This window comes from Ornithorhynchus anatinus, chromosome 18, assembly GCF_004115215.2.
Source record: "Ornithorhynchus anatinus isolate Pmale09 chromosome 18, mOrnAna1.pri.v4, whole genome shotgun sequence".
NCBI classification, from domain to species: Eukaryota; Metazoa; Chordata; class Mammalia; order Monotremata; family Ornithorhynchidae; genus Ornithorhynchus; species Ornithorhynchus anatinus.
This window is the reverse complement of record NC_041745.1, coordinates 10,976,154-11,120,332: the sequence shown is the minus strand read 5'-3', so window position 1 is coordinate 11,120,332 and position 144,179 is coordinate 10,976,154. Positions and strand designations below refer to the sequence as shown.

General features: G+C 45.8%; 1 long non-coding RNA gene across 1 annotated transcript; it reads left to right on the top strand.

Moving 5' to 3' along the window:
* The first annotated feature begins 72,752 nt into the window (after window positions 1-72,752).
* On the top strand, window positions 72,753-143,969 carry LOC114805452. The gene is made up of 3 exons (XR_003753430.2): window positions 72,753-72,891; window positions 113,648-113,739; window positions 143,784-143,969. It is a non-coding gene; the product is annotated as an uncharacterized LOC114805452 (long non-coding RNA).
* Window positions 143,970-144,179: the final 210 nt, after the last annotated feature.

Here is a 144,179-nt window from a genome sequence, read left to right as displayed (position 1 = left end):
TGTACCATTAGGCCATTAGACCGGTTTTACCTTGGAGAGGAGGGAGCCGTGGAATCCTAGGGACTAGAACTTCTTCATCATCCGCTACACTAGCCATTAGCCAAACTGACTGTCATCAAAGTGCAATTTCCTCCTAAAAGGAGAGACGATCAAATGGGTACAGTGAGTCACCGGGCAATGTTCAACTCGTTGAGAGAGAAGCGGCGGCAGAAGCAGCAGCAGCGTGGCTTAGTGGAAAGAGCAGGGGCTTGGGAGTCGGAGGACTTGGGTTCTAATCCCGACTCTGCCACTTGTCTGCTGTGTGACCCCGGGTAAGTCACTTAACTTGTGTGCCCCTCAGTTACCTCATCTGTGAAATGGGGATTAAAACTGGGAGCCGCATGTGGGACAAGGACTGTGCCCAACCCAGTCATTTTGTATCTACTCCAGCGCTTAGTACAGTGCCCGGCAAATAGTAAGCATTGAACGAATACCATGGATATTCAACGGGGATCATCCAATCTGGAAATTCAAATTAATGCGTTAACCTATTTGGATCCATACTTTAAGATCCTTGCAAGCAGGGAACGTTACTACCGGTTCTGTCGCATCACACTCTCTCAGGTTCTTAGTTCAGTGCTCTGCACACAGTAAGTGTTCAATAAACACCGCTGATCTACTGATTAGAGCAAAAACATAGGCAGGGTCAGATTGGAGAAAGGGGAAAACTGGTGGGCACACACGAATCTGAACTGTAATTTCTTCCTAAAGACACAGTGAATAATTTTATAGGGGTAATGTTCACTGCAGAAATAATGTAGTTGGATAGAGAAGTTCAGGTAATTAATTTCATATGAATAATAGCTGTGGTATTTGTTATGGAATTTTGAAGCACCCAACACTCTAATAATAATTTTTATCATTATTAATGAGGCATTGGTTAAGCACTTATTATGTGGCAGGCACTGTACTAAATGCTGGGGTAGATACAAGCAAATCAGGTTGGGTCAGTCTCAATCCCCATTTTACAGATGGGGTAACTGAGGCACAGAGAAGTGAAATGACTTGCCCAAGGTCCCACAGCAGAAAAGTTGCAGAGCCAGGATTAGAACCCACGACCTTCTGACCCCCAGGCCTGTGCTCTATCCACTATGCCGTGCTGCTTCTCTTAGCAGATAAAGACAGTCCCTGTCCCATAAGGGTCTCGCAGTCTAAGGGGAAGAGAGAACAGGTATTATCTCTTCAGTTTTCCAGATGAGGAAACTGAGGCATAGAGGGATAAATGACTTGCCGGCCGGCAAGTGGCAGGACGGGATTGGAATCAAAGTTTTCTGACTCTCAGCTCTTTGCTCTTCCCACTAGGCCACGCTGCTACATCGATAAGTATAAACCATAACGATAAAATACAGGGGTTTTTTTCAGTGAAATGCACGATAACATTTTTACTTGGAGTTTCAAGTGCAGAGTAATTAAAACTATTTTAGAAAAAATGCAATATCTTGGATGAGGATTTATCATTGCACTTTCACTTTAATAGTTAATAAGGTCTATTAGTGTCATCAGGAAATCCTTGTTTCCCTGTGTTAAGAAAATAATGATAGTGTTTGTTAAATGCTTATTATGTGCCAAACAATATAGGAAGCACTGGGGCAGATACAAGATAATCAGGTTGGACACAGTCCATGTCCCGCATGGGGCTCACATTCTAAGTAGTGGGGAGAACAAGCATTTAATCCCCATTTTACAGATGAGGAAACTGAGGTGATCTATTTGCATTTATTGAACACTTACTATGTGCAGAACACAGTGATTGAGAGAATACAATACAACAGAACTGATGGACACATTTCCCTCCGACATCGACCAACAGGCCAGTCCTGGAACCGGGATTAGAACCCAGGTCCTCTGACTCCCAGGCCCATGTTCTCTCCACTAGGCCTCACTGCTCTATCAGTGGAGGGTTCATTCGCTAAGAAGCACACAAGGAATTGTGTGTAAATTTCTGGCAATTCTTAATTGGGTAGGGGGCTCCGGACAAAAATCGACTTTATAATGGCCGTTAAATAAAACCTCCACCAGAAAAGAGAGCGATAAAAAGCACCACGTTATTTGTTGGTGAATAGAGATGCTTCTTAACTGAGTCTCCTAGAATAGGAAGTCCTTTTACATAGAGAGGTATATTCTTTTCCCGTCATACTCTCGGTGATGTTAATGAGAATTCTGTGTGCTTATCAAAAGAAGAATAGACTCTTAAGAAAGCATCCTGTCTAACGGGGGAAAGGTTCCTTTCCTAGTATAAAGGGTTTTTGTGTTTATTTGTTAGAAATTCAGCATAAAACTCCATTTCTTTTTCCTTCATTTCAGGGCACAAAGATGCCTTTGTTCCCCATTCCTATATTCCCTTCCCCGGGTTGCTTAGCGCCTATTAATGGTGCTGTCAAGTGACGGTAGGAGAGGGGAGAGAAACGGAATCGTCGCCGAGAGCGGTTCTTCGCAACAAAGCTGTGCTTTCCTCCTGAGGAAGATTTCCAAACCTCCAGCGAATGCAATCTGCTTCTCCTGAGAAGAGGAGGTGTGTCTTCTCCGTGTCACCCCCACAGCCCACGTCTCCCACACACGACAATCGTTCTTCATCACTTCACCCGGATAAAACCTCCAGTCTGGATGGCCGCTACCCAGTTAATGCCGCTCTGTGTTCTGATGCTGTGAAATAGGATTAGCGGGCATCTCCCCACGCCAGGGAACGGGCCTACCGACTCTGTCGTATTGGACTCTCCCAAGCGCTTAGTACAGTGCTCCGCATGCAGAAAGAGCTCAATAAGTACCATTGATGGATTGAATGATTAATAAATTTCCCAACAGCTCTCTGACACCCTGCTGAGGCTGCTCCACTGGGTCTCTTTCAAGGACCCAGGGTTTTTTTTTATGTTTTTCCAGTAGATGCTCACTATAGATAGAATAAAAAGAAGAGAGAGAGAGAGTGTGTGTGTGTGTGTGTGTGTGTGTGTGTGTCTGTGTGTCTGTGTGCACTTGCATCCATGTATGTCCAGGTCTGTGCACTTACAGGCAGTACATGTTTGTAATATTTAAGATATGGTCTTGGTAAACTGAGGATGGATTTTTAAAGCTCTCCTAAGGCTAAGCTCTCTTGGGATGAGCTTTGATCCAGACTGATTTGAAAAGGATCTGTTTCTCTTTACCTCTAGCAAGCTATTGGTCCCTGAGCTTTTCTTTTTTAAACTTTTCAACACATTGATTTTTCTCCCCTTTAGTTTCAGACAAACTATTAGTTTCACTGAATAAGAGGAGGAGGAGGAAGATGAGGACAAGGAGGAGGAGGAGGAAGACAAGGAGATGAGGAAGGCAAGGAGGCGAATGAGAAGGAGGACAATGACAAGGAGGAGGAGGAGGAGGAAAAGAAGGAGAAGGAGGGGAAGGAGGAAGACAAGGAGAAGGAGGAAGAGGGGAAGAGGAGGAGGAGAAGGAAGAAGACAAGGAGGAGAAGGAAGAAGACAAGGAGGAGGAGAAGGGGAAAGAGGCAGAGAAGAATGAGGAGGAGGAGGAGGAGAATATGGAGAAGGAGGAGGATGAGGAAAAGGAGGAAGGGAAAGAGGAGGACAAGGAGCAGAAGGAGGAGGAGAAGGAAGAGGAGGAAGAGGGTGAGGAATACAATGCTAGGGAGGGTTTGGACTAGCACGTTGACAAGGGAGGGAGGGAATCCATGGGATATGCTGAGAAAGAGAGACCCTGTCCAATCCCCTCACAGGACCAACAAAGCAGGTAAAATTGAAGCCTGAATATTCCTTCCATTCAACTTGTCTCTTCTCATTCTGACAGAAAATGTGGAACATTGCTCTTTCTCCTGGAAAAGGAGATCCATTAGAGACTGTTACGGAAGCCCAGGCAGGCAATCATAAAGGCTTGAAACAAGATGGTGGTGGTAGTAGTGGTAAATGTATGAGGAAGAGGAATTGGTGAAGGAAGTGAAAATGTGAAATACTGTGAAAAGAAACTGGCAGGACTTAATCGGTATGAGTGTAGTGGAAAATGAGACACAGAGAGAGAGGGAGAGAGGTCAAAGACGACTTTAGAGTTATAAGCAGCTGAAACCTGGAAGTTGATGTTTATAACATTGAAGAGCAAGTTAGAACAAGGAGAGGAGTTAGGAAAGATGGATGAGAACCTCAGTTTTTGACAAAATGACTTTAAAGTGCCGGTCGTCATTTAGCTGGAAGTGTACTGAAGGCAGGGGGAAAAATGAATGTGAAACAGCATGGCCTAGTGGAAAGATCATGGGCCTGGGAGTCAGAGGACCTGAGTTCTAATCCTAGCTCCACCACTTGTCTGCGGTGTGACCCTGGACAAGTCACTTCAATTTTCTGTGCCTCAGTTTCCTCATCTCTAAAATGGGGATTACATACCTGTTCTCTCTCCTACTCAGACTTTGAGAGCCTCATGTGGGACAGGGACTGGGGTCAATCTGATTAACTTGTATCTAGCCCAGCACTTAGAAAACTGCTTGGCTCATAGTAAGCGCTTGACCATAACACCAATCAATCAATCATAGTTATTGAGGGTTTTTGTGTGCAGAGCACCATACTAAGCACTTAAAGTGTTACATAACCAAGTGTTTAATAACTACCTTAATCATTATTATAGCCATAAGTGAGGAAGAGAAGGGTGTGAGGAAGTATTTTTTAGAAGATGAGGAAGACAAGAAGAGAGCCCAGAACTGTCGAGCAGCATGGCTTAAGGGAAAGAGCCCGGGCCTGAGAACCAGAGGACTTGGGTTCTAATCCCCGCTCTGCCACTTGCCTGTTGTGTGACCGTGGGCAAGTCACTTAACTTCTCTGTGCTTCAGTTTCCTCACCTGCTAATCAAGGATGTGACTCTCTGTGCTTCTCTGTGTCTCAGTTACCTCCTCCGTAAAATGGGGATTAAGACTGTGAATCCTATGTGGAACATGAACTGTGTCCAACCTGATTAGCTTGTATCTACCCCAGCACTTATTACAATGACTGGGACATAGTAAGCACTTAGTAAATACCAATAAAAAAGAATTGTGGTACTTATTAAGCACATACTAGGCATGAAGCACTAGAGCAGAGACAAGATCTTTAGAATGAACACAGCCCATGGGGGATTCACTATTTAAGGACAAGGGAGAACAGATATTTCATCCTCCACTTTATATATGAGAAAACTGAGGCCCAAAGAAGTGAAGTTACTTGTCCAAAGTCACAGAGCAGGCAAGAGGCGGAGCCGAGATTAGAACCCAGGTCCTCTGCCTCACAGACCTGGGCTCTTTCCACTAGCAATACCCCTTATGGTTTGTGCTGCCAAGAGATACCGACATGGATATTGTGTTTCTGTGGGATAGAAGAACAGCACCGGAATCTGAGATAGATATTTCCTTTGTTCCTGGGTACCAGAAGCTCAAGAGTCTGCAGAGATGAGTGCCCATACCTCAGGCGGACCAGAATTAAGAGACCAGCCATGCCCATATGGTGAAAAATAGGGATGATAGATTCTAGAAAATGTACGAAGCGTTTTGGTCAAACAGTTTGGCATGAGGAAGAAAGAGGAAACGTCAGGAAGGTAGGAGCATGTGGGCAAGGGCAACATTCATAGATATATTACTGTATATCCCAGAGATCTAGGCTCCATGGAGCAATAAATACATAGGAGGAAATAAGTGCAAGAGAAAGAGTGTATAGAAAGCAGTCAGCCTCAAGAAAAAGTCACCTAAGGGATACAGCACTGAACACTGAGGAGGGCCAGAGATGTTACCCATAAAGGTAAGGGAATTCAAAAGGAGGAAGAAATGTGGAGACTAAAAAGGAAAGGAAGACCGAAAGACAGGGGAGGATGATATGTCATATTTTCAAATATCTGCTCTGAGGAAATAAGAGGTCAGTGAAGGAAAAATGCTGGATGGGACCGTCAAGGGCCATTTATTAACAGTTGTGGTATTTGTTAACCGCTTACTTTGTGCCAAACACTGGGGTACAACTGTCATAATTATGTCATATAATATGTCTTCAACCCTCATTTTCCAGATGAGGAAACTGTCAAGGACTACAACTGATCTCATGCCCAGCATTTGCCACATAGTAAGCGCTTAACGAATACCGCAATTATCATTATTATTATAATACTATGTATTCAATCCCCATTTTACAGATGAAGAAACTGAGGCCCAGGGAAGCTAAGTGATTGCCCAAGGTCAAGTGGCAAATGGCAGAGCCGGGATCGGAATCCAAGTCTTCTGACTCCCAACCCTGGGCATTTTCCCCCAGACCCACACTGCTTCTCTCTAGATTGTTAGCACGCTGGGGGAAGGGAATGTGCCGGTTTATTGTTATATTGTACTCGGCCAAGCGCTCAGTACAGTGCTCTGCACACAGTGAGCGCTCAATAAATATGACTGAATGAATAGGAGATGCTAACCAAGTCGACGGCACACAACGCATACAAACGTAGGACTTTGCTGTGACCTAATGAAGTTATACAGTTTCTATAAAAGAGGGATTGTGTTTAAAGAATCCTGCCGTAATCTTTTAAGGAAAAGATAAAATGTTTAGAGCGGGGAAGCGGAGACATAATTCAATTGGACTTTCGGCAAGCTTTCGCTACAATTCTGTGCACGAAGCTAATCTGCAAGGTCGTGGAGGGTAGCGTGTTCGTTCTGCAGATAAAGAATGAACTTGGATATCGACAAGAGGGGGCACGTGAAAGAAAGGAGCCAGAGAAACGGTCGGGCTCCAGCTTAGCTGAGAGGATAAACGGAACCGGAAACCAGCCGATAGGGGAGAGATTTCTCTCCTCATGCTGGCCGGGACCAGTGGAAGGGTGAGGGCAAGTGTCACTGATTGATTGATTGATTGACTGATTGATAGGTGGTGCAGCTCTCTCAGGCCCTAAGCGTTCCCCGATCAGTCACCTCAGCGGATTGGGGTTGCGTCGAGACCTTTCTGCCTGAGAGGAAGCTGGCGTTTGAGGTAGGTGGTCCCTGGAAGAGGAAACTCTGTACATCTCCTGAAATGAATCCTCATTTTACAGATGAGGAAACAGAGGTACCGAGAACTGAGGTGACTTGCCCAAGGTCACGCAGCAGGCAAGTGACGGAGCGGGGGTTAGGACCGGGTGCCCTGACTTCCAGGACCATGCTCTTTCCTCTAGGCCCTGTTGCTTCAGGAGATGAAAAATAGAATTGGCTCCAGGAAACAGGAACCCTCAGTAGCTGTTTTTACACATCTGGGAATCCCCCCTGACAAGCCTCAGGCTAAGGAGAAGGAGTGAGAGAGAGAGAGAGAGAGGGAGAGGAGACAGTGGAAGCAGCTGCTGCAGAGCAGACAAATGGAAGTCACGTGGTGGAACGAGCCATTGCCTTTGACGATCGAGTCCGTCGATCGCGGACCTAGGAATTAATGTGATCCAATAGATGTGGCTTAGCGACTGATTTGATGAACCAGTTTGTCAGGCTTACTTAACCTCGTTCCCAGATCAATGGAACCGGCCAGCTTTCCTTGTATATGCTGGTTTTCTTTACGCTTTGCCTGGGGATGGCCCGGTTCTCTTTCATTAATTCATTCAATTGTGTTTATTGAGAGCTTACTGTGTGCAGAACACTCTACTAAGCACCTGGGAGTCTCCTTTTATTTCCAGACCGGCAGAAAGAGGCCTACTAGAAGTGTTCTGGCTTTCTCGGGAAATGAACAAAGATCTGGTTCACCTCAGATGGACTGTCTGGGTCGGTGGCTTCGTTTGCAGCTCGGGGAGGACAGGGCCCGGGAGTCAGGAGATCTGGGAAAATAATAATTATTATAATTGTGGTATCATTTTAAAGTGCTTATTATGTGCCAAGTACTGTACTAAGTGCTGGGATAGATACAAGAAAATCAGGTCCCACTTGAGACTCACAGTTTAAGTAGGAGGGAGCACAGGTATTGGATCCCCATTTTGCAGATGAGGGAACTGAGGCACAGAGCTGTGGCGATTCGCCCAAGGTCACACATCAGGAAAGGGACAGAGCCAGAATTAGAATCCAGGTCTTCTGACTCCCAAGCGAGTGTTCTTTCCACTGGGCCACACTGCTTCTCTCTTCCCGGCTCTGCTACTTGCCTGCTGTGTGACCTTGGGCAAATCATTGAACTTCTCTGTGCTTCAGTTATCAGTGTCACGCAGAAGGAAAGTCATAGTGCCAAGATGAAAACCCAGGGCCTCTGTTATTTTGTACCTTGTATGAAGAGAACTTCTTTGGACACGGCAGGTTATTTGAGGCCCGGTTCTAGGTCCATTCAATCAATCATTAGTATTTATTCATTCATTCATTCAATTGTATTTATTGAGTGCTTACTGTGCGCAGAGCACTGTACAAAGCACTTGACAAAGTACGATACAACAGATTCCCTGCCCACAGTGAGCTGACGGTTACTGATGGGAATGAGAACAACGAGACTGCCTTTTCCACCAAGGAGATTTCTACGGTTTGATTTGGGAAACTCCAGTATACCAGTCAATCAATCAGTGGAATTTATTGAGTGCTAATGGTGTGCTAAGCACTGTGCTAAGCACACTCAAGTGCTTAGAGAGAATACAACAGAATTGATAGACTGGTTCCCTGCCCACAAGTAGCTTACACCCACCACTGGGAATGAGGAGAGAGAGGCTGTGGAAAGATTCCCCAGCCTGGGAGTCAGAAGGACCTGGATTCTAATTCTGACTCCTCCACTTATCTGCTGTGTGACCTTGGGCAAGTCACTTAGTTTCTCTGGGCCTCAGTTATCTCATCTGTAAAATGGGGATTAGGACTGTGAGATAGTGAATTTCTTTCCCTAATGGGTAAACAAGGCTAGTTACATTGTTCCCATCCATCAACTTTCTTCTTTTTTTTTTTAATAGTATTTGTTAAACGTTTACTATATATCTAACTGTAGTTTAAGTTCAGGGAGAGATCCAAATCAATCAGGTTGGACAAAGTCCCGGTCCCACATGAGGCTCTCAATCTAAGGAGGAGGGAGAACAGGTATTGAATTTCCGTTTTCCAAATGAGGGAACTGAGGCCCAGATAAATGAAATGAGTTGTCCAAGTTCATACAGCAGACAAGTGGCGGAGGCGGGACTAGAACCCAGGTCTTCTCATTCCCAGATCCTTGCTCTTTCCACTAGGTCATGCTGCTTCTCATATTTAATTAACACAGGCACTTTTAATTTGGGGCTTTCCCATTTAAAAAGCATCTTTAATGTTCAGTTCTGTCCTAATTGAGATTTAACATGAATTTAATGAGTTGTTCCAACATAGTTGTTCAACAATCAGAAGCCAAAGGGAATAAAATGTATTAAGTGAATGGTTACTTTTCCAAGTTGCAAAGTGCTACTGAATAAAAGGTAAATTACCTCATGATTAATATATTCTGGAAAGCCCTGATTGAATAATTGTGCTCGGTAATGATGTGACAATTTGCTATGGATTCCAGGATTAAGTGCACTTATTGTAAACTAACCAACATGTAATAGGAGGTTTGGTAAAAATGGATCTGTCGTGTTTTAGTTTCAGAGTTCTCCTTTATCTGAGCATTTCCACCTAATAAAATGATTGTGGCATTTTGCAGCCAAGTAATGATACACCTGATCCACAGTGGGGAACAGTGAGGCACAGAGAAGTTTAGGGGTTTGTAGCATGTAGGCTCCTTGTAGGTAGGGATCCTGTCTACCAACTCCGTTGCACTGTACTTTTTCAAGCGCCTAGCACAGGAAGTGCTCAATAAGCACCATTGGTTGACCGACATTTTCGAGATCATTCACCAAGAGAAGCCCTGCTGTGTCTTCTATTCATACTCCCTAAGCACTTTGCCATTCACCTCACACCCATTCCCCCAGCACTGAGGGAAACCTGGGGGAAAGAGCAGAAACCTAGGAGTCAGAGGGCCTGGGTTCTAATCCTGGCTCCACCACTTACCTGTTGGGGGATCATGGCCAAGTGACTTAACTTCTCTGGACCTCAGTTCCCTCATTGACAGAATGGGTATTAAATACCTGTTCTCCCTCCTACTTTACTCTGTGAGACCTGATCATCCTGAATCTACCCCAGTGCTTAGTACAGTTCTTGGCATAAAATAAGTACTTAAATTCCACAGTTGCTATAATTGTTATTATTATTACTTATGATCGTTCCTTCTACTCAGTTGCTTCCCCAACCTGTAATTTATTTTGATGTCTGCCTCCCCTGATAGATTGTAAGCTCCTTGATGACAAGGATCATGTAAACCAACTCTTTTATACTCTCCCGAGTGCCTAGTATTGTGTTCTGCATACCAAAAGTGCTAAATCGATACCATTTGTTTGATCGATAGATTTAAAAGTCCTACCTGACCTTTTCTTCTAATCTGTACTTCAGTGCAGCTTTTGAATCTAATCTAAACATTGGAAAATAAAGACAAATCTAAGAAAATGATGTCCACAGATTTAGAATTCTAGTTATACACGTTCACATAGGGAATAAGTTTTTAATCTCTCTCCTGAGTTTACAGTGTCCACTTGATTAGTAAGACAGGCTCAGACCCTCCACTTTTCACAGTCAGCCTGGGTTCTAATATCGGTTCTGTCCCTTGCCTGCTGTGTTGCCTTGGGCAAGTCATTTAATCTCCCCGAACCTCAGTTTCCTCATCTGTAAAATGGGACTTAGGATGTCCTGTATTTAAGTCCCATTTTAAAAGGACAAAGAAAAGAGGATGTGCCTCTATTTCTTTCCTTTAGTCTGTAAGCCCCTGGTGGGTCAGGGACTCCGTTCAATATGCTTACTGTTTATCAACCACAGAACTTAGTGTTTGGCACACCTTAAGGGCTTTTTTAAATGACATTTGTTAAGCACTTATGTGCGTCAGGCACTGTACTAAGCACTGGGATAGATAAAAGCTAATCAGGTTGGACACAGTCCCTGAGTCCCTGTCTCAGACAGGGCTCACAATCTTAATCCCCATTTTACAGATGAGGTAAATGGGGCACAAGGAAGTGAAGCAACTTGCCCAAGGTTACACAGTAGACACCTGGTGGAGTCGGGATTAGAACCCAGTTCCTTCTGACTCTTAGGCCTGTCCTCTATCCACTAGGTCACGCTGCTTCTCCAATTGTAGTTTAATGAACATCTCAATTATTATTTTTATCATTATTACTAAACAACAAACATTTATTAACAAACATTTATTGACTATCACCAGAGTGCTGAACTATAGATGCTGTCTATCCCGTTGCCACACCATTATACATTTTCTCTTAATCTTTCCCCATATATATAAATTCTTCCCCCGTCACCCCAGACTGGAAACCTATACTGCGTAAGAGGAGCTGGACGGCTTGTTGTTTCCGAGTTAGGCTAGCAAAATCAATATAACAAAAACTTGAGGAAAGTCCTATTTATAAAGGCTACTTTGAAAGTGGCCGCCGGTTTCCTGAAGTAACATTCAAAGTGTTTGAACTAGAATCACATGGCGGAAACTACTGTTTTGATCTGCGGCTGTTTAAACTATCATCAGAGGAACAGAAGTTTCTGATCGCCTGGAACTGATACAAGATGAAAACAACCTGGCTCAATTTACATTTAAAGCCCCAGAACAGAGTCTTGACAAAGGGATTTTATTTTTACTCTTATGTCTGGGTCCGAATGTTTCTTTACTATAGCACAGCAGTCACTGGGTGGTAATGTGTTCTGCCTCTGCTTTATCTCAGACACATCCTTTTTCGACTCTTGCTCCTCCACACTGCCAAAGTGCTACCCTTTCCCCTGGTCAGATTTAATGCTGGTATTTGTTAAGCGCTTACTATGCACAGAGCACTGTTCTAAGCGCTGGGGGAGATACAGGGTCATCAGCTTGTCCCACATGAGGCTCACAGTCTTCGTCCCCATTTTACAGATGAGGGAACTGAGGCCCAGAGAAGTGAAGTGACTTGCCCACAGACACACAGCTGACAAGCGGCAGAGTGGGTGTGAGTCACCATCAGATTTTCCACCATCAGGAACTGCCTGGACTAGGGAATTCTGCCCCTCTGATGGGAAGATGTGGCCTTAGAAGGGGGTCGATTTTCCACAGACCAAAACCCACTGTCTCTTCTCAGGGAGAATCCTTGGAGAATCTGTGACCTGAAACTCTAGAAAATGGCACTGGAGATGTTATCGGTTGTTGGCATGAAGAGATTCTGAATTGTGTCCCATAGAAAAATCCTTCTCGGAGGAGAAATGGAGAGAGCATGGGCCTGGGAGTCAGAAGAACCTGGAATTTTAATCCTAGTTCTGTCATTTTGCCTGTGACCTTGGGCAAGTCACTTCACTTTGCCTCAGTTACCTCATCTGTAAAATGGGGATGAAGACTGGGAGTCCCATGTGGGACATGACTGTGCCCAACCTGATTAGCTCATATCTACTCCAAGGCTTAGAAAACAGTTCCTGGAATCTAGTAAGTGCTTAACAAATAACATTTTTTAAAAAATGACTCCTGTGCAGAAGGACATAGTGCCAGGTACCAGGAAGTGTCCCTGGGGCTTTTATATAGCTGAGGGCTGACTCAGTTTCCCTTAGATGGGCAGCAAGATATCGTATTTATCAGGTCCTGGAAGCATTTATGGTTGTCCTTCAATTGTTTTTGTTGTTTTTCTAGGATAGGTGTTAAACTCTGACACTTCAGATTTACAGTCTTAATCCCCATTTTACCATTCAGGACAAGAGGCACAGAGAAGTTAATTGCCCAAGGTCACACAGCAGAAAAGTGGCAGGGATGGGATTAGAGTATAGCCGACTGGATAGAGCATGGGCCTGGGAATCAGAAGGACTTGGGTTCTAATCCTGTCTCTGCCATTTGTCTGCTGTCTGACCTTGGGCAAGTCACTTACCTTCTCTGTATCTCAGTTATCTCATCTGGAAAATGAAGATTAAGTCTGTGAGCCCCAAGTGGGACAGGGACTTTGTCCAACCTGGTTATCTTTTATCTACCCTAGCTCTTAGTACCGTGCCTGGAAGAGTAAGCACTTAATAAGTAGCATAATTATTCATTATTTATTTACGGGCCATGTGCTGGCTAAATACAAGTTAAGCAGACTGGACACAATCCTTATCCCGCATGGGGAGCACAGTCTAAGGCAAGAGAGAACAGGTATAACTAATCCCCCCTTTTGCTGATGAAGAAACTGTAGCACAGAGAAATCAAATGATTTGCCCAAGGTCACAGAGCAGTCAGGTAATAGAGTTAGGTTTAGAACCCAGGTCTCCTGACTTCCAGTCCTGCTCCCTTTCCACTGGGCCACGGTTTTGCCTCTGGATTATTTTGGATTCTCCATTAATGGGATGGATAATTTTTTTAATCGGTTGGAGCTATTTATTCCCAATGATTAAAATTGTCTTCAAGCTCAGCTTCTAAAAATACTGAGTCGGTGGCTTCAGCCACTATTTGGGGATTCACATCTTTGGCACAAAGGGGTTTCCTGGGTTTGAAGATGATTAGGAAGACAGATGGGCTGGAGCTACTCGAAGTCCCAAGTCTGAGACAGCAGATGTTGTGGGAATTAGATACCGTGTGGCCTCGGAGTCAGAGCACCTGGGTTCTAATTCCGGCTCCGCCACTTGTCTACTGTGTGACTTTGGGCAAGTCCCTTCACCTCTCTGTCCCTTGGTTTCCTCATCTGTAAAATGGGGATTCAATTCACCCTCTTCCCTAGACTGTGAGCCCCATGTGGGACAGGGACTGTGTATCTGAACTGATTAACTTGAATCTTATTCAGTGCTTAGAAAAGTGCTTGGCACATAGTAAGTGTTTAATGAATACTATGATAAGAATCAAAATATTGGGAGAGGAGCATCTTGGCCTAGTGGAATGAACACGGGCCTGGAAATCAGGGGATATAATAATAATAATTATAATAATTATGGTATTTGTTAAGCACTTACTATGTTCCAGGCACTGTACTAAGCGCTGGGACAGTCCCTGTCCCACGTGGGGCTCACAGTCTCAAATCCCCATCTTCCAGATGAGGTAACTAAGAGCTAGAGAGGTGAATTGACTTGCCCAAAGTTTCACAGTAGGCAAGTGGCAGAGCTGGGTTCAAACTCCAGGTCCTCCATTTGCCTGTCATGTGACCTTGGACAAATCACTTCTTGGTGCCTCAGTTTCCTCATCTGTAAAATACGGATTAAATACCTGTTCCCTCTCCCCATTTAGTCTGGGAACCCCAAGTGGGACCTGATTATCTTGTATCTACCCCAGAGCTTAACAAAGACCATTATTATTATCTGATTGAGTGAAAATAGAACTGTCTCCCAAGTTTTCAGCCTTCTCTCTTCCAACTGCAATTGACAATTCCCTCTTTGGGCCTTTCATTTCTTTTTCCTCCTTGACAGTTGAAGGTTGTTTGTGAAAGTCCTTAAGGAGCAGAGAGAAAAGTGAGTGGCCCAACTTCTTTGCCCTTTATTTAATGTTCTGTATTCTTATTTGCCCTAAATTGGGTTAGCTGCAGGAAGGGATGGTCAAGCACTTCCAGAGAACTTTTTATCCAGAATACTTCTCTTTTTTATGGTTTTGTTAAGTGCTTTTCTAAGCCCTGGGGTAGATACAAGTTAATCAGGTTGGACACAGTCCCTGTCCCACACGGGACTCATAGTCTTAATCCCCATTTTACAGATGAGGTGACTGAGGTCCAGAAAAGTGAATTGACTTGCGCAGGATCATACAGCCAACAAGTGGTGGAGTCAGAATTAGAACCCAGGTCCTTCTGCCTCCCAGGCCTGTGCTCTAACCTCTAAGCAAGGCTGCTTCTCTTTCATTAATTCAGATGTATTTATTGAGTCCTACTGTGTGCAAAGTACTTTACTAAGGGCTTAGAAAGTACAATTGGCAACAGATAGAGACAATCCCTAACTAACAACTGGCTCACAGTCTCCTTAATTCCCTAGAACAACCTTGGTTCCAAGGCTAAATGCAGAAGGCACATTGGTGGGGGGGGGGGCTAACTTGTGGGGAAATCCCTCTAGATTGCAGTTTTAATCAACTGCTGTTTTGCAGGAGTATTCTGTAGAGCCTATATTCATTTCAGAAGTGCCCTTTGAGGCTTTCTGATACCAGTTGATGAAGTTATCCAATGGGAGAAAGCCAAAGGTAAAAAAAGAAAAGAAAATCTTACTTGTTAAATGCTTACTAAGTGCCAAGCACTGTTTTAAGCACTGGCGTAGATAGATGTTAATCAGTTGCACACAGTCCTTGTTCATTCATTCATTCAATCATATTTGTTGAGCACTTACTGTTTGCAGAGCACTGTATAAAGTGCTTGGGAGAACACAATATAACAGCTTACACTCTAGAAGAGAGACAGACATTAATAGAAAAAAATAAATTTCGCTATGTACGTAAGTGCTGTGGGGCTGGGAGGGGGGGATGAATAAAAGGAGCAAGTCGGGAAGAAGAGGAATAGGGGGGGCTTAGGGAAGACCTCTTGGAGGAAATGTGCCTTCAGTAAGGCTTTGAAGTAGGGGAGGGTCACTGTCTGTTGGATCTGAGGAGGGAGGGAGTTCCAGGCCAGAGAGAGGATGTGAGTGAGGGGAAGATGGAGAGACAGATTAGATTGAAGGATAGCGAGAAGGTTAGCATTAGAGGAGCCAAGTGTGTGGGCTGGGTCGTAGTAGGAAAGTAGTGCGGTGAGGTAGGGGGGGCAAGGTGATGGACTGCTTTAAAGCCAAAAGTGAGGAGTATTTGTTTGATGTGAAGGTGGATGGGCAACCACAGGAGTTTCTTGAAAAGTGGGGAAACATTTTCTGAATGCTTTTTTTAGAAAAATGATATGGACAGCAGAGTGAAATGTGAACTGGAGTGGGGAGAGACAGGAGGCTGGGAGGTCAGGAAGGAGGCTGATATTTACTAATCAAGGCAGGAGAGGCTAAGTGATTGTCTTAACGTGGGAGCAATTTGGACTGAGAGGAAATGGTGGATTTTAGCAGCATCGTGAAGAGGGAATCGACAGGATTTAGAGATGGTTTGAATATGAGAGGAGTCGCTGTCTTACCTGGGGTTCACAGTCTAAGTAGGAGGGAGTAGGATTTAATCCCCATTTTACAGATAGGGTAACTGAGGCCCAGACAAGTGAAGTGATTTGTCCAAGGTCACACAGCAGACAAGTGGCAGAGCTGGGATTAGAACCTGGGTCCTCTGAGTCCCAGGACTGTACTCTTTGCACTGGGCCATGCTGCTTCTTCAAAAGATTTGAAAAGGGTCAAAATATGAAAAGAAAAATGTGCAGTGAGAATGCTTGGTGAAATGTTTAAGGGGAATGAGGGGCCCGTTTTATTCACGGTCCATAGGAATGCCTCGAGGGTCTGCTGAGCAAGTTGCAGACATTAATTCGGTCGGGATATCTGGCAATTGGGAGGAAAGAATAAAATTCAAAGAAGCCTTGTTAATTCAGAAAAATGGTCCTACAGAGAGAGGATGAAATTCAATAGAGACAAAGGCTAGGTCACGTGGTGTGGGGCAGGACCCAACACAGATGCAGATGGGAAACACCCAGTTAGACGTGGGCATAGCCGAAGAAAGAGTGTACGGTTCTCTGCATGCAGTAAGCACTCAATTAATACCACAGATTGATTTGTGATTGATGAGAAGAGTCAAAATAGGTTCAGAGAAGCAGTGTGACCTACTGGATAAGGTATGGGCCTAAGAGTCAGAAGGAGCTGGGTTCTAAACCCAGCTCTGCCATTTGTCTGTATAACCTTGGGCAAATCACTTCACTTCTCTGCACCTCAGTTACCTCATCTGTAAAATAGGGATTAAGGCTATGAGCCTTCTGTGGGACAGGGACGGTGTCCAATCTGATTATCTTGTATCTAACCCAGTGCTTAGCGTTTCCAAATTCATAATTTCATTCACATTCTTGAAAATTGATGCAACACTTTAACCCAGCGATGGAGAATGCACAGCTTCTTCCTCCGTCTCAGGGGTCTTGGGATGAGGTCGTGGGCTGTTAAAGTTTGATGAGGTTCTCGTTGAACGATTTCTCTAAAAGAGAGACGATTAACTCATCGACATCTGCACCGCCCGTTTCTAAATGAAGGTCCCTCCTCAGTCGAACAACGTCTGTTGTTCTCGGCTCCACAATCTGACCCAAACTCTAGGAAAAGCTTCCTTCAAGTTGCACTCAATTCTAATTATTTAATCGCAGCCTTGGGGTGAGGGGAAAGCGGGGAAGAAGGGATTTACTTATCTTTAGTACTCTGCTGGAACCCAGAGCCTGATGAGGCTTCTAATAATAAATGTTAATCGATCGATTTATCAATGGGATTTATTGAGCGCTAACTGTGTCCAGAGCACTGTACAAAGCTCTTGGGATACAACAGAGTGGAAAGACAGGTTCTCTGCTCACAAAGGAGCTTACAGTCCTGAGGGGAAGATAGACATTAATATAAATCAATGTGATAAGCACTGTACTATTCCCTGGGGTAGATAGATACTAGATAGTCAGGATATAGTTCCTGTCCCACAAAAGGCTCACAGTCTAGGAAGGAGCAGTATTTAATTCCCATTTTACAGATGAGGAAACTGAGACACAGAGAAGTTCAGTCACTTGCCCATGAGAAGCGGCGTGGCGCAGTAGAAAGATCACGGGCCTGGGAGTCAGAGGACCTGGATTCTAATCCCGGCTCTGCCAACTGCTTGCCACGTGACCTTGGGCAAGTAACTTCACTTCCCTGTGCCTCAGTTTCCTCAAGTGTAAAATAGGGAATTAAACACCTGTTCTCCCTTCTACTTGGGCTGTGAGCTCCGTGAAGGGGAGGGGTTGTGTCTGACCTAATTAACTGGTACCTACCCCAGAGTTTAGAACAGTGTTTGACACATAGTAAGCGCTTAACAAATACCATAAAAAGAAAGGTCACATAGTAGGCAGGTGGCAGAGCCAGAGCTATGACCCAGGTCATCTGACTCCCAGGCCTATGCTCTGTCCACTAGGCCACACTGCTTATGTGTGAGGTAAGGCATTTAAGAATTTAACATGAAACACTCTATTCATGAGGTCGTTATATCCTGGGATGGTCAAAATGGTATATAGTCTCGTTTTACCTGGTTATAAAGCCAGGTTTTTTATTTTTTTATGGCATTTGTACTAATACCAGTCAACCAATCGATCAGTTATATTTAACACTTACTATGTACAGAATACTGAACTAAGCGTTTGGCAGTATACAATGCAACAGAGTCGGTAGACACATTCCCCACCCACAAAAAGCTTTTGGATTAGAGGGGGAAAGCTGACATTACTATGAATAAATACATTACAGATATGTAAGTGCTATGGAGCTGAGTGTGGGATGAAAATCAAATGCTTAACGGGGTCTGATCCACTAATCCAATATTAGTATTATTGAAAGAAAAGCTGGAGAGAATTTGGTTAGCTCTAAGGAAGACGTCTTTGGGCTACTAGGAGAAGTTTTAGCTTTGCCCTGACTGGAGTGTGTTTTTTTTAAATAATCAACACCCTCCCCTATCTGATTCACCTTCCCGGAGGCAGGGGGCTGGACTAAATGACTTCTCAACGTTCCCTACCTTATATCCACCCCCTCCAGCTGCCAGTTATCAGCCTAATTCATCTGCATGTTTTCAGCCAGTATGTCATTCATCATGACTGTATTTACTCAGTCTGTTTGCTATTTCATGGTTAGGTCAACTTTAAATCCATCCAACTTCATTTTGAAACAGAAAACTAACACCCCCTGTCAAACTAGGTCAATCAATAGACCACAAGGAAATTTTAAATGAGGCAAGAAGCCAGGCAGAAGGCGAAATCGGACTCACTCTCCTCATGCAAAATGCTCCCGTGAAGAAGAGCATGAGCTTTGATGGACAGCATGAGGGGACATTTTGGTGTTTGCTGTGGTGATGCAAAGTCAACAAAGGGTAGTTTGGCATGTTTGGGATTTTTAAGGAAGTTTAAAGGGAAAGGGCAGTAGCAACTATTCACAGAATCACCTTTGTCCTGCCCCTCCTTAGCTGAGGATTGATGCCACCTCTATATCTTACCACTTGCCCACCCGTGCTTCATTAATGGCCGCATCTTCTCTGCCTTCACTGGCTTCTCGTCACTTCCCCTGGTGCTCTTCTGCTTCCCCCCCCCAAAAATGAGGGAAAATCAACAACAGTGACCCGGTGGCAGTCAGGAGAACTGGGTTCTAATAACAGATCTGTCGCTTGCTTGCTGCGTGACCTTGGGCAAATCACTTCACTTCTCTGGGTCTCTGTTTCCTCACCTGTAAAATGGAGATTCTGTGTTCTCTGCCTCTAGACTGTGTTTGTTGTGGGCAGGGAATGTGTTTAGTACAGGTCTCCGCACACAGAAAGCACTCAATAAATACAATTGAATGAATGATAATAGTAATAATTATGGCATTTGTTAAGCGCTTACTAAGGTCACTTGCCTAAGGTCACGCGACATGTCACTCCATTTCTCTATACCTAAATTACCTCGGCTGTAAAATGGGGATGAAGATTGTGAGCCTCATGTGTTACAGGGGCTGTGTCCAACCCTATTTGCTTGTATCCACCCCAGCGCTTAGAACAGTGACTGGCACATAGTAAGCACTTACCAAATGCCACAATCATTATTATTAGCTTGAGAGAGTACACTAAAGCAGAGTTGGCAGGCATGTTCCCTGTCCACAATAAGCTTACAGTCTAGAGGGGGAGACATACATTAAAAAAAGTAAATAGGGTACGAGGAGAGAGTCCATGGTTGCTCAGCAGCCTGGATCTCTGTTTCCTTCCCTCCTCCCCGCCTCTAATGCAGTGGTTCTTTCCATAAGGAGACTCAATCGATCATATTTGTCCCTTAGTCCCAGGCACTTTCTAATTTAAGATAACCCCTCTGCTGAATTGATTGACCCGGTCTGGTGGCTTTACGTCGTTGACCGTTCCAGTAGAAGCTGGAAGAAGACCATATGATCTAATCATGAATTAACATTCTCTCTCTCCCAGGGGATATCAGAGGGGCTTGGGTTTTCTGCAGCTGTTGGCATGCTGTCAAGTCTTATATTGTTATACCGTACTCTCCCAAGTGCTTAGTACAATGCTCTGCACAGTCGGTCAGTCAGTGGCATTTATTGAGCTCTAACTGTGTGCAGAACACTAATACTAAGATCCCGGGAGAGTACAGTAAAACAGTAAACAGATACATTCCCTGCCCACAGAGAGCTTACAGTGTAGAGGGGGAGATACTAATATAAATAAATTTATTGATTTATTATACAGATACTACTATAAATATAAATAAATAAAATTATGGATATGTACATAAGTTCTGTGGGGCCCGGAAGGGGGATGAATAAAGACGTTAGAGAATGTAGAGGGAGAAGAGGAAAGGAGGGCTTAGTCAAGGAAGGCCTCTTGGAGGAGATGGACCTTCAATAAGGCTTTGAAGAGGGGGAGAGTAATTGTCGGATGGCAAGCGCTCAATAGATATGACTGACTGACTGATGTCAAGACTCATGTTGAGATAGGACAGGTGGGATGGAGCACACTTGAATGAGGAAAAGCCTCTTTTCTGTGATTTTCCTGGGTCCCACAATTCCATGTGGTTCTTGGGCCCGTGGGACATAAGAGGCAGTGAAAGAAGCAGAGTCCACATTCTCTCTCGGGCCTGGAACTCTCTCCCCCTTCATCAGTCGATGGTATCTACTGAGCACTTACTATGTGTAGAGCTCTGTACTAAGCACTGAGGAGAGTACAGTGCAACAGAATTAGCAGGGACGTTCCGTGCCCATAACAAGCTTACAGTCTAGAGGGAGAGACAGACCACTATTGTCCCCACCTTAAAAGACTTAGTACAATCACATCTCCTCTGAGAAGTTTTCCCCTACTAAGTCCTCATTTCCTCCACTCCCTCTGATTCTGCTTCACCTGTGTACTTGGATCTGTCCCCTTAAAGCATCTGATATTCACCCCTTCCTCAACCCCACAGCACTCTTGTACAGATCCACAATCAATTTTAACATCTGTCTCCCCCTCTGGACTGTAAGCTCCTTGTGGAAGGGAATGCTTCTACCAACTCCGTTATTTTGGACTCTCCCAAGCGCTTAGTACAGTGCTCTGCCCACAATAAGCTCTCAATGAATATCACTGATTGACTGATTGCAAAGTGTCCTTGGGCAAGTCAGTTTACCTTTCCGTGTCTCAGTTTTCTCATCCTTAAAATGGGAACGACACCCTATTTCCCTCCTTTTCTAGACAGTGAGACCCATATAGATCAGGGACTGTGTCCAGTTGGATTATCTTGTGTCTACTTCAGTGCTTGAGATAGTTCTTTACACAGTGTGTTCTTAATGATTCATTGATTATATCAAAGTGCCTTAATTACTTAGCTTGTTTCTGTTCTCACAACATCCCTGTGGGATAGGGGAAGGCAGATATTAGTATCCTCAACTTTCAGAAATGGAGGGTCAGAGAGATTAAGTGACTTTCCCAAGGTCTTCTTCTTCAAATTTCCCACCCATAGCGACCCCGTGGACACACCCTCTTCGGAACATTCCATCTTCTGTCATAAAGTCGTTCTGGTGTGTGTATCCGTAGAGTTTTCTTGGTAGAGATACAGAAGTGGTTTACCACTGCCTTCTTCCGCGCAATAAAAACCTGAGCTTCTGAGTTGTCATCTTTGATCAACGTTTTGATCACCTGATCATCCATCTTTTACCCTTCCCCATGCCACTGCTGCCCAGCACAGGTTACTCGACTCTGTCAACTCGCAAAGTCACACGGCAGCAAACGGCAGAGATTTGAACCTAGGTTCTATGACTCTCAAACCTGTGCTCTTTTCCCAGGCCACACAGGTTTTTCAGATAAGAAAAGAAAAAAATGGCAGAGACTGGAGTAGAACCCAGGTCCTTCTGACTCCCAGGTCCATGCTCTATCCATTAGGTTGCTTCTCTACTACAAGCAGAGTTGGTTGGTGGGATCCCTACCCACAGAGAGCTTACGATCTAGAGGGGGAGACAGAGGCTAAGGTAGATTACGGATAGCTGACATTCCGCAAGGGATCTGTCCTTCCCACACAGGAGCAAGCCGCTGACAGGACGGCTCCGCTGCCAGATTTATTTGCTGGGAACAAGTCTCCTAAGGACAAAGTTGCTCAGTCGGGGCAGGGGCCGGCAGTGAGACGCTGTGGCTTCTCCCGACGAGGTCAGTTGAGTGGCCATTCTGGCTAGTCACTGACAATTAGCTAATGCACTTCTGCCACGACCTGAATGAAAGTTGGAAATCTTGTTTGTCAGCGGGAAGTGGTGGTGGGTGTGTTTGGGGGGGGGGGAGGGAAGATGTTTTGCAGACACCCACTTAATAAGACCATAGGTGATGGCTCTGAATTTAAATGAAGCGGTTTTTTTGGTTGTTTTTATTTTTTTCTATCGTATTCTTTAAGCGCTTTCTATGTGCTACTAAATGCTGGGGTAGATACAAGCTAATCAGGTTGGACACATTCCCTGTCCCACATAGGGCTCATAGTCTTAAATCTCCATTTTACAGAAGAGGTAACTGAGGCACAGAGAAGTTAGGTGACTGGACCAAGGACACACAGCAGACAAGTGGTGGAGGTGAAATTAGAACTCAGGTTCTTCTGACTCCCAGGTCCATGAAAAAACTCCAGGTTATTTCAACTTCATTAGAAAGGCACCCTCACAACTGCTCTTTAGGGGATGAGTTAAGAAGCAGTGACCTAATGGATAGAGCATGGGCCTGGGTGTCAGAATCACCTGGGTTCTAATCCTGGCTCCGCCACTTATCTGCTGGATGATCTGGGGTAAGTCATTTCACTTCTCTGCACCTCAGTTAACACATCTGTAAAATGAGAATTAAGATGGTGAGGTATCTCTCCCAGCACTTATTACAGTGTTTGGCACATAGTAAATGCTTTAAAAATATCATTTTTTTAAAAATGTCTCTAATAGACCCATGAGACACTACGCTGCAGTACAAAGAACTGGGTTAATTAATAATAATGGTATCTGCTAAGCGCTTACTATGTGCCAGGCCCCGTTCTAAAGCGCTGGGGTAGATACAAGGTAATGAGGTTGGCCCATGTGGGGCTCACAGTCTTAATCTCCATTTTACAGATGAGGTAAGTGAGGAACAGAAAAGTTAAGTGACTTGCCCAAAGTCACACATCTGATAAGTGGCGGAGCCAGGATTAAAACCCACGACCTCTGACTTCCAAGCCCATACTCTTGCCACTAAGCCACACTGCTGAGGTCTAGTTTCTAGATAAAGCTTTACCAGAGTAACAAAGACTAATAATAATAGCAACAATATTAAATGTGGTATCTGTTAAGCGTGTACTTCTTCCATACATTGTTCTAAACACTGAGGTAGATATGGGGGTACATAAGCCCTGTTTCATGGGCTTAAGTCTAAGTGGGAGGGAGAACCGATACTCAGTATCCATTTTACCGAAAAGCAACGTGAGGTCCAGAGAAGTGAAGGTACTGCCCAACGTCACACAGCAGACAAGGGTGGAGCTGGGATTAGAACTCAGGTCTTCTGACTACCAGGCCAGTCTCTTTCCATTAGGCAATGCTATGTTTAAACCTAGCCCCACAGAGATGTCGTTTGGCCCTGGTGAAAGCCAGACCGTAGTTATGACCGGCTAACTGCTTAAATAGTTTTTTAAAAAATTGCCTTATTGAAAAATATAGGCAGTTCTGCTAATACGGACGTTTTCGCTACGTGGTTTGGGTACAACTCAATAGAAGAACTAGAGAAAATTTCTCCACGGGTTCTAAACAGCTGCACTGCAGACAGACAGATAAAATCTGGGTTCTTTTTCTGCCCCTGACTGTTTCCTGGTGAGTTATCAGAAGAGTTATCGAACCAAGATGGTTTGGGAACAGAGGAACATGAACAGCTGAGGGATGATTGAGCTCTGACAGAAGCGGATTACCCAAATAGCTCCTCTAGAGCCGTTACGTGGACAGAAATGATGTCTATCTCTAGACTGTTAGCTCACTGTGGGCAGGGAACGTGTCCACCAGCTGTTATATTGTGCTCTCCCAAGCGTTTAGTACAATGCTCTGCACACAGTGAACACTCAGTAAATACCATTGATTGATTGATTGACTTTGTAGTTTTTGGACTAGGAAAATTTACCTCTGGGGCAGGGAGGAGCAAACCAGGCAATTTCCCAGAAGCCTCCTCACCTGGAGAGTCCCCCAGAAGGTCCACTGGGGCTGATCGTTAAATACCACATATTTCAGAATCAGAGGACCAGGGTTCAAATCCCGGCTCTGCCCCCTACCTGCTCTGTGATTTTGGTCAAGTCACTTCACTTCTCTGTGACTCAGTTCCTTCATCTGCAAAATGGGGATTCAATCCCTGTTCTCCCTTCCTACTTAGGCTGTTAGCCCCATGTGGGGCCTGGTTATCTGGTATCTACCCCAGCGTTTAGTACAGTACTTGACACGTAGTAAGTATTCAACAAATACCACAATTATTATGGTTATTACTTTCCCTCCACTCTCATCTCTGTTCTGGCCAACAAGCCCAGCTATAAGTAGTCCCGATCAGTCTTCAAAGCTGTGTGATGCTCTGTGTTTTAGGGTGTGCAGGGCAGACAGAAGGAGGTGAGATGTAGCGTGGCCTACATCCCGAGTCTGGGAGTTAGAGAGACCTGGATTCTAATCCCGGCTCCAACACTTGTCTGCTGTGTGAACTTGGGCAAGTCACTTCATTTCTCTGGGTCTCATTTACATCATCTGTAAAATGGGAATTATCAAGGCTGTGAGCCCCATGTCGGATAAGGAATGTGATTAGCTTGTATCCACGCAGGACTTGGCACATAGTAAGCGCTAAACACGCCTGCTAATTCTGTGGCACTGTCCTCTCCCAACTACTTAGTGCAGGGCTCTGAACATAGTAAGGGCTCAATAAATAACACTGATTGATTAACAAATACTATTAAAGAAAAAAAAAACTTGGGCCATTGCTCAGGATTGCGTGAATTTGTAAACCTGCCTTGTTTGGGAGAGTGAGGAAATCTAGCAACATCTCCTCAGCGATTAAAAAAAAATCACCACCTGTGGCAAGTTACAGGATTTTCTCTAAGGTGTTAGCAGTAGTCAGAAGAATCTACACAGATTCCCAAGCAAATGACTTAAGATCGTGAGCTCCATGTGGGACAGAGACTGTGCCCAACCCAATTTGCTTGTATCCACCCCATTCATTTATTCAGTCATATTTATTGAGCCCTTACTGTGTGCAAAGCACCGTACTAAGAGCTTGGGAGAGTATACTATAACAGTAAAGAGAAACATTCCCTGCCAACAATGACTCCGGCCCTTAGAACAGCGCCTGGCACGTAGTAAGCGCTTAACAATTACCGCAATTATTATTCACTATTATTAACAAATACCATCATTATTATTATCGTGTTGTAATAGTTCAGTATGGCTAGTTGTCCTTGAATTGTGTTGTTTCCCACTGATTTAGAGGTGAAAGCCTTTCCCTGCTCGGCTCCTCACCTTGTACGTAAATAGAATTCAAAGCCCCTCTCAGCTGTGCAAATATAACTCTCCGCGTTGCAAGAATGGGGGGTTGAGTGGCATGGCGTGGGAAGACGATGCCTTCCCAGAAAGCAGATTGCTGCCGACTGTTGCTTATTTCATCTTCCCTTTTGAAATGCCAGGCAGGTCCTAGCGGGGCTAGATTGACAGACACCAAGTGCAAGGGAAAATGATTAACGCTTCTCCCCGTAACCTTAGATTCGGAATAGGTACTGCAGCCTGTCAGCCCTCATCCCTCCGTGCATAAATCACCGGCCCACTCAGCTTTCAGCGTGTCCGAAGAACCACACAGGCCTTGGTGAAATCACTCCGAGGGAAATTTCTTCCGAGGGAAGCGGCGTGGCCTAACGGATAGAGCTTGGGACTCAGAAGGACCTCGGTTCGAATCCTGGCTCCGCCACTTGTCTGTCGGGTGACCTTGGGCAAGTCGCTTTGCTTCTCTGGGCCTCAATTACCTCATCTGTCAAATGGGGGTTAAGACTGTGAGCCCCATGTTGGACAAGGACTGTGTCCAACCCGATTCGCTTGTATCCACCCCAGTGCTTACTTAGTACAGTGCTTGATACATAGTAAGCGCTTAACAAATACCATTATTATTATTACTCCAGATGACTGAGATTCTCATTGAGATTTTCGATGAGACTGTAAGCCCATCATTGAGCAGGGATTGTCTCTATCTGTTGCCGAATCGTACATTCCAAGCGCTTAGTACATAGTAAGCGCTCAATAAATACTATTGAATGAATGAATTCTCACTGGAAGGATTTGTTGACGGAAGTCCTGCTTCCCCCAGCTAGACTGTGAGCTGTTTGAGGGTAGGATCGTGTCTACCTACGCGTCTAAGTGTTTAGTACAGCGCTCTGCCCATAGGAAGCGCTCAATAAATACCACTGATTGTTCAATAAAGACTAGGGAATTCTCCTATTGAACACAAAAGAAACACACACATCTCGGGGTCAGAGATCAATCAATCAATCATTCAATCAATGTTTTGAGCACTTATTGTGTTCAGAGCACCGCGCAGTCCTCAAAGCCTGAAGCCACTGAGTCGCTCTTTACCAGTTGAAGGTTTCTATCGAGCGCTTACGGAATGCAGGGCACTGTGCTAAGCGTTTGGGAGAGTACAGTATAATAGACTTGGTAGACACGTTCCCTGCCCTCAGCGAGCTTTCGGTCTTGAGGGGGAGACAGAAATTAATATCAATTAATGAATTATGGATGGGAACATAAGTGCTGTGAGACTGAGGGAGGGTTGAATAAGGGATGTAAATCAAGTGCTAGGATGACGCAGAAAGGGGAGGAAGAAGAGGAAACGAAGGCTTAATGTGTCCTTTCTCTCTGATTCTTTAAATCCTCCCCAGCGTCTCCCCAATCAGCAGCAAATTCGAGGGGCAGCTTCCCCTATGCCCCTCTAGACCGCAACCTCCTGGAGTCTAGGCTGTAAGCCCCGTGTGGGCAGAGATTGTCTCTCTTTATTGCTCAACTGTAGTTTCCAAGCACTTATTACAATGCTCTGTAAACAGTAAGCGATCAATAAGTGGCATTGACTGATTGACGGATTGTTTCAACCTTGAAACCCCTTCACTCATCAAAGCAGCGCTGAGGCTTGACATCTTCTAGATGAAGAGGAAGCTGGAGGTTCTTTTTTCCAATAAGGTCTTGAAAGGCTCATCACAGAGACAGAGAGGGAGAGAAGGAAGAGAGAGGGAGAGGAGACTAAGAGAGGGAGAGAGAAGGTGTCTGTTTCTCTGTTCGGGGCAAGGTTTTCAAAGTGTGGGGGAAAGAGGCAGTGCTAGGTTGGGGGTTTTTGTTGTTTTTGTTTTATTATTGGATTTGTCAAGTACTATGTCCCAGACACTGTAATAAATGCTGGGGTAAATACAAGCTAATCGGGTTGGACACGGTCCCTGTCCCACGTGAGACTCAGTCTCAATCTCCATTTTCCAGATGAGGTAAAGAAGGCTGGGGAAAATTCTATTAAATTATATTAAAATTAGAAATGGTTCGCTTTCAGGAAGATTCAAAATAAAGTTCATTATGGGCAGGGAATGTGTCTACTGATTCTGCCGTATTGTACCCCCCCATGTGCTTAATACAGTGCTCTGCAAATAGTAAGTGCTCAGTAAATACTATTGATTGATTAATAAAACAATATTAGTCATTTTAGTTCAGAATCTTGCACTTTGGAAGGGGAAGCATAACAGGCAGCTAAAAGGAAGGATTCATGCAACACTGCAACTTTAACTCATAAAAACCAAGGGGAAAAAATGCCCCCCACCCCCATGAAGAGGCATTTGGTGACTTGAATTACAACGGGATAAATTCTGATTATTTAAGGCGCAGAGTACTTAACGGTCACGAAATCAGCAAACCCACTTTGAAATCCGGAAGATTTTCAGTACTTTTCTGTCGAATCTCTTATGGGCCCCTACATGTAGAACAATTTTCCAGAATAGCTTTTTAGCTTCCGGCCATAATGCCACGATTCTTCAGCTGGGTCACCTTGACCTTAGAGCTAAAATAAATAAGGAGCTCATTTCAAGTGCATGTAAGATTGGGTCCTTGGGACTGTGTAGGATAGGAGCATCATCAAAAAAGAACAGAGAGGTAATTGTGTATTTTAACAACCCTTTGATGTAATCCAACAGAGCTGAAGTTATCCACCCATCAAAATAGGGAAAAATGGAAATCACTGAGGATAAAAATGAAATTAGGTCCATTTTTTGAATGCCTGCTACCTATTCGAAAATTACTTTTTATTTGTCGGAGGGGACGTAGTTCTCAACTTTCTGTGTGGAGCTCACTTACTGATAATTAGAGGGGATTTGTTAAGCGCTCATCATGTGCCAAGCACTGGGGTACGCATAAGATAATCAGATCACTGTCCCTGTCTCCCTTGGGACTCAGTGTAAAAAGCAGGGGAAACAGGAACTGAATCCTCATTTTACAGATGAGGAAACTGAAGTGCAGAGAAGTTATGCGACTTGACGTTCCTTTCTTCCTTCTTGGACTGCCAGCACATTCTAACGGCTTCTTCCCCACTGCTTTCAAACGTACTTATGTATACACCAACCCTAAAAAGACCCTCCCTAGACCCCGTGGCTCCCTCCAGTTATCTCTCCTTCTCCCTCCTACAATTTCTCTCCAAACTTCCTGAGAGAGTTGTTTACATCGGCTCCCTCCACTTTTTCTCCTCCAATTCTCTCCTAGATCCCCTCCAACCTGGCTTCCGTGCCTTCACTCCACAGAAACTTCCCTTCTAGGCAAATCTGATGGCCTCTTCTCCATCCTAATCCTTCTAGACCTCTCAGCCGCCTTTGACACTGCAGACCCCACCCCTTCTCTAAGAAACACTATCTTAGAAATAGAAGGGTAAAGGAAATTGAAGTAGAAAGCAAGACAAGAAGTGTTCATTTGATTTATTCATTCAATCATATCTATTGAGCGCTTACTGTATGCAGAGCACGACAAAGCATTTGGAAGAGTACAATACAACAGTAAACTGACACATTCCCTGCCACGGCAATCTTACAGTCTAGAGGTGGGGAGACAGACATTAATAGAAATAAAATAAATTACCGGTATGTACATATGTCCTGTGGGGCTGGGAAGGGGGATGAACAAAAGGAGCAAGTCAGGGGGAACGGGGACGGGAGTGGGAGAAGAGGAAAGGGGGCCTCAGGGAAGGTCTCTTGGAGGAGATGTGCCCTCATGATTTGGCTGGACCAACTCTATTATATTGTACTCTTCCAAGCAATTGGTACAGTGCTCTGCTTACAGTAAGGGCTCAATAAATACGATTGATTAGACCAGCATTCCTGTTCTTACTGGATGCTTGCCATCATCAACCCTTTTTTCCTCCATAGTTGAGTGTACAATAGAATTAGACGCAAGAGCACATTAAAAATATAAACATTACAACAGAAAGGATATCAGCATTTTTAAATGTCTTAGAAACTATTCCAGCAACTGACTTTCAAATATTAGTAATTAGACTGCGGGTTAGATCAGTGGTAGTTATTGAGCACTAACTGTGTGCAGAGCACTGTATTAAGCACTTGAGAGAGTACGATATAACATAGTAAACGCTTAACAAATCCATCCTCATCGACACAGTTAGTAGACAAGATCTCTGCCTAAGAGGAGCATAAAGACTACAGGGGGAGACAGACACTACCCTTGACTTTTAATGCCTGTGTTCGAAAAGCCAGTGGTAGAATTTTCCCTTCTCCAGTTTAATTAGCTTCCTCATTAATTAATTAGCTTAGTTTAATTAGTTAATTTAATTAGCTTCATCATTCCTCACCCCTCTAGACTGTGAGCTCATTGCAGGTAGGGAATGTGTCTGTTGTTGTAGTGTACTCTCCCAACTGCTTAGTGCAGTGATTTGCCCATACTAAGTGCTCAATAAATACGATTGACCGAATGAATGCATTAACCCTTCAGATGTTATAATCATAAATGGGTGCGGGGGCTACTGGTTCTTTCCATTTGACTCAGGTGGCAATGGAGAGGCTCTTGCAGAGCAACTGGGAGGGGAGGAGTGAGGACGAGGAAGAAGAGGAGGAGGAGGCGGCAGTAACAGCGACAGTGAAGCAGCAGTGATGGGGAAATGAGGTAACAAATGGCCTGAAGTTGAGAGCTGCAATTTTACAGCTGTTCTGGGAGAGATTGACAAAACAGTGGGTATTTTGGCCGAATCTGAAGAATGCTTTGCATAAATTCCAGCTGTTGACCATATGTCCAATCTTTGTAGAATGGGTGATTGTTTCCCAGGGCGCTTGTTTGCCTTTCTGGCTCAGGCCAGAGGATTTGACCAATTCACCTGCTTTCAGAATGAGGTGGGAAATCTGAGCTGTGACAAGAGCGTTAGTAATAGTAATGGTATTTATTAAGCACTTAGCATGTACCATGAGAAACAATGAGGCCTAGTGGATAGGCCCCAGACCTGGGAGCCAGAAGGACCTGGGTTCTAATCCTGGCCTCACCACTTCTCTGCTGTGTGACCTTGGGCAAGTCTTTTCACTTCTCTGGGCCACAGTTACTTCATCTGGAAAATGGGGATTAAGACCGTGAGCTCCATGTGAGACAGGGACTGGGTCCAACCTGATATCTTCTCCAGTGATTAGATCAGTGCTCAGCACATAAGTGCTTCTTAAGTACCATTATTATTATTGTCATTTTTACCGAACACTGTTCTAAGACCCAGGGATAGACTCAAGGTAAGTAGAGCAGATATATCCAGGGTGGGACTCCCACTGTGAGGAGAGCAATGTGATTTGACAAAATGGGTCAGAGAAGGGAAATGCAAGGCAGGAAGGGTGACGAGGTTAGTTTGGGGAGAGCTGAGTACAAATTCAGGCAAAGCGTAGGGAGTGAAGTTGGAAGGAGAGAGCTCAAGAGAAGCTTGAAGCCAGTGGTCAAGAGTTTATCCTAATGTCTAGACTGAAAGCCCGTTGTTGGGTAGGGATTGTCTCTATTTGTTGCCTAATTGTACTTTCCAAGCGCTTAGTACAGTGCTCTGCACACACAGTAAGCTCTCAATAAATATGATTGAATGAATGTCAGAAGTGAAGTGGTATGGTCTAGTGGAAAGAGCACAGGCCTGGAAGTCAGAGGACCTGGATTCTAATCCTGACTCTGCCACCTGTCAGCTTGAGCAAGCCACTTAACTTCTCTGTGCCTCAGTTTCCTTATCTGTAAAATAGAGATGAAATCCTACTCCATCTGCTTAGACTGGTATCCCCATGTGGGATGGGGACTATGGTCAATCTTAATATCTTGTATCTGGCCCAGGACTTTGAACAGGGACAACTAGAAGATTGGTTTGGGATTAGAATTTGTAGTACAACTGTGTCTGTAAAAGTGAACAGTCCTTTAATTTTGATTAAGAATCAATCAGGCTTCATAGAAGGTAGTAGTATTTATATTTTTTAATGGCTTTTGTTAGGTGCTTATAATATGCAAGGCAATGTACTAAACTTTGGGGTAGATACAAAGTAATGAGGTTGGTTACAGGCCCTGTCCCACCCGGAGTTCTTAGTATTAATCTCCCTCTTACAGATGAGGTCACTGAGGCCCAGTGAAGTGACTTGCCCAAGGTCACATAGTAGATAGGTGGCAGAGATGGGGTTAGAAGCCCACCCCTCTGACTCCCAGTCCTTTCCACTGAACCATGCTGCTTTCTTAAGCGCTTTCTAAGCACTAAGCAATATGCTAACATCTGGAGTAGATAAATTACAATCAGATCAGAGTGAATCTCTGTCCTACACAGGACTCACAGCTTCAGGGCAGATTGAATAAATGTGTGTGTGAGAGTGTGTGTGTATGTGTTGGGGGAAGTAAGGGAGTTAATCTGAGTTAAAGATGACTTCAGCGTGGCAACTGAATGGAGCAGAGAGAATGTGGTAAGGTGGACATTAAAGGAAAGTTAAGAAGGAGAGAGGTCTGGAAACACCAGAGAGAGTTCTTGACAGTCTCCATTCTCACGTTTTCATAGTGAATTTTAGATAAACTGTCGTTTGGGGGCTTAAGGATATTTTTCTGACAGTGCACACCTGCGTGGACGGAAGCCAAAGATCTGTCGGAAGAGTGGCAATCAACTTGCGAGTTCTCCAATGGGAGGTGCTCGGGAACGGAGTGCCCGTATTCTAAAAGAACACCTCAAACAGAAACTCCTCACCATTGGCCTTAGCACTCATCACCTTGTCCCCTCCTACCTCACCACTACTCTCCAACAACAACTCAAACCACACACTTTGCTCCTCTAATGCCAACCTTCTCACTATATCTTTGTCTCTTCTACCGTGCCGCTGACCTCGCGCCAACATCCTACCTCCCGTCTGGAAGGCCCTTCCTCTCCACTTCTGAGAGACAATTGCTTCAAAGCGTTATTGAAAGCATGTCTCTTCCAAGAGGCCTTCCCTGACTAAGCCCTCCTTTCTTCTTTTCCCACGCCCTCCTACTTCGCCCTGACTTGCTCCTTTTATTCATCCCTCCTTCCAGCCCCACAGCACTTTGTACATACTTGCAATTTATTTATTTCTTTTAAAATCTGTCTCCCCCTCTAGACTGTAAGCTTGCTGTGGGCAGGGAATGTGTCTTTAATGTTGTTGTGCTCTCCCAAGTGCTTAGTACAGTGCTCTGCACACAGTGAGCGCTCAAGAAGTACGACTGACTGATGGCATTATGTCTGAGGTGGAGGCAGGATACTTTGGGCAAGTTGTGGAGGAAAAATCACCAGATTTAAGAACTATTGAGAAGTCAAAGTTGAAAATATAACCTAGAAGTCTGTTATCTAGCTAAGCTGAAACTTAGAGCTGATGAACTTCTTGAGAGAGTCTAGAAGTGAGTAAAGGACCCAGAACAAAACTTGGAAGGAGCCTCCACTGTAAATACAAAGTATGGAGAGAGAGAGAGAGAGAGGGGCCAGTGTAGAAGACAGAGAAAGAGGGGGAGAACTAAGGAAAGAACCGGAATAGAACTGTCTTGGAAACAAAGAAAAAATGAATTTCAAGGAGAAGAGAATGGATGATAATTGTGCTCCCTCAAATGCTTAGTACAGTGTTCTGCACCTAATCGTTGCTCAATAAATTTGATTGATTAATAATAATAACTGCAGTATTTGTTAAGCTCTTCCTATGTGTCAGGCATTGCTCTAAGTGCTGGGGTGGATACAAGCAAATTGAGTTGAACACAGTCCTTGTCCCACGTGGGGCTCGCAGTCTTAATCTCCACTTTACAAATGAGATAACTGAAGCCCAGAGAAGTGAAGTGACTTGCCCAGGTCACACAGCAGACAAGTGCTGGGGTCCAAATGGCTAATAACTGCAGTCCTCTGTGACCAAAATCCATTGCTTTGACGTGGAATTGGGACTTGAGATGATGTCTTCAGCCCACAGTGTCCACACATGGGAAAAAAGTGCCCACACTTGGGAAGCAGTTTGGCCTTGTGGATAGAGCACGGGCCTGGGGGTCAGAAGGACCTGGGTTCAAGCCCTAGCTCTGCCACTTGTCTGCTGTGTGACCTTGGGCAAGTCACTTCACTTCTCTGTGCTTCAGTTACTTCATCTGTAAAATGGGGATTAAGACTGTGAGCTCCAGGCAGGATAGGGCAAGATTGTCCAACCTGACAATCTTGTGTCTGCTCCAGCACTTAGTAGAGTGCCTGGCACATAGTAAGTGCTTAATAAATACCATTAAAAAAAATCACATCTCTGAGCATCTATGAGGTCTGATGCATCAAGGAGAGATTTTCTCCTGGGGAAAATGGCAGCAACTATTATATCGTTGACTTAGTTCTGTGGAAGCGTCCTCCACTTCCTGTGGAGAAGACCATTCCAGAATTGGTGTCCAATGGAATCACCCACCTCCTAGTTTAAGGAACTCCAATGTGAAGCAGTGTGGCCTAGTGGATGGAACACAGACCAGGGAGTCAGAAGGACTGGGTTCTAATCCCGGCTCTGACCCTTGTCTGCTGTGTGACACGGGGCAAATCGCTTCACTTCTCTGTGTCTCAGTTACCCCATCTGTAAAATGGGCATTAAGACTGCGAACCCATGTGGGACGGGAACTGTGTCCAACCTGACTTGCTTGTAACTACCCCGGTGCTTAGTACAGTGCCTGACACGTAGTAAGTGCTTATCAAATACCATAAAAAAGCAGCTATTGAGATTCTATCTCTTGACCTCAAAGGCTTTTTTGGGGACTGTGGAAGTGAGTGGAAGCAAAAGGTCAAACTGGGCTGTCGTCCTGAATATTAGAATGTCCAAAGTCCACTGGTAGGCAGTGAAGGTGGAAGTATCACAGACTCACTTTCACTTTCAGCGGCCAAATTGGAAAGATAGAAGGGTTTACCATACCAGGAATATGACTCTCAGGCTTCATCTTGAAGAACAGCTGTCTTTTCCCTATATCTCACTAAACGGACAATTTTCTTCCCTATATAAAGTTAATCGTCAGAGTGATCCTGCTCGATGCCACCTGAGAGATAAAAAAGAAAATCGCTAAGAGAGAGTTTTTTATTATTATGGGTTTTAGTCTGCTCCGATTGGTTCATGGGTTAATGGTGCCATAGAGGTGTGTAGGTAATATTGGCCACTGATCGTTACCTTGTAAAACAGTAGGTGTTAAGGTGGCGTTCCATGATAAGGCAGAGTCGAAAAGTTATCTGTCCTGGAGTTACAGCTGGGAGAATGCCGTTGCCATACGGGACAACTTTATTGCTTTGGTAGTTCTTGCTTTTCAAAATGAAAATGGTCGAGTAAGGGGCAGGAGAGGTAATAAAATAAATGACTCTGATTTCCTGATAACAACGGAAGGGTAGGAGCTGGAGAAGGATTTCAAGGTCAAGGAGAGAAGCAGTCGTGAGGTTGGGAAAGATGAATAGGTGTGAAGGCGAAAGCGTGATTTGGTGAGTTGCACGTTGAGGTTAGAATTCTTCCTTTTGGACTGGGAGATATGATGTCTAATTTGCCTGTTCTCTGAGAGGACAACCTTAGGCTCCCCTCCACGCCCAAAGCTCACCCCTCGCACACACACACACACAATCACTCACACACACATACAATCACTCACAGCTGTACATACCTTGGTTGTCTAGGTGATTGTTCGAAATGAGGTCAGAAGCAAAGGAATAATAATAAAACTGTGGTACTTGTTACACGTTTACTGTGTGTCCAGCAATGTTCTAAGCAGTAGGGAGGATATAGGATAATTAGGTCCCACGTTGGGCTCACAATCTAATAGGGAAAACAGGTATTGAATCCCCGTTTTGCAGAGGAGGGAACCGAGGCACAGAGCTTGTCATGGATAGGGAATGTGACTACCAACTCTGTTGTATTGTACTCTCCCAAGAGCTTAGTACAGTGCTATGCATACAGTGTTCAATAGATAACATTGATTCTGGAAGGAATGTTTCACTAAAGGTTTGAGTCTCACTCTAAGAGCCCACGGGGAGTGAAGCAGAAAGGATATAGAAAAGGGGATTATCCATCAATCAGTGGCATTTATTGAGCACGAACTGTGTACTGTATTAAGCACTTGGGAGAGTATCAATCCATCATATTTGAGTGCTTACTATGTGCAGAGCACAGTAATAAGTTCTTGGGAAGGTACCCTGTGTACTTTTGTAAACACATTTCCAGCCCACAACAAGCTTACAGTCTAGAGAGGGAGACAGACGTTAATTGAAATAAATAAATGACAAATGTTTTTTATAAGCGCTGTGAGACTCGGGGGGAAGAGGGAATGAACAAAGGGAGCAAGTCAGAGTGGCACAGAAGGGAGTGGGAGAACAGGGAAGGAGGTCTTGATCAGGGAAAGTCTCTTGGAGGAGATGTGCCTTCAGTGAGGATTTGAAGATGGGGAGACTGATTGTCACATATGAAGAGGGAGGGTGTTCCAGGCCATTTTGCAGCTGAAGACGCTGAGGCCCAAGGTCCCGCAGCAGGCCAGGGTCAGATCGGGGACTCGTAACTACCAGTCACATGCTCTTTCCACTAGACCACACTGCCTCCCTGCCACCCTATTGCTGGAGCCAGAGAACTGGGCTTCCAGCCTTCCTGTCATCTCCCCCACAATGCAGTACTCTTCTCCTACCTTTCCCAATCCTCCTCTCAAAGCATATCAATCCCATGCTCTATCGACGCTGATCACAAAGGAAATATTGGCTATTCAGCAGAAACAGATCTCTTTGTTTACCCGGACAATTGCCAGGAGATTTTTCCCCCTATTTGAAACTAATGCATCTTACTTTCTTTGCCAGAAAAGACTTATATCATCACAAAACGTTATTAGAGACAAAGTCACCTAATTAAGGTTTCCATCTTGACCTCTGGGTCATCTTCAGAGCTGCCGGGGGAAGAATACTTAGGCAGATATAGAGTCGAGAGGTTCTTGCTTTTGTGTTTTTGAGCCTTCAGATACCCAGAGATGTCCCAAATTAGGGGGGGGCTTTCCCCTTCATTTCAGGTATGAGAGCAATTTCTTTTTTCCTGACATTTTTCAGCATTTCCTTGACAGTCCTCGATGTTGTATGTTGTGAGGCTGGTCGAGCGAAGGGCAGCAATAACAGTGTCAGGAAGTCAGGAAGGTAGAAGAAAGTTACCTGGACTATTTTAAGATATCTGAATGAGAGGCAGGACAGGGAGACAGCTGTTCTTTGGGGGGGATTAGACCAGGGTGGAGGTGAATTGAAATCAATATCTGTTGGGAAAAGTGCTTCTGGAGCAGTCAATCGATTAATGGTATTTATTGTTCGCTGTGGGTAGGGGATTGTCTGCTTGTTGAACTCTCCCAAGCACTTAGTACAGTGCTCTGCACACAGTAAGCACTCAGTAAATACTACCGAATAAATGCTTGGGCGAGTGCAATACAGCAGAGTTGGTAGACATGTTCCCCTCCCCAAAAAACTTGCAGTCTGGAAGGGGAGACAGACATTAATATAAATACTTCAGTTACGAATGCATCAAAGCCTAGTGGATAAAGCACGGGTTTGGGAGTCAGAAGGACCTGGCTCCTAATCCCGACTCCACCACGTGTCTGCTGTGTGACCCTGGGCAAGTCACTCCACTTCTCTGTGCTTCAGTTATTTCATCTATAAAATGGGGATAAGAGTGAGAGCCCCCATTTGGGACATTAATTGTGTCCAACCTGATTAGCTTATATCTACCTCAGTGTTTAGTACAGTGCCTAACACATAGTAAGCCCAACAAATACCACAAATTACTATTATTATTATTAGGTCCTCTGACTCCCAAGTCCGTGGCCTTTCCATTAGGACACTTGACCGGTCATGATCCCTGTTCTAAAGGGTATTAAAGTCTAAAGGGGGAAATAAACACTAAAGTAAATTACAGATAGGGGAAGGAATGAGCTTAAAGATTTGTACATGATGCTGTGGGAGTGGAGTTAGCGCATAAGTGTTTCTGACCTAAATGAAGAGAGAGCACTTCTCTATCTTACACCTCTGCTTGCCAAAGTATTGCCTGGTTTTCAAGTCAATTGTTATTACTGTCATCTTTTTTAAAAATGGTATTTAAGTGCTTACTTTGTGCCAGGCATTGAAGTAAGTACTGAGGTAGAGGCAAGCCAGTCAATCGGTCAGTCGCATTTTTCGAGTGCTTACTAGGAGCAGAGCACTGTATTAAATGCTTAGGAGGGTACAGTACAACAATATAACAGATACATTCCCTGTCCACAACAAGCTTACAGTCTAGAGATGAGTTTACAGTCTAGAGTCTACAAGCTAATCAGGTTGGACACAGTCCCAGGCCCACACGGAGCTCACAGATTCAATCCTCATTTTGCAGATGAGGGAACTGAGGCCCAGGGAAGTGAAGTGACTTGCCCAAAGTCACACAGCAGACAAGTGGCAGAGCCAGGATTAGAGCCCAGGTCCTTCTGACTCCCAGACCCGTGCTCTAGACACTGGGCCACACTGCTTTTCATCTGGTGATTTATCTTTGCAAAATCTTTGTGGTTGGTTTTTCAGGGAGAACCACCTATTAACAAGCTGGAGGCATGTCTAGCCTGATTTAGTTGCACTTGGATACGGTTTATAAAAATGAAGAAACGGGAAAACCATGGTTTGGCTTAAATGTTGGTCTACGAAGGTGGTTTCTGCAAATTTCAAGAGACAGGAAACTGCTGAGCTCATTAAGGGTGTGAGAGTGTTGAGGATATTTTTTTATTCAAGTAATGTGACCAAGGAGCTTTAAAGCCAGTTGATGTGTTGAGGGTGAATCCAAACTCCTCCCCATAACACAAAAAAATGGAATTTCCTGGGAAAGAAACTGAATTAGTCATTTGGATTTTTGACTATGTAGAGGAAGTAAAGCTGCCTTTAGTGTTGTGGCTTAATTGAGAATCAAATGACCATTTCTGCTTCATCTGATTTCTACTTAATCAGTCCTCTTCCTTTCAAGCCTCAGCAAACTGTGGAGGTTAGCTTTGCACAGTTTCTACTGCCAAACTGTGATTAATGTGCCTCCAAACCTATCAATCATTCCATTGTATTTATTGAGCACTTACTGTGTGCCTCACACTGTACTAAGAGCTTGGGAGAGTACAGTACAACAGAGTTGTTAAGCACATTCCCTGCCCAAAACAAGCTTACAGTTTAGAGGGGAAGACAGACATAAATAAAAATAAATTAGGTATACGCACATAAGTGCTGTGGAGCTTCAAATGATCTTCTTTATCTTTATTTTCTGCCTCATAACTGGTGTGCTTTTACCACACCATGGAATTGGCAATTTATCTCCCTTCCCTCCCCATTACCAGTTCAGACACCCTTGAACTCATTGACAAAGGGCATAAGATTGTGAGTCAGAAGCCCCACAGTCTCCTAACTCAGAAGCAGTACGGTCTAACGGATAGACCAGTGGCCTGGAAGTCAGACGGACCCACCACTTGTCTGCTGCTTGACCTTGGGCAAGTCACTTAACTTCTCTGCACCTTAGTTACCTCATCTGCAAAATGGGAATTAAGGCCTTGAGCCCCATGTGGGACACAGACTGTGTCTAACCTGATTATCTTGTACCTACCCCGACTCTTAGTACAGTTCCTGGCACATAAATGCTTAACATACCATTTAAAAAATGAGGAAACAAAGGTGGTTACGGCTTTGGTAAGCATTTGGCTAAATGAATTGTTCAAATGTAGTTGGCAATCTCATAAAAACAGGTTTCCCCAGGAAAATTTTGGTGGAGAGAACCAAACATATCTTACTAGCACATCCCAGGTTCTGAATTGTGCATTTTGACTTTCTTACTTGAAGGAAAATCTATCCTTCTGATATTCTCTCACTCTATCCCCTCTCCCTAAACACTAGCTAATTTTGCCCTTCCCCACACAATTGCTTCCTTTTCCAGGCTCTGCATCCTTTGAGAAGGAGGAGCTGAGGAGTAGGTTTAGCCAATGTCTGTGACTTTCCCACGACTCCCTTCCTGCAAAACCTGTCAGGCAGCTGAGGTGAAAGATCTTTGTTTCCGCCTGGAGGGAGGGAACTGTGGGAAAGGTAAGTAGGACAGGGACAAAGTGGATCAGGTGAGGGAAAATTTGGGGAGAGAGAGAAAGGGAAGATTCATTCCCATGTCCAGTTGGCCAGACTGAGAGCCAATCACATGTAAAACCAAACTGAGGCCCTGCCCCATCTTCGCCCTTCCTCTCACCTGATTAAGAACCCAGGTGTGCTGCCTCCCAGGAGTGTACTCTTTGATTCAATCAATCGATGGTATTAACAATAATCATACTAGTTAGGCACTTACTATGTGCCAAGTATTGTTCTAAGGGCTAGGGTAGGTACAAGTTAATCAGGTTGGACACAGCCCCCATGAGGCTCATGGTCTTAACCCCCATTTTAGGGACGAGGTAACTGAGGCCCAGAGAAGTGAAGTGACTCCCCCAAGGTCACACAGCAGACACGTGGCGAGGCCTTTTTCTCCCTCCTACTTGGAGCCCCATGTGGGACCTGGTTATCTTGACTATACCACAGCGCTTAGTACAGTGCTTGGCATAAGTAAGTGCTTAATAAATGTCGCAATTATCATTAACCGTTAAGGAGCTTATAGTATAGAGGGGTAGACAGCTATTAAAATAAATTACGAATATGTACATAAGCGCTATGGGGCTGAGGGTAGGTGAATATAGGGTACGAAGCCAAGGGAGATGCAGAAGGGAGAGGGAGTAGGGGAGAGGAGGGCTTAGATGGGGAAGGCCTCTTTTCACTACATGATGTTGCATGTCAGAAATTGCCTCCCTTAATTGGCTGTCACGATTTGCCCCCGGCAAATGGCATGGGAATCCCCAAAACTAGGGCTGGTTCCCAAAGCTTGGAAAAAAGCAACAATCCCTCCTAACAAGGACAGCGTTTGCTTCAAAGCTCGTGAGTTCTACACATGCTCGGATTCCCCGAATTCCTTGTGTGAACCTTGGGTGTAGATGAGTGGAAGATCGTAAACCAAATAGATTAATCACCTCTTTGGTGGGGGGGGTAGAATTTGTGCATAACCTGTGGAGTAGTTCTAATCCCAGCTCTGCCACGTGTCTGCTGGATGACCTTGGGTAAATCACTTCACTTTTTTAACCCTCAGTTCCCTCATCTGTAAAATGGGGGTTAAGGCTGCGAGCCCCATGTGGGACAGGGACTGCGCCTAGGCACATAGAAAGTATTTAACAAATATCACGATGATGATGATGGTTCCCTAAATCCTTCTCTCTAAGATCCCAGATGGGGACCTAGCCCGATCCCTCAAAGAATTCAACTCAAATGGCCATGGCACTTCTCCCCAGTCCGGCCAGTCTCCTCTTCCTAGCTCAAGCCCTCCTCCTGTGGTCCAACTGCCATAATCAGACCAGCGAGTCCTAGGGGAAAGATCATGGGTCCGAGAGTCAGAGGCCCTGGGTTCTAATCCCAGCTCCACCACTCACCCGCTGTGTGGCCTGGAACGAGTCACTTCTCATCTCTGTGCCTCAGATACTGCAGTCTGAGAAGCCATTCCGGGGCTCAGGGCAGAATGTCAAGTTAATTCCCAGTTTCTCCCAGGCACCGGATGACTCTCAAGCTTTTCTTGCAGGGAATTTTTGCTGTCCTCTGAGCATAGTTTCTCTCCACCGTTTCTCGACTTCTGGCCCCTTCACTCCATGCCATGACAACAGAATCCATGGACCAAGGCACTCAGAACCACTCTCATGCACTCCAGGCTTTCAAAATTCCACAGAGAAGACCTTCCCGATTTCCCTCGAAGCTTTTCTGTCCTGCAGCTCCAAGAAAAAAAGACAGATCGGAGATTATTCCAATCTCTTTAGGACCCCTGGATACCTAGTCCTTTATTTGCCCTGAGCAGTTCAGTTCTGAAGCAAGCAGAGACACTGCTATGACTTTTTTATGTTATATATTAAACGCTTACTTAAACGCAAGGCCTAGTGGAAAGAGCATGGGCTCGGGACCTGGGTTCCAATCCCTCTCTGCCACTTATCTTCTGGGCCACCTTGAGCAAGCCAGTTGACTTTTCTGAGCCTCAGCATCCTCGTCTGTATAATGGGGATCAAATACCTGTTCCACCTCCTTCTTAGACTGTGAGCCACCTGTGGGATAGGGAACGCCTCCCATCTGATAATTTTGTAACTAACTTAGCATTTTACTTGGCACATACTAAGAGCTTTGCAAATACAATCATTATAATGACCATTATCATAAATATCATGGTTATTATTATATTATTATCATCAACAGCAGCCTGGAGTCTGAATGCTCTGGGATTCAGATTTCCAAATGAAAGATTGCATCCCACCCCTCATTTCTTCCCTCCCCCTCTTTTTAGGGCAAACCACCATCTCTCGCTGTCTCGGCTGGTGTATCCGGTGAAAACCATCTATCAGCAGAAGGTAGCAGAGGAAGAAAGAAGCCCCACAAGGAAACCAGAGCAGGGAAATGCTTATTTGAGAAGGGCAAGGTCAAAAGGAAGGGTGGTGCCCTCCATACCTGCCAAGGGAATTGATGACTCAGTAGAAATCCTATCTTTACTGCTACTCATTGAGGTTTTACAGCCCAAAATTATTCAGGTTCATGTTTAACTTTGGGGGGGCCAGATGAGTTCAGAGGTAAAATGTCTTGACATGAGAGGGCAGGAGAAGGATGAATAATTGGATGGGGGTGGGGGTTCAGGACTGCAGGGGCAAGAGTGATCAAAGACTTAGTTTTAATAATGATCGTATTTAAAAGCTTACTGTGTGTCAAGCACTGTTCTAAGCACTGGGGTCTGGTTTTATGCTGTCGTCGTTTCTGACCCATAGCAACACTATGGACACAACTCTCCCAGAACGCCCTGCTCTCCATCTGCAATCATTCTGGTAATGGATCCAGAGAGTTTCCTTGATTTAAAATATGGAAGTGGTTTACCACTGCCCCCTTCAGCAACCTAGTCAGGTTGGATACAGTCCCTGTCCCACATGGGGCTCACAATCTTAATCCCCATTTTACAGATGAGGTGACTGAGGCACAGAGGAATTCAGTGACTTGTCCAAAGTCACACAGCAGACACATGGCAGAGCTGAGATTAGAACCTGGGTCCTTTTGATTTCCAGGCCCATGGTCTATTCACTAGGCCATACTGCTTCTCTGCATGGCCTCTCAGTTTTAGACTTTAAGCCCTAGGTGAGAAAAGGACTGAGTCTGACCAGGTTATCTTGTATCTACCCCAGTGCTTAGAACAGTGCTTAACACAGAATGCTAAATGAATACCATAAAAGAGTTTTTAAAAAATTAATGATTTTTCCCCAGGTAAGGAATTTAAAATTGTCTGAACTGATTTGAACTGTGGATGAAGCTACCCAAAGCATTTACGTGACTTGGATAAAGAATATAGTAAAAGTTTCCTCGTTACCACCTAATTTTCTTTTTTTTATTAATTTCACATTTGTTAAGTGTTTACTATGTGCCAGGCACTGTACTAAGCACTGGGATACATTACAAGCTAATCAGGTTGGATTCAGTCCCTGCCCCAGTAGTGCTCAAAGTCTTAATCCCCTTTTTACAGATGAGGTAACTGAGGCCCAGAGAAGTGAAGTGACTTGCCCAAGGTCTCACAGTAGACAAGTGGCAGAGTCAGGATTAAAGCCCAAGCCCTCTAACTCCCAGGCCTGCTCTCTTTCCATTAGGCCACCGGCTTCTCCTCTAACGCCATTTCTATCCACCTCCTTTCCTCTCCTCCATCTCACCCAACTCTTCTCCCATTTAAACCGAAAAGAACAAAATGGGTGAGTAAGAAGTTAACAGCAGTTGCTCACTTTTTGAAAGTGAGAGAGTGTTTTAAATATATCAAGTCTTGTGGACGATGCTCTTGTTGACTGATGAGGAGTTCCCCAGTGTACAGCTTGAATAAGAGATTGTTTTGTGTATCTTACTGTTCTGGAAATCCCGATTGCTTAACCCCTGGGACATTTAATTGGATGCTAGCCCTAAAAAGAAGAAAAGTTGCAGTATTTGGATGGGAAACCTAAAAGACCGTGGAAGTCGAGTTCAGCTAAGGATGCCAAAATTGCACCTACCAAATCTACTTCACTCTCCCAAGTGTGTAGTGTAATGTTTTACACAAAGTAAGGGCTCAATAATTATCACTGATGAATGGATGAAGGTGAACAGACACCTTTAAAGGCTCAGGTACTCTCCAAGACTAACAAATTCTGCCTTCTTATCCAAGGTTCTGACTCCATTCACCTAATAATGATATTTCTCAAGTACTTATGTGCCAAGCATGGGGGTAGAAACCAGATAATCAGATGGGACACAATCTCTGTCCCACCTGGGCCTCACAGCCTCAGTAGGAGGGAAAACAGGGATTGACTCCCCAATTTATAGATGAGGAAACAGAGCCCTGTGAAAGTGAAGCGGCTTGCCCAAGGTCACAAAGCAGACAAGCGGTGGAACCAGGATTAGAACCCAGGCCCTCTGACTCCCAGTCCCCTGCTCTTTCTTGTAGTTTGGCAGGACTTCTCCTCTCTTAATCCCTCTGCCTCATTTCAACTCAGCCCATCTCTCTCTTTCTGTGCCTTTCTTGGCCTTGGATTCGTTTTCTTTAGCCCTTATCTGTCCCCTTCCTCTGTTCACCTATCTTTAAAATGGGGTTTACCACCCAGACTAGGAAGATTGAGACCTCAATCTTCACATTCTTTTGAACTTTTCAAATAAAAGGATTCAGGATAACTTCCAAGATATCACACAAGTAGGCGTTGAATTTCGGACTTTAAGATCTATGTTCTCCTCCAGCTTAAGAGACATCAAACCTCCCAGAGAAGGCCTAATTTCAGGGGCTTTTTTTCATTATGGTATCTCTTAATCACTTAGAATATGCCAGGCACTGTACTAAGCACTGGGATAGATAATAATAATAATGATGATGGTATTTGTTAAGCGCTTACTATGTACCAAGCACTATTCTAAGATACAAGTTAATCAGGATGGACAGCGTCTGTGTCCCACGTGGGGCTCACAGTCTTTATCCCCATTTTACAGATAAGCTAGCAGAGGCACATCGAAGTAAAGTGACTCACCCAAGGTCACACAGCAGACAGTTTTTCATCCTTACCATGGGCTAGGTGCCAAAGCATGAGGCTACAGTTTGAAAAAGGAAGCCCTAACAGCTGGTGAAGTTCCATTTAATTTCCATGCTGAATGGGGTTTGCATTGAGGTGGCCTCCCGATTAGGATGCAGAGAGAATCTCCGAGGGCATCTTTCTGGAACTGGCAAGGCGAACTTGTGAACTAGAAGGGGAAGCAGCGTGATGTAGTGAATAGAGCGTGGGACTGGGAGTCAGAAGGTCATGGGTTCTAATTCTAGCTCCGCCACTTGCCTGCTGTATGGTGTTAGGCAAGTCACTTCACTTCTCTGTGCCTCAGTTTCCTCATCTGTAAAATGGAGATTAAAACTGTGAGTCCCATGAGGGACAGAGACTGTGTCCAACTTGATTACCTTGTATCTACCCTAGCACTTAGTACAGTGCCTAGCACATAGTAAGCACTTAATAAATACCACAATTATTATTATTACTATTATAAAATGCCTCCTCCCACCTCAGCATCCCTGGAGAATCTCAGCATGGCAGCCCAGAGACCTCTGCCATTTTCACACTGGCTGTCTTAGGTAGCCACATCATTATTGTTATTATCATCATTATGTTATTATTAACCTAATATACTTGTGCTTAGACTAGTGTTTGACACAAAGTGTCTAACAAATACCATTAAAATAATAATAATAGTAATAATAATTGTGGTATTTGTCAGTTGGTCGTATTTGTTGAGTGCTTACTCTGTGTAGACCACTGTACTAAGAGTATGGGAGAGTATAATATAACAATATAATAGACACATTCCCTGTCCACAGTGAGCTCACAGTTTAGAGTCTTGTGGTGTTTGTTAAGCGCTTACTATGTGTGGAGCTAAGCGCTGGAGAAGATTAGATAACCAGGTCCCACAGGGGGATCACAATCTATGTAGGAGGGGGAACAGGTATTGAATCCCCCTTTTTGCCGATGAAGGGATAGAGGCCCAGAGAAATTGAGTAGCTTGCCCGAGGTCACACAGCAGACAAGTGATAGCGATGGAATTGGTAAGCTCATTGTGAGTAGGGAATGTGTTTGTTTAATACTATAATATACTCTTCCAAGCACTTAGTACAGTGCTCTGCACGCAGTTAGTACTCACTAAATACGATTGATTGATTAGAACCCAGGTCCACTGACTCCCAAGCCTGTGCTGCTTCTCGATTATTATTGTCTTTCTTAGGCACTTAAGAAACATCTCAGACACCGTTCTAAGTTCAGCGGTAAATACAAGATAGATAATAATAATAATGATGATGGTATTTGTTAAGCGCTTACTGTGTGCAAAGCACTGTTCTAAGCGCTGGGTCACCTGCAGACGTTAGCCCTCATGGAGTTCATATTTAATCTCTCTGAGGCTCAGTTTCCTCATCTGTAAAGTGGAGATTTACTACCTGTTCTTCCTCCTACTTAGACTGCAAGTGCCGCAGACTGAGACTGTGGCTGACCTGGATAATTTGTATCTAAACCCATGTTTAAAATAGCACCTGGCATGTAGTAAGGGCTACCAAATACCATTTCTTTTTTTTAAAAAAAAAAAAAAGGTTTACGCCAACAGTTAGAAGTTTCTTTTTGGTGCAGAGAGGAATAAGCAGTCGTCGGTGCTTTTTGAGGAGAGGAGATCTGAATGGGTCCTTCAGAGTTCTAGGCAAATTCAGGTGTGGCGTTGTTTCAGTGGGAAGAGACACTGATTCTCTGGTTGTTCCAATGTTTCCCGCTAAAATGCTTGCATATGGAATTCATTCGTTCATTCGTATTTATTGAGTGCTTACTGTTTTCAGAGCACTGTTCTGAGCGCTTGGAAAGTACAATTCAGCAATAAAGAGAGAATTAATTAGTACTTGCCCTACTTTAGAGTTGAGATGATTGATGCTGATTATGGTGGTGTGTCTTTTTATCCTGGCTTTAATTTTTCTTTTTTTGAAAATGGTAAACGTTTGCTATATGACAGGCACTGTACTAAGCACTGGGGTGGATACAAGCTAATCAGGTCAGACAGAGTCCGTGTCCCATATGGGGTTCACAGTCTTAATCCTTATTTTGCAGATGAGGTAACTGAGGCCTAGAGAAGTGAAGTGACTCGCCCAAGGTCACACACTTGACAGGTGGCAGAGCTGGGATTAGAACCCAGGTCTTTCTGATTCCCAAGCCCGTCTATCTGCTAGGTCATGCTGCTTCTTGTTTCGAATTGTCATCCTGACATGCTTACAGTGAGGAAAAGAGCTCCTCGTGATTTTCTCCCACAATTGAAGTATCGTGTTTCCTCTGACTCTTTATTTTACTGAGCTTCAGTAACCCTCATCCGAATATTTGTTCATCTGAAAACATATTCCCCTCAAACTGATTTAGGTGGGCTAAGGAACCCACAGGCTCTTCTTAAAAGTGTAAAGAGTTCTATAGTTTATCGAAGAGTTGACTCAGTTTGACCCACTTGAAGTTGTGAAAGAAATCCCTGCGTGTTCAGACTTGGCGTTTTGCAGGAGAATTAGTGTCAATGGGCTAGGACACAATGAAGTAAGTATTTCTAAAGTATATCATCCTCTTCCTTGATCCTTCCCCATTCATTCTAAACTGCCCTGTACCTTCAGACAATTCTACTTCAAACAATAATCAGCTACCTGCTCCTTTTCTCCATCCCCCTTCCCAGCCCCACAATACTTATGTCCATATCTGTCATTTATTTATATTGTCTATCTCTCCCTCTAGATTGCAAGCTCGTTGTGGGCAGGGAATACGCCTGTTGTTACGTTGGACTCCCCCAGTCGCTTAGTACTGTGCTCCACACACAGTAAGCTCTCAATAAATCATATCTCTCCTCTCCTCGTCATTTTCCCCAATACCAGGAAGTCCTTAGCGTTGTTTTCACCCCCTACCACAAGAAGCACGAGAAGCAGGGTGAACAAGGGGGTAGAGCTGAGAGTCAGAAGGTCATGGGTTCTAATCCCACCCCCGCCACTTGCCTGCTGTGAGACCTTGAGCAAGTCACTTGAAGTTTCTATGCCTCAGTGACTTCAACCGTATTTGTTGAGCGCCGTGTGCAGAGCACTGTACTAAGCACTTTGAAATTACAATTCACCAACAAAGAGAGACAGTCCCTGTCCACAACGGGCTCACAGTCTAGAAGAGGGGAGACAGACATCAAAACAAGTAAACAGGCATCATAGAATTATAGATATATATACATCAGAACAAGTAAACAGGCATTAATATAAATAGAATTATAGATCTGTACATACATATACACAAGTGCTGTGGAGCAGGGAGGAGGGGTTAGAGCAAAGGGGGTGAGTCGGGGCAAATAGGGGGAAAGGAGGGCTTAGAGTTTATTCAATAGTATTTATTGAGCACTTACTATGTGCAGAGCACTGTACTAAGCTCTTGGAATGTACAATTCGGCAACAGATAGAGACAATCCCTGCCCATCGACGGGCTCACAGTCTTATCGGGGGAGACAGACGGACAAAAACAAGACAATTTAATCTCAGTAAATAGAATCAAGGGGATGTACACCTCATTAACAAAATAAATTGGGAATCTTTTGAATGAGGATCAGGACTGTGAGCCCCATATGGGATGAGGACTGTGTCCATCCTGATTGGTTTATATCTACCCCAGTGCTTAGTACAGTGCCTGACATATAGTAAGCGCTTAACAAATACCATTTGAAAAAAAAACAAACTCCCCCAAGCACATTTTTTAGCTGTATCCCTGCTCCTGATTTTCCCTGGCTTCTTGCACTTGCTATCCACCCTGCCTGAGACTCCCTTCCCCGTCATAATATTTGTGGTTTTAAAGTGTGTATTATGTGCCAAACACTGCACTAAGCGCTGGGGTAGATGCAAGATAATCAGGTTGGACGCATTCCCTGTCCCACAGTCTAGGGAGGAAGGAGAACAGGTGTTGAATCCCCATTTTACATTTGAGGAAATCAATCAGTGGTATTTATTGAGTGTTTACTATGTGTAGAACACTGAACCAAGTGCTTGGGAGTGTACAATACAACAGAATTAGCCTGGTCCCTTTGGGCTGGGTTCAGTGATGTGAACTAGAGGAACTGTCCTTGCATAGGATGTTAATACTGTCCTTGGTCTCCTCTTGGCTTGCTCAGATAATCCTATTTGTAAGCTAATTAGCTCTGCATCCATACAGAGCTACTGGAGAAGCAGGAGATTGGAGTTCAGGAGACCTGAGTTCTAATCCCGGCTCTGCCACTTGCCAGCTGTGTGACCTTGGACAAGTGACTTAACGTTGCTGGCTTGAGTCACCTCGTGGCTAAAATGGGGAGCTGAGATAACCTCATCTCTCATATTGCAAGCCCTGTGGGGAGAGAAGCTGTCCAATATCTTAACCTTGGATCCACCCAGTGCACAGCACCTTGCAAGCACTTAATATTATTACTAGAGTTGTCACTATTCCTATCATCATCGTTATTATTTCACACGGACAGGAATCTTGCAGCTGTGAATTCATGACTCACCTGAGTCATGGCTGCCCTAGAGATGAAAGGATCTTTATCTGCTCTCTCCCCTGCGTCAACCTTGAATCCCTACCCGAGTGTTATTTAGATGTGGTGAGCTTTTTAAAAAACCCTTTACTGTGGTGGAATGTTTGAATCTCTCCCCTATATTTAAAACCCAAACTTCAGGCCCTTTGCTCTTTGAGCTATTGCAGCAGTTTGGGGCAGCCACTGGGTTCTAATAGTAGCTCTGCCAATTGTTTGTTGTGTGACCTTGTGGGGGTCACTTAACTCCTCTGTGCCTCAGGTCTCCCGTTCTCCCCGATGTGAGCCCCACATGGGATAGGGACTGTGTCCGACCTAACTTGCGCCTACCCCAGCCCTTAGAGCGGTGTTTGACGCGTAGTAAGCTCTTAACGGATACCATAAAAACAGGAAAGTATAGCAGGGAAGAAGAAAGGAAAGACCCTGGCGTATAAAAAGCAGGTTGATCCTGAAAGAGAAGTATTCCCTCCTCTTTTCTTCCACCCTTAGTTGCTTCATTATATTTTCAGCAAGAGTGCAATTCAGTGATTCATGGCATGAACTGTTGTCGTTTCCAATGAAGGCTCTCCTCCACAGTTCAGGTTGAAAACATCTCCCCCTGTCTTTCTAGGCCCGATACATTTCCCAGAATGTTTCCCAGGGCTAGAGATAATTCTGTTTCCAAGACGCTCCATCTCTCACCTGCTGATTGCAATTAGCCATTGCCAGCTGAGGCCTGGTGTGCTGCGGAAACACTAACAAGTCGCCGAGATCGGCGTGAGCGGAGATGGTGCAGATGAGGTGAATAAATAAGAAACAAGGCGTGTTGATGAAAAGACTCCTTTCTCTGCTCTCCTCTCTTTCTCGTTTGTTGTTGTTTCTCAGTTCAAATCTTCATTCAGTCTCCGGGTCTCATATTCACCACCCAGAACACTTGTTAAGAAAGAAGTGACATACGGATAAAGTGGAATCTGACAAATGCTCGGTCGTAAGGATTTCCCTGTGTCGTGCTGGACTTGGTGCTGAATTAGATCCTTACTAGAATGCTGTGTCCAGTTGGAACCTTGAAGAGGAATGGGATGGGAGTGATAAAGTGGTACAGCAGCGTGGCTAAGTGTGAAGCAGCATGGCTAGGGGGTAGAGCACGGGCCTGGGAGTCAGAAGGACCTGGGTTCTAATGCTGGCTCCACTAGTTGGCTGCTGTTTGACCTTGGGGTAGATATGAGCTAATCGGGTCCCACAGAGGGCTCACAGTCTTAATCTCAATTTTGCAGATGAGACACAGAGAATCGATGTGACCTGCCCAAGGACACACAGCAGATGGGTGGCAGAGCCTGGGATTAGAATCCAGGTCCTTCTGACTCCCTGGCCTGTGCTCTATCCACTAGGCCATGCCATGTGAGAAGCAGCATGGTATAATGGTTAGATCACGACGTAATGGGAACCAGAAAGACCTGGATTCTAATCCCGGCTCTGCCACTTGTTTGCTATGTGACTTTGAACAAGTCACTATACTTCTCTGGGCCTCAGTTACCTCATCCATAAAATGGGATTAATACTGTGAGGGCCACGTGGGACAGAGACTGAGTTCAACCTGATACCCTTGTGTCTACCTCAGTGCTTAGAACAGTGCTTGGCGTATACTAAGCACTTAACAAATACAACCATCATCATTACTATTATTATTTCCTCCTCTCTACTAATCCATTCATTTGGGATTCATTTTGTCTACTTTCATGCTTTTATATGTTTTGTCTTTCCTATTGCATTATATGTTCTTGGTGAGCTGGGGTTTCTTCTATGTCTCTATGGCTTTTTTAAAGATGGTATTTATTATTATTATTAGCAATAATAATAATTTTGGTATTTAAATGCTTGCTATCTGCCAGGCACTCTCCTAAACTCTGGGGTAGATACAAGGTAATGAGGTTGGACACAGTCCATGTCCCACATGGGGCTCACAGTCTTAAATTCCCATTTGACAGATGAGGAATGTGTGCCAACTCTATAATGTACGCTCTCAAAAGCTTAGTACACTGTTCTGCACATAATAAGCACTCAATAAATATCATTGATGATGAGGAAGCAGAGGCACAGAGAAGTGAAGTGATTTGTCTGAGGGCGGTGCCAGAGTTAGAACCCAGGTCCTCTGTCTCCCAGGGCCGTTCTCTTTCCGCTAGGCCACGCTGCTTCTCAAATGTGGCCTAGTACGATGTTCTCCGCACGCCTTAAGCCCTCATTAAAAACCAAAGATAAGATGGATACAGAACCTTCCTTATGCTCCAGAAATATGAATTTTAAAATGCCTGTTGTTTCTCATCTTTGTTTCATAACCAGTAAAAACAGCTATTTCCGCTGATACTTTGATCTCTGGTTTCCATAAGCCTGGGGAGACTATTTGGTTTCTAGAATTAATTGAGGCCTCACTGGGGTCCAGGAGGTGACAGGGCCAATGAGTCAATCACTTTTATCTACTGAGCTCTTACGTGTGCAGAGCACTGTACTGAATGCTTGGGAGAGTCCACTACAATAAAGTAGGTAGACACGATTCCTGTTCCCAAGGGTCTTATAATCACTGGGGTAGACGGGAGTTAAAATATGATGGGGAAAACAGCAAAGTAGAAGGATCATCACCCGTGATATTCTGCTCGCTCTGTGCAGAACACTATACTAAACGCTTGGGAGAGTATGATACAACAGAATTGGCAGACGTGTTCCTTACCCACCTAAATGCTGGGGGAAGTATGTCAAAGTGCTTCAGGGGCACAAACCCACGTGCATAGGTGACACAGAATGGACAGCAAATAAGTGGAGGATAAGAGGGGTTAGTCAGGGAAAGCTTCTTAGAGGAGATGTGATTATAGGACAGAGAAGCACAGAAAAGCAGCGTTGCCTAGTGGATAAGGCCCGGGCCTCATAGTCAGAAGGACCTTTCATTCATTCAATCATATTTATTGAGCGCTTACCATGTGCAGAGCACTGTACTAAGTACATGGGAGAGTACAATACTACAGACACATTCCCTGCCCACAGTGAGTTTGCAGTCTAGAAGGGGAGACAGACATAAATATAAATAAGTAAAATTACAGATATGTACATAAGTGCTGTGGAGCTGGGGCGGGGTGGGGGATGAAAAAAGGGAGTGAACCAGGGTGACGCAGAAGGCAGTGAAAGAAAAGGAAAAGAGGGCTTAGTCAGGGAAGGCCTCTTGGAGGGGATGTGCCTTCAGTAAGGGTTTGAGGTGGGGGAGAGCAATTGTCTGTCGGAATTGAGGAGGGAGGTCGTTCCAGGCCAGAGATAGGTTGCAGGCGAGAGGAAAGCCGTGAATTAGACAAGATTGAGGCATTAGCCAAGCGAAGCGTTCGGACTGTGTTGTAGTAAGAGAGTAGCCAGGTGAGGTAGGCAGAGTGATGGAGTGTTTTAAAGCTGATGGTGAGGAGTTTCTGTTTGATGTGGAGGTGGATGGGCAACGTCTGGAGGTTCTTGAGGAGTGGGGAAACAGTCGGAGCTGGAGACTGCCATTGGCTTCGCTCGATTCTACTTGACCTAAACTTGAACTGGGCAAGTGGAGGCATAGGCTTGGAGAGAAAATCCGGAAGGATTTTTCAGCATAGCTGTTCCCCGGAGAATCCAGTATGAACCTCGGGTAATGCTCCTTCTCTAGGATCGCAAGTGTGGCTCGCAAATGTTTTCTACCGTGTCTCGTTTCCTTGTAGTCTAGGCTGGGTCCTGCTTCATTACAGCACTGCGTCTAGGTTAAATGACTTGAGTTAACAATTCTTTACAGCAATTTTCTTCCTCTACCAGTTAATTAAAACTTTCTATCAAAATGCTCCAGACACACAGATGGGTTTCATTACATGGCATTCTGTCACGTGCCGTCTAACTCTGGAACCGGACATTAAAGGAGTCTGGAGTGGAAATATGGAGGCCACCTGTGTTTGACAGGAACTTTTCTGTTTGAGTTCCCATGATCCCACCCAACAACCCCCGCCCCCAAGCCGAGATATCCCCCCAAAACAACCCGTGTGTCCTAGTGGTTAGAACACGGGCCTGGGAGTCAGAAGGACCTGGGTTCTAATTCCGCCTCCACTTGTCTGTTGGGTGACCTTGGGCGAATCACTTCGCTTTGCTTGCCTCAGTTACCTCATCTTTAAAATGGGGATTGACTGCGAGCCCCACGTGGGACAGGAACTGTGTGCAACATGATTATTTTGTACCTGCCACAGTGTCTGGCCCGTAGTAAACACTCAGTTCATTGTGGGCGAGGAGTGTGTCTGTGGGTTTTATTGTACTCTCCCAAACATTTAGTACAGTGCTCTGCACATAGTAAGCGCTCAATAAATCAAACAGAAACTGCCTACCATCAACTTTAAAGCACTCAATCAGCTCTGCCCCTCTTACTTCAACTTTCTGACCTTCTACTACAACCCAGTCCACACGCTTCGATCCTCTAGCGCCAACCCACTCACTGAACATCCATCTCGATCCTGACCACTCACCCATGTCCTTCCTCTGGCCTGCAAAGTCTTCCCTCTTCCATCTGACAGATAGTCACTCTCCCTTCTATCCAAGCCTTAATAAGAAAACATCTCCTGCAAGAGGCCTTCCATTCATTCATTCATTCAATAGTATTTATTGAGCGCTTACTATGTGCAGAGCACTGTACTAAGCGCTTGGGATGAACAAGTCGGCAACAGATAGAGACAGTCCCTGCCGTTTGACGGGCTTACAGTCTAATCGGGGGAGATGGACAGACAAGAACAATGGCATTTCCTCTTCTCCCATTCCCTTCTGTGTCACCCTGATTTGCTCCTTTTATTCATCCCTCCCTCAGCCCCACAGTTCTAATGTCCATATTCGTAATTTATTTCTATTAATATCTGCCTCCTCCCCCAGACCCCATACTTGTCATGGGCAGGGAATGTGTCTACCAACTGTGTTGCACTGTACTCTCCCAAGAGCTCCGTCCAGTGCTCTGCACATAATAAGCACTCAGTAAATACCACTGATGGCAGCGATGAATCTGATAATTTTGACTCCACCCCAAAACTCGGTATTTAGCAAGTGCTTACCAAATGCCATTATCATTAATTTTATTAACAGCGTGTTATGCAAGCTTCAATCATAGAAACCATTATGCTTCTTGAGATGAGTCAGGTAAGCTGGTTTGGGAGGGGCCCGGCCAGCATGGTTTCTGATCCCCTTGTCTCTAGTTTTTTAAAAATTTAATTTAATTTTATTTTATTATTATGGTATTTGTTAAGCATTTACTATGTGCCAGGCACTGTAATAGGCGCCGGGATAGACACAAGATAATCAGGATGCACTTAGGCCCTGTCCCACATGGGGCTCACGGTCTTAATCTCCATTTTGCAGATAAGGTGACTGAGGCCCAGAGAAGTGAAGTGACTAACCCAAAGTCACACAGCAGACAGGCAGCGGGGTTAGGTCCTTCTGACTCCCTGGCCCGAGCTCTATCCAGTAGGCTGTGCTGCTTCTAGAATTTGGAAGGGAAAAGGGCTCTGGAATGTAAGCTCGTTGTGGGCAGGGAATGTGTCCGTTTATTGTTGGATCGTACTCTCCCAAGTGCTTAGTGCAGTGCTCTGCACATGAAAAGCTCGACAGGGTCAGAAAATAGGTCCTCTTCAGTTCCTAAAGTGCCTAGTAGCCTTCCAAACTCTGAATGAATGCTAATTAGGAATCAGATGTAGAAGAAGAGGCTTGTTTACCAGAGCTGGGGTAATCTGACCTACCTTTTGTTGCAGGTGGTAGTGTGGACCAAAGAGAGAAAAAGAGAGAGAGACATGCACGCACACACACACAAAAGACCTACTGTAAGTGAGTATAAAAACCCCAATCCATCGCAGAGATGAAGGGGCGAAGACCAGAACCTTTTGTATTTCACAACTCCAGAGAGCTATGTGGGTTATTGTTGGGGATTTGATCTACTCTGACCTCTCAGAACTAAACAATATCGTTTCTCTCTCTTTCCGGAATAGCTCCCATCCCCATTGATAGCAAGGGGGAAAGGTCAGTGAGAACAAAGAACATGCATTTTATGGTTCGAGGACATTCTTGCTTCAGTGGGTAAACTGAGGCCGTGATAGCAAAGCATCGTGGTAGCCGGCTGGCAGTGGAAATGCCTTTCTCCAGCCCATACTTCTCTCCACCGCTCGGATCATTTTTCTGCAGGCTCAGTGTGGGAGGGCCGTTGTAGCAACGTGGTTTGCTGGGTAGAGCGCAGGCCTGGGAGTCAACTGGCAAGTGGCAGAGCCGGGATCAGAACCCAGGTCCTCTGACTCCAGGCCGTGTGGTTTCCCAAAAAGGAAGCAGGTAAGAAGGAGACGAAGTCTCCCCAGCTGGGCCACTATTGGGTCTGTCAAACGTATCCATTTCTCAGAGACCTTCCGGTCTGCCGTGACTCCCGGGTCCTCGACGGGATGTAAGTCCAAGCACGTCGGCAGTTCCGTCAGCCTGCTAGAATGTCGACCTTCCTAAACGGTTGGGAGACGCGAACCGAGCGTTGCCCACGATCTCGGCTTCTCTGATAGCTTCTCACGGCCACCGACAGACAGCTCTCCACAGGTAAATAACAATAATGATAATAATAAATAATAATGATATTTGCTAAGTGCTTACTAGGTACCATTCACTGCAAATCGATGCAAGCAAATCGGGTTGGTCATAGTCCCTGTCCTATTTGGAGTTCACAGTCTCGATCTCCGTTTTCCAGATGAGCTAACTGAGACACAGAGAAGTGAAGTGACTTGCCCAAGGCCACCCAGCAGGCATGTGGCGGAGCCAGGATTAGAACCCAGGTCCTTCCGACTCCCAGGCCTGTGCTCTGCCTAGTAAGCCAAGCTCAGGCACAGGGAGGGATCTTGGGAACAATGTGGCCTAGTGGAAAAAGCCTGGGCCTTGGAGTCAAACCCCTGATTTTTTGAGGATAGTAAATCGTGGGGTTGCTTAGAAAGCCTAATACCGATTCATTCATTCAGTCATACTTATTGAGTGCTTACTGTGTGCAAAACACTCTTTGGCAGAAGGAATTTGTCAGTAAAAAAGTGTCTTAGTGCAGATCGTATGTTGTTGCCATAAAGTCAAAGGATCGGGGTTCTAATCCCAGCTCCGACACCTGCCTGCTGTACAAACTTGGGAAAGTCACTGCGCATCTCTTTGCCTCAGTTTTCTTATCTGTGCAATGGGGATTCAATAACTGAATATTCTCCCTTCTCCTTAGACTCTGAGCTCCAAGCTGACAGCGACTATGTCTCACCCAATTTATCTTGTAACTACCCCAGTGTTTAGCATATTGTAAGCACTTAACAAATATCACAGTTACCATTATTGACCTTTTTTATGATGCCTGTAGGCATGACTATGTACCAGACACAGTACTAAGCACTGGGGTAGATGGATTCTAATCAGGTTGGAAACAGTCCCTGCCCCACATGGGGTTCACATTTAATTCCCATTTTCCAGGTGAGGCCCAAAGAAGTGAAAAGAATTGCCCAAGATCACACAGCAGACAAGTGGTGGAGCCAGGTTTAGAATCTCTGACTTTACAGCAGCAACATATCATCCGCACTAAGATTCTTTTTTAACCAGCACAATAAACTCCTTCTTGCCATTGCTATCGGGCTTTATAAGCAGCCCATGATTTACTATCCTCAAGAAACAGGAGTCGGGGGGAGTTCTATCTGCGAGATGATCTGGATTCGGTTGTCGTGGTCTTGATTTAAGTGGCACGGAACGATGCTCTTAGGAAAGAATCCTCAAACATCTTTCAAGGCTGGTGCAATCTCATTGGGACTTAACCCGCTCTGATGCAATGCTGTTGAGCAAAGATTTGAAGAAACAGCAACCAGCAAAGCCCCGAGTGATGCAAGTTAGAAGGTAGGCAAGCCCAGCCCTCCCCGTGACCCACTAAAACTTCTGCTGGGTGGGTGGGCCACTGACCCAGAACCGGCTGTGGCCAGATTTCACAAGCCTGCCAGTCAGCCTACTCAGTCCGCAGCAGAGGCTGGGCCTCTTGGACACCTGAGTTTGCCATTCTCCCCACCTTAAAATGCTTACTGAAGGCACATCTCCTCCAAGAGGCCTTTCCCAGTTAGACCCTCACTTGCTCTTCTCCCACTCCCTTCTGGGTCACCCTTGCACTTGGATTTCCTCCCTTAATTCACCCTTCCCTCAGCCCCAAAGCAATTCTGTCCACACCCTTAATTTATTTATCGATATTAAGGGAAGCAGCATGGCCTAGCAGGATAGAGCACGGGCCTGGGAGGCAGAAGGACCTGATTTCTAATCTCAGCTCTGAAACCTGTCTGCTGTGTGACCTTGGGCAGATCGCTTCACTTCTGTTGGCCTCAGTTACCTCATCTGTAAAATGAGGATTAAGACTGTGAGCCCCATTTGGGGCAGGGACTGTGCCCAATCCAATTATGTGTGTCTACCCCAGCGCTTAGTACAGTGCCCGACACATAATATGGAAAAATAGGACAATGATCACTCTGGACTTAAAAAGAGGCAATATTTGGGCAGGCAGAAGTATAAAATGGAGAAGGGCTCTCGTCTCATTTTTACTGCCCGTTTGAAGAGGGATTACATTTAACAATTCTATTGCTGAACAGGAGCAAAAGGCAAAAACGGAAAGCTGTGCTGTGGGTAGTTTATGTATTTTACCATATTTTGTTATTATTAAAAATAAGAAGAAGAAGAATCCTGGTGTCGGTTAAGTGCCCAGAACTGTACTAAGCCCTGAGGTAGATACAAAATAATGAGACCAGACACAGTTCCTGTCTCAGATGGGGATCCTAGTCAAAGTAGGAGGGAAAACCAGTTGGAATCTCCATTTTACAGATGAGGAAATGGAGGCACAGAGAAGTTAAGCGACTTGCCCAAGCAAACAGCAGATGAGTGGGGCAGCCATCATCATCATCAGTATTTATTGAGCACTTCCAGTGTGCAGAGCACTGCACTAAGCACTTGGGAGAGTAAAATAAATTAGAGTTTTTCACCCCTCCCTCAGCCCCTCAGCACTTAGATCCCTATCTGTAATTCATTTATTTCAATTAATGTCCGTCTCCCCCCTCCAGACTGTTAGCTCGTTGTGGGTGGGCAAAACGTCTACGAGCCCTGTTGTATTGTCAAGCACTTAGTAGAATGCCCTGCCCACAGTATGTGCTCAGTAAATACCACCGATTGATGGATAGAGTTGGTAGACACCTTCCCCGAACCCAGCTCCTCTGACCCCCAGGCCCTGGCTCTTTCTTCCCGGCCATGCCGCTTCAGTCATCTCCTGCTCTGAGAACCCAGTCAGATGACACGAGGAGTGTCCATTCGCAGCCTCGGAGCCTAATGAATCCATCGTTCATCATTATTGAGACACACGGCACCGCATCTCTTCCTGGCAGACATCCCAGACGAACAAATGGCAAGGTTCATCGGAGCGTTCGCTGAGAGGAGAGGTTCGTCTCAGCGGCCACGTCGAACGACGGGGAGGAGTCACTCCCTGTCAGGTGAAGGCCGAGCCAAGCCTCGTCCCAAAGAACAGAGAAGCAGCGTGGCCTAGTGGCTAGAGCACGGGCCTGGGAGTCAGAAGGTCTTGGGTTCTAGTCCTTGCTCGCTTCACTTCTCTGGACCTCAGTTACCTCATCTGGAAAATGGGGATTAAGACTGAGAGCCCCATGTTCGATACAACCTGATTAACTTGTATCTAACCCCATTGCTTAGAACAGTGTCTGGCACATAGTAAGTGCTTAACAAACACTATAAAAAGAAAAAAACCTGTCTCTTCTGGCCACTGAAAAAGAAGAAATAATCAAGGCCACAAATCTTGCCCGCTGCACGTTCCAAAGGCAGGAATGCATCCAACCATTGAGAGATAAGAAGCAGCAGGAGGGAAAGTAAAAGTGGAATCCGGGTTCTGAACCAAAGCCTCTCTGCAGGGGAAAGGATTGTTCTGTGGAGAATCAAACAGATGGCGGTGGCGTTTAAAAGAGGAGGTGAGGAAGAGATACACCCCGCCTGGTGAAGAACTGCAATGATTTACACATGAAACGGGAGGGAAAAAAAGGTGAAACTTCACTTAAGAAACAGCTTGGCCCCAAGTCTAAAATGCGTCAGGATTCATGGCCTGTTCTATTCAAGTCCTGTGTATGTTTTCATCTGGCACAAGCCCGCCCACCCCAGAACTATGAACCGGGAAGATGGTCTAAGAAAGACAAAGAGTTGGGGCCCAAAGTAGAGAGAATTCGTTCACCTTTCAGGATGTCAGAGGACTGATAGACTGAGAGTCCTTTAATCGTATAAATCCGTTTGGTCGCTGCAGCTTAAACCCAACTCCTCCTGAACGGTTATAACATCCCCTAGTTGGGAACCAGTTAACTGGTCAATGGGCAGGACCCACAACTCACCACAGAGAAGGGGTGAAACAGCCAGGATGCTGTTGTTGAGCGCTTACTATGTGCCGAGCGCTGGGAAAGACCAGAGATAATCAGGTCAGACACTGCCCCTGCCCACCCGGGGTTCACAGCCTAAGCAGGAGAGAGAACAGGTATTCAGCTCCCCATTTTACAGATGAGTCCCTGTCTCACATGGGGCTCACAGTCTTAATCATCATTTTAGAGAAGCAGTGTGGCTTAGTGGCAAGAGCAGGGGTTGGGAGTCAGAGGTTGTGAGTTCTAATCCCAGCTCTGCCACATATCAGCTGTGTGACTTTGGGCAAATCACTTGACTTCTCGGTGCCTCAGCTACCTCGTCTGTAAAATGGAGATTAAGACTGTGAGCCCCACGTGGGACAACCTGATTACCGTGTATCTACCGCAGCGCTTAGAACAGTTCTTGGTACATAGTAAGCACTTAACAAAATACCGTGATTATTATTATTAGATGAGGAAACTAGGCCCAGGGAAGTGGAGTGACTTGCTCAAGGTCACACAGCAGACAAGTGGCGGAGGGGGGATTAGAACCCAGGGCCTTCTGATTCCCAGGCCGATGCTCTATCCTTTGGGCCATGCTGCTTCTCTCTTGTCTGCTGTGTGACCTAGGGCAAGTCACTTCACTTCTCTGGGCCTCAATTGCCTCATTGGTAAAATGGGGATCAAGACCCTGAACCCTATGTGACACAGGGACTTTGTCCAACTTGATCAGCTTATCTCTTCCCCAGCGGTTAGTACAGTGCTTGGCACATAGTAAGTGCTTAATAAATACCTTTTTAGCAGAGCAAGGTGTCTGGGAACTCCTTTAGACGAAAGGAAACGCAGGCAGCAGAAAGAGGGCACTAGGGACTTTATGAATGACAAAGAGCCCGTTGTTGGGGAGAGATTGTTTCTATTTGTTGCCGAATTGTATTTTCCAAGGGCTTAGTACAGTGCTCTGCATATAGTAAGTGCTCAATAAATACGATCGAATGAATGAATGAATCTGCACATCAGATGAGGTTGCCAACATCGAAGTTCTGGGGGTGGGCATAGAGAAGATGGCTCCAGTGATACCTCCCTCATCTACTTGCTGTAATCAATCCAGACACCTTGGTGCCACTTGAGCTGGGAAGCAGCGGGGCCCAGTGGATAGAGCGTGGGCCTAAGAGTCAGAAGGACCTGCGTTCTAATCCCGGCTCCACCCCTTGTCTGTTGTGTGATCTTGGACCAGTCGCTTCACTTCTCTGGGCTTCAGTTCCCTCATCTGTAAGACGGGGATCGAGACCGTGAGCGCCACGTGGGACAGGGGCTGTGCCAATCTGATTATCTCGCATCTACCCCAGTGTTTAGTACAGTGCCCAGAACACAGCGCTGAACAAATACCACAATTATTATTATCATTATTATGAGCTCCAGGCCTCACGCCGATGTTAAGACCAAAAAAGTCTAGCCGATAAACATCCTCACTTGATGCACACACAACCACTGTGACAAAAATAGTTTTCCTTATTTAGCACCACAACAAGAGCTCAGAGTAGCTGCTGAAATGTCAGCCATCAAACAGTGGGATGTTTTCAAAATTGCCGGGGAGAAATAAAACCTAGGCCAGAAACCATCTTTGAACCACCATATGCATTCTGAATTGGAGGTTGAAAAGGAATCGGGGAACTCGGAATCTATGCAGAAAAAAGCATAGCAGCATGGACCAGCGTGGCTTAGTGGAAAGAGCATGGGCCTGGGAGTCAGAGGACTTGGTTTCTATTGACAGCCCTGCCACTTACCTTCTGTGTGACGTTGGCCAAGTCACTTAACTTCTCTGTGCCTCAGTTTCCTCATATGTAAACAGATGGGATTCAGTACCTGTTCTCCCTCACACTGTGAGTCCCACGTGGCAGAGACCGTGTGTGAACCGATTATCCTGTATCGACCCAGTACTAGGTAATTAGTAAGTGCTTAACAAATACCGCGTGACTATTACCAATATTACTATTATCATTATTACCTCTATTAACGTCATTATTATATCATCAGCAGTGGTCCTGCCTCCGCCTCATATCTGACAGACAGTGACTCTCTCCCACTTCAAAACCTTACTGAAGGTCCATCTCCTCCAAGAGGCCTTCCCTGACTAAGCCTTCCTTTTCTCTTCTCCCACTCCCTTCTGTATCATGCTGACTTGCTCCCTTTATTCATCCCCCAACCTGAGCTCCACAGCACTTATGCCCATATCTGTAATTGATTTATTTATATTAATGTCTGTTTCCCCATCTAAACCGTAAGCTCCCTGTGGGCAGGGAATGTGGCTGTTTATTGTTGTACTCTCCCAAGTGCTTAGTACAGTGTTCTGCGCACTGTAAGCTCTCAATAAATGACTGAGTGACTCCGCCTCTGAAAGATCACAACGGTAATCTATCTTCTTATGGCTGTTTCCTTTCCTAGCTCACTTTCCCTGCAGGCTCAGAGCACGGTGGAACGTGGTAAATAAGACACTGCCTGTGAATTTGGTTTCTTAGATAACATCTTAAATTATCCCACAAGGTAAGACTGTAAGACTGGAGGAAGTTGTTGATGTCCTTAGTGTTTCTCATCAGTGTGGCGTTGAAGGCAACAGAGAACTCCCACTGTATTTTGGAGTGTGGAGGGGTAGGGGTGGGGGGTAATAATAATAATAATAATAATGTTGGTATTTGTTAAGCACTTACTATGTGCAGACCACTGGTCTGAGCACTGGGGTAGATACAGGGTAATCAGGTTGTCCCACGTGAGGCTCACAATTAATCCCCATTTTACAGATGAGGTAACGGAGGCACAGAGAAGTTAAGTGACTTGCCCACAGTCACACAGCTGACAAGTGGCAGAGCAGGGAGTCGAACGCATGACCTCTGACTCCAAAGCCCAGGCTCTTTCCACTGAATAATCTCTCAGCTATCTCCCTCCTCCGAAACTCCAAGTCCCTAGTGCCACCTTTGGGCTGAGGTAGGAAAAGATGGGGGGAGACTGCTTGCGTTGTTTCTAAAATTCGCCCTCCTTGATGCAATCCGTCGATCAAGTAGCTACTGAGGGCTTATTCTTAAGCGTTTGGGAAAGTACAGTAGAAGGAGTAGACACAATCTTCATCCACTACAGGCTATTGAAGGGACGGGGAAGATAGATACAGTAATTTCGCACCTATTTCTGTGGGTTTTAAGGCCCCTCTCGACTTCTTTCTCCAGTCCGGTCATCCTGATAGTCCCACGAAGCTTTGCAGCTGGGGAAGCAGAACACTTGGGAGGTGGAATGATTTGTCCTAGGAGTCAATTCCCTTCCTAAAAAGGCTACGACTCCCTTTACCAGTAGCTCTGCCACTCTCTTTGGGAGGGCAGTCAATCATTCGATCAGTGATATTTATTGAGCGCTTGCTGTCTGCAGAGCACTGTACTAAGTGCTTGGGAGAGGACAATACAACAGAGATGGTAGATGTGTTCCCTGCTCACTAAGAGCTTACAGTCTAGAGGGGCCATAATCTATGTGGACAAGTGGTGTGGCTTAAAACTAGGTCCTGGACTCACATCTATTCCTGTCTCACTTCGAGGTCTCTTAATTCTCAAACTGAAATTGTGTTGAAGCTACGGCCCCAAACTGAATAGTGACATTCTCACTTTTCTCCCCACAACCTCCCCGCCTCGCTGTCTCTCTCTTTCTCTCTCTCTCTCTCACACACACACACACACATTCTCTTTCTCTCATTCTTTCTTTCAGGCTCTCTTTCTTCCTTGCTCACTCCGGTTTTCTCTCGTTCTGGCTCTCTTTCTCTCTCACTCATTCTCTGACTCTGTCTCTTTCTCTGTAGTCCTCTCTCTTTCTGTCACTCTGTCTCATTCTCTCTGGCATTCTCTCTTCCTGTCTCCCCCTCTCTGATTCTCTCTTTCTCTTTGGAGGAGGGGTGGAAATCAAGGTGAGAAGTTTGCATTTTAAATCTATTCTATTTGATCACCCTCTGTGCAGATAAATCACCATTCATTCAGTCATATTTATTGAGCGCTTACTATGTACAGAGCACTGTACTAAGCGCTTGGAAAGTACAATTCAGCAACAAACAGAGACAATCCCTACCCAACAATGGGCTCACAGTCTAGAAGGAGAGAGACAGACATCAAAACAAGGTGCATGTCCTGGTGAAATGCTCAAGGAGTGAACTGGTTAGTCTGACGGTGTAGCTAGATCCATTCTTCTTCCAACTTCTAGAGCCAGTCTGAAGCCAAATATGTGGGCATCCCTCCAGGAGGTAGATTCCAGCCCACATCCAGAAATGGATGAGTTTCCCCGTGCCTGACTGAATTTTCATCATGCAGCCTCCACTTTCAACTCTATAAAATAGGATTAAAAGGAATAATACAATTGTGAATGATACGATTGTTTCCTGTTTACTAGAAGCATGGTCTAATGGAAAGAGTAAGGGACTGGGAGACAGAGGACCTGGGTTCTAATCCCAACTCTGCCACTTGTCTGCTGTGTGACTTTGGGAAAATCACTTAACTTCTCTGTTCCGTGGTTTCCTCTTCTGTAAAATAGGGATTAAATATCTGTTCTCCCTCAGCTTTAGAATGTGAGCCCCATATGGGACAAGACTTATGTTCCACCTGATTATCTTGTATCTACCTCAGTGTCCAGTAGAATGTTTGGCACCTGGTAAACATTTAATATCACGATTGTGATTATTATTATAAATCTTTTGAAGACAAACAACTAAGCATATTTAAGCTCGTCCACTTGACTGTAAACTCGTTATGGGCAGAGAACGTGTCTGCTAATTTTTTTGTACTGTGTTTTCTCAAGTGCTTTGTCCAGTGCTCTGCACCAAGTAGTTGCTCAATAAATACCATTGATTGACTTAAAACTTTTCCTTCATCAACACAGTCATCTTTCCCTGAATTCTAGGCAATTCCTTATTCCTTGACTGGAGCAAGCCAAGAAGCCTAAATATGCTCTTATTCTTGAGGCAAAAATATTTTCCTACCCGATGACCTTAAATTTCCTTTTGATTTGACTTAAAAGTTGCAAATTGAATACTCAGACTAAACCTATTCAACCCAAACTTCAGCTCAAGTCGTCTTTAGAAGGTGTTAAGCCCTAGAACCTGCTAACACTGCTGCCTTAATCTTCAATTCATTTAAGGTACAACATTACTCCATTTTTTTCCACCAGAGATCAGAAGCAATGGGAAAAGCTTAAAGTCAGGATACATAGCTTCTAGTCTTGGCTCTGCCACCTGCCTGCTTTTATTTCCTTGTTTATTTTTAATGATATTTGTAAAGTGCTGTGCGCCAGGCTCTGAAGGTACAAGCTAATCAGATTGGACACAGTCCATGTCCCACCTGGGACTCGCGGTCTTAATCCCCATTTTACAGATGAGGTAACTGAGGAACAGAAAAGTAAGTGATTTGCCCAAGGTCACACAGCAGATAAGAGGCAGAGCCGGGTTTAGAACCAAGGTCTTCTGACTCCCAGGCCCGTGCTCTATCTAGTAGGCCACACTGCCTGCAGTGTGACCTGGCCTTGGCGTGACTCTCGCCTTAAATCAGAAACAATAAGAAAGTCCTCTCACTCGTAGTCTGAGCCTCGACTGTACCCCTCGGTCAGTCATCTTCATTTTTGCATCCGGAAGCAGCTGACCTGGGTGGATCATGACTGTGAGATTTCTCTTTTAATTTTTTCACCATTTTTTCCGATGTGAGGGTGGAAGAATATAATTTATCTCCTTGTCACTGAACTTGGTACTTATCCAGGTAAACAGTGTACCCTTGGCACCAGGCTCTGGAAAGTGAGCTTTAGAAATATTGGCTCCTGCGATTTTGTTTGAGTTGTGGGACTATTGTCAAGGAGGAAAAAACAAAAGCAACTAGGCTTCTGGCTCTTTAGAGAACATTTCTCTCTCTCTGCTGACCTAGAAAAAACTCCTTCAGTCTGTGATAACCATGCTCAGCCTTAAACACATTTTTTTTAAATGGTATTTGTTAAGTGCTTACTATGTGTCAGGTATTGCACTAAGCGTTGGAGTAGTTACAAGCTAATCAGATTGGACACAGTTCCTGTCCCTCGAGGGGCTCACAGCCTTAATCCCCGTTTTCCAGATAAGGGAACTGAGCACCGAGGTCCCAGGACCTCAGACGGGCCTGGGAGTTGGAAGAACCTGGGTTCAAATTCCAGCTCTGTCACACGCCTGCTGTGTGACCTTGGACAAGTCACTTAACTTCTCTGGGCCTCCTTTCCCTCATCTGTAAAATGGGGATTAAGAGTGGGAACCCCATGTGGAATGGGGAATGTGTCCAACCTGATTAATTTATAGGTAGCCCAGCACTTAGAACAGTGCTTGGCACATAGTAAGGGCTTAACAAGTACTATAATTATTAATCATTATCATTATTATTATTACCATTTGCCTCACATGGTTATGCATTTCTCCTGGAACTAGATTTCTCCTCCTGAGACCTCCACTCTGTATCGCCCACCCTTTCCCATTCATCATCCCCCCAAGCGAATCTAATTACCGCCTTGTCTTAAAAGGAGACCGCATTTCTGGCCAAGATTTCTTCGTTATGAAAATGTAATACCTTGAACTGTATCTTATTGAATTTTTTTTAAAAAGAATATTAATTTTCTTAAACCTAGAAGAAACTCATGAGGTCTCAAGGCCTGTGCTCTGAATTAGGGTTTCCTCTCTATTTTTCTATTTCCTCTCTCTCTCTCTCTCCCAGACTTCCTGTGGTGTGACAGTGAAATGCTAAAATTATTTTGGCAGGGGAATAGTCTCTAAGGCTGATTTTATTTCAGGAGCCGAAGAATATCTCAGAATGCAGTCTGCCCCTCTGCCCTGTGGGGGCTGTTTCTAATTGCATGACGTGCGGCAAAAAACGCCTAATTTGGGAAAGCCAAATGGAGCTTAATGAAAATAATGTGTCGGCCACACTTACGGCTCAGGACTTGGGGGAATTAACGTGTTAAAATAACAGATTTTGATGGATTAAAAAAAGTGGTACCATAGTGTAATGAAGTTCACTTCTTGCTTCTATACCCTAAGCCTCTCCCCGTTCTCGTCACTGGACCATCCATGTCTGAAGATTGTGGGTTTTTCTTGTATCAGATCGGACTGCATGAGTTTATCCCCTCTCAGATTAGCCTGCATCGATTTCTCCTGGATAAGAGTAGCCTGTAACGATTCATTCCACATCAGATTAGCCTGAAACGGTGTATCCCGGGTCAGATTAGCCGGAATGAATTTATCTCGGGACAGATTAACTTGCATCTGTACATCCAAGGCTTTATCAATTTAGCCTTTCCTGGGTGAGATAATGGCTCCAAATCTGACAAACAAAAAAATGGATTTAAGGAGTCAGAGTTGAGGTTGTGAGTGTATTAATCGGAAATCGCTGTGAAAAACCAAATTAGCACTCATTCACTTAACCAAACATTCGATAGTATTGACTAAGTGCTTTGTGCCGAGCAATCAGTCAATCATTCTCGGGGGGTTTTAATGGTGTTTGTTAAGCACTTACTATGTGCCAGGCACTGTACTAAGCGCTGAGGTAGATAGAAGTTAATCAGGTTGGACCCAGTCCATGACCCATGTAGAGCTCGCAGTCTTAATCCCCATTTTCCAGATGAGGTAGCTGAGGCCCAGGGAAGTGAAGTGACTGGCCCAAGGTCACACAATATGCAAGTGGCAGAGTAGGGGTTAAAACGCAAGTCCTTCTGACTTCCAGGTCTGTGGGACTCCCATATCTGCTAGGCTATGGCGCTTATCTGTCTATTCAGTTGTATTTATTGAGCGCTCACTGAGTGCACAGCACTGTAGGAAGCCTTTGGCAGAGTACAATATAATGGAGTCGGTAAACCCGTCCCCCGCCCACAGTGAGTTTACAGTCTAAAGGGAGAGACAGACAATAATATAAATAAATCATTGATATGAACATAAGTGCTGTGAAGCTTGTGCTGAGGGTGGGGTGAATAAAAGGTACAAATCCTAGTGCAAGGACAAGTCAAAAGGGAGTGGGAGAAGAGGAAAATGAGGACTTTTAAGGGGAAGGCCTCTTGGAGGAAGTGTTTTTAATGCTGCTACGAAGGTGGAGAGGGCACTGTACTAAACATTCAGGAGAGTACAGTCTAGTTGGTAGATGCCATCCCTGTTCTCAAGGAGCTTATTGGCAAACAGGAGGGATGGACAGTGAAATGAATTCCAGGTACTGTAGACTGCAAACTGTCTCTAGACTGTAAGCTCACTGAGGGCAGGAAACATATCTACCATCTCCGTTACGAGGTGCGCTCCCAAGCACATATTACACTGCTCTGCACGCAGTAAGCGCTCAATAAATGCAACTGATTGATTGAGGTAAGGGAAACAACTGAGAGTGAGGATATATGTACATAAGTGCTTCGCCCCCTCCCTAAAAAGTGCCTTTGTTTCATTCAATTATATGTATTGAGTGCTTATTGTGTGCAGAGCACTGTACTAAGCACTTGGGAAAGTACAACACAATAAAAAACAGTGCTTCTGCTTTTCTATGCCTCTAACCTGGATTGAATTTAGTTTTTAACTGACAGTTTTGAGCATTAGGACCATGAGGTGGAAATATGTTCCCTGTTCATCTCTTTCTGCCACGAAGGGGTCAGCATGCCCCTCAAACTCACCTCGAAAGTGTTTCTGCTCCCGTTTGGTAGTTGCCTTTCTCTTCCTGTGATAACTTCAGGTGGAGTTTAAAAAGTTCCGGGTAACCCACTGAGACTCACAAAAAGAAAGGTGGTCGTAATAAATGGGGAAGGAGTGTGGCCTAGTGGAAAGAGCACAGACCCGGCAGTCAGGGCACCTGGGTTCTAATGCCGCCTCCGCCATTTGTCTGCTGTGTGACCTGGGGCAAGTCACTTCATTTCTGTGTGCCTCAATTATCTGATCTGTGAAACAGCGATTAAGACTGTAAGCCCTATAGGGGACAGGGACTGTGTCCAACCCGATTTGCTTGTATCCAACCCAGTGCTTAGTACAGTGCCTGGCACATAGTAAGTGCTTAAAGACCATGAAGAAAAAAATGAAAGCCAAGTTACCTTATTAAGTTTCCACCCAGGTGAAGCCCCCTGTGGGACAGGGACACTGTCTGACATAATGATCCTCTACCTACCTCAACGCTTACTTCAGTGGTTGGCACATAGTAAGCACCTAACAAACACTATTATAATAATTATTATTACTTCCCAAGCACCATTCCAACAGGTCGCATCAGGAATCTATCAAGGTGCTTTCCCCCACTCCCAAAGTAAGGCGGTCTCTCTGTGGGGATGTGCCGCAACTATTTAATGGCTAAGCAACACGACGATCCAGTGTCATATTAGCCCTGCTGCTTAATTGAGAAGACGCGTACCGTATTTGACGGCAACCCTAGAGGGAATTTAGGATGACAGACTGTAATTATCCAAATGGGAATTTGGCCAGGACTCACCTACTCTTTGCCAAAAGAGTTATGGGATTTTTTAACGACCACAGTCAGGTGGGTTCCAGTGTTCACCTCACTCCTGAAAGAGGGCACCCTCTCAGCCACAAAAGCCCCCTAAAAATGCACAAGATAAACACAAGCGATGGGTTCTAATCCCGGCTCCGCCACTTGTCAGCTGTATGACCTTGGGCAAGTCACTTCACTGCTTTGGGCTTCAGTTCCCTCATCTGTAAAATGGGAATTGAGACTGTAAACCCCATGTAGGACAGGGACTGTATCCAACCCGATTTGCCTGTATCCATTCCAGCACTTAATACACTTAATACTGGCACCTAGTAAGTGCTTAACAAATACTTCAATTTTTATTATTGCCCTCCCAGCCCCCCCAACCAGTTAATCTCCCCACCTCCTTCTGCTGATGCCTTCTCTCCTCCTCAGACTCCCTGGCAGTTTGTTGTTTGTTTATTTTTTAATTGGTACTTGTTAAGTGCTTACTGTGTGCCCGGTACTGTACTAAGCATTGGGGAAGATAGAAGATAGCCAGGTTAAACACAGACCCTGATCATTCATTCATTCATTCAATCATATTTATTGAGCGCTTACAGTGTGCAAAGCACTGTACTAAGTGCTTGGGAGAGTACGATGTAACTATAAACAGATTCCCTGTCCATAACAAGCTTACAGTTTAGAGGAGAAGACAGACATTAATATAAATAAATGACAGATATGGACATAAGTGCTGTGGGTCTGGAAAGGGGGAGGAATAAAGGGAGCAAGTCAGGGTGATGCAGAAGGGAGTGGGAGAAGAAGAAAGGAGGGCTTAGTCAGGGAAGGCCTCTTGGAGGAGATGTGCCTTCAGTAAGGCTTTGAAGAGGGAGAGAGGAATTGTCTGTTAGATATGAGGAGAGAGGGCAGGACATGGGCGATGAAGTGACTTGCCCAAGGTCACCCAGCAGACTAACAGCAGAGCCGGGATTAGATCCCAGGACCTCTGCCTCCCAGCCCCGAGCTCTTTCCACTAGGATAGGATGCTTTGCCTAGCAGACAGTTTCAGGGGGCCCTCCTGAAACTAAATCCTTTTCCTTTTCGTTCTATCGTGACTTCATGCCGTGTCTTGATAACACAATTACATGACAGGCCCCAGTGACTCTGTGATTGCGACTTGCTTCCCCACTGCAGATCATGGCCCCGAGGCTCCCCGCCGTGAGGAGATCCATCTTCTGGTTGGAGTCGGGTGCTGGCAGGTCGAGGGCTACTTAAAATCACATTAACACACTTATTGCCAAATGCGTTCTCTTCAGGATTCCAAATCCGCCGAGGAAAAAGCCGTGGGAAGAGATGGGGTATGGCAAGAATCCAGCCTGCCCCCTTTCTTGAGAAACAGTGTGGCCTAGTGGAAAGAACATGGTTCTGGAAGTCAGGGGATCTGTTTATCATCCTGGCTCTGCCACATAATACCAGTAAAAATAATAATAATAATAATGATGGTATTTGTCCAGTGCTTACTATATGGCAAGCACTGAGGTGAAATCAAGATAATCCAATTGGACACAGTCCATGGGTTTTACAGTCCAAAAGGGAGAACAGATATCGAATTTCCATTTTAGAGATGAGGAAACATCTTTATACTTTTTTATGGTATTTGTTAAATGCTTACTATGACCCTGTAGACTGTAAGCACATGATGGGCAGGGAACGGGTCCATTAATTCTGTTGTATTGTGCTCTCCCAAGTGATCTGCACAGAGTAAGCCTTCAATTAATACAATTGGTTGATCGACTGATTGCCAGGCACTGGAGTAAATGGGGTAGGTACAGCTAATTAGGTTGGATACAGTTCATGTCCCTCATGGGGCTCATAATCTTAATCCTCATTTTACAGATGAGGTAACTGAGGCACAGAGAAATGAAGCTTTGTTCAAAGTCAATAATAATAATAATGGTATTTGTAAAGTGCTTACTATGAACCAGACACTGTACTAAGCGTTGGGGTGAATTCAAGCAAGTTGGGGTGAACACGGTCCCTGTCCCACGTGGGGTTCACACTCTTAAACCCCATTTTACAGAAGAGGTGACTGAGGCACAGAGAAGCGAAGCGACTTGCCCAAAGTCACACAGCAGACGAGGCAGAGACAACATTAGAACGCAGGTCCTTCGGACTGCCAGGCCCATGCTCTATCCTCTAGGCCATGCTGCTTTTCACATACTCCTTTCAGCCTATGCTCTTTCCCACCACCTCTCGTCAGTTAAACTAAGATCCGTGCTCGGAGCCTTACTCTGCTGATTCCCTACGGAAGAGCCCAAGCTTTTTCTGGGAGTGGAATGAGAAAACATGTTTGCCAAATCCCTAAACTGCTCTCTCTCCTTGCAAGCTGTGTCCAGGGGCCAGAAATCATAGGAATCCGCCTAGCCTGCTCAGAAACATCTCACTCAGCCCCTACTTCCCTCAAGGGTTTTAATGGTTTTAAAGGAAAATTCGATTACTCCTTTTCTGTCTCTTTTCCTCTCTCTCTGCATGCCAAAAAAGAGCCCGTCACTTAGTTTTTCCTATCCTTGTTCCCCAGATGAAACTGAAGGACCTTGTTAAAAAATCTTGTGAAAGCTCCGTGATTTAAGCCGTGGTTTTCCCTTCAGCATGCTCGGCTATTTGTCCAGAAAGAAGAGTCCACGTTTGGGAGTCAGGACTGAGAAGCAGCATGGTCTAGTGGAAAGATCACGGGCTTGCGAGTCGGAGGACCTGAGTTTTAATTCCAGCTCCACCTCAAGTCAGCTGTGTGACCTTGGGCTCGCTTAACTTCTCTGAGCCTCAGGTTCCTCTTCCGTAAAATGGGGATTCAGTAGCTGTTTTCCCTCCCCCGTAGGCTGTGAGCACCATGTGGGACAAGGACTGTGTCCCATCCATTTTACAGATGAGGAACCAGATTGGCACATAGTAAGCACTTAAACAAGGACCACGAAATAATAACAACAACAAAAGAATAGACATGAGAATAATATCTCTCAAAACAAATTGTGGCTGTTCTTGATTTTTTTCCACCAATTTTTTTTTCTTTTAAATCCAAGCCAAACAAGTGTGTGGCCGAGCAACATAGGTGGGAATTTTTTGTTCACTTCTCTGTAAATTCCCGGGCTGATTAACAAAGGAAGGAGGCAAGAGGAGCGGAAGCGTTGGGGACAGAAAGGTCAGTGTGGAACTGGGCTGGTGGGTGGAGTAAGGCAGAATTTGAAGAGCCATTGTAAAGAAAATCAAGCAGGCACTAAGATGACTAATTAATTACTCTCCCTGTTAAGAGTGGTCATTTCCCTCTAAATTCCCACTTCCTAGTTTTTGTTTTCTCCTATACCACCAAAACAACTGACTACAAACTTCAAAAGCACACCTCTAGCAGAGTTATCAGCATTTTTTATTTATTGAGCACTTAATACATGCCAGGCACTGTACTAAACGCTGTGGTAGATACAACCTAATTGGGTTGGACACAGTCCCTGCCCCAGGAGGGGCTTATGGTCTTAATCTCAATTTTCCAGATGAGGTAACTGAGGCAGGGAGACGTCAAGGGGTGGATCGGGGATTGGAAACCAGTTCCTCTGACTCCCAGGCCTGTGCTGGTGTTTTCTTTAACTCTTTTATTCCTCAACTGCTCGCACATTAATTAGCTCATTTGAGACCTCGCAGCTGCGCTGGTTTCTGGCCCAGAATCCTCTGCTCTCTATTCCTAGAATGCCCTTCCCTATCTCCCAGAATCCTCTGCTCTCTGCCCCTAGAATTCCCTGTTCTCCTCACCCCAGTCTTTCCCTCAGAGCAGCCACACAGCCATCCCAACGGGAAAACCAAGGCGGTCGTTCCTGGCAGAGCCCATCCAGAGTCCAAATTCCCCAGGTAAGCTCTGTTCTGTTCCTAATTAACTCGAAGACTGACTAGGGAGATAAAAACTGAACCCAACACTTTGCATAATTTGGCCAAATGCAGCTACCTGGCCCCTTTATGTAAGGTGCCTGCAGTCAGGCAGGGGAAAGGAGGTAGACTGGCCATCCCAAGGGGCTGGGGGTTATTGGTTTGCTGTGTGATCTCGGACAAGTCACTTCACTTCTTTGGGTCTCAGTTACCTCACCTGTAAAATGGAGATTAAAACTGTGAGGCCCATGTGGGACAGAGACTGGGCCCAACCTGATTAACTTGTGTCTACCCCAGCGCTTAGGACCGTGCTTGGCTGCGTGTTAAGTGCTTAACAAGTACCATGATTATTACTATTAAGGTGGGGAAGGGAGCAGAGGCCCAACTTCTTACATTCATTCATTCATTCAATCGTATTTATTGAGCACTTACTGTGTGCAGAGCTTACACGGACATTTGGAAGTTGCCAGGTGTTTGTGGTTTGAATTTTCCCCTCCTAGGGGGAACACTCTCTTCCATCAGATACCATCTCGAGCTTGGTGACAGTGGCTAGAGAACAGCTAATTTTAGGGTGGGGGCAAGAGTGGAAATTGGGCAATTAAAGCTGAGAAACCCCAGAGTTCCAGCCCCCTCTGAGCTGCCTAGAGGGGGAGACTTTTTTTTTTAATGGTATTTGTTAAGTGCTTAGTATTTGCCTAATACTGTTTTAAGCGCTGGGACAGACACAAGAAAATCAGGTTGGACACAGTCCCTGCCCTACATGGGACTCTCAATCTTTATTCCCATTTTACAGACGAAGGAACTGAGAAGTGAAGTGACTTGCCCAAGGTCACACAGCAGGCAAGTGGCGGAGTGGGATTAGAACCCAGTTCCTTCTGCCTCCTAGGCACATGTTCTGTCCATTAGGCCACGTCGTTTCTCTTTTAACAGTGGTTGCTGAAAGGGCTGAATTTCAGCAGGGCAATCAATCAATCAGTGGCATTTGAGCGTTTACTGTATACAGAGCACTGTACTAAGTGCCTGGGGGAGGATAATATAACAGATGGTAGACACTGTACCTGCCAGCAATGGGTTTACAGTCTAGAGAGGGAGACAGTTGTAAATTTAAATAAATTGCAGATATGTACATAAGTGCTGTGGGGCTGAGAGGGGTGAAAATCCAAGTCCAAGGGCAACGCAGTCACAGAAGGGCCAGTAGGAGTCGGGTCCACCGAGTCACTGCCAATGGACCCGCAGAAACGGGATTGGCTGATAAGAAGTGGCTGAATTTAAATTCCACTTGTCTGCTGTGTGACCTTGGGCAAGTCGCTTCACTTCTCTGTGCCTGTTACCTCATCTGTAAAATGGGGATTGAGACTGAGTCCCATGTGGGACAGGGACTGTGTCCAACCTGATAAACTTGTATCTACCCCGGCGCTTAGTACAGTGCCTGGAACAAAGTAAGTGCTTAAATACCAAATCATCATCAAATTCAAGACAAGTGCAAGCCCATGATTATCAGTCAATGATAGTTCCTGAGCAGAGCACCTGGGAATGTACATGAGAGGGGAATGGGGATTATTCTTACATCTTCCCCCACAGGGCTCCCAATCTAATACTATCTATAGCTTAGAATAAAAATAATGTTGGTATTTGTTAAGCGCTTACTATGTGCAGAACACTGTTCTAAGCGCTGGGGTAGATACAGGGTCATCAGGTTGTCCCACATGAGGCTCACAGTTAATCCCCATTTTACAGATGAGGTAACTGAGGCACAGAGAAGTTAAGTGACTTGCCCACGGTCACAGCTGACAAGTGGCAGAGAACAGTGCTTGGCACACATTAAGCACTTAAAAAAAAACATAATTATTTTTAAAAATCTAAGAATAAAGTGGTGAGAGGGGGTTGGTGAGGTAAATAGTAAAAAGAGAAAGAGGAGTACTACAATATAATTGGTGCAGGATTTCCAACTCCTAACACAGGCAGAGCTGTTCAGAGTCCAAAAGTCAATGTGCCTATAATATCAACCTTCTCATTGTACCTCAATTTCATCTACCTCACCGCCTATCTCTCGCCCACTTCTTGCCTCTGGTTTGAAATCCCCTCTCTCCTAATATCCGGCAGATGACTCCCCTCCACCTTCAAAGCCTTATTGAAGGCTCACCTCCTCCAAGAGGCCTTCCCCGACTAAGCCCTTCTTTCCTCTTCTCCCACTCCTTTCTGCATCCCCCTGACTTGCTCCTTTTATTCATCCTCCCTCCCAGCCCCAAAGCATTTTTGAACATATCTGTAATTAATTTATTCATATCAATGTCTGTCTGTAAAATGGGGATTAAGACTGTGAGCCCCAAGTGGGACAGGGACTGTTTCCAACCTGATTTGCTTGCATGTACCCTACCACTTAAAATAGTGCTTGACACATTGTAGGTACTTAACAAATACTATTATTATTATTATCATTATCAAGGAGCAGGGGAAGGGCCACCTCAAATCCAAAGGCAATTCCACCAATCCTGTTTGTTTTACTAGTTCCACTATGAAACATCTTGCTTTTCATCAACCCAGGTGCGGGGGATTCATTTTTTTTGTAAAGGTATTTTTTAAAGAGCTTATTAAGTGCCAGGCACTGTACTAAGCTCTGGTGTAGGTACAAGGTTGGACACAGTCTGCGTCCCACATGGGGCTCACAGTTTTACAGGTGAGGTAACTCTGGCCCAGTGAAGTGACTTGTCCAAGGTCTCACAGCAGACAAGTGGCAGAGGTGGGATTAGAATCCAAGTCCTCTGACTCGGACTCTATCCACTAGGCCACGCTGCTTCTCTTCCCTTCTGATTCAAGCCTTCGGAACGGGCAGCTTTTAGAGGACAAGTGGAAAGAGCAAGGGCAGGGAATCACAGAGATCCTGGGTTCTTATTCTGAGTCCTCCAATTATTTGCTGTGTGAACTTGGGCAAGTCACTTATCTTCTCTGTGCCTCAGTTCTCCTATTCTACCTCCTCCTTAGACTGTGAGCCCCATGCGCGACAGAGACTGTGTCCAACCTAATTGATTAGTACTTACCCCAGTGCTTAGAACAGTCCCCAGTGCTTAGAACAGTGCTCTGCACATAGTAAGCGCTTAACAAATACCAATATTATTATTATTATTATTTGACACACTGTGAGCACTTAACAAATGCCCAAAAGAAAAAACAAACATGTATTTGCAGAGGAAGAGGCCACTGAAGGGGTTGGATCAAATCAAATTTGATCATAACTCATGAGAACCATTTTACAGTCCATAGTAATGATGCTATTTATTAAGCACTATTTATTATTATTTATCCTCCATACAAAGCACTTAGTACAGTCCTCTGGGCACAGTAGGCACTCAACAAATACTACTGACTGACAGATTGATTTTCCTGTTAATCTGTCAACACGCTGCTAACAGTTAGTCCATGCTATGAGCCATGGCTCACATTATAAATTTTTCCTCTTGTTGGAACTCTGAGAAATTAGATTCACCATTAGAACAGTTTCCTGGGCTCCTCTGCTCTGTTCCCCAGTTGCCCCCCCCAGCCCTGTGACCCCCAGGTTTCCCTGTTCTCCAACCCCTAGACCCCCTAACCTCTCCACTCCAGGTTTCCCTGCCGTTCAGTAGCCACGCAGGAAGGTAGCCCACTTAGTCACAGGCCGAATCACAACACCCCATCTAGGATCCTTTTCATGGCATTTATTAAGTCTTTACTATGTGTCAAACACTGTTCTAAGCACTGGGGTAGGTACAGGTCAATTAGGTAGGACAGAGTCCCTGTCCGGCATGGGGCTAACAGTCTGTAGGAAGGAGAAGAGATGTTAAATCCCCATTTTACAGTTAAGGAAGCTAAAGTACGAAGTCAAGTGATTCGCCCAGGATCAGACAGCAAGCAGTGGACAGAGTCACGATTAGAACCCAGGCTTCTGACTCCAAGGCTGGGGCTCTTTGCACTAGGCCATGCTGCTTCTCCAGCTGTATGATTCAGGCATTAGCCCTGTGGACTGTTTTACTCCCTGAAGAGGTGGCCCATTACCTCATTTCAGCCTACTTCCACATGACTAGATAATCAATTGAATTTTCCTTCCTCTCCGGCTCCGAATAAAATGAAAAACTCTGCCTGCTGCTCGGGAGCGTGGGAGGGGAGGAGAGGAAAGCCTGTCTGGCGGTATATGAGGTGACCGATTTCTCAACAGGTGAGGACTGTCTAAAAACTGCTTCTAGCTGGCTCTCTGCCTGTCTCCTTTAGCTGGGAGTGATTTCCAAAGTTTCGTGTCCCGCCCACACCTGGCTGGCCTGTGCTGGCTTGTTTCCTTGAGAAGAAATCATGTCGGTGTCTGTGCGAGGCACCGTCCTCTTACGGGAAGTTCCTGCCTTCGATGGGGGCAGGGGATGGATAAATCTCCGGAGACTAAGGCATGAAGTTACCATAGAAATGACTGACGGCAGTGGTGAAGCTCGACTGAGGGCCTTTCTTCTAAGCCTCCATCTTGGTCTCTGTGTCTCTCTTCCTTCCTATCTCTCTGGAATTCTGTCTCTGTGCCTTCCTGTCTCTCTGGATCTTCTTCTCTATCTCTGTTCCTGTCTTTCCATCTCTGTTCCAGCCTCTCTCTGTGGGTTTCCATCTTTGTCTCTGTTCCTGCCTGTCTCTCTGGGTTCTGTCTTGTCGTCTCTGTTCCTGCTGGTCTCTCTCTTTTTGGTTCCTGTCTGTGTCCCTCTCTCTGTCCCTCCAGGTCTCCACCTCTATCTCAGTTTCTATGTCTCTATTCCTGCTGGTCTCTCCATCTCTGTCTCTGATCCTGCTGATCTCTGTGGGTTTTCATCTCTGTTTCCACCTGTCTCTCTGGGCCTCCAACTCTAACTCAGTTCCTGCTGGTCTCTCTGGTCCTCCGTCTCTGTCTCTCTGTCTTTGTTCCTGCTGATCTCTGTGGGTTTTCGTCTCTGTTTCTGCCTGTCTCTCTGGGCCTCCATCTCTGTCTCTGTTCCTCCCTGTCTCTCTGGGGCTCCACTCTACCTCAATTCCTGCCCGTCTCTCTGGGTTTCCATCTCTATCTCTCCATTGCTGGGTTTTTCTCTCTCTTCCTCTCTATCTTTTTCCCTCACCGCCTCTCTCTCCCAGCGTTCTGCCATTCCATTCCTGTCTTTGGGGCTCACAGGGCCCTCAAGTCTGAATCCATAAAGCTCAGTTGTTTATTCCACATTCCAATGCTTTTTATATCATTCTTTATCATGCTTATAGCATGTCAGCCATCAGAAGAGATTCAGGGTGAGTCAGGCCTGGAACTATCCCTGTCATTACAAGGAATTTACGAGACTTCCTTCTCTGGATACTTTTTCAGAACAAGGAGACTATTTCAGAACAAGGTGCCATTTTGCCCAGGAGGCAGAGGGGATGGATTAGATGACCTTTCTTTATGCTATTTATTGAGCGCTTACCGTGGGCAGAACACTGTACTGAGCGCTTGGGAGAGACCAATACAACAGAGTTGCTAGACACATTCCCGGCCCACAGTAAACTTACAGTCTAGAGGGAGAAACAGACACTAATATAAATAATCTATAATAATTTACAGTTTCCAGCCGGAGGATCTTTGAATCCATGACTAAATAAGAATGATAAAGACTGAAAAAAATCAAGATTCATATGTTTTTTACCCCTTTGATTTTTGACTTCCGCCAACTCTCGATTTATCAAGTGAATGTGAGGATAAGTAAAAAAAAATGCTACGTCTCTTTGAACTGCAGTTTTCCGAATCACTAACCCTGCCTCTGTTAGCATTTTCCTTGCGATAACAATATTTGCTCTCCTGGCCCTCCACATTTTTGGCATGTAACTCGTATCCGCTCTAGCTGGGGCACAGTGACCCTTTGGGTCACTGCCCCGTGATGACCTGAGTTGGCTGTGAACCAGGGTTCACTCTTCTTGCAACAGAGCCAGTCCACTCCAGTCCACACTTCGCTCTGCTGCCCGGATGATTTTTCTACAGAGCTGCTCAGTCCACATTTCCCCACTCCTCGAGAACCTCCAGTGGTTGCCCATCCACCTCCACATCAAACAGAAACTCCTTACCATCGGCTTTAAAGCACTCAATCAGTTCACCGGCTTCTCTGATTCTAAGCCGGGGATCTTTCCACTAGGCCATGCTGATTATTATTATTATTATTTTATTATCATTGCTTTGATTAGTATTCTAGCTCCCCCCTTTTTATGGCATTTGTTAAGTGGTTACGGTGTGGCAAGCACTGTACTAAACCCTGGAATAGGTACAAGTTAATCGGGTTGGACAGAGTCACTGTCCCCCATGAGGCTCACGGTCTTAATCCCCATTTTACAGATTGGTTAACTGAGGCCCAGAGAAGTGAAGTGACTTGCCCAAGGTTACCCGGTGACCTTGGTGGAGCCCGGAGTAGAACTCAGGCCCTTCTGACTCCCGGGCTGGTGGTCTACCCATTATTCATTCATTCATTCAGTAGTATTTATTGAGCACTTACTATGTGCAGAGCACTGTACTAAGCGCTTGGGATGAACAAGTCGGCAACAGATAGAGACAGTCCCTGCCGTTTGACGGGCTTACAGTCTAATCGGGGGAGACGGACAGACAAGAACAATGGCACTAAACAGCGTCAAGGGGAAGAACATCTCATAAAAACAATGGCAACTAAATAGAATCAAGGCGATGTACAATTCATTAACAAAATAAATAGGGTAACGAAAATATATACAGTTGAGCGGACGGGCCATTAGGCCACACTGCTTCTCAGGACATCTTCTCTGTGGGAACCCCAATTGAGGGAACTGTCCGACCTGTGCTCACCTCTTCCTTGCTCCTCTAAAGGCCGCCAGCCAGCTGATTGTGCCTCTCTTTCAGTCCAGGGTATTGAGCGCTCACTGTGCACAGATCACTGTACTGAGCGCTTAGGAGAGTACAATATAAAATAATTGGTAGACCTGGATTTTACTTATATTGATGTCTGTCTCCCCCCCTCTAGACTGTGAGCTTGCTGTGGGCAAGGATTGTCTCTACTGCTGCATTGTCCTTTCCCAAGTGCTTAGCCCAATGCTCTGCCCACAGTAAACACTCAATAAATGACTGAATGAATGAGTTTTGGCCCCCTCATTGTCTAGCCCTTGCCGCTATCCTTACAGTGTCTGGCACTGAGTAAGCGCTTAACAAATGCCGTTATCATTCTTATTATCCTCTTCCTTCCTCGAACTCCCTTCCCTCTTCATTTCTGGTAGCCCACTGCTCTCCCCTCTTTCAAGCTTGCTCACTGTACCCTGATCTCATCTATCTTGCCGCGGCCCCCTTTCCTTATTAATGTCACATCTCCTTCAAGAGTCCTTCCCCAATTAAGCTCCTTCCTCAGGTTCACTCTCCTATCTATATTATTATTATCATCATCATCATTATTATTATCTATGCACTAGGATCTGCAACTTTGGGGCATTTGATATTTACCCCACCCCAACAGCTATTATGAAAATACCTTTAAATTAAAGATTATAAATTACTTATTTATTCCTGTTAACGTCTGTGTCCCACTCTAGATTGTAAGCTCTTTATAGGCAGGGAACGTTTCTGCCAATAATAATTATGGTATTTGTTAAATGCTTACTATGGGCCAAGCCCTGTTTTAAGCACTGGGATAGATGCAAGGTAATCAGGTTGTCCCGCATGAGGCTCACCGTCTTAATCCCCGTTTGACAGATGAGGTAACTGAGGCACAGAGAAGTGAAGTGACTTGCCCAAGGTCACACATCAGACAAGTGGCGGAGCTTTTGCACAGAGTAAGTGCTCAATAAATACAATTGATTGGCGGATTAAACTGGAGGCTGGACTCACTCCACTCTAGGTGCTCTGCTATACTCTTTCATTCAGTCGTATTTATTGAGCACTTATGGTGTGCAAAACACTGTACTAGGTGCTTGGAAGAGTACAATACCCTCTAAACTCTTTGTGGGCTGGGGACGTGTCTACCAATTCTGTTGTATTGCAATCTATCAAAAATCAATAAATGGCATTTATTGAGCTTTTACTAAATGCGGAGCACTGTACTAAGTGCTTAGGAGAGTACAATATAACAGAGTTGGTAGACATATTCTCTGCCCACAACGAGCTTAGTCTTTAGGGGGAGACTGTAGACATAATATAAATAAATTATGAATCTGTACATAAGTGGTGTGGATCTGAGGGAGAGGTGAATAAAGGGACCAAATCAAGGTATGGGAGAAGAGGAAATGAGGGCTTAGTCAGGGAAGGCCTCTCGGAGGAGATGTGCCTTCAAAAAAGGCTTTGAAGGAGCAGGGTTGTGTAATTGTACTCTCCCAAGCGCTAAGTACGATGCTCTGCACACGGTAGTTGCTCAGAAAGTACCACTGATTGATGGACTGTTTTGTCACTGCCCCGGGATTCAGCCATGTTCTGCTGAACCTTAGATCTCTCCCAGGGCCAGGGTGGGGGGATTTGGCATGTTATCATTTTTAATGGATGAAGGGAATTTAACAGAATGAAATGAAGGCACGTTGATCTTGGGGAGCGAAAATGTAATCCCCAAACCTTATAAATAATGTATTTTTTGTAATTTAGAATTTTTTTTAAGTTTCTATGCTGCCCCAGGTTGTTTAAACGCAAAGATATGTAAGTATACTAGGATAATGAATAGGATAATATATGGAGAATGTCTCCAGAAAGGAAAGGGCTATACATATCCACAAGGCATTATTATTGCTGTGGTTCTCTCTCAATGCAGACACATTTTTATGAAACTATAAAAAATATCAAAGGATTCACTTTTATAAAGTGTTGACATCAACCCTAAGGAATAGCTCCCAAATGGTTTCCTCACACCTGATTCTGAGCTTAGTTGTGTCCAGCTAATCATAATCTGCAACCACCGGGGTCTGTCTCTCCTCCCCCAATTTCCTTTCCTTCCCCCACTCTCTCCCCACCCAAGTGCCCGTGCCAGACACTGTACTAAGCACTGGGATAGATACAAGCTAATCAGGTTGAGCACGGTCCACGTCTGACGTGGGACTCACAGTCTTCATCCCCCTTTCACAGATGAGGTCACTGAGGCACAAAGAAGTGAAATGACTTGCCCAGAGTCACGCATCAGAAAAGGGGCAGAGCCGGGATTAGAAACCAGGCCCTCTGTCTCCCAAGCTTGTGCTCTTTCCACTCGGCTGTGCTGCCCTCAAGGTGAAATCCTCTACAACCAGATTTTCAAATCTCTCACTACTACCTTTTTTGTTGTTTCCCTCGGGACACAAAGCTATGGGAATCTTTTATTTATTTACTTGAATTTATGGAGCTATCTAGGTCTGTTGATCAACTTCATAGCAAAGGCATGCCACTTTTCTAAAAGACTCTAGGTGCAGCAGGCAAAAATCACATTTATCAAAGTGGGGAATCAGCGTGACCTAGAGGAAAGAGCCCAGGCCTGGGAGTCAGAATGCCTGCATTCTAAACTCGGCTCTGCCACTTGCCTGCTGTGGGACTTTGGGCGAGTCACTTCACTTGTCTGTGCCTCAGTTCCTTCATCTGTAAAATGGGGATTATGACTGTGAGCCCCATGTGGGGCCGGGACTGTGTCCACCCTGATTACCCTGTATCTAACCCAGGGCTTACAACAGTGCTTGGCACATAGTTAGCGCTCAAATACCATTAAAAAATAAAATTAATTTCTCAGTGCCTCTGTTCTCTCATTTAATAATGTTGGTGTTTAAGCGCTTACTCTATGCAGAGCACTGTTCTAAGCGCTGGGGGAGATACAGGGTAATCAGGTTGTCCCACGTGAGGCTCACAGTCTTAATCCCCATTTTCCAGATGAGGTAACTGAGGCACAGAGAAGTTAAGGGACTTGCCCACAGTCACACAGCTGACAAGTGGCTGAGGTGGGATTTGTAAAGTAGGGCTCAAATACTTCTTCTCCCTCCCACTTAGACTGTAAAAACTCAGCAGGGGACAAGGACTGTATCTGAATTGATTATCTTAAATCTATCACAGTCCTCCACACAAAGTAAGTGCTTAATGATACCATCATCACCTCTCGTATCATCTCCCGCAGTGGGGGCAATAGATTTAGGCACCCGGAGTCCACATCATTTATAAATACTTCCTCATCCTGGGATTTTTTAGAAGTCTAATTCTGTAAGAGTGCTCGTCGGAGGAAACTGAAGTCCTTCTGGGAGGATAGAAGCTGTGTAAGCATTAAGTCATTCTTGTTAAACCAAAGTCCCTTCCGACTTCTCGACAGCTAGCGGAGAGGTCAGTCAGTCGAAGGTATTTATTGAGCGCTTACTGTGTGCAGAGCACTGTACTAAGTGCTTGGGAGAGCACGATATAATGATATACCAGACTCATTCCCTGCCTACCACGAGTTTACAGTCTAAAGGTGTCATCCACAGCCCAGCTGCAGCCAACCCTTTGGTAATCCCTACCTAATCAATCATATTAATTGAGCATTTACTGAGTGCAGAGCACTTCCCTAAGCATCTGGGAAAGTATGACATACAAAGTTGGTAGGTACTTTTCCTGCCCATGATGGCCAGATACTAAAATAATAATAATAACGACGGTATTTGTTAAGCACTTACTCTGTGCTAAACACTGTTCTAAGCGCTGGGATAGATTCAAGTTTATCAGGTTGTCCCATGGGGGGCTCAGTCTTAATCTCCATTTTATTGATGAGGCAACTGAGGTACAGAGAAGTTAAGTGATTTACCCAAAGTTATATAGCTATCATGTGGTGAAACTGGGATTAGAACACATGACCTCTGACTCTCAAGCCCGTGCTCTTTCCAGGAGGAAGCACTCAATAAATATGATTGAATGAATGAATATCAACTCTATTATATTGTACTCTCCTAAGCTCTTTATACAGTGCCCTGCACACAGTAAGCACTCAGAAAATACCATCGATCGATCTGCTCAGAAAATACCATTGACCGATCAACTGATTGAAACTCTTTCCCCCTTCACCACCCACAGACCAGCACTCTCCCACTCTTCAAAGCCCTCCTCTAACCATATATCCTCCAGAAATATTTCCCTAACTTCTCATCTCCCCACCCTATTTCTCCCCTACACTGTCACCTTCCCATTTGAAACCGTACCCCCTAGCACTAAGTTACTCTACCCGCACCCCAGCACTCATGCGTACGTCTTTACTCATTTGCTCACCCCAACCTGTAATTTATTTTTATGTCCACCTCTCCTGCTAGATTTTAAAATCCCTGAGGGCAGGGATCACATCCACTTTCTCTGTTCAACATTCCCAAGCATTAAGAGGAGCGCATTTCCCAGCACAGAGTAAGTTCTCAAGAAATCGTAATGATTGAGGGCTTACTTTACACAGAGCACTGTTCTAGGCTCCAGGGAAAATGTAATAGCAGGAGTAGAAACAATCCTTGCTTACAGAGGAGCTCTCCAGATCCCTTCTCCATGCAGCCAAATTTCTATAATACCGTCTTTGGGGTTCCTTTGATTCTTGAATTTTATCCGGCCGGCTGAGGGACTTCGGCTGTGTCGAACAAGGGGGCAACAGGTGATTCAGAAGCCAAATAGTTGGGCAAGTGTAGACCTCATTTTCTTTTCATTTTTTTTAACTAGTATTTGTTAAGTGCTTACTATGTGCCAGGGACTGTACTAAGCGCTGGGGTAGATACAAGCTAATCAGGTCGCACACAATCGATGTCCCACATGGAGCTCTCAGCCTTGGTCGCCATTTTACAGATGAGGAAATTAAGGCCCAGAGAAGTGAAGTGACTTGCCCAAGGTCACACAAGCAGGCAAGAGGAGAAGCCGGGATCAGAACTCATGTCCTTCAGATGCCCGGGCCTGTGCTCTATCCAGTAGGGCACACTGCTTCTCCTTTCAATCTGGCTTCTGTCCTGGCCTCCTGACCCCAAACCAAGTTCAGAAGACAATTCTTTGTCCAAGAAGCGGCTAAAATGGCCGCCGGCGGGGTCTGGGGAGGGAGGTTGGCCTCTCTGTACCCCAGCTAAGAAGATGTGTTTGTCTTTTGGCTTTATGCGTTGTTAAACCCCAGAGCAGGGCATCATTTTATTTGGAACCTGACAGATAATAAGGCCGGCTCTGACTAAGGCTATTAAGTTTTTGGCAACCACCCAAAAAGCTAACAGAGGAGGAAATAATATAAAATAAAGAGGAGTCTGCAAACATTGATTGTCAGCTGGTTTCCATAAAGTACACCCACTCCAAAACTCTCCCTTCTTTCATCTTCCGTCCTCCCTTTCTGGCTTTCTTTCTCTGGATTTGTCACTCTTATTCTCTCTTCCTCTCTTATTCTCCTGACTCCCTCTTTTGTTGTCTCTTTCTTGCTCTCTTATTCTCTATCTCATTCCCTTTCTCTCTCCCTCTCTCATTTTTTCCCTCTATTTCCCTCCGTCTCTTATTCTCTCTCTCCCCCCCCCCCCATCCCCAACCCCAGCTTCTCTAGCTTTCTGTACCGTCCTGCAGTCATAAATAAAAAATAATTTCCCTTTCTCAATGAAGGAGCAATGATAGAAAATCCCACACATGCTAAGAATCGGAACTTATAATATTTCTCTCTTTGGGCAGGCAACGTTTCTTCCAACTCTGTTGTATCGTACTCGCCCGAGCACTTAGTATAGTGCTCTGCACTGTGTGCTCTGCACACAGAAAGCGTTCAATAAATGGAACTGATTGATTCTCTCCAGAAGAAAAGCCACTGATCAGTCTGTTGCTTTCTAATCAGTTGAGAATCAGGCCCCTGTGCTGAGAAGGCACCGCTCCTGTTAAAGGTGAATGTGACAGAGGGTTGTCCCTCAGTGGCTATAGAGAGAAATCCTATCTAATAGCAGGAACCATCATGGACTCTTTGGAAGAAGGTGCTTAATAAATACCACAATTATTATTATTTTTATGTTCTCTACCCACAACAAGCTTACAGTCTAGAAATGCTTTCACTGTGGAGCTATCCCTGATAGTAAGCTTTGGCCGTGTTTGCAGCTGGCGAGAACCAGAGAGGTGATAAAGGATTATGGTCTAACACCTCCCCAGGGAGGTAGTGAAAGAATTTTACAGCCTACCCTCTCCCCACCATTTTCATCTCTCCTCCCTATTATTCCCTCTCACTCCCAGGCCTGTACCCTGACCAGTCTGATTGTTATATATTCATTCATTCAGTAGTATTTATCGAGCGCTTACTATATGCAGAGCACTGTACTAAGCGCTTGGAATGTACAATTCAGCAACAGATAGAGACAATCCCTGCCCATTGACGGGTTTACAGTCTAATCGGGGGAGACAGAGGTCTGCCCCAAGGCTTAGTACGGTGCTTGGCACACAGTAAGCGCTTTAACAGCCTAGTGATTCTCATTTTGACCGGCTCTACCTCACCTCCAGAACAGCCGCTTTCACAGCCACTTGGAAACAGCATCTTTCCTCACAGCTCCCGGAATTGGTGACGTTTCCATCATCAGCTCTGGCTCTTTGCCCACTCTGGGCCACTGATGCCGGTCAGGGAGAGGCCTGGAAGAACAGCGAGGGAGGTACAGGAGCCCAAACGGAGGCCCCCGAGGTGGCATCCGTTCATTCGATCGTATTTATTGAGTGCTTACCGTGTGCCAAGCACCGTACTAAGAGCTTGGGAGAGTACAATCTAACAATAAAACAGACACTTTCTCCCCGCCCACAATGAGCTTACAGTCTAATAATAATAATAATAATAATGTTGGTATTTGTTAAGCGCTTACTATGTGCCGAGCACTGTTCTAAGCGCTGGGGTAGACAGGGGAATCAGGTTGTCCCACGTGGGGCTCACGGTCTTAATCCCCATTTTACAGATGAGGGAACTGAGGCACTGAGAAGTTAAGTGACTTGCCCAAAGTCACACAGCTGGCAAGTGGCAGAGCTGGGGTTCGAACCCATGACCTCTCACTCCAAAGCCCATGCTCTTTCCAGTGAGCCACGCTGCTGAAATAAATTAGTGCTGAGGGGGCTGGAAGGTGGGATGAATAAAGGGAGCAGGTCAGGGTGACTGCAAAAGCGAGTGGGAGAAGGGGAAAGGGGGACTTTGGGTGGGCGATGCTGACAGTACATAAATTCCCGGAACCGTGGGAAAAGCAGACACACTTGGCATCTAGGCCAGAGACTGGCAGAGCCACCCAGAACGGCCTGGCAAGCCTCCCTCTGGCATTGGTGCCAGGGATAAGCAGTTTTTCGTCTGTGGTCTTTTAACGGTATTTGTTACGTGCTTTCCATGTTCCAGGCACTGTCCTAAGCGCTGGGGTAGATACAAGCGAATCAGGTTGGACACAGTCCCCTTCCCACCTGGGGCTCACTGTCTTAACTCCCATTTTTACAGATGAGGGAATTGAGGCACGGAGAAGTGAAGTGACTTCCCCACGGTCAAAGAGAAAACGGGTGACAGAGCCGGAATTGGAACCCGGGTCTTCTGACTCCCAGGCCCAGGGCCTTTCCACTAGGGCACGCTGCCTCTCGTTAGTTCCAGCACTGGGGTAAATAGCGGCACATTCCACCCCGTTCCACCTCGAGGCTGGGTTCCCTGCTCTCCGGGGAGCGATCGGTTCCCTCCGTATTGGGAAAGAAACGTCGTGTGCGGGTCTAGGATGTCGTGCGGCAGCTAAGCGGACGGAGTTGCGATGCTGCATCTTTAGAGCACGGGCTGGAGTCCTTGGATCAAATGCCAATATTTTCATCCACCCTTTGATTTTTCCCATCAAGGAACCTTTCTTTCCCTTGGAATGGCCCCTGCCGTCTGTCCCTTTTGCGATTCACCTCGTTGCTTTTAACTTCTATTTTTGTTCCTTGGCAAGAGGAAATGACCCATCTCGGTCCATGTTCAATTACCATGAAGTCATCGCCCCTGGAAGGGTTTTATGACTGATGTCATTTTAGCAACATTATTCTCTCAGGTTTTCTCGCCCTCGTCCAAGTTTTGCCGTTTTGACAGGTCACGCTCTCTTCAGAGATGAAAGATAAGGGTATTTAATAAGACGAATAGTAAAATTCAGTAGCACCAAGGAGTGGAAGAAAAGTTCTTTAAAGAACTTGGGGAAGGGCTTGGAAACTCTGGGGCGTTTTCCAAATCCACGCTTTCAAAGTGCTTTCCTCTTGTGTGGGAAATGCATGTGACTCCCTCATCTGGCTTCCTGTGTGGGTGATTCAGAATATTGCTTTTGATCAGTCTCGACAGCCTCTTTTATGCGTACGGCACCTTCAGTGGACACTTGGGAAAACACAGCAGCTGCCGTAAGTTCGTTGCGAGCAGGGAACGTATCTGTTATATTGTTCTATAGTGCTCTGCACAAAGTAAGCGCTCAATAAATACCATCGCTTGACTGATTAATTGAAAGTGAAAGACATGATCCTTGCCTCTAGGAGCTTATCACCTAATGCGGCTCCCAATCAACCAGTGGACTGTATTTATTGAGTGCTTATTATGTGCAGAGCACTGTAATAGGTGCTTGGGAGAGTATGATGCAACGAGATTGAGCAGATCCCTCCCCTGCTCCTAACGAGCTCATCCAAGAGCTTAGTGCAGCTCTCTGCACAGTGTGTAGGAACTCAATAAACACCAGTGACTGATCGATCGATTGATCGATAGCGAGAGTCTGCTGGCTCCTCAGATCTCCTGAACCCCAGGCCTGGGCTCTTTCTATTAGGTCACCTTTAGTCAGTCAGTTAATCGTGTTTATTGGGCACTTACTGTGTGTAGAGTACTGTACTAAGCGCTTGGGAGAGTACAATACGACAGTAAACATACGCGTTCCCCTCCCACAGCGACCTTAGTTTCCACTCTGCCCCACACTGTTTAGAAGTCCCCTGGAGTGTAAGTTCCTTGTGGGGAGGGATCATGTCTACCAACTACATTGTCTTTTATTCTTCCGAGTGTTCAGTGCGGTTCTCTGCCCTCTGTAAACGCTCAATAAATACCACTGATTGATCCACCTGTTCTTCTGACTCTTTCTCTTCCGACTTTAGAGAGTCGGTGTGGCCTAGGGGAAAGAACACAGCCTCAGGACTCAGAGGACCTGGGTTCTAGACTTCACTTGTCTGCTGTGTGACCTTAGGCAAGTCACTTCCCTTCCCTGGGCCTTAATTACCTCATCTGTAAAATGGGGATTAAGACTGTGAACCCCATGTGGGACATGGACTGTGTCCAACCTGAGTAGTTCATTCATTCATTTAATCGTATTTGTTGAGCACTTACTGGGTGCAGAGCGCTGTACTAAGCATTTGGAAGGTACAATTTGGCAACAGAGATCCCTACCCAACAACGAGCGTACAGTCTGGAAGGCGGGAGACGGGCAACAAAACAAAACAAGTAGACAGGCATCAATAGCATCAGTATAAATAAATAGAATTATAGATATTTAATAGTTGGCACATCGGAAGCATTTAACAAGTACCACAAAAAAAGTCTACCCTAATGCTTAGTGCTTGTCAGTAAGGGCTTTATCAAATACCGTAGTCATTATGTGTCTACCAATTCTGTTGCACTGTATTCTCCCAAGCGCTCAGTACAGTGCTCTGCTCATTGTAAGCACTCAATGAATACCATTGATTGATAGATGACCACGCCTGGGGGAAAAATGTGCTTGGGGTAGATGCAAGCTAATCATGTCAGACACAATCCATATCCCATGTGAATATGAGAAGCTGCTTGGCTCAGTGCAAAGAACCCGGGCTTGGGAGTCAGATGTCATGGGTTTGAATCCTGGCTCTACCACTAGTCAGCTATGTGACTGTGGGCAAGTCACTTCACTTCTCTATGCCTCAGTTACCTCATCTGGAAAATGGGGATTAACTGTGAGCCTCACGTGGGACAACCTGATTACCCTGTATCTACCCCAGCGCTTAGAACACTGCTCTGCACCTAGTAAGCGCTTAACAAATACCAACATTATTATCTGGGACTCACAGTCTTTAATCCTCACTTTACAGATGAGGTAACTGAGGCCCAGAAAAGTGAAGTGACCTGTCCGGGTCACACAGCAGATAAGTGGCAGAGCTGGGATTAGTACCCGGGTCCTTCAGACTCTAAGTCCAGAGCTCTTTCCACTGTACACATTACTTCTAGTGCTCAGGACAAATGGAATCTAACAAAGGTGATGGTACTTTGAGATGTTATTTACTCAGAAGACTACCTATATGAAAAATCCAGATGTATGCCCTTCTCCCCTTTTTTAAAAATGGTATTTGCTAAGTGCATGTGCCGGGCTAAATGCTGGAGTAGATACGCTACTCTCATACTACAACCCAGCCCGCACACTCTGATCCTCTAATATTAACCTATTCACTGTACCTCGTCTCTCTCACCGCCAACCTCTCGCTGACATCCTACCTCCGGCCTGGAACGCCCTCCCTCCTCGTATCCGACAGATAATTACTCTCTCCGCTTCAAAACCTTATTGAAGGCACATCTCTTCCAAGAGGCCTTTCCTAACTAAGCCCCCCCTTTCTCCTTCTCCCCCTTCCTTCTGCGTCTCCCTGATTTGCTCCCTGTACTCATCCCCCATCCCAGGCCCACAGCACTTAGGTCCGTAGCCGTCATTCATTTATTTCTGTTAATTTTCTGTCTCCCCCTCTAGACTGTAAGCTCATTGTGGGTGGGGGAATGTGTCTGTTTATTGTTATATTGCACTCTCCCAACCGCTTAGTACAGTGGTCTGCACACGCTAAGCGCCCAATAAATACCTCTGAATGAATGAATGGATAGAAGATAATCAGTTGGAGACGATCCCTATCCCACATGAGGCTCACGGTATTAATCCTCATTTTACAAATGAGGGAACTGAGCCCCAAAGAAGTGAAGTGATTCTCCCAAGGTCACACAGCAGACGAATGGCGGAGCCGGGATTAGAACCCACGACCTTCTGCCTCCCAGGCCCGGGCTCCATCCACTAGGCCACGCTGCTTCCCCTTTCTCCCCTGCTCCTCTCCTATCTCACCCCTCCCTGACTCACCCCTGAAACAGATGAAAAGAGGAAATGCTTTGATCTGAGGAAAATATCCAGGTGGCTGCCCAGCCTGAGAGAGCCCTTAATTTCCTCACTTAATGTCATTAGATAATTGAGGGTCGGGCTGGATTAGCAAACAGATAAGCCAGGCACCATCTGCACTAATGGTTGTATGAATAATAGATGTATTGTAGGCAAAAACCTTCTCTCTTTCCTTCAGCAGCTCGAGCCAGGGCTTCTATAGGGGGCAGTAAGAGTTAGAGTGAGCTCATTTCTAGAACTGCGTTTGTCTGCCAAAATGAATATTTCTTCCTCTCAGACCCGGGCTATCCTGTCTGAGCCCTACAACTTTCTCCCGGCTGACGGAAGCCACGATCGTGATTCATTCGACCTCTCTGCTGAACCTCCCAACCCTCAAGAACCTCGTCTTTTCCTGAAGCCCCTTGGCAGCCTGCACCGTCGAAGGCATTGGATTTGCCCGAGAAAATGCAATTGCCGGAATTTTCATTTTCCTTTTAGAAAAAGAAATCTCACTGCAGGTTTGGAGAGAGGGAGGATGATTTATTGCAACTGGGCTAGCTCTTTTCTCTCCTCCGCTCCCTTCCTCACTCACCGCACCCAGCCTCGCTCTCCAAGAAAGCTTTTCTGAAGGTGATGCATCTTAGATCGTGACTCACTTCTCAGGCTCTACCAGCAGGACCAAGCTCCGTCAAATGACCTGCCCATCTCTAACAAAGAGAAGTTAAGTGACTTGCCCAAGGTAGCACAGCAGACAAGTGGCAGAGCCAGGATTAAAACCCAGGTCCTTTGTTTCCCAGGCCCGTGTGTTTTCTACTAGGCCACACTACTTCTCTATAGGATTGTGGGAGATGAAATACTGATCTCTAATAATTTGACCTAATTAATCAATCAGATTTATTGAGCAGTTACTATGGGAGGAGCACTGTACTAAGTGCTTGGGAGTGGACAATATAACAGAGCTGGTAGACACATTCCCTGCCTACAGTGAGCTTATAGTCTAGAGGAAAATAAAAATCTTGACCTAGTGATTCTGGAGATGTAATTGGAATATCCCATACCGGATTGTCAGCCGGTCAGTCAATCGTATTTATTGAGCGCTTACTATGTGTGGAATACTGTACTGTGTGCCTGGGAGAGTACAATAGATCAATAAACAGACACATTCCCTGCCCACAGTGAGCTTATAGTCTGGGGGGAGACAGATATTAATAGAAATAAATAAATTACAGCTATGTACTTAGGGGTTGTGGGCCTGGGAGGGGGAATGAATAAAGGGAGCTGGTCAGAACAATGCAGAAGGGAGCTGAAGAAAAGGAAAAGAGGGCTTAGCCAGGGAAGGCCTCTTGGAGGAGATGTGCCTTCAATAAGGCCTTGAACTGGGGGAGGGTAATTTTCTGTCAGATACGAGGAGGGAGGGCGTTCCAGGCCAGAAGCAGGACGTGGGCAAGAGGTTGGCAGCGAGCTAGATGAGATGGAGGCACAGTGAGAAGGTTGGCATTAGAGGAGCGAAGCGTGCCGGCCGACTTGTAGTAGGAGAGTAGTGAGGTGAGGTGGGAGGGGGCAAGGTGATGGACCGCTTTAAAGCCGACCGTGAGGAGTTTGTTTGCCACGGAGGTGCATGGGCAACCCCTGGAGGATCTTGAGGAGTGGGGAAACATGGACTGAATATTTTTGTAGAAAAATGATCTAGACAGCAGAGTGAAGCATGGACTGGGGTGGGGAGAGACAGGAGGCAGGGAGGCCAGCAAGAAGGCTGATAGAGTAATCAAGGCGGGATAGAGTAAGTGCTTGGATTAACGAGGTAGCTGTTTGGATGGAGCCCCCTCTCGGGGTCACACCTAGAGAATTTCCAGTCCTCTACCAGTCTCGACTACCGGAGGGAGAGGCGAGCAGAGGTGAACCCATTCTATTCCTAGCTTGGCCAGTGGCTAGTGAGTGAAAGGCCATCTGCTACAAGGCAAAACCCTGTGCTGGGCAGCAGCAGTAAGGGAGAGAGTTGAGGGCGGAGACTCAGGTTTACTGCGCGGAAGGAGGCAGTGGTAAACCACTCCCATATTTTTACCAAGAAAACTATACGGATCCACTACCAGAACAACTGCAGATGGAGGTGGGGCGTCCGGGGAGAGATGGCCCATGGCATCGCAGTGGGTCGGAGCTGACTGGACAGCATAAGACAAGACAAGTTTGGATGAGGACGAGGGGGTGGATTTTGGCAATGTTGAACCAACAGTATTTAGTGATAGATTGAATATGTGGCTTGAATGAGAGAGAGGAGTCAAGGGTAATGCCAAGGTTACGGGCTTGTGAGATAGGAAGGATGGTGGTGCTGTCTACTATTGACTGATTGATAGATTGATTGAAGGAAACTTTCCTTCTCCATTTTCATACCCAAGTAGGATGCCCATGGGACTTACTTTTGATCTTTTGGGTGGCAGGATTAATCATATTTATTGAGCACATACTGTGTGCAGAGCATTGTCCTAAGCGCCTGGGAGAGTACAATAAAACTGAGTTGGTAGACATATTCCCTGCCCACAACGAGTTTACAGTCTAGAGGGGGAGACAGTCATTAACATAAATAATTAAATTACAGATTTGTACCTAAGTGCTGTGGGGCTGAGGAAAGGGTGAATAAAGGGAGCAAATCTAAGAGCAAGGGTGTTGCAGAAGGGAGTGGGAGAAAGGGCTTAAGGCTTCAAAGATGGGGAGAGTAGGGAGAGAAGGTGAGGATCACATCCCATCCAGAAGAAGAATGACAATCTTTTCTGACAAGTTATCTGGTCACCTTAGGCTGTCTCAAAGCCATCTGATATCATCAGTCGCATTTACTGAGCCCATACCATATTCAGAGCACTATCCTTGGGAGAGTACAATACATTAAGTTGGTAGACATGTTCCCTTCCCACGACGAGCTTACAATCTACGGGCCAGATGCTCTTCTCTTTAAATCTCATTCCCCCACCCCAAAATGTTTTCATTGCCCCTTCAGGAGGCTATAGTTGGAGAGGAGGAAAATGTCGCCTTTTGTATGTCCTTTTTTTTTTTTAATCCCGAAGGATAAATCTCATAATTTAAACTGCTGAACAGCTGGCGTTTTAAAGCATCGGACGGCAATTTGATCATGAATCTCCTCTTTCAACCACTGAAAAAAGCAACGCGATTTGGTTTGCCAGTGTTCACCCAGCTCTGCATGGTTAAATACCGTTTTACAGCTCAAGGGTTAAAGAATAAATCATTGTAGGAGGGAGGGAGAGAGGAAGGGGAGGGGGGAGAATGAGAGGAGTAAATGAAAGGTATAGGCAAGTGAGAGAAGGGCAGCCAATTAAAATTGCCCTATCATTTTTCATTTGCCAGTAATACTCGATGTGCTCCGGGATTTTCTGATATTACTACGCTGTCCCCTTCCCCTCTTGCATTTTCCACAAAAATCTCTCTTCTCTAGCAATGGGGCAATCTCTAGGACATCAGTGGGTGTTGATCCTGACTGGTACCAGCTAACCTGTACTGAATCGCCGTCAACCTGTCCCCTTCCCCTGCAAAACCAACCTTCTCTACCCCTGTCTGTTTTCTTTCTTCCACGATCAACTTCATTTTCTCTTCCCTTGATTCTCTCTGCCCCTTTTCTCTCCCTTTCCCCACCTTTGTCTCTCCCCCATCTTCCCTCTCTCTGTCATTCTCTCAATCTCCCTCGCTTTCTCTCTCCATTTTACCCTCCTTTCTTCCCTCTTTATCACCATCTCTCTCTGTATTCACTCTCTCTCTTTCTCTCCCTCCCCCTGCCTCCATTGTCTTAATTGTGTATGGTTGCCCTGATACCATAATTCGAGACTCCTCCTGCCCCTTTGTCCCCCTGTTGGATCCATCGAGAGGGAGACACTTGGCTTTATTTGTGCCTGCAATCTGTGACCTTCCAGAGAAGGTCAGAAATGGAATTCCATCCTTTAGCACAGGCAGCTGTGATTGACACATCTTTAGGGGAGAGAGGGAGGGGAGAGAGCGAGAGAGAGAATCAGATATGGATAACCATTTTTTGGTCAGATAAATTGCTTAGCTGTCTGGATGGGAGAAAATTAAGGCCATTAGTTATTTTCAATTTTTCCATTTCTACTCCAAAGCAAATGGGCAAAGAATGACATCCGGGCAAATTTTGAGGGCTCCATGGTACCCGTGAATCTGAGCCACAGTGAGATAGTCTGAAATCCTATCTCGTCTGAGCTTTCTGTGGGCAATCGGCGGCTGATTCCTGCTTTTGCTTCCAGCACCTTCTGTCTTAGAATAATGAATGGATTTGCAAGGCTTCTTTGGTGCCTTTTCTTATAATGACAAAAGTTGATTTTATTAAGGACTTTGGACTTTAAAGTCAAATAGAGCAGAATCGGATTGTGGTGTTGTCTGATGGGTTTATTTGTTGAGGCTGTTTTTAAAGGTTATTGTAAAGTATCGATGTGCTGGAGGATTAGAGCTAAAAACGAGGCAAGCTTAAAATGAGCCGAACCTCACGAAGTCCAATCTAGGCCTGGTGGAGGATATATGATGCTGATGGTATTTGTTAGGTGGCTACTGTGTGCTAAGCATTGGGATGGGTACAAGATAATCAGTTGGACAGAGCCGCCGATATTTCCATGAGTGCCTCTCATGGGCAGGGGAGGAGATGCTGAATACAATCGTATTTATTGAGCGTTTAATGTGTGCAGAGCACACTACTAAGCACTTGGGAGAGTTCTTTTGTATCCTCCCAAGCGTTTAGTACAGTGCCTTGCATTCAGTAAGCACCTCCATTATTAGAGATGATATCGACTAACTGTATTGTAATCTCCAAAGAGGCAGTGTCTACCAATGATATTGTTCGCTCCCAAGAGCATAATGCAGTGTTTGACAAAGAGAAAGCGCTCAGTAAGTACCGACCGATCTCTTGATTGGAAGAAATAATAATAATAATAATAATGGCATTTCTTAAGTGCTTACTATGTGCCAAGCACTGTGGGGATTTGGGAAAGATGGGGGAAGGTACAGGAAGGAGAAAACTATAGAAATAATAGTTACAGTGCTTAACGTGTAGTAAATGATAAACGGGTGCCATAATAATAATACTAATAATTGTGATTCATTTCTCAATTGGGAAGCCTCCATTTGGAATATATTCATAATAAATAAGTTGGACATCTTGCCCAAGGTCACAGAGCTTGCAGGGGGCAGAGCAGGGATTAGAACCCAGGTCCTCTGACATCCAGACTCCTGCTCTTTCCACTAGGGCTGAGGGTAAAGAAACCATTCAGTCATTTAAAAAAAAGAGGGAGGTGAAATCTATCAAGTGCTGCCTGAGAGACAGCTTTAAATCCATTCTTTATCTTGCGTTTGGCAGCTTGAAAGGTTACAGCAAAGGTGGAACCGATTCCTGACACAAGAGCATCTGTCTCTTTAAGGAATTGAAATTAAACCTCATTAACATAAACTGGTTGTAATTTGCATATTAGTCCCCGTTCTGGGAGTTGGAAGAAGGGGAAGGAACTTAATAAGGTTTTGTTAAGCAAAATCAGCTTCCCCTGAACAGAAGTTAAAAAAAAAATCATCTATACGGTGGCAAATTCTTGCCATTGACCATTGATTCCTTAGGACATGTTAATATTTAGTGATGCTTTGTGCTGAAATTTTGAAGTAAACATCAGAGGTTGCGTGTACGAGACCATGGAAGTGCTTCCTTGCCAAACTGCCCTGGGCTAAATGTTGGAAAATGATTTTTAACTAGACACGGTGAACATTCCGCAAAGTGGTTTGGGGGAATTAAATTTTTTTAAAATGGAAACTTTGGTCATCATCAGTGGTACTTATTGAGTGCTTACTGGATGCAGAGCACTGTACTAAGCGCTTGGGAGACTAAAATACAACAGTTAGTAGATACGTTCCCCACCCACGGTGAGCTCACGGTCTAGAGGGGGAGACAGACATTAATATAAATAAATAGTTTATAATAAATATTTATACATACGTGCCTAAATGCTGTGGGGCTGAGGGTGGGGCGAATGTCAAATGCCCAAAGGTCACAGAACCAAGTGCAAAGAGGATGCAGAAGGGAGGGGGAACCGGGGAAAAGAGGGCTTATTTGGGGAAGGCCTCTTGAAGGAGATGTGACGTTAATAAGGTTTTGAAGGTGGGGAGAGTGGGAGTTTGGCATATATGGAGGGGGAGGGAGTTCCAGGCTAGGGGAAGGACGTGGGAAAGGGGTCGGTGGGGAGATAGATGAGATCTGGACCCAGTGAATAAGCTGCCGCTAGTGTGAAGCCGGGATTAGAACCCACGTTCTCTGACTCCCAGGCCTGGGCTGTTTCCACTGAGCCACGCTGCTTTTCCAACCAGTCTCAAGCTTACTTGGGTGCAAAGCACTATATAGTATAACAATAAACAGACACATTCCCTGCCCACAATGAGCTCACAGTCTAGAGAGGAAGGCGGATGGAAAGACAGACAGGAAGACAGACAGAAAGGCAGACCCATCTCATAGAAGAGAAAACTTGTCTATATGTCTTTAACAGGACCTGATTTTCTTGTAAATTCCTCAGTGCTTAGTTGAGTACTTGGCACATAGTAAGCACTTAACATACCTCTGAGAACTTAGGACATTTGGTATTTGCCCCACCTTCAGCTCCACATCACTTATATATATGTTTACAAACTGTATATTATAAAGTATAAAGTATACTAATGTATATCTCCATTCTAGACTGTAAGCTTATCATAGGCAGGGAACATACCTACCATCTCTGTTATATTGTGCTCTCCTAAACACTTTAATACTCTGCACCCAGTAAGAACTCAATAAATATCATTGCTTGATTAACAAATACAATAATCGTGATAATTATTATTGTTAATAATAATAACCCAGATGGTTTTCTGCCTTCCCCAGGAATTTGGGCACAAACACTAGTCGCGACTCTCCTTTTCATAAAATTTAAACTGACCTGCAAAGTAGTCACTGAGAATTCCAAATTCACCGCTATTCTTTGGAAATAAATGATGGTCTGTCCTTGTTCAAACCTGACCATATTGTATTCATTTCCAGAAATAGCTTCTGGAATGCAGAGAGGACTTCACAGAACCAAGGAAATAATCGTTTCAGTTACGCTGTGTTTTCCAGTTCTAATAAGAATAATAATAAATTCTGGTATCTGTTAAATGCTTACTCTGTGCCAGGCAGTGTACTAAGCGCTGGGGTGATTACAAGCAAATCGGGTTGGACACAGTCCCTGTCCCACATGGGCCTCACAATCTCACTCCCCATTTTCCAGACGAGGTTAACTGAGGCACAGAGAAGTGAAGTGACATGCCCAAGGTCACACAGCAGACAAGTGGTGAAGGCAGGATTAGAACCCATAACCTTCTGACTCCCAGGCCCGTGCTCTATCCACTATGCCATGCTGCTTTTCTTTCCCTTTGCTTTGCTTTTGAAGAAGAAGCCATGAAGACCAAGATATATCCTTGTCCTCTCCCTCTTTCTTTCGATACACGTACACACACACACAACCAAAACTTTGTTTTTGGTCAGACCCCTAAGGCTAGATAAAAGTAAGGGAAACTCCACATACCTTCCTCTGCTCAAGCCTTCTCTACTTGATTAATTTCATTTCTAATAAAATGAGGAACTGGGTGACTTCAACAATGGCAGTGGTTTTTATGGAGCGCTCACTCTGCGCAGAGCCCTGCACTAAGCGCTTGGGAGTAAACAAAACAACAGAGCGTCGAGTCTAGAGAGGAGCTTACAGTCTAGAAGGAATGACAGTGTTTGGGGTAAAGTACGTGTGCATGGGGGGGGGGGGTTATGTGTGCAAGAAAAGAGGAAGAGAAGCTTGTACCAAAATTGTTTCAGTGTTTGGCTTAGTGTCTCCGGGTAAGTTAGTGAATCCTTTTTTGTCTCCGATCAATTGGCTACGCTTGTAGCTTGTGCTTAGCATGCCTGCCTCTGAAACCCTGACTCTACCACGCCTTGATGAGGAGGCCGATTTACATATTCTCAATTTAATCTAAAGTAGGTACTAATTGATTACGGCTGAATGTCGCATGCTCTGATTATCTGTTCAAGAGACTCTGGAAAAAAAAAAAGAAAAAGAGAGATTTCATTTGAGGAGAGGCCTTTGCGTTCTGTGAGTCAAGGAAAGAATCCTTACTTAAAGGATCCCAGAATCCCAGTACGTATAGCCTGTAGATCAGCCTTGAAACTAAATAAATAACGGGTCTGGTCCGGTTGAGAAGCAGGGTGGTCTTGCAGAAGGAAAGGACGCCGGACTGAGGGTCTGGATGTCTAATCTCGGCTCTGCTGTGTGACCTTGGCCAAGTCACTTAACTTCGCTTTGCCTCAGTGTCCTCCTCTGTAAAATAATAATAATAACTGTGGTATTAAGTGTTTACTATGGGTCAAACAATGTTCTAAGCAATGGGGTAGATACAAGGTAGTCGGGTCAGACACAGTCCCTATCCCCCAAAGGGCTCACAGTCTTAATCCCCATTTTACAGTTGAGTAGCTGAGGCACAGAGAAGTGAAGTGACTTGCGCAGGTCACAGTGCAGACAAGCAGCAGAGTCAGGATTAGAACCCAGGTTCTTCTGACTCCCAGGCCCGTGCTCTATCCCCTCGGCCACGCCGATTCTCCCCAAACCCTGCTACATCACTATATGAGGATGCCACTGAAGCTAAAGAGTGGAGTTTCTAGCCCGAAACAAATGAACGCTCCATCCTACAGTGGGTGATAGGCTTATGGGATTTGTTCCACTAGGCTATAGATATAGGCTCCTCAAGTGCAAGGATCATGTCTTGCAATTCCATTGTACTTTCCCAAGCGCTTCATACAATACTCTGCACACCTAGAGCACGGGCCTGGGAGTCAGAAGGACCTGGGTTCTAATCCCAGCTCCCCCTCATGTCTGCTGAAGCAAGTCACGTCACTTCCCCAAGATTCCATGACCTCACCTTTAAAACGAGGATAAGAGTGTGAGGCCCATGTGGGATAGGGACCGTGTGTTCGACCTGATTAACCTGTATCCGTCCCAGCACTTAAATCAGTGCTTGGCACATAGTGAGCACTTAACAAGTACCATAATAAATATCATTTTTATTATTAAGCATAAAATCAATATCATTGATTGATTGCTTGATTGAGTGATGTCCAGGGAACCCTGGAGACTGAAAATATCAGAGAATTGAATGGGGGATTTGGGTCAGTTATGGAAAAATGATCTCTAGTGGCTCAGTAAGGGGAGAACGTGTGAGGAAAAATTAAGGAATAGCATAGTCCAATGGAAAGCACATGGGCCTGGGAGTCAGAGGTCCTGGGATCTAATCCTGGCTCCACTACTTGGTTGCTGTGTGACCTTAGGCAAGTCACCTGTCTTCTCTGTGCCTCAGTTACCTTATCTGTAAATTGGGGATTAAGACTATAATAATAGTGATAGTATTGGTTAAGCGTTTACTATGTACCAGGCACTGTTCTAAGCATCCCCATGTGGGACATGGACTGTGTCCAACCTGATCATCTTGTATGTATCAGATAGATATAAGATATATCTTGTATCTGTATCTTGTATGTGGCACATTGTAACCACTTAAATACTATTTTTTAAAAAGGATGTTGGAATGTTCATATTCCTAAATTTAGGACAAATATCACCATCATACAGTCCACTTGAGCATCATAGAGAGATGATCAGACTATATATACCCAGACATGATTTTCCTACTCTCCTTTCAAAGTGTTGTTTCTCCATTTGTTTTCTAAGTCCTGTATTAACAAAGGACCTTGGAGAATGTTAGATTTCTGATGTCTTCCCTCAGCCGATATGGAGAGGAGGGTCAACCACTGCTTTTCTACTTTGCAAAATGAAAAATTCCTCAGATAATAAAAGTCACGGCATTGATTCAAACTGGCTCAGAGAGACAGATTTTACCGGAGACAGACAATTGAGCTCGCAAAGAGGAAAAGAGGGGAGTTACTTCAAAGTTACTCTAGGAAACCTCTGCACATTTTGGGATGGATTTACATTTTGACGCACCCTTCCCAGCTTCAAATTACCTTAATAGGACTCTGCGTGTGGGGAGTTAATTCTAAATATTCTAGGATTATTAAGTGCTTTCCATGTGCTAAGTGCTGGGAAATATACATGATATTCAAATAGGACTCAGACTCTCTTCCGCAAAGGGCTCACATTCCAAGGGTCAGAAAACAGAATGGTGTTTGACCCATACCATTAAAAAGAAAAAAGAAATGACAACAGGTATCTTATTCCCATTTTACAGATGAGGAAACTGAGGCCCAGAGAGGTTAAGGTCACATGTGGTCTGGTGTTAGAGCTGGAACTGGAAACTAGACTAAGGAAGTAGCGTGGCCTAGTGGAAAGAGCTTGGGCCTGGGAGTCAGAGGACCTGGGTTCTGATCCCGGCTCTGCCACTTGCCTGCTTTGTGACCTGGGGGAAGTCGCTTCACTTCTCTGTGCCTCAGTTACCTCATCTATAAAATAGGCATAGAGACTGTGAGCCCCATGTGGGACAGGTTACGTGTCAAATTCAATTACCTTGTATCTACCCCAGCGCTGAGTATAGTCCCTAGCACATAGTAAGCGCTTAATAAATACCATAATTATCAGTTATTATTATTGATATTCAAGCCCCCCAACTCTTCTCTTCCCCTCCCTCACCCCGCTTTTCACCAAAAAAGCAGATCAGAAAATCAAATAAGTGGGACTCAACCGAAGTATAAAGAGAGCCGATCAATCAGTTGTATTTACTGAGCGCTTACTATGTGCAGAGCACTGTATTAAGCTCTTGAGAGATTACAAAGTAACAAAGTTAGTAGACATGTTACTCCCTACTTTTGAGTTTGGAAGCCCTATGCAGGAGGGGGACTGGGTCCCTTCTGCTGGTGGTTTGTCTCCCCCAGTGCTTAGCACACTGCTTTGGCCCTTAGTAAGAAATACTATTATTGGAGACTGGAAGGTTAAGCAAATATCATGCCAGCCGAAAATGGAAATTTTCTCGTAAAGCTTGTTGTAATTTTTCTCCCTTTGAGAAGTTGTGTGGACTCCCTCTTGTGGTTAGTAGGGAAGTGGAATTCCCGTGATCGGTCACAAAAGTACCAGCATCCAGATTCATTCCCTTTTATATATAATAATAATAATAATGTTGGTATTTGTTAAGCGCTTACTATGTGCCAAGCACTGTTCTAAGCGCTGGGGTAGACACAGGGGAATCAGGTTGTCCCACGTGGGGCTCACAATCTTAATCCCCATTTAATAGATGAGGTAACAGGCACCCAGAAGTTAAGTGACTTGCCCAAAGTCACACAGCTGACAAGAGGCCGAGTCGGAATTTGAACCCGTGACCTCTGACTCCAAAGCCCGTGTTCTTATATATATAATACTTGTTAAGCGCTTATTATGTGCCAAGCACTGTCCTAAGCACTGGGGCATGTACAAGTTATTCAGGTTGGACACAGTCCCTGTCCCACATGGAGCTCAAAGTTTAAGTAGGTGGGTGTAGGATTTAATCCCCATTTTACAGATGGGGTAACTAAGGCCCAGATAAGTTAAGTTCATTCATTCATTCAATAGTATTTATTGAGCGCTTACTATGTGCAGAGCACTGTACTAAGCGCTTGGGATGAACAAGTCGGCAACAGATAGAGACGGTCCCTGCCGTTTGACGGGCTTACAGTCTAATCGGTGACTTGCCCAGAGCACATTCATTCATTCCATCATATTTATCGAGCGCTTACTGTGCTCAGAGTATTGTACTAAGCGCTTGGAAAGTGCAATTCAGCAATAGAGACAATCCCTATCCAACAACGGGCTCACAGTCTAGAAGAGAGGTTATAACAGAGTTGGCAGACTCTCTCCCTTCCCACAAGGACTTTACAGTCTCAAAATCATGTGTCCTCTGTTAAATCCAACACTACCTGTATGTAGTTTAATAACTGTGGTATTTGTTAAGCACTTACTATGTGCCAGGCACTGTACTAAGCGCTGGGGTGGACACAAGCAAATCGGATTGGACCCAAACCCTGGCCCATGTGGGGCTCAGAGTCTCGATCCCCATTTTATAGATGAGGTAACTGAGGCCCTGAGAAGTGAAGTGACTCGCCCCGGGTCACCCGGCAGACAATTGTCAATAAAGCTAAACTCCCGTGTCACCCTCTGAAACTTCCTGTAAGACACTCCACTTAGAGGGCAAGAATTGGTTTTATTCTACATACATGTCACGCGTAACATGCATGGGTTCTACAGGAGAACCATAACTCTCTTAAATTGATGTGTCGGCGAACTCAAACTCAATATATTTTTCACACAGTATATTTTACAGTCAGAGAACCTTCTCTAATCGGAATAAAGCAATTTGGCTTGCTGTCATTGCTCACTGAAAACATATGAGCTAGTTGGCATGTATGATCCTCAGATTTATCAGCGTCTCTGATCTAGTGTTTCGGAGGCTCAGGTCTACGGCACCGATAGAAGGGAATTTTTATGAATGCCTTTAGCGGCGGATCCAAGTGGCTAGATTTATTCCTTGGGTTCAGAAATGCTTTATTTATTGTCTCTATTCCCCAAATTTTCCAGTCCAGGGGAGATTCTGGTATGCATTTTGGTTTTGAACTATGAGTACTTTATCTTTCCCCTTCTCCTAAACTTCCACGCTTAGCTATCCTAGAAGTAATAGCAGCAGTAGTAATAGTAATCGCTGTCGCATGTGGGACGGGGCTGTGTCTAATCTGCCTATCTTGAGTCTACCCCAGTGCTTAGTACAGTGCTGGGTACATAGTAAGCACTAGACACAATACCACAATTAGTAGTAGTAATGATAATAATAATGTTGGTATCTGTTAAGCGCTTACTATGTGCCGAGCACTGTTCTAAGCGCTGGGGTAGATACAGGGAAATCAGGTTATCCCACGTGGGGTTCACAGTCTTCATCCCCAGCTTGCAGATGAAGTAACTGAGGCCCAGAGAAGTGAAGTGACTTGCCCACAGTCACACAGCTGCCAAGTGGCAGAGCCAGGATATGAACCCATGACCTCTGCCTCCCAAGCTCGGGCTCTTTCCCCTGAGCCACGCTGCTTCTCTAATAATAATAATAGTAATAATAAGTTGCCGTAAAAGTAATAGTAATAGTGATAGTAATGTATGGCCTAAAGAGAAAAAGCATGGCTTAGTTGATAGAGCACGGGCCCGGCACGGGTTCTAATCCCGGCTCCGCCACTTGCCTGCTCTGTGACCTTCTCTGTGCCTCAGTTCCCTCTTCTGTAAAATAGGGATTGAGCCTCATTTTACAGATGAGGGAATTGAGGCACAGAGAAGTGAAGTGACTTGGCTAAGGTCGCCAGCAGACAAGAGGCAGGGTCGGGATTCGAACCCAGGTCCTTCGGACTCCCAGGCCCACTAGGCCAAGCTGCTTCCGACAGGGCACCCACACAACTACCCCCCAATCGTTCCGAGCCGCCGCAACTTCTAATCCTGGACTCTGAGGGGGTCACCTGCCTCGCGCACCCCCCGAAGCCGGTCCGGGATGTGACATTCCACTCCCGTCCAAAACAAATAGCTCTTGACCTGGAGTCAGTCAGTGGTGTTTATTGAGCTCCTGCTGGATGCCGAGCACTGTAGTAGAGGCTCGCACTAGGACAATAGAGTTATTAGTCATGATCCCTGGCCTCCAACAGCTTAGGGAATGTGTCAGTTTATTGTTATATTGTACTCTCTCAAGCGCTTAGTACAGTGCTCTGCACACAGTAAGCACTCCATAAACACGACTGAATGAATACAATCTGGTGGAAATAGAGTGCTTCCAGACAATTCGTTCCAGATAAACCACATTTCTAAAGGGGAAAGATTGGGAGAGGTAGATTAAATCCCAAAGGGCTTCAGATTTCGAAAGCCAAATCTCAGTAGGATGGAAATCCAGGTTTATCCGGAGGAGAGCCTTCAAGGCTGGGTGTCCGTGCATTGACATTCCGACTATTTATTGATAAAATAGGTAACTGTGGAAATTAGCCTTAGAAGTTGTCTACCGGTTCCTATTAGTTTCACTGGCCTCCTAAGACATAGCCCCAGGCCCTTCTGGAGGTGGAATCGTATTGTGCTTGGCAATAAACCCATAATTGATTATGCCACGGAGCTTTAATATGGATGGAGAAATGAAATCTCGAAAGTAAACACATTCGGAATGTTGCTAGCAGGCGGAATTTAAAACTGCCTTTCGGAACGAACCGGGATTATTCCTTCCCAATAATGATTCGATTTGAGACACTCTGCCCCAGAGTTGCAGCGTGAGAGCTGAGTCAAGCTTGGCTTCTCCCTGGGCTGCCTTAAAGAACTTTATCCTGCATTTTGCACCTGTAAAATTTCGGAGATAAAAATTCAACTCGGAAATTATCCATCACGGGCCGGAAAATATCACCCATCTCTTAGCTCTGCCTGCTGCCTCTTTCCGGGTCCAGATGCGATCGCCGTCGCTAGCATTACCATCTGAGAGGGGGCGGATTTATTTTGATTCTGTAATATGAGCAATTATGCCATATTGCCACCCATCCTGGGGGACAGGAGAAGGAGAGTTTAGAGGGACGACATTAGATTGTCTTTATAATTTGCCTTTTGAAAAGAAGAAGCTAAAGATTCCTGGTGGTGGGAAGGGCTTCCTTGGGTGATCTTTCGGGACTTTTTTTAAATGGTATTTGTTAAGCGCTTACTATGTTCCAGGCACTGTATTAAGTGCTGGGATAGGTACAAGCTAATCGGGTTGGACGCAGTCCACGGCGGTTTCTTAAAGAAAGAATATCCACTGGTCCTGAGCTGAACGGCAATTTCGTATCTTCACCTTCTGGAAATCAGAGGAGAAAATCAGAGGAGGAAGTCAGGGTGCGTTGGAGAACATGACAGATTTGAAGACACGATCCTTCCCGACAGGGAACTTCCAATCTAGCAGATAGTAATAGTGGTATTTCTTAAGAATTACTGTATCCCATGCATTATCTTTGGTAATAATAATAATAAAGTTGGTATTTGTTAAGCGCTTACTATGTGCAGAGCACTGTTCTAAGCGCTGGGGTAGATACAGGGTAATCAAGTTGTCCCACGTGAGGCTCACAGTTAATCCCCATTTTACAGATGAGGTAACTGAGGCACAGAGAAGTGAAGTGACTTGCCCACAGTCACACAGCTGACAAGTGGCAGAGCCTGGATTCAAACCCATGACCTCTGACTCCCAAGCCCGGGCTCTTTTCCACTGAGCCACACTGCTTCTCGATACAATACTTTATTCGGCGTCTTTAAATTTCCTGCCTGAAGGACCATCATCAAACCTATCTATCCCTTGTAGCAATTTGTGTCATGGGAAATAAACACTGAATGTCCCCTTCGCTTTTTCCATCTTTCTCTGGAAGCACTCCAGAGCAGGGTATTATTCAGTGCTTGTCTCGTGTCATGCCGTTGAGTCATTTCCGACCCACAGCGACACCACAGACACTTCTCTCCCAGAACGCCCCGCTCTCCATCTGCAATCGTTCTGGTGGTGTATCCAGAGAGTTTTCTTGGTAAAAATATGGACGTGGTTTACCGTCGCCACCTTCCGCACGGTAAACTTGAGTTTCCTCCTTCCACTCTCTCCCGTGCCGCTGCCGCCCAGCAAAACGTCCTCCACTCGCTAGCCGCCGGCCAAGATGGGAATGGAATGGGTTGGCCTCTGCTTGTCTCTCCCTCCCAAAGCCGAGACTGGTAACGAGGACTGGAAACTCTCCAGGTGCAAGTCTGAAAGGGGGTTTAGTTGCTTACTATTTAGATATCTATCTATACTTATCCATCTTTTTAAATGTATCTAGTTAGATAAGGTAGGTGGATGTAGACATGTAGATTTATAGAGAAGCAGCGTGGCTCAGCGGAAAGAGCCCGGGCTTGGGAGTCAGAGGTCATGGGTTCTAATCCGGGCTCCGCCACTTGTCAGCTCTGTGACATTGGGCAAGTCACTTCACTTCTCTGTGCCTCAGTTATCTCATCTGTAAAGTGGGGATTAAGACTGTGAGCCCCACGGGGGACAACCTGATCAGCTTGTATCCCCCAGCGCTTAGAACAGTGCTTTGCACATAGTAAGCGCTTAAAAAATACCATCATCATCACCATATATAGGCAAATGGATTTATTCATTCTTTCAATTCATTCAATCATTTATGAGCGCTTACTGTGTGCAGAACACTGTACTAAGCACTTGGGAGAGTACAATGCAACAATAAACAGACACCGTCCCTGCCCACAATGAGTTTAGGATTTAGAATGGGGGAAACAGACATTAGAGAAGCAGCATGGCCTAGAGGATACAGTACTGGCCCGGGAGTCAGAAGGTCAATGGTTCTAATCCCGGCTCCACCACTTGTCTGCTGTGTGACCTTCGGAAAGTCACTTTACTTCTCTGGGCTTCAGCTCCCTCATCCACATAATGGGGATTAATAATAATGTTGGTACTTGTTAAGCGCTTACTACGTGCAGAGCAATGTTCTAAGCGCTGGGGTAGATACAGGGTAACCAGGTTGTCCCACGTGAGGCTCACAGTCTTCATCCCCATTTTACAGATGAGGGATTAAGACTGTGAGCCTTATGTGGGAAAGGGACTGTGTCCAAACCCATTATCTTGTATCTACCCCAGTGCTTAGGACAACACCTGGCACATGATAAGCACTTAACAAATACTGTTATTATTATTTATTAATATAAAAAATTCCTTAAAGGAAAATCAGTTCAACCCTACTCCACCCCTCCCATTCATTCATTCGGTTGTATTTTTTGAGCACTTACTGTGTGCAGAGCACTATACTAAGTGCTTGGGAGGATATAATACAACATAATCATATTAGTAAGCACTAACTGTGCAGAACATAGATTCATGGTATTTGTTAAGCACTTACAATGTGCCAGACACTGTACTAAGCACTGGGTTAGACACTAATCAGGTTGGACCCAGTCCCTGTCCCACATGGGGCTCCCATTCTTAATCTCCATTTTACAGATGAGGTAACGGAGGCCCAGAGAAGTAAAGCAACTCGCCCAAGGTCACCCAGCAGGCAAGTGTTGAAGCCAGGATTAGAATCCAGGGCCTTCTAACTCTCATAATTATTATTATTATTATTATCATTCTTATTATTATACCAATAAGGACCGAGACCTCGGTGGTCCTTTAAGCAAATAGAGAGCCGCTGTCCTCCAGGGTTGCCCCTAGCTGGACTAGAGTGACAGGGAGAAATTAAAATGCCCCAATTAAATTAGATCCTATTTGAAAGAGCTCGAGCTGGATTTTCTTTTAATTATACTAGTGAGCCTGCTGATGAGGTATTGAAGAGGATTTAATAGTCGTCCGATTACACAGCGGTGTGCACCAGAGGAATGAACTCGGGAACTTCCCGGCAATGATTTTTTTTTTTTTCTGCCTGAGAAGCTCTGAGGAGAAAGGAAATTTCTGGGAAATCCCCAGGCACATCACTGAGAAAAGGAAGCTTATGGAAAGAGCCCTGGCTGATAAGAAATAATAATAATAATGATAATGATCGCATTTTTAAAATGCTTACTATATGGCAAGTACTGTACTAAGCGCTGGGGTGAATACAATTAGATCAGGTTGGGCACGGTCCCTGCCCCATGGGGGGCTCACAATCTCAATCCCCATTTTACAGATGAGGTGACTGAAGCAGAGAGAAGTGAAGGGATTTGTCCAAGGTCACACAACAGGCAAGAGGCGGAGCCGGAATTAGAACGCAGGTCCTTCAGACTCTCGGGCCTTTGCTCCATCCTCTGGGTCAAGTTGATTCCAACGGGACACCCACACCACTGCCTCCCAACCACACTAAGCTTCCGTGACTTCTAACCCTGAGCTCTGAGGGGGTGACCCATCTCCAGCTCCCCCCAAAAGCCAGTCCTGGACATGACACTGCACTCTGGGTTCTAAGTCCAGCTCCTCCAATTGCTTGCAGTATGCCCTTGGATGACTCACTTAACTTCTCTGGGCCTCAGTTTCCTCAACAGTAAAATGGGGATCCAATAGCTGTTCTTCCTCCTACTTAGACTGTGAGCCCCATGTGGGATAGGGATCGTGCTCGACCTAATTAACGTGTACCTGCTCCAGTGCACAGGACAGTGTCTGACACACTGTAAGAGTTTAACAAATACATTAAAGAAAGTTGAAATCCCTTGAGGAAGAGGTGATGTTGAATTTCTTATTTTTTCACTTAGTGACCCACAAGTGCAGAGTATGAGAAACCCATTTTTCGTCATGTTCGAGGTTGTGATTTTTTGGGTTCCTGTGTGGATCGGGTCGTGCTGAGGATAAAGAGTGAGCAGATAGAGAGAATAAATGAGGCCTAGTGGGCAGAGTATAGGCCTGGCAGTCAGAAGGACCTGGGTTCTAAACCCAGTCTGCCACTTGTCTATTGAGGGGCTTTGGATAAGTCACTTCTCTATACCTCAGTTTCCTCATCTGTAAAATGGGGATGACAACTGTGAGGGCCCATGTGGAACATGGATTGTATCTACCTCACCACTTAGTAAAATGCCTGGCACATTGAACAAAAAAACCCCACCCAAAACCCAAAGAACTATGAAGCTTAGGTTGTTTGAATCTGAAATTTCAGAAGTTCACCAACTTTGCATGTGGTAAGGTTATTATTTTGACACTAAGAATCCATCAACCCTGTAGGAGACAGGCAGAGAGGACTGGGCATTAATTATCAGTATGACTTTTAATTTGAATCAATGAAAATGCCAGAATGATTGAGGTGTTTGGACTGAACCATGAGGGAAGGAAAAGACAAAAGCAGAGCCTGTCAGGAAAAACATGTATGCTTTGCTCAGTAGTGGGAGAGGTTTGAGATTGGTGTGACAGCGTGTAGAGCACGGGCCTGGGAGTCAGAAGGCCCTGGGTTCTAATTCCACCTCCGCCACCTGTCAGTTGTGTGACTTTGGGCAAGTCACTTAACTTCTCAGTGCCTCATCTGTAAAATGGGAATTAAGACTGTGAGCCTCATGTGAGAAAATCTGATTACCCTGTATCTACCCCAGCGCTTAGAACAGTGCTTTGCACGTAGTAAGTGCTTAACAAGTACCAACATTATTATTATTATTATTAATCCCAGCTCCTCCACATGCCTGCTCTGTGACCTTGTGGAAGTCACTTTGCTTTTCTGGGCCTCAGTTACCTCATCTGTAAAATGGGGGTTAAGACTGTGAGCTCCATGTGGAACAGGGACTGTGTCCAACCTGAATACCTTGTATCTACCCCAGTGTTTAAAACAGTGCTTGACACACAGTAAGCACCTAACAAATACCATAATTATTAATAGTAGAAGTAATACTAAAACCCAGCCCACACACTTTGCTCTTCTAATACCAATCTACTCACTGGGCCTCTCTCTCCTTTCTCTCACAACAGACATATAGCAGGCAAGCAGCAAAGTGATAATAACAGTAGTGATAATGGTGTTTATTAAGCGCTTACTATGTGCCAAGCATTGTTCTAAACATTGGGGTAGATAATCAGGGCAGACACAGTCCCTGTCCTACATGGGGCTCCCAGGCTAAGCGGGAAGGAGAAGAGTCATTGATTCTCCACTTTACAGATGAGGAAACTGAGCCACAGAGAAGTGAAGAGACTTGCCCGAAGTCCCACAGCAGGACAAGTGATAGGATTAAGTCTCAAGTCTCCCCGCTTCCAGGCCTGTGCGCTTTCCATTAGACCACATCGAGGAACTTTTAAGGGAGAAAGAGGCCTTGTAGACAGTTTTCCACCACCTTGGGGATTGGGTTTGTTGAATCAGATCTGAGGTTTGGCTTGTGGAAAAACTAGTGTTAAATAATTCTTTACAGACCAGATGGGTGAGTGTGTGTGTCTGTGTATGTGTGTATGTCCCTCAGAAGGGTAGAGCACAGTGTGAGCTATCCAGGAATGTGTGTTTTTATTGTTCTATTGTACTCTCCCAAGAGCTTAAGAGAGTGCTCTGCATACAGTGAGCGTTCAATAAATACAATTGAATGAAGGAACGATGGAGGATGGCCTTTGAGATTCCGAAGGGCTAACAGCATCTAATCTTAGAAAACCATCTAGGGAATAAACATACTCTCTTCAGGGGCTGAAGCAGCACCCCTGGTGTGTGTCAAGCACGACTTTAGCTAAGGGACATCCTTTAAAGACATCCGGGAGGCAGCCATCTCTTTCCATCGCTGGGAAAAGTGCTGAATATGCTTTGTGGACCCACAAGGGTGTTTTTTTTTCATTTTTGAGATGAATAATTCACCCAGACATCGATCCTCCTTCGCCTCGTCCTCCTGACCAAACCACCTCTTCCAGCCTCGCCACTTCAGGCCTCTCCCTCGGCTTATCGATTGATCTATCATTGGTATTTATTGAGCTGTGTGCAGAGCACTGTAACAAGCGCTTGGGAGAGTACAATATAACAGATGGTAGACATGTTCCCTGCCCACAATGAGCTTACAGTCCAAAGGACAAAGTTATACACTCAATTGCCAGCTGACCAGCTGAAGATTTTACCTCCCCCTTCCTTCCAGAGTTCACATTTGCTCCTCAGTCTCTTCAGTACTCTTTTTTTATGTTGTTGGTTTTTTTAATGGGATTTCTTAAGCTCTTACTATGTGCTGGGCGCTGTATTAAGCACTGGGGTAGATGCGAGCTAATTAGGTTGGACACGGTCCCTGTCCCACGTAGCGTTCACAGTCTTAATCCCAGTTTTACAGACGAGGGAATTGAGGCCCAGAGAAATGAATTGACTTGCCCAAGGCACGCAGCAAAGTGCTCAGTAGAGTGCTCTGCCCGTAGTATACTATTTGTATACTAACAGTATACAAATACTATTGAACGAATGATTGAATCCCCATTTTACAAAAGAAGTAATCGAGGTGCAGAATAGTTAAATGACTTGCCCAAGGTCACTTAGTAGACAAGTGGCAGAGCTGGGATTAGTACCTAGTTCCCCTGACTCACAGGCTGGCACTCTTTCCACTAGGCCATGTGACTTCTCCTATAATAATGGTATTTATTAAGCACTTACTATTGCCAGGCATTGTATTAAGAACCGGGGTAAATACAAGATAATCGGATTGGATACAATCCCCGCCCCACACAGATCTCACATCCACATTTTACAGATGAGGTAACTGAAGACCAGAGAAGTGAAGTGACTCTCCTGAGATCACATAGCAGACAAGTGGTGGAGCCAGGATTAGAACCCAGGTCCCCTGACTCCCAGGCCTGTGCTTTTTCCGCCAGGTCATGTCACTTCTCATATTTTCTCTTTTCTCACGCTTTCTCGATTGAGCTCTATCCAGTGCTTAATACAGTGCTCTATACGATAGCGGGCTCTCAGTAAAAACCATCGATGGATTGACTGATTGAAACTGACAGACAGGATCTAGAGAAGCAGGCAGTACCAGAAGCCGGGCACGGGGAAAGGCGATGAGAAATGACCATCAAATGAAGCCGAGTCTCCACGGAGAAGGCAAAATCACCCTTCATCGATTACCTCTCAGTGGGCTTCGGGCCTTTTGAAAGATTCGCCAGTTGGAGGGGTCCGTGCAAGGAGTGAATGCTGGTATTGGGCTGGGGGGGTTCGTGAGCTTCTAATAATAATAATTATTATTATTATGGCATTTGTTGAGTACTTACCATGTGCCGGGCACTGTACTAAACGGGGGGTTGATACAAGACAATGAGATTGGAACACAGAACGTGTCCCGCAATAGTTTAGTCTCAATTCCCATTTTCCAGATGAGGTTATTGAGGCCCAGAGAAGTGATGTGACTTGCCCAAGGTCACACAGCAGGCAAGTGGCAAAGCCAGGATTAGAACCCATGACTTCTAACTCCCAGGTCCGTGCTACAGTGCTTATCGAAGGGCTCTGGGCAGAAGGATGAGTTGGATACCTCAGCAGTCAAAGCGGCCTTCCTTCCTCCCGGCTAGACTGCTTGGAAAATTGTATGCGAAACCGCGCCACTAATTGAAATGAATTGGACGGTTTCGGAAGAATTCCCGGCAGATTTCATCCCACATCATAAAACTGCCACAGGCCGACTGGCAGAATGCAGCCTTGGCTCGTGCAGAATATGGCACTGGTAGAAAGGCCCGGAAGCCGAACCCATCTTCCTCTCCCGTCGGAAACGGAGCCGTTTCCAAAACAGAAGTCCCAGGCTGTTCTGGCAGCCGCGGTGCCTCGGGGAAGTCCGAATTATCGTTATTATTATTAGCAATAGTAATGATAGGCTATTTGTTAAGCACTTAATGATGTGCTGACAGCAGAGTAGATGCATTCAGCTCACGCTGGAGCCGTGTGACCTAGCGGATAGAGCACAGGCCTGGGGGTCAAGAGGGGATCTGGGTTCTAGTCCCGGCCCCACCACTTGTCTGCTGGGTGTCCTTCGGCAAGTCACTTGACTTCTCTGGGCCTCAGTTCCCTCATCTATAAAACTGGGAGCCCCACGGGGGACAGGGACTGTGTCCAACTCGATTTGCTTGTAGCCACCCCAGTGCTTAGTACAATGCCTGGCACATAGTAAGCCTTTAACAAATACCATCAGTTTTTATTATTAGGGCGAGGCTCCTTGGGGTGGGGAGGCATACGGGGAGTCTCAGGAGATCAGAGAGATCTCTCGGCCACCCAGAGAAAGGCTCAGAAGACTTGTGATATCAGGCATCCCTAACCCAGGGTCCTCTCTCTCCTCCCTCTCTCCCTCTCCCTCAGTTTCTCTCTCAGGCTCCTGGCAGACCCTGGCAGCCCTGGCACTCCTACAACAGGACTACTATCGCTGCTGTCACAGATGCGGGCAAAACCAGGTTCGTGCGATCTGCGGGATTCAGTCCTTAGCGTTCTATCCCTCTGTCTTTCCGAATGTTTCCTTTCCATGGCACCGGAGCGTGTGAAAATTGTGCGTGGCAGTTTGCAGAGAGGAAAAACAGCGAGACTCGTGCATGCAACAAGCTGACTGCCTAGGTTAGAAAGAGAAAACCACGGGCAGTGATCTGACGAATAAAGAGCAACCTGCAAATAATTCATCGATCAATCGGGGGTACTTACTGAGTGCTTACTTGTTGCCGAGCCCTGTGTTAAGCGTTGGGGAGATTACAGTATGATGGAGGTGGTAGACACATTCCTTGCCCACAACAAGCTTATAGTCTAGAAAATAGACCCAACTAAATAACTTTCCAGCTCAAATGAAAGTCTTAAACTCTAGGGTCCAGGTCTAAAAGGGGAAGCAGTGTGGCCTAATGGATAGAGCACAAGCCTGGGAGTCTTAAGGACCTAAATTCTAACCCCGGCTCTGCCACTTGTCTGGGGTCGATGCAAGCTAATCAGGTTGGGCACTGTCCCTGTCTCACAGGGGGCCCCCCAGTCTTAATCTCCATTTTACAAATGAGGGAACGGAGGCCCAGAGAAGTTAAGTGATTTATCCAAGGTCACGCAGAAGACAAGTGCCGGAGCCGGGATTAGAACCCAGATCCTTCTGACTCCCAGACCAGTGCTCTCTCTACCCACTACGCCCCAAGCAGTCAGAAAAAGTCTTCACCCTTATCGTGTACCTATCTTCCCAAATAAGCTGATCATAAATCTCATGCACCCCCTCATCCCTTGCAAAAGACCGAGTCTGATCGTCGCTAGCGTTAAGAGTATTAGAAGGGCTTGTGCTTACCCAGGCCTTTTTGTCTCCAAAATATAAAGCCCTGAAAAATATAAAGCCCCTTTTATCTGAGGATAGTAAGACAAATATGAACTAATCGAAGCTCACAATACTCCAGACGAGGTATGGAGTTCCTCCATAATGTTCTCAGCCACCTCAGCCCATTCCTGAATCTATATTTAGGGATCGCTGATTGGGATAAAAGCGAAAAAAGTTGTGCGTGGAGTATTTATTATTATTAAAATAATGAGCTCTGATCTCCAAGGGCCCCATCGTTCCAGCCGAATGTGGGGCATTCTGAGAAGCTGTTTAGAGCGTTTCCAAAAGAGTTTGCACAATGTCGGCAGCAATGAATCAAGCAGCAGTGGGAAGCAGAGTGGTCTAGGGGCTGGAGCGCAGACCGGGGTACTGTAGTCGGCTCTGCCACTTGCCTGCTGGGTGGCCTTGGGCAAGTCATTTCAGTTCTCTGGGCCTCAGGTACCTCCTCTGTTAAATGGGGATTAAGACTGGGAACCCTATGTGAGACATGGACTGTGTCCCACCTGACTAGATTGTATCTAACCCAGGGCTTTAGTAGAGTCCCTGGCACATAGTAAGCATTTAACAAATGCCCTTAATCAATCGATCATATTTATTGAGCACTTACTGGGTGCAGAATAATAAGCACTTGGGAGAGTACAATATAAGAGAGTTGGTAGACATTGTTCCCTGTCCACAGTGAGTATGAATATATTTGTATAGATAGGCAGAGATATCTAGTCACTGTGTGAGGAGCATTCAATCATTCAGTTGTAATTATTGAGCACTTGTGCAGAGCACTTTACTAAGCGTTTGGGAAAGTACAATACAACAATAAACAGTGACATTCGCTGCCCACAACGAGCTCACAGTCTAGAGTGGGGGATGACAGACAGCAATACGAATAAATAAAATGACAGAGATGGACATAAGTGCTTTGGGGCTGGGAGGGGGGAAGATCAAAGGGAGCAAGTCAGGGTGATGCAGAAGAGAGTGGGAGATGTGGAAAAGTGGGGCTTAGTCTGGAAAGGCCTCTCGGAGGAGATGTGCCTTCAATAAGACTTTGAAGTGAGGGAGAGTGGTTTTCTGTCAGATTAGAGGACGGAGGGCAATCCAGGCTAAAGGTTGGCAGCAAGACAGGCGAGAGCGAGGCACAGTGAGAAAGTGAAAAGGTTGGCACTAGAGCACTGAACTGAGCACTTGGAAGAGTTCAGTACACCAAAGTTGGTAGACATGTTCCCTGCCCACACTGAGTTTACAGTCTAGAGGGGAAGACAGACATTGACATAAATATATAACTATTATTACTAATATTACCATTGTTGTCTTGGACAGGCCTCAGGCTTGGTGCCTCTTGAGACAAGCCAGGAAGCAGTGTGGGAGGTGAATGCTAGGGATGACTGCCTTTCACCCAGCTGGGAGATAATAAACTTTCTGGGAGTTCCAGGGTTGAGCTCAGGCTGAATCTCAGGCTTTGACAAAAGTGATAAATATCCCCGGAATCATCCCTCTCTCTAAGAAATGAGGATGTTCCCACACCCCAGGCCGAAGCCCCTGAGATTCCTCAGACACTGCTGTGCTGAATTCCAAAAGAGCTGCTCATTGTGACCCAGCCTGTGTCCTCCCGTCCCCCGCCCGGTATTTGTGAAGTGTTTCCTATATGCCAGGCAGTATACTTATCCTTGGGATAGATAAAAGCTAATCAGGTTGGGCCCAGTCCCTGTCCCACTTGGGATTCACAGGCTTAAACTCCATTTTACAGATGAGGTGACAGGTACAGAGAAGTGAAGTGACTTGCTCAAGGTCACACAGCAGGCAAGTGGCCGAGCTTTCGGACACCCGGGTTGGGATGCCAAGATGGGAAATGATAAGGAAAGCCAATGTCTAAAACATGGATGATGTAGGGACGGGGATTGGGGGGCCGGGGGCCAGAGGAGAAGAATGGAGGAGGAGGGTGCCTCCAGTTAAGGAAATCATTCCCTGAACAAACATCCAGTTAAGGAAATAATTCCGGGAGGCCAAGGTGCCACAGCTCAAAGTGTAAAAGTATCATTTCCCATCATCATCAATGATCATTATCGAGCGTTTACGGTGGGCAGTCAGTCCACTGTATTTATTGAGCACTTACTGTGTGCGGAGTAGTGTACTAGGCACTTGGGAGAGTATAATATAACAATATAACAGAGATCCATTATGAGCTTGCAGTTTAGAGAGACTGACTGTAATGAATGGGCAGAGCACTGTACTAAGCACTACGGGAGAATAGAGTATAACAGAGTTGGTAGACACGTTCCCTGCCCACAAGAAGTTTCTTTCCTCTGGGCCTTCCCCTGTAGCTGAGTCTGGTGGTTCTCACACTCTCCATCTCTTCACCTCCTTACACAAACAACTGGCTCCCTGTCTCCCCCTTAGCATTTGCTAGAAGGAAGCAGTGTGGCCTAGTGGAAAGAACCTGGGCCTGGGAGTCAGAGGAATCCAGCTCCAATATTTTTCTGTTTTGTGGCTTTTGTGTGACAAACAAACAAACAAAGCCCCTGTCCCACATGGGGCTTACAATCTAAGTAGGAGGGAGAACAGCTATTGAATCCCCATTTTACAGACAAAGAAACCGAGGGGAAGAGATGTGAAGTGATTTGCCCAAGGCCACACAAGAGGCAAGTGGCAGAGCCAGGATTAGGCCCCAGGTCCTCTGACTCCTAGGCCCGTGCTCTTTCCACTAGACCCACATAACTTCCTCCTTCAGCTGAGAACCCCAATCTTCCCAATATTCCTATGCCAGCTGGTAAGTTCTATTTTTCTTTTGCCACAAAGAAAGCACACTACATTAAAATCCTCTTGAGATGTTTTTCAAAAAAAAAAAAAGAACAACCAGCTCCTCAAATCTTTTTACCAGGACCAATGTTAGAGGGGAAGGAAACATCTTCATGAAACCTAAAAGTGTGAGCATATCATAAGGAATACTTTAAAACTGGAAACTTAAGCTGACTTGACAGACCAGTAAATGAATACTATAAATAGCAGAACAGCCAAATAATGACCAAATTTAGGTGAAGTTTACGATAAAGGAACAGAGTCTTATTGCTAATATTTTCCAGATCTGAACCCTTTTCTCGAGACTTCTCCTGAGTGTTGTAGAACAAAGTGAATCAAAAGCTAATACCCCTGAGAGAATTCTCTCATGTGGGAAACAGGGTGGCCTAGTGGAAAGAGCCCAGGCCGGGGAGTAAGAGGACCTGGTTTCTAATCCCAGCTCTACCAGTTGCCAGCTGGGTGACCTTGGACTAGTCACTTAACTTATCTGGGCCTCAGTTTCCTCAACTGTAAAATGGGAATTCAAAACCTGTTCTTCTTTCTACTTTGTGAGTCCTGTGTGGGACAGGGACTGGGCCCTACCTGATTAACTCGTATCTACCCTGGCGCTTAGAACAATGTTTGACATGTAGTAGACACTTAACAAATACAATTTTTAAAAAAATTGTCTGGGCTGAGGCCCACATAAGCCTGCACATATGTACGCATGCCCAGGACTGAGAGTCAGGAGTCTATCCCGGCTCTGTCGCATGCCTGCTGTGTGACCTTGAGCAAGTCACTGGATAATAGCGATTGTGGTATTTGTTAAGCACTTATTACATGCCAGACACTGTACTAATCCCAGGGGTAGATACGGGTTTATCAGGATGGACACAACAGTCCTTTTCCCACATAATAATTATGGCATTTGTTAAGCACCTACTATGTGTCAGGCACTGTACTAAGCACTTGGGTGGATGCAAGGAAATCAGGTTGGACACAGTCCCTGTCCCAAGTGGGGATCACTGTCTCAAACCCCATTTTCCAGATGAGGTAACTGAGGCCCAGAGAAGGGAAGTGACTCACCCAAGGTCACACAACAGACAAGTGGTAGAGCCAGAATTAGAGCCTAAGACCTTCTGAATCCCAAGCCTGGGATCTATCCACTTCGCCATGCTACCTAACCTCTCTGGGCCTCAGTTTCTTCATCTGTAAAATGGTAAACACCCGTTCTTCCCCTCTGACTACGAGCGTCACTCGGGACAAGGACTGTATCTGATCTGATCGTATCATATCGACCCCAGTGCTCGGCACAGGGTCGGCATTTAGAGACCGCAGCTGTAAGATATGCACACACACACTCACACATACATCTGGCCTTGACGGTCATTCCTTGACGGTCATTGGGAGCGAGTTTGAGGAGAATGTGGTGTCGGCAGTTGCCCTGCTGCAAAGACAAAGCTAACTTCCCTCCGAGCTTTTGGTCTGCAGCTCCTCCTTAGGAAGAGGAAAGAAACTGGCATCTTGAACCAATTTTGAGATGCTTTTTCAATTATCAAAAGCAAGCCTCGATATCACCGTGATGGACACCACCCGAAAGTGCTATTACCAGAATGATGAGGATGATGATGCTGATCACAGCGGCGGTGCAGTCGGTTCTTGACCCCAGGACGTTCTCTAGATTCGAAGCAGCACGGGCCTGGGAATCAGAAAATCATGGGTTCTCATCCCGACTCTACCACTTGTCTGTTCTGTGACCTTGAGCAAGTCGCTTCACTCCTCTGGGCCTCAGTTACCTCATCTGTAAAATGGGGATTGAGACTGTGAGCACCACTTGGGACAGGGACTGTGTCCAACCCGATTTCCTTGCATCCACCCCAGTGCTTAGTACAGCGCCTGGCATACAGTAAGCACTTAACAAGTGACACAATTATTATTATTGTTACCCCCGAGAGTCTTACTTTCCCAGCAAACTTGCCACTGTGATCTGATGGGCAGATCACAGTCCCACCACCCCTGCGCTGTATGAGAGAGGTCTGCTTATTATTAGCTCTAACCCGGCTGGAAGAGAACTGTTTCTGTTTTAATGCAGTTCACGAGCGGGTTAGGAAAAGGGGCCGGGGTGGAGAAAAAGGGAAGGTCGTCAGCGATGACCTCTATTTCCTCAGCTGCCAAGCCCCAGATTCTCCCCTAAGTCCCGCCTGATCCCCAGAGGGGAGAGGATTGATGCTCTTTGCCCTTACAGTCGTGACAAATTATCTGGGCTGATTTTGTGACATGAACTGTTGCCCGTGAGGGAATGAGCTGACACCGATAAATTCATTCCACTTACAACCTCGCATGGCGCTGGAATTGGAGTTCTAGAGGTGGGAGACATAAATTTGCCAGGTGGGGAAAGATCTGTGCTTTCCCTGCAGATTGTAGGTTTAACGTATTTCTCCGCTTCCGCTGCCCACGTCGTGTACCTACGACGGGGATGCTGCTAATAATGATAATGATAATTATGGTGTTAAGAGCTTACTATGTGCCAAGCACTGAAGTAGATACAGTTTGGACACAGCCCCTGTCCCACATGGGGCTCGCACTCTTAATCCCCATTTTACAGATGAGATACTGTGGCACAGAGAAATGAAGTGATTCGCCTAAGGTCACACAGTAGACAGGAGGCGGAGCCGGGATTAGAAGCCAGGTTCTTATGACTCCCAGGCCTGTGCTCTTTACACTAGGCCACGCCGATCGCCGGACGTTGTCCGGCAGAACTCGGTTATCCAGACCTAGACCAAGACTAGCCCATACACGTGGTTAAAGGGAAAATATGTATGATATTTTCCCCTATTTTTAGTGAAATGTTGGATCAATTTGCTGTACTTCCTGTAAATAAGAAAATGGCCAACTGGGCAACATTAAAGTACTGGAAATTATTCCTGTCAGTATAGAGTCCATTTATTTCTTTGGAAGTAAACAGTTGTATGATCTGGGCTGTCCATTTTGTATCATTACTAGCTGGCTAATTTTATCCAAAAGGCAGCCTGATTATCTAGATTGGCTGTCTTTATTGATCTCATTAACTGATAATTACCAAAGCTCCCTTTTGTTTTCGTCTGAGAAAGCCATTTCTCCCCTGGAAGAGAATCTTGCATTTTACAATTAGGTGACGATGCTCTGATGGGGTTGTTGTGATTATGTTCATCATCATCATCATCATCATCATTTTGACTGTGGAGTTTATTACACGCTATTATGTGCCAACTGTTGTAATAAGCACTGGGATAAAATCAATATAAGCAGATACGACCACAGTCCTTATCCCACATAGTAGTAATAGTAACAATAATAATAAAAATAATGATAGAGATTCAGCAAGGCTTAGTGGATAGAGCACGGGCCTGCAAGTCAGAAGGACCTGGGTTCTACTCCCGGCTCTACCACTCATCTGCCGTGTGACCCTGGGCAAGTCGCTTAATATCTCTTCCCCTCAGTTACCTCATCTGTAAAATGGGGGATTAAGACTGGGACAAGGACTGTGTCCAACATGATCGATTTGTATCTTTTCCAACGCTTAGTATAGTGTTTACGTGCTTAACGAATACCATTAAGAATAATAATAATTGTTGTATTTGTACTGAGCACTGGAGTCTTGTCTTATGCCGTCGAGTCGTCTTTAACCCATAGCAACACCACGGACGCATCTCTCCCAGAACGCCCCGCTCTCCATCCTCAATCTTTCTGGTAGCGTAGTCGTCGAGTTTTCTTGATAAAAATACGGAAGCAGTTTACCACTGCCTCCTACCACGCAGTAAACCTGAGTCTTTGCGCTTGATTCTCACCCGTGCCTCTTCTGCCCAGCACAGGTGAGTTTTGCCTTGTAGCAGATGGCCTTCCACTGGCTAGCCACTGCCCAAGCTACAAATGGAATGGATATGCCTGTGCCTGACTCTCCCTCCTGTAGTCAAGACTGGTAGTGTACTGGGAACTCTCCGGGTGTGACCCTGAAAGGGGGAGAACTGGAGTAGAACACGAGATAATCGAATCAGACCTAATCACGGGTCCACATGGGGTTGACGGTCTACTTAGGAGGGAGTAAGATTTTAATCCCCATTTTATGGTTAAGGAACCTGAGTCACAAAGAAGTGAAATGACTTGCCCAAGGTCACACAGCTGACAAGTGGAGAGCCAGGATTAGAAGCCAGGTCCTCTGACTCCCAGGTCTGTGCTCTATTCACTAGACTACCCTGCTTCACATAGATCATATCGCTCCTCATTTATGCCCAAGAACATCATGTACTCTCTTTATATACCCTGCCAAGTTAAATATTTTTGAAATGTATATTTTCTTATCTGGACAGGCGAGAAATTTAGGGTCAGAGCTCATGAATTTGCATCAGTAGGTGCACTCTGAATTAACCCCATGCATGCTGGCTGTGGCAAGTGTCCATCTTTAGCTTGTCACCTCCTGCGTAACCTCTGGAGTTGAAAGTTTAAAGAAAAAAAAGTCTAAGCATTCAGATGGATGTCGTTTGGGGAATGCAGGAACTCTTGAAATACTACTCCAAACTCAACCGATTTTTTTTTCTTTAAACATATTGAAACAGTCACTGAATTATTTATGAAATAATGATGGTATTGATTAAGTGCTTACTCTGTGCCAAGTATTGTGCTGACTGGTACAGTCGATAACAGATAATCGTGGCCCGATGGTTAGAGTCCGGGGCCTGGGAGTCAGAAAGACCTGGGTTCTAATCCTGGCTCTACCACTTGTCTGCTGAGTGACCTTGGGCAAGTCACTTCACTTCTCTGGGCCTCAGTTCCCTCATCTTTAAAATGGGGATTGAGACTGTGAGCCCCATGTGGGACAGGGACAGTATCTAACATGATTTGCTTGAATCCTCCTTGTGGCTTAATACAGTGCCTGGCACTTAGAAAGTGCTTAGCAAATATGATTATTATTATCAAATCAGGTACAGTCCCTTTCCCACATGGGACCTACAGTCTAAGAGGGAGGGATACTGACTCTTTAATCCCTATTTTACAGATGAACAAACTGAGGCACAGGCACGTTAAGTGATTTATCCAAGATCACACAGCAGTAAATGGCAGAGCCAGGACTAGAACTTGGGTCTCTTGACTCAGTACCATGCACCTTCCGCTGTCAGTCGATCAATCGATAGTATTTATCAAACATTGCTTCTGTGAAGAGCACTGCACCAACCACTCGGGAGAGTACAAGAGAGTTGATAGCATTCCTGCTTTCTAGCAGCTGACAGCTTTGTGGGGAAGTTGGCTATGAAAATGAATTATAGCTAGCAGAAGCAGCAAATTACAAAGGTAATTGTGGTACTGGTTAAGCACATACTATGTGCCAAGCACTTTATTAACCACCGGGTAGGTACAAGATAATCAGGTCTCACATAGGGCTCACAGTCTAACTGGGAGGGAGAACAGGTATTCAATCCCCATTTTGCAGATGAGGGAACTGAAACCCAGAAAAGTGAAGTGAATTGTCCCAGGTCACCCAACAGGCAAACAGTGGAGCAGGGATTAGAACCCAGGTCCTTCTGACTCCCAGGCCACTGGGCAGCCCACTAGGCTTCCGTGCTGCTCCTGTCATGATGATTATGATGATGATGCATCGTGGCCTAGTGGAAAGGAGGACATGAGTTCTAATCCCAGCTCTGCCTCTTGTCTGCTGTGTGACCTTGGACAAGTCACTTAACTTTTCCATGCCTCAGTTTCCTCATCTGTAAAATGGAGTTCAAGAGTGTGAGCCCAGTGTGGAACAGGGACTGTGTCCAACTTGATTACCTTGTATCTCCCCCAGTGCTTAGAACAGGGCTTGGCATATAGTAAGTCCTTAATAAATTCCATTATTATTATTATTATCATTATTATTATCTAATATCCCTAGGCCAGAGATCCTGTATTTCCTCTTGAACTCTCTTTGGGCTCCTCTCTCTCTCTAATCACATCTCCCACCCCACAAAAGCCCCCTCCCCGACTCCCAGGGACCACCACCCACCTCCATTTCACCGGGCATCTTCCGCCGGAACAGAATCATTTATCACAAAGAAAGCCCCGCGCGTCTCCAGAACCCAGACGTGAAAGTTACATTCAAATCCCACTTCCCTTCAAACACCTCAGCCCTTACGTCGGTGCAGCAGCCTGGGAGGGGATGAATTATTATTATTTTTTTAATCAAGTAACAGACACAGGTGGAGTAGCCAGCCTTTCTAATATTGCTGAGGCTTTGATAAATATGTCGCGCTCCAAGATAACTTTGCCAAATCCTTTAATATCCTGCAGCTCGGTCCCCGATGTCTGGTCACCGCAGAGGGTGGGGAGGAAGAGCAAATGTCAATAAGTTCTCTCCGCCTGCTTCAATCCAATCCATAATCAGCTTCGAGGGTAAATAAATGGTGAGTTAGTTATCGGCAGATGGGAGGGCTAAGAGGGCTTCTCTCTTGCCCTCTTGGCTTTGGCCAAGTTGGGGCTTTATGTATTTCTCTTTTTTTTTTTTTGTAGAGAAAGAGTCGGTGCTGTCTTTAAGTCTAAGGTCCCACTCTGTTTTTTCGTTTGTGGTACTTGTTAAGCGCGTACTGTGTCAAACACTGTTCTAAGCCCTGGGGTAGGTACAAGTTCAATTCGGTTGATACATCCGATACATCTGGAGGTCACAGTGTGAAGTAGAAGGGAGAACAGGTATTGAATCTCCATTTTGTATTTGAGGGAACTGCGACACAGAGAAGTTAAGTGACTTGCCCAAGGTCAAATAGCCAGCAGTTAGCAGAGCCAGGATTAAAACCCAGGTCCTCTTTCTCCCAGACCCGGGCACTTCCATTACACCACGCCGCTTCTGGGTCATGCTTTCCAGCTTCTTGCACCTCCACTCTTTTTTTTTAATTATTGTGTTTGTCAAGTGCTCACTATGTGCCGCACACTGTACTAAGCACCAGAGTGAATTCAGGTGAATGGTATCCCACACGGAACCCAGAATCTTAATCCTCATTTACAAATGAGGTAACTGAGACCCAGAGAAGTGAAGTGATTAGCCCAAGGTCACACATCACACAAGTGGCAGAGCTGGGAAGAGGACCCAGGTCCTTCTGACTCCCAGGCCCGGACTCCGTATACTAGACCACACTGCTTCTCACTAGGCCACGCTGCTGGAAATCCTCTTTTCCAGCCCATTAAATGTAAATCTTCCAGGTGGTCAGATGCTTAGCTCAGAAGGATGGGACTGCAAGGAGGGCGAAGCGTGCCTGAGAAATCATTTTTCTTTTGAAATTGGAGCTGGTGTCAATGTAGGGAAGCGGCTTGGCCGAGTGGATAGAGCATGGGCCTGGGAGTCAGAAGGTCATGGGTTCTGATCCCGGCTCTGCCACTTGTTTGCTATGTGACCTGTAAGGCCTTCACGATATTAATCATAATAACTGTGGTATCTGTTAAGCTGTACTAAGCGCCGGGGCGGATACAAGTTAATCGGGTTGGAGACTGTCCCTGTCCCACTTGGGGCTCACAGTCTCAATCTCCATTTTCCAGATGAGGTAACTGAGGCCCGGAGAAGTGCAGTGACTTGCCCATGGTCACACAGCAGACAAGTGGCTTGTTTTTGTTTTATTGCTATTGTTTTTGTCTGTCTCCCCCATTAGACTGTAAGCCCGTCAAAGGGCAGGGACTATCTCTATCTTTACCGATTTGTACATTCCAAGAGCTTAGTACGGTGCTCTGCACATAGTAGGCGCTCAATTAATACTATTGAATCAGGATTAGAACCCACGATCTTTTCCCTCCCAAAGCAAAGGGGCCAAGGGTGATCAAGTTGTCTAGAGGAAGAACTACAAATTGGATTTCAAAATAGTTTTCATTCCAACCTCTGGTGCAGCCCCTTACTGAACAGAGGGGAAAATGATTGAGAGGAGCTTGGTTTTTATGGTTGGCGGTGCCCCCTTTAAACCCGAGACAAGTTTAAAACAACCAGAGAGAAGCTTGGAGATAAGGATTTGAACCATCTGTGGGGTGAGGCATAAGAACACAGAAGATAAGAGGATCTCTCAGTCACCGGGAAATCATTCAGAGTATAAAGGCGTGGGTGCTTCGGTGTTCAACAAAAGCATTCCTCATGCACAAAGCAGGCCAGGTAAGAAAAAGAACCAGTTCTGCTAACTTGGCTTTCCGGTACATAGAAATTCACTTTTCGAATGATTTGCTTGTGGTCAAGGATGAACCAACAGTAAAATGGATGCAAAGTTGCCTTTCCCCATTTCCCTCGCTCTTTGCTCTTGACCTCGTGGCTTCGACAGAGTTGGGTGTTTTAAGCATTTCTCTTTATTGTAGAGAAAGAACCAGCGCTGGCTTTTTTTTTTTTAATCGTATTTGTTCAGTGCTTATTACATGCCAGGCACTGTACTATGGACGGGGTAGATACAAGACACATTCCCTGCCCACAACGAGCTCACAGTCTAGACTTTTCTCCGAACCAAACCAGGATTTGTATTTTTCTTCCAGTCTAGTCCCTTTTCTCCAAATCAAACCAGGATTTGTATTTTTCTTCCAGACTGGGATTTCAATCCTTAATTCCTTAAGGGAAAAGGACTCTGTTGTCAGAGTCTCTGGCCGGGGTCTCTCGAGTGTGGTGTTCCCATCCCAGAACAACTGCTTCTATAAACCAGACAACTGCACCAAACTCAGTTTCCTCATCTGTAAAATGGGGGTGAAATACTTGTGGTCGAGCAATGCCTAGTGGGTAGAGCATGGGCCGGGGAGTCAGAAGGACCTGGGTTCTAATCCCACCTCCACCATTTTTCTGTGTGACCTTGGGCAAGTCACTTCACTTCTCCGGGCCTCGGTTCCCTCATCTGTTAAATGGGGATTAAGACCATGAGCCCCGTGTGGGACAGGGACTGTTTCCAACCCTATTGCCTTGTGTCTACCCCAGGGCTTAGAACGGTGCCTGGCACATAGTAAGAGCTGAACAAATACCGTAATTTTTCTCTACTTCGGCGCTTGGTACAAAGGAAGCAGCAGGGCCTAGTAAAACCAACATCGGTCCGGGAGTCAGAGGACCTGGGTTCAAATCCCGGGGCGGCCACTTGCCTGCCATGTGGCCTTGGCCAAGTCACTTCTCTGCTCTGCGCCTCAGTTTCCTCGTTGTTACCGTGCTTGACACACGGTAAGTACTTCACAAATACCATAGAAAAATAGAGATGATATACCTGTTCCCTTTCTTACTAAATATCACAGTTATTATTAACTCGGGTCAGATACCTTCCTCACCTCCCCCCTACACACACAACCCCACAGCTCCTTTAACAAATTTCACCTGGCTCGTCCTTTAGCTCTCAAAGTTCACAGCGCGACAACCAGGAAAACCACAATAGGTAATTAGTCTCTAATAAACAGAGAGCCCCCTAACAGCCAACAGCCGGCCCAGCCTCACGCTCACTCTCCTATTCCAGCCAGCGAGCCCAATTAAACCACATTTTCTGTTTGGGCAGGAAGCAGGAGTTCCATGTCTCCAACAGTTGCTCTTGTAGGGGGGTTGAAGAATTTTCCTCATTTTTCCCCGGTCTGTACTGGTGGTTCTTGCAGGGGCTGAAGAATTTTTCCCCTTTCCGTAAAAGTTGTTCTTGAAGGGATCCTAAGAAGCAGCGTAGCCTAGTGGAAAAAGCAGGAGCCTGGGGGTCGGAGGACCTGGGTTCTAATCCCGGCTCTGCCAATTGCTTGCTGTGTGATCTTGGGCAAGTCACTTCACTGCTCTGTACCTCAGTTTCCTCAACTGGAAAATGGGGATGAAATACCTGTTGTCCCTTCTACTTAGCCTGTGAGCCCCATGCAGGACAGAGACTGTGTCCGACCTAATTGACTTGTACTTATCCCAGTGCTTAGAACAGTGTTTGACACTGCTAAACAAGTACCATAAAACAAACAAAACAGTGCTAAACAAGTACCATAAAACAAACAAAACAGGAAAGAATTTTTCCCATTTTCCCCTATCCATAGCAGTTGTTCTTGCAGGGGGCTGATGAATTTTCCCCATTTTCCCCTGTCTGTAGCAGCTGTTCTTTGAAGGGGTCTGAAGAAGCAGTATGACCTGGTGGAAAGAGTACTGGGAGTCAGAGGACCCGAGTTCTAATCCCCGCTCTGCCGATTGCTCTGGCAATTGCTTGCTGTGTGGCCCTGGGCAGGTCACTTAACTTCTCTGAGCCTCAGTTTCCTCAACTGTAAAATGGGGGTTCAATACCTGTTCTCCCTCCTACTTCAGACTGTGAGCCCCAGGTGGGACAGGGACTGTGTCCATCCTAATTGACTTTGTACCTACCCCAGTGTTTAGAACAGGGCTTGACACGGAGTAAGCACTTATCAAGTACCATAAAGCAAACAGAACAAACAAGAATATTCCCTATTTTCCCCGGTTTGTAGCGATTGTTTTTGCAGGGGGCTGCAGAAAAAAATTTTTAGGTGTTTGTTAAGCGCTTATCATGTGCCAGGCGCATAGGAAGGGAGAAGGGGAGGAGCCCCCAGCAAGGAGAGGGAAAGGAGGGAGCAAAAGAGTTGGAAAGGGGAAGGGGAGAGGAAGGGGCGGAGGTGTCGAAGGAGAGGGAGGAGGAGAGAAGGGAAGAGGGGAAGAAGGAAGTCAAAAGGGAGAGGAGGGAGGGCTGTGGGGAGAAAGCAAGGGAGAAGAGGAAGAGGGAGAGATTGGGTGAGGAGGAGGGAGATGGAGGTGGAAGGAAGGAATGAGAGGGAGGAGGGAAGGGAAAAGGGAGAGAAGGGAGGAGGGAAGGGAAAAGGGAGAGAAGGAAGGAGGGAGGGATGGGGAGGAAGCAAGAAAGAAGAGGAAGGTGGAGGAAATGAGTGAAGGAGGGTAATGGGTGAAGAGGAGAGGGAGGAGGACGGTGGGAGAGAGGATTGAGGAGAGAAGAAAGGGGTGGGGGAAAAGATGAGGAACGAATGTTTTGCATCCTTAAGGAGGCAGTGCAGTCGGGGAAAAATCAGGGAGGGGATGATCCATCTCTCTATCCGGAATGTGGGACCCCCGTGCCTCGGTCTGGGGCATCTGCTAACCCTGGGCCACCGGGCCACTGGGCCACCGGGATCTTTTGGGCCAGAAAGCGAGAGGAGCGCAAGGATCAGCTCGTCACTCGGCGCTGCGTCTGCTTAGACACGATGCCTCGGAGTAATGCAATTTATATTTCATGCACAATTGAAGCAGCTAATGGTGTAATTCTCCAAGGGGGAAACAACTTGTCACCGTGTTAATTACATCGCGGGCGCATCTCCCCTCCCCTCCCCTCGCCCCCTGCCCGGGCCGCTCCTGGGGGTCTCGGCCAGGGGTCTTCGAGCGAGCTCCGACTCGGGAGAGTGGCTTTATAATAACACTGATAATAATAATAATGGTATTTGTTAAACGCTTCCTATGTGCCAAGCACTGTTCTAAACCCTGGGGTAGATATAAGACAGTCAGGTTGGACACTGTCCCCATCCCACATAGGGCTCACAGTCTCCATCCCCATTTTCCAGATGAGGGAACTGAGGCCCATGGAGAAGTGAATAATAATAATAGTGATCATGGTATTCGTTAAGCACTTACTATGTGCCAGGCACTGTACTAAGCACTAGGGTGCATAGAAGCAAATTGGGTTGGACACAGCCCCTGTCCCCACGTGAGGCTCACGGTCTCAATCCCCATATGACAGATGAGGGAACTGAGGCCCAGGGAAGTGAAGTGACTTACCTAAGGTCCCACAACAGACAAATGGTGAAGTCAGGATTAGAACCCATAACCTTCTGACTCCCAGGGCCGTGCTCTATCCACTAAGCCACGCTGCTTCACCGAGTCGGAATTAGAACCCACAACCTCTGACCATGCTCACGCTGCTACAGATGGGGCTCACTTTTCCCATTCAAGCATGATACATCCTCCTCCTACTCTGGGGAACCAGGGGGGAGAAGAAGGCAATTCTCACCCTGAGAAGCAGCGGGATCTATCCCAGCTCTGCCACTTGTCAGCTGTGTGACTGTGGGCAAGTCACTTAATTTCTCTGTGCCTCAGTTACCTCATCTGTAAAATGGGGATTAAGACTGTGAGCCTCATGTGGGACAACCTGATTACCCTGTATACCCCAGCGCTTAGAACAGTGCTCTGCACATAGTAAGCGCTTAACAAATACCAACATTATTATTATTATTAGTGGATAGGGCCCAGGCCTGGGAATCAGAGGGACCTGGGTTCTAATCCTGCCTCTCCCACTCATCTGCTCTGTGACCTTGAGTAAGTCACTTCTCTGAACCTCGGTTACCTCATCTCTGTAAAATGGGACTTGAGACTATGAGCCCCACTGTGGGGCAGGGATTGGGAGCAACCCAATTTGCTTATATCCACCCTAGCGCTCAGTACAGTGATTGGCACTAAACAAATACCATAATTGTTATTATCGATCCCAGGTCCGCCCTGCTCTGACCGTGAGGAAGTCACTTCACTGTGCCTCAGTTACCTCATCTGTAAAATGGGAATTAAGACTGTAGTAATAATAATAATACTTGTGGCATTTGTTAAGCACTTTACTACGCACTGATCTAAATGCTGGAGTAGAAACAAGACAACATAGTCCCCGTCCCACACGGTGTTCACAGCCTTAATCCCCATTTTACAGATGAGAGAACCGAGGCACAGAGGAATTAGACACAATTCCCCCTTGGGCAAGTCACTTCACTTCTCTGGGCCTCAGTTACCTCATCTGGAAAATGATGGTTAAGACCGTGAGCCCCGTGTGGGATATGGACTGTGTCCAACCTGATTACCTTCTATCTACCCCAGTGCTTAGAGCAGTGCTTGGCACATAGTAAGCGCTTAACAAATACCACTAAAAAAAGGGCATCGGGCATCCTTCATCGGGTGAGGCAGGCATACGTTGCAGGCCATATATCCTAATATCACTATTGTTGTTTTTGTTCTTGTCACTGTCAGTACCGTATCTATCAAATGCTTACTATGTGTCACGCGTTGTGCTAAGCACTGGGGTAGATTTTTTTAAATAAAGAGAGGCAGCACGGCTCAGTAGGTAGAGCCCAGGATTGGGAATCAGAAGTAGTAACTCTACTGAACTCTCCCGAGCATTGAGTACAATGCTCTGCGCACAGGGAGCGCTCGGTAAACGCTACTGATGAATTGCTCCGAAACAGAGCCTGGCAGCAGCCCAATTTCAGAGCTGCTCGGGAGGCTGATACCGAGCGGGTGACTTCCTCTGGTCTTGGAAACTTTCCAGGAAAATCTCTGGAATCTGTCTGCTCGGGAAGGGTGTTCCAACAGGCACGCGCTCATGCAAACTCACTCGTGCACGGACACATCTCCCCACAGGCACATACGTGCACACGCGGAGGTACACCCGCCCGTATACACACGCTGATGATGGCACGTTCCAACCAGAGCCCCAGATGAGCCTTGGTTTGGAACCGAGAACGTGTGCGAGGGAACGGATAATAGTGCTGGAAGCTTGGGCCGTGCCACTTGAAAATAATAATTGTGGTATTTCCTAAGTGCTTACTATGTGCCAGGCACTGTACTAAGCGCTGGGGTAGATACAAATTAGGTTGGTCTCTGTCCATGTCCCACTTGGGGCTCACAGTCTTAACCCCCATTTTACAGATGAGGTAACTGAGGCCCAGAAAAGTGAAATGACTTGCCCAAGGCCACACAGCAGGCGAGTGTGCGTTCTCTTATTCCCTCTGGTCTTGTTCCCACTGGGACTTGGAGGGCAACACATATACACTTTGACACATTTGGGCACCTGCATGTGTGCACATACACAACATGCATGCACAAACACAATCAAGCAAAACCATGGCATATAATTATAGTCGTATTTGCTAAGCGCTTACTATGTGCCAGGCACCGTACTAAGCGCTGGGGTAGATACTCGCTAATCAGGTTGGACACCGACCATGTCCTGCATAGGGCTCAAAGTCTTAATCCCTACAGATGGGGTAACCGAGGCACAGAGAGGTGAAGCGACTCGCCCAAGGGTCACACTGCAGGCAAGTGGCGGAGCGGGGATTAGAACCCAGGTCCTACTGACTCCCAGCCCCGGGCTCTATCCACTAGGCTACGCTGCTTCCCAGTAACTGTGTCCTTGTGACGACTGAGTTTCCAGATATGGGCTCAAGGAAGAGGCGCTGGGGGCTTGGGCTGGTTGTGTCGAAGCTGCTCGGTACCCAGATGTCGCCGCTAATGATTTGATAAACAGGGTGGCTCATCTCGGACGGGATTGCTAATTGCGAATAAAGCTGTAGCTTTTAGCTCCCGGACCATGGGTTAATGATGAGTCTGCCGGGGGAAGGCAAGTTTTCTACCCTTTGGGATTGGGTCTTATAGATCCCTTAAAGCTGTGGCTTATCTAAAAATGGAAACCAGTTCCTCGGAAGGTCGAAGGCGGCTATTAAGTTTCACGGGTCCGTGACGTTCTCCGGGGTTCTTCCCGCCAGCAGGAGGAGGAGAAGGGTCACTTTTAGAAAACTTTGTTTCTTCTTTCTCTTCTTTCCCTTTCCTGAGCTTGAAATTGTGGAACTGTTTTTGGAGGTTTCCATATGGACTCAGGTCCTAAGCGAAGGAGTCAAGGAGGATGGGGAGGGGAACACTACGCTTAGCGGGTAGGACACGATCCCTAGCTCACCTGGGGCTCCCAGTCCAAGAAGGGGGAGAGCAGGTATTCAGTCCCCATTTTACAGATGAGGTAACTGAGGCACAGAGAAGTTGAGCGACTTTCCCACGGTCACACAGGAGACACGTGGCAGAGCGAGGATTAGGATCCAGGTCCTTCTGACTCCCAGCCCGTGCCGCTTCTCACCCCATCCTCCCTCTATGTTAGACTGTGAGCCCCACGTGGAACAGAGGCTGCGTTTGATTTGATCTCATCGCGTCTCCCCTAGCGCTTAGTATAGTGCTTGGCAGGGATTAAGCACTTAACAAATTCCATCATCCTCACAATAATAATTACGATACCCATCTCTAAATGACGAAAGGAGCCACATGTGAAAGGCTGACTCTCTGCCGCGGCAAAGCGAAACAGTTGGACAAGCCAGGCATTTTGGACCCTCTTAGATTTTATGGGAATCCCCCCCACGCACAAACCCCACTTCTGGCTGGCAGATTTGAGTCCTATTTCCCGTCAGCGCCACAAGAATTACGTTTCGTCCATTTCCTAGGCGGGGGGAAAAAATCCCTTTAATGTCTTAGCATCTGTGCTCAACGCGTCTCGGAGAATCAGGTTACAGAAATCTGGACTACAGTCCCTTAGATGGAGGTGTAGCTTTCACTGTTCACACAGCTCTCCTAGAGGAGAACTTGTCGAACAAGGAAGGGGGGCATCTTCTCTAACATGGGGGTCCTGTTCTTGTAGAATCCTGCACTGGGAAATCTCACGTGGTAGTTCTACCTTGTGGACACTCGGTAAATGTATCTATAAATTGCTCATTTATTCATGTTAATGTCTGTCTCCCCTCTCCTCGAGACCGTAAGCTTGTTATGGGCAGGGAATGTATCTGCTCAGTCTCTTGTATTGGACTCTCCCGAGTGCTTAGTACAGTTCTTGGCACTTAGTAAGCGCTCAATAGATACTAATGAACGCTCAATAGATACTAATGAATGATTAAATGCAGCTACTTCTCTTCCTGGTACTACTAGTGCTAGTAGTATTATTAGGGAAGCAGCGTGGCTGCTGGAAGTAAGAGGACGTGGGTTCTACCGCTGGTCTGGTTTTGTGACTTTGGGCAAGTCACCTCACTCCTCTGTGCCTCAGTTCCCTCCTCTGCAAAATGGAGATTAAATACCTGTTCTCCCTCCTACTTATACTGTGATCCCCATGTGGGACCTGATTATCTTGCATTTCCCCCAGTGCTTGGTTCAGTGCTTGGCACGCAATATGCGCTTAACAAATGTCATTATTATTATAACTATTATTACTACAACTACTGCTGATACAACTATTACAACTCCCGGACACTCATTCAATCGTATTTATTGAGCGCTTACTGTCTGCAAAGCACTGTACTAAGTGCTTGGGAGAGTACAATATAACATCAATCACATTCCCTGCACACAACTAGCTCACAGTCTGGGGGGGTGGGGAGACAGACATTAATATAAATAAATAGATAAATAAATTATATATACCTATGTATTCGGACACAGTAAACAGTACTAAGGGACAGAGTAGGTACAAGCCAGTCAGGTTGGACACAGTGCCAGCCTCACATGGGCCTAAGGGGTGGGGAGGACAGGTGTTTCATCCCCGTTTTACAGTTGAGGAAGTTAAATGACTTGCCCAAGATCACCCAGCAAGAACCAGGTTTAGAACCTAGGTCTCCCACCGCAAAGTCCTGGGCCATTTGACCATGCCGGTTACATTACATAGGAGTTTAATATGTAGACACGCAAAACCTAGTTGTATTTGCTCTTCTGGCTTTTCTCTGTCCTATTAAAGAATACTAAGGTGTATTCTAAGGCAGTATTTTTTCCCCGTAATTGAGAATAGACGCATCAGTGGGAATAATCCCATATGCGTCCCGTATGCAACAATTACTCTCCTGCTGCTTCAAAGCCTTACTGAAGGCACATCTCCTCTAAGCCCCACTTTTCCTCCTCTCCCACTCCCTTCTGAGTCTACCTGACTTGCTCCCTTTGCTCTCCCCCCTCGCAGCTCCACGGCACTTACGTCCATATCTGTCATTTTATTTATTTGTATTGCTGTCTCTTTCCCCAGCTCTTAATGTCACTGTTTATTGTTGTAGTGTACTTTCCCAAGCGCTCAGTACGGTGCTCTGCACACAGTAAGTGCTTAATAAATACAATCGAATGGATGAACGGATGAGGATACCCTCTTGCAGTGAGCCCCGCTCTCTACAGATCATTTGTCCAACCTTTAAGGAACTTATTCTCCCCAGTGGAGGGGGGCGGGAAACTGGGGGGGGGGGGGGGGAAACGAGGAGGGGTCAGTTGGTGAGGAATCTTGAATCTGTTCATGAGGCGTTTCTGCTCGATACGAAGGAAATCAGGGGGAGGGTGTGAAGGCCGGGAGAGACGTGTGGGAAGTGATGATTCAGAAAACTGATCTGTATAGTAACTTCAGCAGCGGCAGCAGCAGCACGTAGTATGGACGGGAAACGGGAGAGGCTGGAGACGGCGGAGATACCGGCAAACAGGCTCCGAAAATCGTCCAGCCGCAATATGACCAGAGTTTGTACCAACGTGCTAGCTGTTTTTGTGGAAAGGAAGGGATGGATCCAGGAGATGTTGTGCAAGAAGGACCGTCTGTAGCAACGTGGAGCCGCTTTGGAGGAGAGGAATAGATGGGTCCAGGAGATGTTGTGCAAGAAGGATCTCGTGATCTGGCAGCAGACTAAGTGGACGAGTTGAACATTGGAGAAAAATCGAGGATGACCTTGGGCAAGTCACTTCACTTCTTTGTGCCTCAGTTACCTCAACAGAAAAATGGAGATTAAGACTGTGTGCAGAGCATTGTACTAAGCATTTGGGAAAGTGTACTATAACAGAGTTGATCAATCAGTGGTATTTACTGAACACTTACTATGCGCAGAGCACTGTACTAAGCACTTGGGAGAGTACAATACAAGAGAGTTGGTAGACACGGTTGCCGAATCATACTTGTCAAGCGCTTAGTACAGTGCTCTGCACACAGTAAGTGCTCAGTAAATACGATTAAATGAATGAATGAATGCCTATAGCGACCTCACACAATAAAACTGCTCCTAATTTGTTAATTAAAAACTGAACTGCTTTGATTCCATTTCATTCTGAAATTCCTTTGAAATTACACGAGCAGATAGTCTGTGGAAATGCGGGCAAGGGGATTCTACCCAATCTGTGTTTCCTTGAACCGATGAATTTTGAGGTTGAGATGAAGAGATTGAAGAAGAGTCCCTCGTGATTATTTCTACAGCAAATCAATCTAGTAATTAGGAAACCCTGCTAATGGGTTTTGCCCACTCTTTAGATTTTAATCACGCTGATTGGATTTGTTCAGAGAGCAGATCTTGCTCCGGAAGAGAAATTCAGACTACGATATTACCCCCAGGATTTCAAGCCATGCTGATCCTCATCCCTCTCCTCCCCCTTCTAAAACGTAAGCTTGCCGTGGTCAGGGAATGTGTCTATCGACTCTGTTATATTGTTATATTATGCTCTCCAAAGCGCTTAGTACAGCCCTCTGCGCACGGTAAGTGCTCCATATATACCACTGATTGATTGATGAGGAGTAGCATGGCGTATGGATAGAGCATGGACCTGGGAGTCAGAAGGTCACGGGTTCTAATTCCCACTCTGCCCTTGTCTGCCGTGTGAACCTGGCATGTCACTTCACTTCTCTGTGCCTCAGTTCCCTCATCTGCAAATTGAGGATTGAGACAGTGAGTAGGACTCACTGTCTCCTACATGGGACAGGGACCGAGTCCAACTTGATTTGCTTGTATCCACCCCAGCACTTAGTATAATGCCTGGCACAAAGTAGGCGCTTAACAAATGACATCAGAATTATTATTATTGATTGCCGCCTGTGGAAAAATAACAGATCTGTGGGAAGTGAGAAAGCAGCATGGCCTGAGAGACACAATGTAGGAAGGCATCCGGGAGGAGATGTGCCTTCAGTAAGACTTTGAAAGTGGGGAGAGCGATTGTCGGATCACCCCGCAGCGGTTTTTGTGCTGGGGAAACCAGGCTTCTCTGCTCCCCTTCTCCGTGTAAATCTGTGGGGAGGGCTGCTTAAAGTGTCAGCGGGGTCAGCCTCTGCTCCAGTGCGGTCTGAGTTTCACTGTAGGAAGGTGTGAAATGATTCCTGGGTCTACGTTCTCGTGAGCTGGTGGAGCCTGAAGGAGGTAGCCCACTCGATCGTGTTATCACTGGCGGAAGGGGCCGCTGACAAAAATCAATCCTGTCGCCAGATTTGCCTCGTTTATGATTTCACGCCCACTTGCTGCTGATTATGGTCATTTCATCCATCAGTCGGTCAGTCGTATTGATGGAATCCTTATTGTGTGCAAGAGCATGGTACTGAGCTCTTGGGAGAGTCCGGTAGAGTGAGTTGACCTGACCCTTGCCCACAAGGAACTTACTATCTAGGAGGTTAGAGAGACACTAAAATAAATCGCCCTGGGGAAATGTGATAGAAAATTAAAATATATCCATAAATAATAATTAATAATTATAGAATTTAAGTGCTTACTATGTGCTAGGCACTGTACTAAGCGCTGTACTAAGCACTGAGTGCTGTAGGTGGTTTGGTGGAGTACCTTAGTTGCTAGGGAGATGAATACTCAAGTGCATGGGTGAAGCAGCAGGAAGGCGAAGGATAAGGGGAGAGATGAGACTAGTCAGGGAAGGCATTTTGGAGGAAATGTCAGTTAAGTAGGACTTTGAAGAGGGAGAGAGCGGTAGTCTGTCACATATGAATCGATTAATGGTATTTATTAAGCCCCTTTATATGCAGAGCATTGTACTAAGCTTTTGGAAGAGTACAAAACAGCAGAATTAGCAGTCACATTCCCTGCCCACAACGAGATTACAGTCTTGTCCGTTAATCAGTCGATCATATTTACTGAGCGCTTACTGTGTGCAGAGCACTGTACTAAGTGCTTGGGAGAGTACAATGGAACAAGAAGCAGAGAAGCAGCGTGGCGCAGTGGAAAGAGCACGGGCTTTGGAGTCAGGGCTCATGAGTTCGAATCCCAGCTCTGACACTTGTCAGCTGTGTGACTGTGGGCAAGTCACTTCACTTCTCTGTGCCTCAGTTCCCTCATCTGTCAAATGGGGATGAAGACTGTGAGCCCCACGTGGGACAACCTGATTCCCCTGTGTCTACCCCAGCGCTTAGAACAGTGCTCGGCGCATAGTAAGCGCTTAACAAATACCAACATTAACAATACAGATATATTCCCTGCCCACAAGGGGTTACAATCTAGAGGGTGAAACAGACACTAATAGAAATAAATAAAATGACAGATATGGATATAAATGCTGTGGGGCTGAGAGGTGGGATGAATAATGGGGAGTATGTCAGGGTGACTCAGAAGAGAGTGGGAGATGAGGAAAAGTGGGGTTTAGTCAGAAAAGACCTCTTGGAGGAAATGTGCCTTCAATAAGGTTCTGAAGCAGGGGAGAGTCATTGTCTATCAGATTTGAGGAGGGAAGGTGTTCCAGGCCAGAGGTAGGATATGGGCGAGGGATTGGCGGTGAGATAGACGAGATGGAGGTTCGGTGAGAAGGTTGGCATTAGAGGAGTGAAGTGGGTGGTCTGGGTTGTAGTAGGAGAGTAGCCAGGTGGGGTAGGAAGAAATGCAGGATAGGTGAGGAGGGGAGAAGAGGGGCATGAAGATGAATTGGGGGAGCCCCGGGGTGCGGAGGAGAGCAACCATGGCCCGTGTCTCAGGGCAGCTCAAGAAATACTCAAGAAAGCCGCCTCGCAAGGGAATGAAAAGCCGAGGGCGTCCTTTTCCCATACGAGGGTCCGGAGAATAATGCTTAGAGGCCGTGTAGAACAAGCGGGGAGAGAAAAGCCTCTTTCGGCACAACAAGAAACGGGATTTTAAAATTTCATTCGCACAGCAGCGGGTCTTGCCAATTGGCTCTTTTCCAGGAAGCAATCTGCTCCGTCTGACAGTCTGGAGAAAATACGGACTGCTGGGAGGGGAGAGCCTGGGTCTTAAAGGATTTGTTTTTCGGCTGAACTCTTTGGGAGGTGCAGCTCTTGGGGTTGAGGCGGGGGAGAAAGAAAGAGAGTAAGAGAGAGAAAGAAAGAGAAAGGCACGTGGAATTGGTCCCCCGAGGTGGGGTAGAGGTTTTCCTGCCTGTCTGAGCTGCAGAGACCCCCAAGGAGAGCTTGCTTTGGTGATGGCAGAGGGGTCTAAATGCCAGGGCTGCCAGCTTTGATCTTTGCTACCATTCATTGTCTGCTGCCCAGCACCCTGTACCCCCTCCCCGGTCTCTCTATCTGTCTGTCTGTCTCCCTCTCTCATTTTGGGCAGGGAATGTGTTTATTGTTGTTTTGTCCTCTTCCAACCGCTTAGTACAGTGTTCTGCACAGACCAAGCACTCAATAAATACATTGAATGAATGACTGACTCTCTCCCTCCTCTCTCTCTCTCTTTCTCTCTTTATCTCTCCCCTCTTTCTGTCTCTCTTTCTCTCCCTCCCCTCCCTCTGTCTCCCTCCCTCCCTCTGCCTCTGTCTTTCTGTCTCTCTATCACGGGCTTGGGAGTCAGAGGAGGGTGAGTTCTAATCCTGGCTCTGCCGGTTGTCTGCTGTGTGACCTTGGGCAACTTCCTGTGCCTCAATCACCTCATCTGTAAAATGGGGATTAAGACTATGAGCCCCATGTGGGACAGTGACTGTGTCAACCTGATTTGCTTGTGTTCAACCTGGCACATAGTAAGTGCTAAACAAATACCAAAATTATTATTATTATTATCAATAGTTTTGATGGAGTGCCTGCTTTGTGCTAAGCCCTAACATAGGGGTTTGGGAGAGTACAGTAGACGTGATGCCAGCCCTCAAGGAGCTTACACCTAGAAAGTATCTACCCATGACCTTGAACACATATGCACTGAAGTGTGGGCACCATTTGCCATTTTTTAAAAAATGGCATTTGTTAGGTGCGTACTACGTGCCAGGCACTGTACTAAGCACTGGGGTAGATACGAGATAATCAGGTTATATGCGGTCCGTGTCCCACGTGAGTCGCGGACTTAATCCCCATTTTACGGATCAGGTAACTGAGGCACAGAGAAATTATGTGCTTAGTACGGTGTCTGGCACAAAGTAAGCTCTTAACAAATACTGTTTTTTAAAAGAGTGACTTGCCAAGGTCATACAGCAGACAGGTGGTGAAGACAGGATTAGAACCCACGTCCCCTCATTCCCAGGCCCATGCTTCAACCACTAGGCCACCCCATTTCTCTGCATCTTTTCCTTGCCCATGAGATTACTAAAACAATAAGCAACTTGGATTTTTCTGAATAGTTTCCTTTGCTCCCAATCTTAACTAACCCCCTCCTTTCTACACTGACAACCCTATTCCTGCTTTCACTGCTTGAGACAGAATAAACATTGCCATTGGCCTTTCGTCTGCTTTGGGTTGTTTTTGATATTTTTTGTTTCCTTTTTGGCGGGAAGGATGAGAGGGAGAGGTGTGCAAAAAAGCTCTGGGAGCCAAATCTGACTTTTTGACTGTCTGACGTGAAGCAGGGAGTCGGGGAACGACAGAGGTGCAGCGAGGAGGAGATTTACGCCTTTTACCCTCCATCTACAAAGAAAAACAAAAATAGCTGAAATGCCGGTTTTCTGCTTTATCGGCTCTGTGAATAAGCATATAAATTTCTTTGGCATTTCTGGAGGCTTGCTGAAGGGGAAAAAAAAATCCACCCCTCAGGACTCAGACAGCAGTGGTGGTAGCATATGGGCGCAGTGAAATTGGAGGCCGAGAGTATTTTGCGTGGGTTGGCGTTAAAAAGGTGACTTTGGGGATAATTTACAAAGCAGGAGGGGTTTTCTCTCTTTTTTTTCTTTTTTGAGTTTTACCTAAGCTGATGCAGCTGTCACAGCCAATAAGTCTTAAGCGACTCACTCAATCAGTGGTATTTATTGAGTGTTTTTTGTGAACAGAACACTGTACTAAGTGCTTGGGGGAATACAACATAACAGATTCTCGCCTCCCCACCCCATTTCCCCCCTACTGCCAGCATTTCTTCATCAGCTCAACAGTTGGCTACCCAGCTCTTCTCCGCCTTCCCCGTGGCACTTTGCACAAATCCCTACACTTGGTTGCTTCCCCCTAGCAGTAATTTATTTTAGTGTCTGTCAACCTAGAGAAGCAACATGGCATAGTGGATAAAGCACAGGCTTGGGACTCAGAAAGTCGTGGGTTTTAATCCAGCCTCTGCCACTTGTCTGTTCTGTGACCTTCACTTCACATCTCCGTACCTCCCTTACTTCATCTGGAAAAAGAGGATTAAGATTGTGAGCCCCATGTGGGACATGGATTGAGTCCAACCTGATCAACTTGTATCTATCCCAGTGCTAAGTACAGTTCCTGGCGTATAGGAAGCGCTTAACCAATACCATTAAAAAAACAACAAAAAACTCTCAGCTATTTGTGTTCCAGGATAAGAGATATCCCAGTTCAGGATCAAACCCCACCCTGCTTCTTTCCTCCCCTCCCGGCCCGTTTAGAGAATGGTAAGTCACTGAATCGAGCTATAATTAATCGATGATAGCATTTGTCGAACACTTACTATTTGCAGAGCACTGTACAAGTGCTTGGGAGAATACAATACAACAGAGTTAGCAGAGCCGTCCCCTGCCGATAACGAAGTTAGAGTCTAGAGGGGGAGGCAAGATGTATGTAAAGATCTGTACATAAGTTCTTTTGGGGCGGGGGGGCAATGGGAGGTCGAATATCAAACACGGAAGGTCACAGATCCAAGGGTGTAGACGTCGCAGAAGGGAGAGGGAACTGGGGAAAACAGGGCTTAATCAGGGAAGGCCTCTTGGAGGAGATGGGACTTTAGTTAGCCTTTGAAGGTGGAGAGAGTGGTGGTCTGGCATATTTGGAGGGAGAGAGAATTCCAGGCCAAGGGGAGGACGTGGGATAGGGGTCGGTGGCGAGACAGAACAGATTGGGGCCCAGTGAGTAAGCTGGCGCTAGAGGAATGGAGTGTGCGGGTTGGGCTGGAGTAGATCATGCCCGTAAAGAAACCTTAAACTCCCCGGGGGTCGAGGAGGTGGGAAAGAGAGAGAGGCAGAGAAGGAGCACTGGAAACATGAGGAGAGGGAGCAGGAGGGAAAAATCATACCTGCGGCAGCCACCCGTTGGAGAGAGGAAAGCAGATAAGCAGCTTTTCGATTGGCCGCTTCTACACTGCCGTGCCCAGAGCCACGCTGTGATCTCTCCAGGAACCTATGCTACAGAGAATGTGGGCCAGATGTGGATTTGGCTGTCTGGATTAACCCCAATTTCCTCCTCTTGTGCGGGTATCTGCCTCCTCCCCGCCAGGCCGTAAGCACTGGGAGAAAATCAGAGACCGCCAAGTTGACCCCAGTCAGCTCGGTCAGTCGATCGAGCGCTTACTGTGTGCAGAGCACTATACTAAGCGCTTGGGGGAGTACAGTAGTCCGTCTCCCCCTCTAGACTGTGAGCTTGTTGTTATATTGTTGTACTGGGAAGCAGCATGGCGTAGTGGATAGAGCGCAGGCCTGGGAGTCAGAAGGTTGTGGGTTCTAATCCCACACTAATCTAATCTAAGTCGCACTTGTCTTCTGTGTGACTTCACTTCTCTGTGCCTCTGTAAAATGGGGATTGAGCCCGTGAGCCCCATGTGGGACAGGGACCATGTTCAAAGAGATTTGCTTGCATCCACCCCAGACCTTAGTACAGTGCCTGGTACACAGTAAGTCATTTACAATTACCAGAATTATTATTATTGTACTCTCCCAAGGGCTTAGTAGAGTGCACTGCACACAAGTGCAAGTGCTCAATAAAGACAATTGACGGATGATTGACTTACAATATAAGGTACACATTCCCTGCCCACAACGAGTCTAGATGAGGAGACAGATATTAAAAGAAATAAATCAATGACAGAGCTGTACATAAGTGCTGAGGGGGAATCAAGGAAGTGAGGGCAGAAGGGAGGAGGAGAAGAGGAAAGGAGGGCTTAGTCAGGGAAGGTCTCTTGGAAGAGATGAGCCTTCAATAAGGCTTTGAAGGGTTGAGAGTCTTTGTCGGATATGAGGAGGGAGGGCATGCCAGGCTAGAGGCAGGACGTGGGCGAGAGGTCGGGGGTGAGGTAGACTAAATGGAAGTACAGTGAGTAGGTTGGCATTAGAGGAGCAGAACGTGTGGGCTGGGTTGTAGTAGGAGAGTAGTAAGGTGAGGTAGGAGGGGGCAAGGTGACTGATTGCCTTTTCTTCTATTCAAATTTCTTTTACTGTCTGTCTCCTTCTCTCGACTCTAGAGCAAAGTATAAGGATATGTACATAAGTGTCATGGTGCTGAGGGTGAGGTAGAATAGTGGACTATCCCCAGTGCTCAGTCCAGTGTTCGGCATACAGTAGGCACTCAAGAAATACCATCGATGGTTGCTGGATAGTTAGCATCTCCAGACTTCCTTTCCACATCAAAGCGAAGTGAGAAGTGCCTTCTTAGGCCTGTTGTGATGGGGCTTTACTCTGTGAACCTCAGGCCTCCAGCTCCCAGTGGTGATCACTCTGAGACCAGCCCTGCCTCCGATTTTGGAGGTGTTTCTTTGTGATCTTTCTGATTTGCTTCTGGAAGGCTGACAGCCAACCTCACTGCCACTGCCACCCCCGCCTCTCAGAACTGTTTTCCCTGTTTTCACTGCTTCCTGTTGCATCCTGAAGTGTCAGTCTTCTGTTTAATTCATTAAGGGCTCCCAGGGGCGATTTCTTCCGGAACGTCAAAGGGAGAGGGGGATGGGGGCGTGTACACAGCACGCGCACACGCAGCCCGCCGCTCTGCCAGGGGAAGCGGTCTTTACCTCAGGAAATAAAAGCCCTGGGTTTAAGCGTTGACGATGATGTTGATGATGACGATGAGGCCGATGCATCCTCTCTGACTCTTCCGGGACAGACCCGGATAAGCCGAGAGCGATGGGTTTCCATCCTCCCAGAAAACAAAGCCTTCGGGTAGAAGGGTGCCGGCTGGGTGGATTTTGGGTGGGAGGGCGCTGAGGGGTTTGGGGTGGGTGGTGCTGCGAGTATGTGGAGTGGTGACGGAGTGGCGACTTGAACCGTTAGACTCAGTCCCCGTCCGACGTGAGGCTCATTGTCTTAATCCCCATTTTATAGATGAGGGAACCGAGGCCTAAAGAAGTGAAACGACTTGCCCAGAGTCACACCGTAGACAAGTGGCGGAGCCGGGATTAGAACCTACATCCTCTGCCTTCCAAGCCCATGTTCATGCCACTAGGCCATGCTTCTTCTGTCAAATGGGGATTAAGATTGCAAGCCCCATGTGGGACGGGGACTGTGTCCAACCCAACTTGCTCGTATCGATCCCAGAGTTTAGTACAGTGTCTGGCACATAGTAAGCACTTAATGAACACCACCCTTACTTCCCTCCGCCCCAATCTGGGTCGAAAAAGCCTTTTCCCCCGGCTATTTTCCCGGCAGCGCGCTTCGCCCGCCTCTGGCTTCCAGATGCCTCTGGGTGCACTGCCCATGCCCAAATTAGATGGCAAAGCCCTTGGGGCAGCCCAAGGTCTGATCCCATGATTGGCAGAGGCCTGGCCCGGGGACCAACTTGGGGCTGCCACCATCAATCACCAAGGAGAGAGCTTAGGCGGAACAGAAATCCTGGTTTGCCTTTATTTCCACAGGAAACATCACGTGCAAATTAGATGCAGCCCTCAAGATCCTGGCAAGCTGCCAGCTCGAATCCCCTGACTGAGCAGAGTTGAGGATTTCTCTCTGGGCTTGTATTAAAGCTAATCAGCAGACACATTTCCAAGTCCCTGTAGCAGCTCATCTTCGTCTGGGTAAACGCTGACCTCTGGATGTATGGATCGTGCTTTAGGGAAGCCTCGGTGCGGTATATTTGGCTTCCCCTCAGCCCCAAAGGAAAGAGGGCAGGGACGGGATGGGGCTCTGAGCGGGGAACAGGCTGGGGCTCTGAGGAGAGAATGGGCCAGAGATCTGTTGGGGGAACAGATCGAGGCTCTGATGTGGGGATAGGCCGGGGCTCCGAGGGAGGGAATAGACCGGGGCTTTTAGGG